Here is a 113,355-nt window from a genome sequence, read left to right as displayed (position 1 = left end):
CAAAAGTTATAAAAAAGTCAAAAAAGTAATAAAAGTAAAAAAGTAATACAAAAATGCAAACAAGTAAAAAAAGTCATAACAAAGACAAAAAAGTAATACAAAAAAGTAAAAAAAGTCATAACAAAGTTTTCAAAAGTACAAAATTAATAAAAAGTAAAAAAGTAATGAAAAAGTACAAAAGTAATACAAAGTATAAAAGTAATTTTAAAAAAAGTACAAAAGTAATAAAAAGTAAAAAATGTCATAACAAAGTTTTCAAAAGTACAAAATTAATAAAAAAGTGAAAAAGTTATCAAAAGTTATAAAAAAAGTTATTAAGTAATACAAAGTGTGTGTGTGTGTACGGGGGGGCGTGAAGAATGTCGGGGCGAAATTCTACCAAGAACTCAAATAAATGCCCCTTCAGATATAAAAACACATTTGGGGGGGAATTGATGACAGAGAGAGTCATTTTTATTCTTAAATACTTATGGATGAAGTTAAAAAAGTGTCTCCAGCAGAAAGGGCACTTTTCTCATTCAGGGCAAAAGGGCTGGTGCTTGAGCACCACTAGGGCTCTATCTGTGCACGTGCCTGAGCAAGAACATAGTTACATGTTGTATTCTGCTCAGGTTATTGTTCTTTGAATCTATGTCCAATCAGTGGTTGGAGAAGTATGCAGACCATTTACTGATAATTGAAGGTAGCAAAACTACAATTGTCATCAATTATTTACTTAGAAATAGAAAAGTGTCACCAGTGTAATGTGCCCAAAGTATTATAGGGCTGTTACATATTATTGGGTTGCTGATACACTAACATGTTAGAACAATGATAATGGTGTAGCTGGTTCAATTAAATTCAGTTTATTTTATATAGCCCAAAATCACATATTCCAAATTTTACTCAGAGGGTTTTACAATCTGGACACATATGACATCCCTGACCTTTGACCTCACATCGGATCAGGAACAACAACCAAGAAACAGAAAAAAAACTTTCAGGGGGAAAAAGGGAAGACACCTTCAGGAGAACAACAGAGGAGGATCCCTCTCCAGGATGGACAGATGCATTAGATGTCATGTGTACAGATGAACAGCGTTACAGAGTTACAACACATTCAATGAATATGACAGAAATGAATGAATAATAGTCGTAGACTTGGGCCATGCACTTTACAGTTTATACTACTGGGTAGTTTAGTTCATAACAATGCACACAGGTGGAATGTAATTACATTTATTCAAGTATACAAATCTGAGTTGGCATTTCACTTGAGTATTTTCTTTTCATGTCACTTTATACTGCTACTTCACTACATTTTATAGGGAATAATAATTACAGTTCATTAAGCCGATGCTTTTATCGAAAGCGACCGACAATCATACACCGTAGACACAGGGGAGCAATTTAGGACAGCTTTAGTTATTAATTACTTCGCAAATTAATATTTTTTCATACAAACACATTTGAGCTTGTAAAATACGAGGTTTTTTTCTAAGACAAAGAGAGTTGAAACGATGATTCAATTCATCAATTCATCGATTGACAGAAAAATGGGTCATGCTTTGCCATTTCATTATTCTACTGATTTCAATGTATTTGTAATCAATTTTAGGTTTGGATTATTGGTTGGACAAAACAAGCATTGAAATGGGCTCTGGGTAATTGGGACAGTATTCATATTTTTTAGAAAATCGATCAATTATTCGAGAAATAATCTGTTGATTAAAGAATGATGAAAAGAATTATAATTAATTGCAGTTCTAAACAAAATAGTTCAAGTTAGCTCCAACGCAATGAACTACAACAGTCAAATCCTTTTAGATTAATGCATGAGTAATAATAGTGAAATTATATGATATTTAATCGTATAATAATGCACAAAGAAGTGTTCTGCTTGAGTCGGCATATTTTTACTCCATATTTACATTTTCCTTATTATATTTAAAAACTTTTGCTGAATAATAATTTTTCATGCAAGATTGTTTTACTTGTAACAGGTAATTTTTACAGTTAAAGCTGTTCACATGTTTTGCATTTAAAACTTTAATACGAATTGTAGTAGCAGTCGTAGACAACAAATGTAATGTACTATTACATTACATATAACAGAAAGTCTCTACATCTTACGCTGGAAACTAAAAACACATCTTTTCCAACTATATCTTGATTAAAAAACAGATTAGCACTTCAGTGGCATTTAAATGGCACTTATTTATGGTACTTTTGTAGTTTGACATACTTGAAAACATTTTACTTTCTGGATTCTTGTTGTTCCGAGTTTGTACTCTTAGTTGAATGCACTTATTGTAAGTCGCTTTAGATAAAAGTGTCAACTAAATGACATGTAATATGATGTAATACCATATTTAAACTAACTAGAAGTGGCTAAAATATGTGCTTCAGCAGAAAGGGCTAAAGTAATGCAGTGCAAGGCCTGAACATATTCTTCTCCACTACAATGAGCTCTCAAAATAGTCTACCGAGCTGAATAAACACACAGCCAGTAGTACCAACACACAAGTGAAATGAAACAGATTTGTTAAGGGTCACAGAGACGTGACCCCTTTCCATGTGTGCGCCACCTTTAGTGCGGGGGAAACTGCGCCCTCTAGTGGCGACCAGCGGCACCGCGCCGCAGGAAAACAATACAGTGTGTCTAATTTCCTCCACTATCACGTCATGCCAGATGAAGAGATTACATTCCCCATAGAACACACCAGGGCATATCACATGGAGCAAGGGCAAACAAAGACAGATGGGAAGCATAACCCGGATTATGCACCCTGTTAATCCGGGTGGGGTTATTTATTTCACCACTTTCCCGTGTCACCATGTTTCCTTCTCTTCCGGAGTGAACGTCGAGTGGCTGCGTAGCCTTCATCGCTCCGCCCTCAATAACTGCAGTTGGCCTGAAACGTCACGGAGGACAGCCACCTCTGCACGGGAGAGTCACAAATAATAAAGTAGCCTTTTTTTTTCATCGCGGACGCCGAGCCCAAAGCTGGATATTTCCGCAGGGTTTATATGCATGCGTTTCCAAATGGATATGGATTCATAATCCGATCCTGACTGCAGTGCGACTCGTTACTCCACAGCTGCTTCCACCCTCACTACGACAATGTATCGGACGTTTTTACTATCACACGCCCGGTGCTGGGATGCCGACAGCAAGAGGTCGTACCAGGATTTGTTTGAGAGGCTTGATACCAACAAAGATGGGAAGTTGGATGTCGCGGAATTGCGCGCGGGCCTCAAGGCAATGGGCATTTTCCGCCAGGGTGCCGCACAGGTAAAACCCATAAGGGCCATCGGGGGAGGGATGGGAGGGGGCCTCTGGAGTTTGGCCTGCTCCTTGAGCAAAGAATGCATTAGTAGTAGTGCATGTGCGTGCGCGTGCGCGTGTGTCTGTGTGCGCGCGTGTCTCAAATGAACCGCTTGTGAATCCTCTCTGCAGAAAATCGTGTCGTCCGGTGACCAAAACAAAGATGGGAGCCTCGACTTCAAAGAGTTCAGCCAATATCTGAAGGAGCACGAGAAGAAGCTGCGGCTGACGTTCAAGAGCCTGGACCGGAACAACGACGGTAGGAGACTTCCAGGAGCGGCCTCGCTGTCACAGTACCTGGCACGGGCAGTTATGGCCCATGCCAGAGGATGTGCACACACGACTGCACGTCCTCTGTTTACATCGCATTCTATCTGAGTCCAGTCTGTGTGTTGTGTCAGGGCGCATTGATGCCTCGGAGATCCAGCAGTCCCTCGCAGAGCTGGGCATGGACGTCAGCAGAGAGAATGCCCTGAAGATATTACAGAGGTTTGACCTGACCTTCTATCCACTGTCACACGTTTCTGTTTCTGAGTGGTCATCTGAAAGCATTTTATGGTCAGTAGTATGCTTATTATAACCGCGGGGCATGGGGTTAACAGGTGTCTCTGTGTTTTCTTAGTATGGACATCGATGGGACCATGATGGTGGACTGGAATGAGTGGAGAGAACACTTCCTGTTCTGCCCCGCTCACAACCTGGAAGAGATCATACGCTACTGGAAACACTCCTCGGTACGGGACACACACACACACACGCACACGCACACACACAGACACATATGGGAAGTGGAATATATCACATGTCCTCTTGTGTGAGATGTTATGGATTTTCACTGCAGTCCACATTTTGCCAGCAGCTTTGAAAGATTAAATCTTAATTAGGTCACCACATCAGACTCTGGCTCACTTCAGCTGGCTCCTCCAGCCCTGGGTGCAAATATAGGCGTCGTTGTCAAGATATTCGCTCCATCATGGGCAGAACAGTGCTCCTCTTTAGTATGTTAATGTTTCTAAATTGCCAGTGCACATTTATTGAGTTTTAAGAGACAAAACAACTCTCATACCATAGATGTGGTGTCAGAGCATCTGCAGGACACATTATCAGCTGCCCCTGTGTTTGCCTGCAGAATTGTATCAAATTGCCACTGCGTCATGTAACAGACACATTGTGCTTTTGAAGAATGTTGGGTATGTTTATCGGAAACGGCTGAAAGTCACGAGACGAAGGGTCAGTCAGCTCAGTGATCATGACCTCATGAAGTCGCTCTAGCTAAAGGATACGGAGGTCAATTCATTGTTTGTTGTGAAAATAGTTTCAGTTCTACAATTTCTTTGCCATTCCCCAACAGTGTGACCTTTTCCATGCACACGTTGTCTGACATATGCAAGAAAAGAAACATATAGCTTGAATGTTTTTACTTCCGGGCTGCAACCTTATGTTCAAGCTGTTGTAATTGATGCTCTCTCCCTCTAGTGCACAACTGGTAATTTGGAAAGATTAAAAAGAAACTGTTGTTGCATCACAGTGAGAAGAGACCTCAAACTGAGATGTTCTTGTCGGCTTGTGACGTTGTTTGTGTCACATTGACAGCCACACAAACGGACTGTGTGACATGTGCGTCGCTGAGAGAGATACCATCTCAAAGGCATAGATAATTCTGCTGTAAGACATCTTATGTATTTATTTATTGTATAGATGTTTATGGCCATTAACGGTCATTCCACTGGGTATATGTGCGTATAGCTCTAGCTGGAGCAGTAATGCTGACAGACGTCTTCAATTGGACCAGCCCATGAATACAAGTGGTTTGATCTCATATATGTGTGTAATCCCCAGGTGCTGGACATAGGGGACAGTCTGGCCATCCCAGATGAATTCACAGCGGAGGAGAAGAGCACGAGTGTCTGGTGGAAGCAGCTTGCTTCAGGTGCAGTGGCGGGGGCCGTCTCTCGCACTGGTACCGCCCCCCTGGACAGAATGAAGGTCTTCATGCAGGTGAAATACATGAAGGAACAAATGGACACGTGTTCTTACCGTGGGATGATACGTTCTGAAACGTACGTGTGCTGTGAATGAAACTGACCTGCGACCCGGATATATGTGGACTGCAGGTTCATTCTTCTCAGACCAACCGGATCAACCTGGTAGGGGGCTTCAAGCAGATGATCCTCGAGGGAGGCCTCGCTTCACTGTGGAGGGGAAATGGGATCAACGTCTTAAAGATTGCACCTGAGACCGCAATCAAATTCATGGCGTATGAACAAGTAAGCTCCAAAGCGACATCTGATGGCGTTCATCACAGTTGTATAACATTACAAACACATGGAATAAGTGCATAATTTATTTTGTATGTGTTCTGTAGTTTAAGAAGTTGTTATCCTCAGAAGGCAAGAAGATCGAGACACACAAGAGGTTCATGGCGGGCTCTCTGGCCGGGGCCACGGCACAGACAGCCATCTACCCAATGGAGGTAAAGGGCAATTGATTCTTGTGTCTTCGGCCCTGACAAAGTGTGTACCGGTGCGCATACCAGTGCGCTTTGACCTTTGACCCTCTTGAATGTGCCGCCTGTCGTTGCGGCTCCGGTCCTTAAAAGTGTTCAGGGTGAGCAAGGCGTGAACCCAAAAGCAGCACAAGGAGTTCTTTCAAAATAAAAAGGTTTCTTTTAATGTAGCACTGAGCAGAACCAAAGTCTGGCAACCGGAGACAAACAAAAACGATCCAACAACATCAAGAGGTGAGACTACAGTTTAAATAGGAAGAGTCCTAATTGATGATCAGTCCCAGCTGCTCCGGCAATCACCGCCCAGGGCAGGGAGGAGACAGCCACACCTTCTTAGTGAACACTCGACAGACAGGAAACAGGAAACGCAGGGAAAACTCTGGATTGTTTTGATGACAACTTGACATAAAGCCGTCGTCTATCGGGGCTCGTTCGGCTCAGGCAACGTGACGTATCTTCCTCCGCGCAGAGGCTTGTGCTTCAGAATAGCTCGAAAAGCTCCCTGTCATGCACGCTGCAAAATATGTGATCGGATGCTGTCTGTCTGGACATTTGCCATGCTGCTTTTGACTCGTATGTACTGGGACATACTAAATATCTCTCTGGTATACCACATCGTATGGTAATATGGGTGTCGGCCCTTTTGGAATGTTTTCCCTAAACGATCTGTTCCTCAGTACTTCTCTGTTTGTACTTTCTCTCTAAGGTATTGAAAACCAGACTGACGCTGGGAAAAACTGGCCAGTATCAAGGAATGTTTCATTGTGCCAAGCAGATCTTGAGGAAGGAGGGGATCAAAGCTTTCTACAAGGGCTACGTTCCAAACCTCATGGGCATCATTCCCTACGCTGGGATAGACCTCGCTGTTTATGAGGTATGCATTCTGCTCCTTTCCTCATATCTCCCAACTGTCCACTTAGTTACATTTACTCATTTGTATGCGCGATGAATCAGTTCAATCAGGACTGGAGTCGACATTATATCAGAGGAATACATGTTTAGTTTTATGCTTGTGTTCAAGAATTTAATGCATCTCTCTCCCGTGTCTCAGACTCTGAAGAACACGTGGTTGTCGCACCACGCCAAAGACTCGGCCAACCCTGGCGTTCTGGTGCTGGTGGCCTGCGGGACCATGTCCAGCACCTGTGGCCAGCTGGCCAGCTATCCTCTCGCGCTGGTGCGCACCCGGATGCAGGCACGAGGTAAACGCAGTCGGACATTTGATAAGAAGGATGACAAAACGTACATGCCGACGCCGTCACACAGAGCATAATAAGCTGCGAGATGTTTACGTATGTGGTGATAAAACTGTAATAGAAGTTAGAACCCAATATTTTCTGTACATTATTTAATACAGTAGGTGGGTTGTAATGAAGAATGTCCTTTGACAGACATGCAACATGCAAGAGTGAAAACCACAGATGTGAAAGCGTCACCTAACTTCCTGTTTCTCTCCAGCGTCTCTGGACGCATCGGACCAGCCCTCCATGAGCAGTCTGATGAAGAAGATTGTAGCCAAAGACGGCTTTTTCGGACTCTACCGGGGCATCCTGCCAAACTTCATGAAGGTCATTCCTGCTGTCAGCATCAGCTATGTGGTTTACGAATACATGAAGACCGGCTTAGGGATTTCCTAATGATGCTGCAAGCAAATGAAAAAGAACAGTTATTTGTGAGACTTGAACATGCTTGAAATACCTCCCAAGAAACGACAGACATCAAACATCCAGAGCATGACTTCCACCAGCTGGCAGAGACGGTCAGTGGATGGGAAGCTGTTTGTTTCGTCTGTCAGTTGCAAACGCATTTACCGTTCCTGCTGAGCATGCTTTCATTTCTATCCTATTGTTCTACGTAACACGCTCCCAAAATATGAAGTGTCCAAAAAAAAGATTTTACATGAAGATAGTATTGTACTAAATACATGCATAAAATACTGCAGACATATTTTGTTTAGTAAAAGCTGGAGCTTATTCAAAGAAGAGTTTATGGTCTTATTTTACGGTAAAACGACACCCCTATTTTAAATGTTGAAGTCAACACCCTTTGGAGGTAGTTTTACTTGTAAACACCTCGAGTGACATCAGCTCCAGTCGGCAGCTGGAAACTAAAAATAACTGGCCTTGCGAAATCAATAACTTGTTAACACTGGAGTTCTGTATGCATGAGGACAGATGTGTCTTGCGCAATGTGAAAATCACACATTCTGTGTTATTTGATAATCAATTAAATGTGCCTTACAGCCGCTTAATGTGAACTGTCTGACATCACAGGTGTGTTTTTTTACTACATATATATATATATACTGCATTTATGTAATGTGTGTATAGATATATTTATATCTATGTTTTCAGTTATTTACTAGTTTTGAAAGTGATGGTTACTACTATGTAACATGGTAACTCTTTAAAACAGTAATAACTCATCATTGGACTTGCAAGGAGCTTGTTTTTGTCTTGTTTTACTTCTCATTTGACCAAAACAAGAGCTTCACAACCAAATACACACTTACACTCTCACAAGAGGATACTGTGTCCTTTAACATTGTTTGATTTTTTTCCCCACAAGCCTATTGTCTTTATTTAATGTTAATTTAAAAGGGGATTTTAAGAAACAAAAACTGGTCTTGATTTGATAATTTTTAGCCTGAACATGTGGAAACTTCTTTTTAAGTTTAAGAAAGTCTTTCCTGGAAGCAAATGGCTGAGTGGTGTAAAGTTCACCTCTTCGTGGTGGGGATCACTGATGTGTGTTTATCAGCTCCACCCAGTGGCTAATAAAATACAAAACACAAAACTGAAGGTTTTGCTCAGTAAAATAATAACAACACAAGTACCAGACTATAATAGTATTTTAGACTTTAGTGTTTTTTCTTTAATCGCCCCAGATCTTTTTTATTTATTATATATATATATACATATATATATATATGTATATATATACTAGCTGGTCTAATGGAAATGAGCCAGACATCATTTAAATGGGCAGAGGTAGAGGTCAGAGGGATTAGTGGAACAAAGCAGAAAAAATACAGGCGAAGTAGAATAACCAGACCAAGAACATTATTTCATCATCTTTATCTGTGATTTGGGCTCTGGCTTTTGTTCAAAACATCTTGTACATCTCAAGTTCGAACAATTGTTTCAATTTGTTTTCATTCATAACACAAAGGGGATCTGGGGAATTATTTAAGATTCAGTAGCTTTCTAAAAATAAATAAATAATTGTTTTATATCTTAATCAAATAAATTAAACTGGTGAAATTATTCTGGTAGTGACTATTTATTGCAGTGTGCATGTTATACTAATATAGGTTTACATTGGATCTCTCCCTTTCGCAAAGGAAGCTACCTGGGCAAACTATTGACCTTTAAATCGTGTAAAATATATTACTTGTGTTATTCATTATTATGTAATGTAGGCAATTAAAACAATAACATGTCAGATTGTAATTATGCAGAGTAAAGTACATAATATGATGTCTGTAATGCATCTGTCAATAATGTCATCGTTCCCTCTCAATCTGGTAATTATGGAAACCTATTTCTGAATAAACGGTCGCATTAAGTTTGACCTCGTCGCTCACGGTAGTTTCGGGCACCACCTGCTCCAGCTGTTGGAAGGAGGTTGGTCCTCCGCTGAAAACAAACTACATTAACTTCAGCTTGTTTCGGTGAGTTCATTTATTTTGTCGTTTATAACGTTGCAATAACCGCCACCGACGTCATAGACAAGAGAAACAGCGCGCGACGCTCGTCGTGAGAAGGTGACAGCTAGCGGCTAGCAGCTAGCCGACCGGAAGTTAAACATATACACACAGTTATGTAGTCTACGCGTGCCAGTTAACAGGGTCGCCTGTTAAACCTTAACACCGGGTAACGGGAACGTCCGTTAACGACCATTAGCTGGCGTTACCGAACGAGCAACACGTTTTAACTCCCCACATTAAATTCAGGAGACACTGATTCCATTAACTGAGAGCATAGGCGACTTTTCACCTATAGCTGTCCTCGTGAATGCCGCTTGGAATGTGATAATGAAATGTCAACCCCTCCCGTATACTTACTAATATATATTATACGAATTAAGCATTGCGGAATTCACGAGGTCAGCTACGTGTTCTCTACCTATTTTTAACAGCTGTCTATAACTACGACAGCGACGGACGCGTCGGTTTAAAGTCACCAGTTAACACGGTCGCTTCATAAACCGTAACACCCCGCCAGTTGGCTCGGGTTCACAGTTAACGTTACTTGGTTGTATCTGGAGCCGCCTGGGCGGTCAGCCTGAGCCTTTCCAGACATGGGATTATGGTGGAACCAGCCTGCCTCCCATGTCTGTCATTCAATGCCTGTCTCAATACGTTTTAAACCAGACACTTATTGTTTGTATTTTGTGCTGTAACAATATTATGCTGCTTGCCCCAGTGTGTGCCTGACATTTTATCTACAATTACATTGTCATAATGTATTAGTAGTATACCCTTTAACCATTTTAACTTGGTAAATCCCATTGAGATTACAAAACAAATCTTTTCTAATGGAGTCCTGTCCAAGATAACAGTGTTTTAAACCACATATCATTTATATGTTCTGTCATATTCATTGAATGTGTTGTAACTCTGTAATGCTGTTCAATCTGGACACATGACATATATTGCTTCTGTCCATCTGGGGAGAGGGATCCTCCGCTGTTGCTCTCTTGAAGGTTTCTTTCCTTTTTCCCCGTGAATGTTTTTTTTATATTTTTTGGGAGTTTTTCCTGATCCGATGTGAGGCCCTGGGACAGGGATGTCGTATATGTACAGATTGGAAATCCCTCTGAGTTAAATTTGTAATTTGTGATATTGGACATAAAAAATAAACTGAATTGAATTGAATATCATTTAAAAGACGCGAAACAAACGTATGTCATTGTGTTTTCTCTCCAGTAGCACCGGAAACAGCCAGGCATCATGGGCAACACGAGTGACCGAGTGTCTGCAGATCGGCATGGAGCCAAGGCCCACCGCTCAGACAGCAGCGGCAGTCACAAAGACCAAGAACCCAGCAGCAAGATGGTTGACAGCACAGACGACCCCAACATCTTCAACACCCATGGGACAGAGGCGAAGGTACTGCTGGAAAATACACAACAGAAATATAGATTATTTTACTGTGTGTGGTTTGTTACGCAAGAAGAATACTTTTCAGATTGATATGCCATTTGTTAGATATGATTACATTTTTTTTTTACATTTTAGTTGAGATATCAATGAATTGCTTTTAGGTGTTAGAGGAGAAAGAATCAGATCTGGGTGACCAGGTGAAAACTGGTCCTCAGGCTCGACCCACAGTCATCCGCTGGGCTGGAGGGGGGAAAGAGGTCTTCATAGCTGGTTCCTTTAATAACTGGAGCACAAAGATACCACTAAATAAGAGGTAATACTCTGCATGCCAGTACATTCTCACTCTTACGGCCTCATAGGCATCCAATGGAACCTTTCTGAGCTTATCCATCGTAGCTCCAAACTTGCGTGCCAGTTGTAGAGTTTTAATTGAGAGTAAACCACCGGTATTGCACTCATACTTTTTCTTTTTTTCTTCTCCAAAGCCATAATGACTTTGTAGCGATCCTGGACCTGCCAGAGGGAGAGCACCAGTACAAGTTTTTTGTAGATGGACAGTGGGTCCATGATTCCTCAGAGGTACATCAGTGTCATTTTTATTTTCATTTTTGTGTTCTTAAAAGTGTTTCCTTAATTCCAAAAAGTTCAGTTCTGGACTCTTTAACGTTTTCGGCACAACGGTTACAAAGACCTCTGACATTACACACATCAAAGGATAGGGACCTCCTACGGGAATTAAGTCATTTTAAAAGACATCGGAAATTCTCAATAAAACCTCGTCCATTATCAACCATAAGGTGCTGATATTGTCAGTTTGGGTGTCATGGTATTGTAGTGGAATTTGGTGAAGAAACCACATAACTATTCATCATTACTGTTGCTGCCATCATCAATAATAAAGCCTTTCAGTGTTATAAATGATATGTATACAAATTTCTTGGAACATTTCTCTTTTGCAGACGGTTGTGACCAGTCAACTCGGCACCATCAACAACGTGATCCAGGTGAAGAAGTCTGACTTTGAGGTGTTTGACGCCTTGCATGTTGACTCTCTGGAGAGCTCAGATACATCAGGTCAGCTCCAGTAAACGCTCATTAAAAATGTAACCGAGGTATTTTGCAATGAAAAGTTTAATCCAGCTTTGAAACCCTGTCAGCAGTGTTTTATTGCTATGGTTACAGATCTGTCTAGCTCCCCTCCGGGTCCATATGGACAGGAGCAGTACAGCTTCAGGGCTGAGGAGCATTTCAAAGCTCCACCTATACTCCCACCTCACCTCCTCCAAGTCATACTCAACAAGGACACCAATATATCTGTGAGTGCCTCCATCATTTTACAATCACGATTTAACACAAACAATTCTTTAGACCTTGATTCGATTTGTCTTTGTTGTTGTTTACCAGTTTCTTTGTGGTTTGTAAGTTTCCCTCTTCCTCTTCCTCGGCAGTGTGACCCTGCCCTGCTGCCCGAACCCAACCATGTCATGCTAAACCACCTGTACGCCCTCTCAATTAAGGTAGGTTCTCTGGAAACATCTGAATTACTCCGCACGCGTTTCCAGATGTTACCGGTACCACATGAAATACATACTTTTTGCCAAACTCCGAAATCTAGATTTTACCGGAAGTTTTACTCTCTCAACATGAAACAATTGTCTCTGAACTCGAGTGTCTCTGAAAGTATTTATAGCAAAATTGTACAACAAACATGAAATGTCAAAGTCTGTTACTGAATCAATCAAAAGGACATAACCCTGCATAACTTATCTTGTTCCTGCGAGGGCTCTCTATGAAGTTCAGAGCATATCGATCTCAACATGGTGACGACGAGCCGGCAGCTCGCAGCTCAGGGTTCTAAAGGTGCAACAGTGCTGACAGTTTGCTCTGTTAATCTGAAGGGCAACTAGAGGGCAGCTAGAGGGCAACTAAAGGGCAACTAAAGAGGAGGTGCTAAGCCGCTGTCGGTGGGCGGTTTTATCAGCTGTGACTGCTGCATGAGCGCAGTGCTGAGCGGCGGCCTGAAGCTAACTAGTGGGGCACGCTCACATGCACTAATGTGCACTAAAAGGCGCCTTATAAATAAAATGTATTATTATTATTAAAAGGCACATGTGGCCGACCCAGCTTTGTCAACAAAGCAAGGAGAAGCTCACATTGCAACACACACACACAGAGGTGGAGCCTCCATTCTCTGTAAAGGTAAAGACATCATCTCACTCTATCTTCACATAAATAGTTGTTTGCTGCTATGTTAAAGCTCTGAAGACCTAGACTAGAGGAACTTTGAAAGCAACCAAATGTGTGTTCAGAATGGTTGTACTACATATGCTTGTCTTGCACCATTTTAGAGCTCAACAAATGAAGGTTTTCGTGATTATTAAAAATCCTATATTTGCATTATTCTCTGTTCTGCTGGTAATTTCCCAAATGCCAGCCTCCTGTTCGTTTGCTCTGGGTTTGGATCTGTCTGTTGTGTCGTGCAGGATGGAGTCATGGTGCTGAGTGCTACTCACCGGTACAAGAAGAAGTACGTCACCTCCCTGCTGTACAAGCCCATCTAAACCACCCGGCAGCTCTACGGTGCTTTGAGAGCAGCATGTTTTTATTTTTCTGGTTTCTTTCTTGTTGTCCTCCTATTTAACCGAATCTTGGACTGAAACCAGTTGACAGGCAAGCCACCAGCCAGTGGCTGTTTGCCTTTGTTTCTGTAAAGGCTGCACCACTGTCTACAAAGGGCTCTGAACAGAAGTAGCAAAGTGTGTGACGAGTGTTGGAGAGAGAGGAACGCCGCCCTGTGGCTTTACCTGTGACGTCGACAGACACACGAGACTGAGTACATCACTGTGTGTGTGACGAGTGTTTCCTGCATGTTGGTGTGTGAAACGAGGACAGCGTTGACCTGTGGAGGATCCGTTTCTCATGGTCATTTTAAGGATGTTCTCCTTCAGGGGTTTTCGGTGTTCTTTGTGTGGATCGACAGTTTGATTTTAAACTGCTGTGTCATCATATTCTCGGTGAACTGATTTGAGTTACGTTTTGAACTAATTGACCTGCCAGTATTTACGGGACGTGCGGGTCGAACAACAGAATGGTCTCGATGCCGGAGGGGGCAGCAGCGAACATCACGTGTGTCGGTGTGTATTGCATTTATTATTTAATAACTCCCAGTTCAGCTGTCATGGAATCTATTCCATGAACTAAACCACCGTTACTGGTCACTGCAGATGGACTTATTGTCTGCTTCAACGAAAAGCCCACTTTCCAGACGGGGGATGGAGGTCAAAGGTCAATGTTTCGTTCTTCTGTTGCCTTTATCTTGACATTTTGCGAGCACTTTACCACCTGAGTGTTGATATAAGCTTTGAACTCCACAGCTCTTGCTGTAGTTCCTCTGGATTGTAGAACCCAACGTGTGCTTCTCCTTCTGTCGTAGGAATGACCAGTGGTTGTGTGTGTGCATCTGTATTATCAAATAGGAATGTACTCTATGTATCTGTGAGGAGAGATAGTTGCCATGAATTTAAAAGTTGTACAATGGTTGCTCACTTTCTTTAAAGTATTGCCATTAAAGATATTCAGTATTTTTGTCAAGTCGTGCTGTTAATAATAATCTGCACCTTCAATCTGCGTCCATGTTGACACAGACTAATAAACGGGGGTTTCATAACTCCTCCTGGTGTTCGACGAGATGCTCTGAAAGTATGTTGTGAGTGCGGAGCAGGGCCACGACGTTCTGTCCAAAGAGTTTTTAAAGATATGTAAAGATATTGAGGACAAGTGCCAAGGCGGCGCGGTGTCTTCAGGCTGAAACCCAAAACGTGAACTTTACAACCGTTTCATGAATGTTTTACAATGCTCTGCAGAACCAGTGTGGGGGTTTTACTTCTTTGCAAATAAAGAGCGGACACGCTGGTCCTAGTTCCTGTCTTTGTCATTTTTTTTGTCTGCATGAAAGTTGTTTGTTCACATTTCAAGTATATGTGTTTTCCTTGTGTATTACATCCATACACTTTGGATATTATAATACGTGTTGGCCTCGGTGCTGCATGTTTAGTCGGACATCTGGCTGTCGTGATGTCATGATGTCATGATGTCATGCACACTTAGGCAGCGATAACCTCACAAGGTCGAGGTGGGCACATTTGCTCTCCAGACTGAAAGACGCAGGGCATGATGGGTAATGCCTGTTTGTGGCCTTATCAAAGAGCTGATTGGCTCTTTGCTTTGACAACAAAAAACATGTTTTGTCGGGAAAAACGATTCTGTGCAATTATTTAGTTATTTGTCTCGTGTTGTGTAATGAAGATTTGATCTGTTAAACATTTGTGGAGTTAATAATTATGGTTTATAGATGCATATATCATTGTAAACCATTTCTAAAAAATCTAAACGGGTCTCATACTTACAGATAAATCTAATAGGATGTAAATATGTCTGACTTCCGGTCTATTCCTATTCTATTCTTTGAAGGCGGCTTGAAACTGTCCGACGAGACGCAGTTCATCTCAAACAAGCATATTTTCTATACTCTGTTCCTGGAGAAACAATATTTAATAGTTTCTTTTACCTATATCGTATAAAAGATGAGCATCTCAACCAAGCCGCAGTGCACTGTGACATCATCACTCTCGGGTTTGGCCAGATGTGAAACCACCTGATGTGAAGACACTTTTGAATGAACAATGGCACACAGTGTTGTCTCCTGGCAACAGAACAGGCTGATCTGATGGGGATCCAAATATAAAACAGACAATAGAATCAAAATTCAACAAAAGTAAAACCACACAAGCTTTTAAAGTGTTTTATTAATTCTTTCTCAGATCGTATTCTGATAAGACGTTTGACCTCACAGCACATTGTTAACTGTCATCAGAGACGGGATCCAGACGAGTCCTGTATCGGCTTTCTCGTTCATTATACACAAACTCAGAAAAAAATGCTTCCCTATCACATAAAAGCTGCACCAATCAAATAGCACTATATATACATACGAAACTCAGGAGCAACACTGCATTGTCTCAAACTGCCGTTTGATTCCCTTCTTCATAACAAATAGCAAAAAGGCTCGTCGACGCTCTAACAAGGTGCTTTGTGGATCCAACGTTTCAGAATCTTTCCAAAACATTAACAGTAGACAATTCTTCAAAACTTTTTCCTTTTAACTTCTTAAATTTCAGAAGGAAATATCAAACTTTTTTTTAATCTCTATTGAAATATTCGCCAACCGTTGTCTTGTGAAGATTTGAGCGCAAACAAAACCTAATCTGGCAGATCTCAGGTAGATGAGCGCTACTTCAAGGCCAACCAATGAGAGCAGGTGGAAGCTCTCAAGCTAATAAATGTAAAGGCAAGCAATGCAACATCAATCAGATCTTTGTTATCGGGGGATGGTATTGGGGTCAGTGACTTAGATATCATGAAGGCATAGTTTGTGATTCCTCATCAGCCTATGTGACTACTTGATTCAAAGTGACATACTCCTCTAACATATAAATCATACATTGCAGGAAGTAAATGCAACAATCATACTCGTATTACGATGATGTTTAACATCAAAATAAAACATCAAAAGCTATTGCACAGCTACCCAGAAAATCAACTTTGCAAAAAGCAAATGTTGGATGTTTTTTCAAACACACACACACACACACAGGCACACACAAACTCAAAAGTTCATCCAGAAAAAGGCGGTTATTTACAGCGTAAAATGGCAAATGTACAGCAAGAACTCATCAAACTAAATGTGAACTGTTAGAAGTGCGTGAATAAAGGAATCGATGATCCCACCAGTAGCCTGCCAAAGTTTGCATCATCTATAAGAACTTGATAACCTATGTTGCCATTGCCATGGGAATGCGAAGACGGACTGAACCAAGAGAACAAACAGAAAGACAATAGCATCTGGCCAAGTGGGAAAAATCCACTCTGTTGAGTTTTGGTCCAAAAAAGGATCTCATGTCGGTCGCACAATTCAAAATATACTGAACCGGCTGTCTACCGGTTACCGTCTCTGGTTCGGCGGGCCCTGGGAATAAAGACCACTCGCTGACCCTCCGGTCTGATCCGACCTGGGTTTGTCATTCGCATGGATAAGGCAAGTCAAAGTGAAGAGTTCAACGTTCAAACTTTGGCAAGTATTGGCAATCCACTGTTCATAGTTTAGATTTTACAATCTGGGTCATGCATCAACAGTCTGGTAAAAGGTACGTAACACTGATCGTGTCCTAACGTTATTATGAGTGTGACTAATAATCCAGTGTCAAGCAAAGAAATAAACCCGGTGCAGCATTATCATTCAAGAAACATCCTTATTGCACATGCTCTTTTGAGAACTCCTACAGAGGAGCTTGAATACGCGTGTTTAGCCTGGTTCCATTTGAGCACTTTAACCTCTTTTTTAGATGTTTTTACATATTCCTGTGTCCATCCTGTGCTGGACCGGTTGGTTTGAGCATTAAATTATAGGTAGGTGCCAAGAAAAGCACCATTAGGACCCTAAAAGAGGAGGCTTGTGACTCAAATGGAACTTTTTCGCTGGCTTTTGTTATGCTTTTAAAAAAATCCCCTGACAAATCATTCATGAGCTTCCTCCACAAATATAGATACAACCAGTACACTCTTACTTAGCAGTGACCGCCTCCGTCCTCTACATTCCTCCACTGTGTGATACATCGTGGGTGTCATTGTTTTTTGCATTGCATTTGCAAAAGAAAAGAGTCCTTGTGGATAGAAGTGCCACAAGAAGTAAACTTGCAATTCTGTGGCAGTCAAATAGAGGGTGACTTGTCTTTGAGTGAGCTGTTTTCGATCACACTGAGTGACCTCTCTTAAACATGCTTGAACATTTCTTCCGTCCGCGAGCTGCCTGGCTCTCAAGAGAGGATGCTCCTAGATACAGATCAGGGGGTGTACTATAGAAACCTTTAGATTTTAACTCGCAAGTTGAATTCTCTTAAGTCTACGGTTCATTAAAAAAAATCTGTAAATCCTCCCTCTTAAAGTGTAATCTCCTTAATCTGATATAATGTTCCTGAAAGTTTCTATAATACAACCCAAAAAAGCCAAAAGGCCTTTAGTGGAACCAGATTGAGAACACACACACACACCTGTTCTGAGATCAGTGTCTGGGAGCATCCTCAACCAGCTCCGTCAGTAGGACGCACTTCACTGAAACCACCGGAGGGCCATTTCAAACACCTTCTTTAGTCACACACGACGAGGCGTACTGCCCACTGTATCACTCAAAGACAATAATACATGTGGTGGGGGGGAGGGGTAGAGGGTGACAGAAAATTGGCGAGCGGATGAAGGGGGTTTGGTCAGGCTCGAGGGGCAGATTATACTGCGCACGTATAGCCTGGAGGAGGGACGAGGGGAAGCACTCTCATGGCTGGACTGAGGCCAGGGTGGTTGGGTGGGACAAGAGTGGTGGGGTGGAAGGAGGGGGGCTGGTTTGGCATCGAGGTTAGAGGTCAGAGGTGGTAACATTGAGGCTGGTTCTTTAAAAGTGTTAAAGCAGGCATTGGCTGCTGCGCTTCCTCGCTGCTGGACGTTGATTGGCTGCAGCTCCGGAAGCACCGCTGGTCTTCAGGAAACTGCGATCAGCAGGCCGCTCTCCGGCAGCCCCTCCTGGGTCCTCAGCTGGGTCGAGGGACAACAGGAGAAAACACTCGTACGTTATTATTCACCAATCCTCATACAGGCGGATACAACTGAACCACCTCTGGCCAGGTGGAATGTTAAAGGAATAGTTCAACATTTAGGCAAATGGGCCTTTTTGCTTTCTTGCAGCGAGTTTAATGAGAAGGTCAAAAGGAGACACACAAAGACACACACACACACACACACACACACACACACAGAAGTCAAACCTTTTATTAGAAGCTGTCACACGTTTTCCTGTGACAGCATGCTCACAGAATAGAAACTACGCAACGTGCAATGTTAGAGGGGAGGAGTCTAAAGCTATGACTCAACTTTAATACAGGGGACATGTAGAAGTAAACAACACTTTAGTGCAGTGGCAGGTTAGTATCTGGGTGTGTGTGTAATTTGGTTTGAGAGTTGTGGATTCAGGAGCAGCTCGTGTCCGTTAACTGTCAAACTGTTATTTACAATAGCTGAGCAGTTGTAGGGTGATCAGGATCACTGTGTCGGGTGAAAACACAGCAAATACAGAGGTGGGTGCTGGTCATGGCTGTGTCCCATGTAGAAAACAAGGTGGCCACACACACACACACACACACACAGCTCCAATGACCAAATGTATTATATCGACTTTACTTAATTTACATTGGAAAAGCCGAGGAGTGGTACAACTACGTGTGTGTGGAGCTGTGTGTGTGACGACCTCTCATGTTGTATTTCTCCCTGATTAACACTCTTATAAAGCAGACATGTCACACAAAGCTAGTTCAACCAGGACGCAGCTGCTGGGATGTAAATGATGTCGGCAAGGTTAGCAAAAGAAAATCCACACGGAGGTAAAAGCTGCCCCAGACCACAGAGTCACCCTTATTTACTTTTACACTTTGACCAGTAGGCCCAAACTACGACCGTTGGGTGACTCAAAAACAGCATCTGGGACAACAAATACCTGTTTTTAAAAACACAAGATGTCAAACAATTACCAGCATAAGGAGAGGAAGAGGAGGAGCTTAGAGAGGAAAGTCTCAGCTCATTCTTCTGGGGGGATCAAATGAGGAGAGGAGAAACAAATGCAGGACGAAGGAACAAATGAAGCAGGGAAGCCAAAAGTGATGAACTTACATCATAAAGACATCACAACGTCCAGTACTTATACACATAATACTGTGACATATGGAGTACGCATGCAGATGACATTTATTAGATATAATGGTGAGATTTGCTCACCTCTAGATTTGTCCTTGCTTTCTTCAGCACATCACGAGTCCTTGACACTGCAAAATAAACAAGGACCATTTTTTTGTATATTGTTACTACAAAACTGTTACCATATCAACACGTAATGTGCTGCATGCTTTAACAAGCACATCACATTAACACATGTCAGTTCAAGTTTTCGAGCATACATTTATTGTTACGATCCAAATCCCCAAACTGGAATTTCTCTAGAAATTCCAAAAAAGTGGCAAACAATGTTGTGCGCTGAGAAACTCTCTCTTTTTCTTCATTCATACCTCATTTGGTTTTATTTTACACTCAGCCTTCCTACATTCTTTCCTTTCACTTTTTGTGGCTGTGCACGAAGCAGCAAGCACAGCACTCTGCCCGTTGGATATGTTCCTGACCTTGTTGCTTTGCGCACGTTTCTCCGATGGTCTCTCTTCTTCAAACACACACATGCACGGAATCACTCACGCTGGTTGACGATGAAGTGCTCCATGTTCTCCTTGGTGCGGCTGGTGCTCCTCAGTCTGTGTACCGTCCCTTTAAGAACCTCATCCTGCTCTGACATACGCAGTTTCAGGGATAAGAGCTCTTCCTGCATACACTGCTCCTACACACACACACACACACACACACACACACACACACACACACACACACACACAAAGGGGCATTTTTAATCAACGCTCGGCTATCTCATAACTCAATTTAATTGTTTGTTAAGAAAACGGTGCTCCCGGTGTTATGTTCCTTCATTAATATTAACTTAATACATTATACTGCTGCACACTAGCACTTTAAATGTGCAGCATAGACTGTTGCCAAAAGGAATACACTATTTACACTTTTTTAGTAATTTTTGAAAGTATATCCACCTGTTTTACACACTTAGAGACCACTACATTGTTGATTTTGGACTTTTCATGGGAATTGTTGACAATAACACATCACTTGTGTATCTCCAGGCTTATACTTTGCAATCATAATGTGTGTCAAACCTTCTTAAGGTTTTGGAAGGAGGGATCAGTGCTGGGCAGAGCTGCTCTCCAGAACATCTTCAGCAGGGACATCGCCTCCTCCAGGATCTGTCTCAGGGTCTTGGTGTTGGACAGCAGACTCTTCACACAGCCATAGTCCAGGACCTGCATTCAGACCTGGGTTAGATATTCACGCTCTATAGTCATGACTCGTTGTCCGTCTTTGGCCTTGTGGCTCTCACCAGCCCGCTGCTCTGCCTCTGGGGGCCCTCCAGCAGCGGTGGGCCGAGGAAGGCCTGCAGGGTCGTCTCCATGCGCTGGACAAGGCCGCCGCCCTCCAGGACTTGCTGCTGCAGAGCGCTGAAGTCGTCCACATGACCGATGGCGTGGCGGCCGTTGCGGTTTGCAAATGATCCGTCAGGGGCCTCCCCCTCCAGCTCGGAGTGAGGTTCAAGAAGGTCCGTTGGGGATTCAAGCGCTGAATGTAATTTGGAATATGACTTTGAATGACGTTATCGTATTTATTTGTTGTATTGCGACTTCAGAAGTGATTAAAACGACACTCGTTCAGGAACATTACAATAAAAAGAGATTATTGTTACAGAGCAACCAGTCGACACATTTAAGACGGATTGAGGAGCAAACATGCAGTGCAGTTAAAATCACACCATTGGTCGTGCTATGGCTGTCGTCCAGGTATGAGTAGGGAGGACCAGGAGATCCACAGTGAAACAGACCAATGTCCCTGACCGGTGGAGACGGAGCTGGGTCTGTGGAGCACACACACCAGGCTTGGGCACAGAGCAAACCCCACCACAGCACACTGAGCCTCACGTCGTGTCGTCTCCAGAAGGCGGCGGCGTCTCACCGTGCAGCAGCTGTCGCCTGTAGAAGTTCTCCCTCTGGGGGCTGGCGGTGAGGGCGGAGAGGGAGGGCGTCCGAGGGGAGCCGACACCCAGCTTCTGCTCAAGCTGCTTGTGGAGCTCCAGTTGTTTGAGGGCGCCGTTCTCCTGGACGCTGTTTTGTAGCTGAGCTCGCAGGCTCCTCACCTCCCCGAGCAGCTCCCCCAGCTCCACCGGGAGACCTGGCAGCTCACACAGGAAGCCTGAACACGACACGCACGATCACCGGAGAGTCGGACTGGACATGCTCCTTCTTCAGCGAGGGTATGTTGAGATACAAAATGGAGTTCATGTTGTAATTACAGCATCTGTTATAATGACATAAGTCAAATTAAACAATGGGAATTGGATAAATGGGAGCATTCTGCTTTTAGCCTATCCATCTCAAAGTCGACCATGACGCCATTCTTAATATTACCACTGGATGGCACCAGCATGTTTTATGTAAGTTATGCAGGGCTCTTAAGTTTTGAAGACAGACAAGAGTGATATATCCATCATCCATCACCCCCCCCCCCCCCGGATATCAGTCGCGCGCAATTCCAGGATGCTTTATTTTCATTGGTTGCTGAATTAAATCTTACCCAGATACAACAAATACGTTTTTTTTCTGATTGGCTATTGTGTAGCCCATTTCTTTTTTTGGATTGACTGATAAGTGGCACCTCACAGCAGAACTCCAGGGGAGCGCTTGATTCCTCCATGGTGAGGGCAGCGCGGCCAGCTCATGTTTGAGCTGCGGCAAATTTAAAACATTAAATAGCCGAGAGTTTTTTTCAGCGTGAGAAATACGATGTGTGGCGGGAGTGCGTGACTTAAGACCGAAATGCGTGACACTTGAGAGCCCTGGTTATGGAGTATATTTAGTGTAGCTAGCGTACAACGGACAGACTTACTTTTGTTGGCCTTCGTGCTGGAGCACACTTGATCGTACACTTGTAGTTCCCCCTGCAGGGAGTGGATGAGCTCTCTGCTCTCACACAGCTGCTGCTGCAGGAGAGACACCTCATGCTGGAGCCTGAGGACACAGTACAGTCCAGTCAGAGATGGACACACAGACGAGCTGCATTTCTATCAAGGAATCAGTCGCCGTTTGATTCAACGCACACGCACACACACACACACACACCTGTTGGTTTTCTCCTGACTGGCCTGCCGTTCCTGCCTCAATATGTGGATCTGCTGTCCTTGCTCCTGCGCGTGAGCCTGAAGTCGTCTCAGCTCCTCTTTCCACTGCTCTGCCTCCAGCTCTGCTTGTTTCAGGCGGGCGCATGCTGTAAACACCGCCTCCCGCAACTGCACCACCTCCTCACATGTGTCTGAGAGAAGCAGGTGAGTTAAAAATGGGAAAACATGCATCTATTCCAGAGGAAAGAACTTCAAATGTTCAGATGAAGCACCTGTGCTGGCCTGCAGGCGGGACTTCAGTCCCAGGTTTTCTTCATTCAGGATTCGGATCTCATTGCACAGCTGAGTGACAGAGTCCAGTCCCTGAATGTAGATGTTTGTTGGTGCCCCTGGACAGAAAATTGGAGTTATTTTTTGTAATTTCTCACATATAGAGAAATCAGTGGCAATGTTGCAGCGAGGGGTTCAATACCTCCACCGCGCCCGGTTGAGGCCAGTCTCTCTTCCAGCTGCAATCGGAGCCGATCATTGGTCCTCATGGACTCCTCTAGGCGCTGACGGAGAATCCTAACCTCCCGCAGGTGCTCCTCTATTAAATGTACCCCTTAAATCAACATAATAGTGTGGTTGTAATCATGTAACTCTTGTGAAGAATGTGTCCATTGATTCCTAACAGGCCCAACAGTAGAGAGTCACACCTGCATGGCTGCTTCCCTGCTGGTGTCCTGACGATCCAGAGTAGCCACCGACTTGCGGCACCATGTTTTCCATGTCCCACAAAGACCGTCCGGTCACGAGACCAGAGTCAGACTTTATCGAGTGGCCTTCGGGAATGCCGCCCAGCTGGTACTGTTGAAAGGCATGATGGGATTGCTGGCTGTAGCCGGAGAGGTTGTGCTGGATGTGGGCCCCCGCTGAGTGACTGAACTGAGCCTTGTCGTGGGGAACTGCAAAGCCTAGAACCACACACACACAGTAAAGAGTGAGGTGTGTGTAAAAAGGACAACAGAGGAATGTGATGAATCTACACGTGAGATGGTTGCCCACAGGCGATAATGTGAGAGTTTAGTCTTTATTTAAAATGTTCACACATCCCCCCCCCACACCCGTCCTCCCCCGCCAAAGCCCTCACCCCTATTCTGCTCATTCATCCGTTTGTACAGCATGTCCAGCTCTGGGCGAACAGCAATCACAGACAGGGCCCTGGGCCGGGGGTCAGAAATGACTTCTCGACCCCAGACGTCAGGGCCAGAGGGGACAGAGTAGGAGATGGACTCTCTGAAAAGGGCTGGAGGAGAATGACACATACACATCATGAAGGAGGAGAAGGAAACAGGAAAGGTGATGTTGGGCTACTTTGCATGTCAAAGCCATCTGTGAGTCCCGTACCTCGAGAGGACTGACTGGTCAAACCCACAGGGGCTGAGCAATGCATGTTGGGACAGCTGCTGGAGGACTTAAGGAAGCCATGAGGAGGAAGGATCGATGGATGGACTAAAGGAGGGGAATGGAAAGTGAGAGGAAGGAAGAGGCACTTTCCGGATATGGAAAGGTGGAACATAGAAATAAACTGTACCTTGTTGTTCTGATCCTTGACCCGGCTGCTGCAGCCCGTGCTCCTCCTGATATTCTCTGGCGTCTAAATCCGAGCACAGCTCCAAGTCTTCGTTGGTTCTGGACTCATCGGACACCAAGGACGTCCTGTCTGAGTGGTCGGTGGTCTCCGAGAGGGCATGGCAGCTGGACGGGGTCTCAGGGCGCTGCTGCAGCTTGGTGTGGAGGGACTCGATGATTTTATCTTTCTGCTGAAGCTCCTTGCTCAGCCTACATGTGCACACAAGACAATCAGCCATTATAGTCGGGAGCAATGTGCTTGACATTGCCTGGCAGTTCTTTCTTTATCCTCAAATGATATGTTTAGATTTGTCAATTACAACCAAATAAACAACGTTACTGCAAGGCACCCTTAAATCTATATCATAATCACTGAAAATGATGCACGGTATGTTCTTATGTCGCTCTACATAATTTGCATATGATTATCTTATCTTTTTCTTATCTTGAGTAAATCAACAACGACTGCAACTATTTAAAAACAATTCTAGCACCAGCTCCATGAATGTGACTGTGAGGCTTTCCTTTGTCTTACTGAATAGTTTTAGATTCTGTCTTTTTTTTAAACCGTTTGTCGGACGAAACAAGACATTTTAAGATGTCACCTCGGTCTATGGGAAACTATAAGGGGATTTTCACTATTTGTTGTATAGATCAAAAAATAATTGAGAAAATAATTACAAGATTAATCGAGAATGAAAATAAAGAAACTAGGTTAGCAAAGGTCAGAGAGGAAAACAAAATACATATATTTTCCATTGTATGCATGTTGCAATGTGTACATCATTAAATATAGTGTAAATAAATCAATCTTTAAGCCTCTCCATGGCTCTTTATGATGAGTTTAAGCCAAACCCTGCTGTGGGTGGACTGATGGTCTTAAAGTAGATTTGACTGTGTGAAGTAACTTCTCTTACTGTTTCAGTTGCTGAAGCATGACCTCCCTGTCTCTCTCCAACAGCCTCCTAAGAAAAGCTGTCTCTCTTGCTTGTCCCCGAGCCGTAGAAAAAGACCACAGCGAGTCCCTGTATATGGAGCTGTTCTTAGAAATCATAGATTTCCACATGGGAGCCATCAGTCCAGTCCAGAAAGACCAAGTCATTGATGTCCTTCAGTCCCTTTGCTGTCTATTCTCGTCACTTTAGGACTTCTTAGACTAACTTCTTAAGAAAAAAGAAAAAATCGCAGTAGCTGTTGCACATGTCAAAATAGCCGAAATCCCCGAATAAGTGACTGAGTATAGATCCAACAGAAACAGTCTTCCATTGAGCACGGAGCGATGGAACGGGGCAACACCAGTAAAGGTCTGTCACACAGTCACACTGAGCTTCTTCAGCCCAGCTGGTGGGAATAGTCTCCCAGTACAGGTAGTATATAGACCATTCACCAAAGGCAACTTAAGGTGAAAGGATTCCAGCTGGGGCCTGTGTGTGGATTAACAGCAACCTTCTGTCTCCCTCTACAAGACGGAGCCGTCTGGTGTGCCGCAGCAGGTCACATGACCAAGTAAACTAATCAGTAGGACAGAAGAGTGAGTGCTCCACTAATAACTTCAAGGCCGGCCCACAGAGCTCAGTGCTGCAGGTGATTCCATCAACCGGCGCTTTGTTGTTGTTGGTTCAAAGAAAGCGACTCACCGAAGGGCGAGCAACTCATGGCCTTTCTTGTCATCATGGCTCTCTGCACGCTCGCCTTTGGAAGTAAAACAAGAAAGACAGCATAGGAGAGAGGAAACTTCCACAAATAACAATCAGAGGACCACGAGCATGTGAAACGAAGATATGGGAAGATGTTCCTTACGTCCGCTGATCTTGGCCAGCACTCGTTGTGCCAGGGCAGAGTTCTGTGACAACTGCTGTCTGAAGCTCTGACCCATGTAGTAATCTATATCGTTGGCCCGCAGCAGCTCCTCGAAGGCCTGCACGTTGGAGAGGATTTGAGTAGGTATGAGAATAACCGGCAAAAGATTTGACGTTACGATTGTTAATATTGTCTCCACACGTTGGTAATATGTAGGAATGTGATCATATTTGGTTCAGTGATGTAGTTCTTTAGTTGCAGTACCTTGGTGGTATCGCCCAGGTGCTGGGTGAGGATATGGCTGACTCCTTGCCCCTCCCTTATCCTCTGCCTGAGGTGGGACAGCTCACGAGCTTGTGCCTGGATCAGAGAGTTGTACTTCCTGTGGGAGTGAGGCGGAAAAGGAACCACAGTGTTAATAGAGGGCTGTTCTAGACACAAGAAAGGTGTATGAGCTATACCTCTATTTTTAACCATGGCGTATCTGTCTTCTCGGTCTCTGTTCACTCACCCAGGCCAGGTGGCACATTTCCCCTCCTCTGCTTGGCTTTTGTCCTCCAGTCTGGAGCTCTTCAGTTGAGCCTCCAGTGACGCAACTCGCGCCATCAGTTCTTGCAGTTCCCTGCTGGGTTTGGGCCCTGAGGGAATGCCTTGGGTGTCAGACATCCAGCCTTCGTCCTCTTCCACCCCGCTGGGTGCCGGCGATGTCTCAAAGGCCCAGTTTACCTAGAAGTTGAGGGTAAAACAGCAAGAAAAAACATGACCAAATGCCTTTTTGTGAATATATAATGAACCCAAAAGTGACGTGGAGTGGCTGGTAAATGTTCCAGTACCTTGCGTGGGGTTCGCTCCAGGCTGGAGGCGTAGTCGCTGGTGGTGGACAGGGAGCGGACACGCAGCTGCAGCCCGCGGATCACCTTGTGGCAGCTGCTCAGCTGCGAGCGCAGATCCTGGACCAGATGCTGCAGAGGCGCCGACTCGTCCTCCATTTCAAAAGCACCCGCGTTACTGCTGCCAGCGAACCAGCTGCCGTCCGCGCCCTCATAGTCCTGTTGATTGGACAGCGACGTGCACATCTCCAGGTCATCAAACTCTAAAGGAGGGAGAGATAAAGCAGCACATTGATTCAGGACTCATGTGGATCAGCGAGTGCATTTTTACAGGAAAGGGGAACTTTTGTGTTTCGGTCTGAGAGGAATTTGTTACCGGGGCTGCTGGCGTCTTCTCTCTCCGCTTCGTTCTCACTGCGACCACAAGTCTCATAACCAAGATCCTGGAGATCCACCTGCACCTGCTTACTGGCCTGCTGCACCGACGTCTCCGCTGCCGAGACATGAGTAAGAAATGACTTGAACCGTGTGCGCGAAGGTCTTGAATGCATTGAGGATCATGTTTCTCAGAACACGTCTGAGGTCCTTCATCGATGTTCCTGAGTGACTCACTGAGCAGAACTCTGTAATCCTTCAGTTGTTCAGCCTGAGCGTGGACCGTGGCTTCGGACACCATCAGCCTCTCCAGCAGCTCTCTGTTCTCCTGCTGGTTCAGGGCCAGATCAGAGGTCAGGCGGGCCGCCTGCTCACGAAGACCCTCGTCTCTGTCCTGCCAGAGCGCGCCCTCCTTGCTGCTGTCACCAGCGGACTCCACCCCCTGCGACAGCAACGTGGTTTATCAGCTCTGACGTGTTATACACAAGAGACGTACACTACCGTTCAAAAGTTTGGGGTCACTTAGAAATGTCTTTATTTTTCAAAGAAAAGCACTGTTTTTTCAATAAAGATAACATTAAATTAATCAAAAATACACACTATACATTGTTAATGTGGTAAATGACTATTCTAGGTGGAAACGTCTGGTTTCTAATGAAATATCTCCATAGGTGTATAGAGGCCCATTTCCATCAACGATCACTCCAGTGTTCTAATGGTACATTGTGTTTGCTAATCGCCTTAGAAGACTAATATCTGATTAGAAAACCCTTGTGCAATTATGTTAGCACAGCTGAAAACAGTTATGCTGGTGATATAAGCGATACAACTGGCCTTCCTTTGAGCTTGAAGTTTGAAGAACAAAATTAATACTTCAAATATTAATCATTATTTCTAACCTTGTCAATGTCTTGACTATATTTTCTATGAAATGTTCAATTCATTTGATAAATAAAAGTGAGTTTTCATGGAAGACACGAAATTGTCTGGGTGACCCCAACTTTTGAACGGTAGTGTATATGTCCTCTTCATCACCTCGGTGTTAGTTGTCGGCCACAATGTTTAAATTGACATGCTTAATATCACATTGATAACATGACGGCAGGCACAGCAGTGACGACTCCATTACCTATATAAACAATCTTGGGACTAAAAGAACAAAACTCCCGTCCATATAAGGGGCCTGGAGACAATGCTGCTCCTAAAGTATTCACTGAAGTCTGCTTTGCAATGTGTTGAAGCAGAAATGAAATAACTTCTGTCTGTTTTTGGCTAAAAACACCTCAAGAGTTTAAATGACTTGAATGTATTTGCAGCAGCTTCATAAAATGTCTAAGACAGACCGTTGCATGCTGCAGCTGTAAGTCACTCAAAGTGTAATTCCTCTAAATGAAGAGTGTGAAGAGTGTGAAGAGTGTGTTACCGTCTCCGGCCGGTGTGTGTGACGAGGGGGCGTCAGAGGGTGTGGACCCTTGCAGTGCCTCTTCCCGCGCTCCTCACTCAGACTAACACGCGGATGACCTCGCTTTCCCACCGGCTTTGGAGATGTTTCCTCCTCTTTATCGGATTCCTGAACATGCTCCTCCTCTTCCTGATTCAAGCTCCTGTGATTCCTCTCTGGGTTTGTCCTCAGGACCACCGCTCCAGCTCGTCCTCTGGTTTCCTTCAAAGTCTGGTTCTCCTGCTGCAGCCTCTGCAGTGCACTCCTAGTCAGACACACACACACACACACACATGAGGAGGCTGTCAGATTTAAACCCCTCTCCTACAGCTTAGACAATAACAACACAATGTTTCCAGAGGATCTCTGAGACGAATGAGCACCTCATCTGAGCCACGGAGGAGTATCCATCCCTCTCCAGCTGTGACCGTATCTCCTCAAGCTGGCCTTCAAGTGTCTTCCTTGCTTCCTCGAGCTGCTTCACGTCAGCTCTCTGGGACACCAGCGGCCCGATCACACCCTCAGCTCCACACGCCTGAACAGAAGACGGCACGTGTTATTGTGCTACCATTTTAGTTATTAAGTGAATGGTTTAAATTAGCAAGAGGTCCATAAATCTATAGTTACAAACCGCTGGAAGGGATTCAACAGTGAAATGTAAATAGAAGTACTTTACCTGAATGGAGGCCAAACTTCTGGCCGTCACTTTGTCATCGTCCTCCTCTATGCTGTCCGTAAAGTCGTCACTGGTGCCATCTTCATCGTCTCCTTCCTCCTCCTCCTCCTCCCCTTCCTCGTCTGTGCTGAGCTCTGGAAACAAAACAACCGAATAAAACATCCACTTGCTTTCTGTTTACTTCTCAAACCTCTATTATTATTCTAGTGCCCTCCCTCTCTGGCCTCCACTCTCTATCCCATTCTTTCCAGAATCACTTTGTCATGGGACCAAAGGGAAATGTTATGTAATACTTTGCCTGCCAGCCAAAAACACACTCAAGGCAGTGCAACCCAGGGCGAGTCAGCATGTGTGTGTTCATGAGAAACTAAGACAAATGTAATAGTTCTTCATTTATTTAAATTATCTTACTTAAAAGGTTTAGTGATGAATTTGTGCCAAAAGTAAATGTGTGTGCAGCTTTACTGTGCTTTATTGAAATATTGTACACACACGCAGGACGCAGAGGCTCAGTGAAAAGAGTCTGGCAGGAATTTCAAAGGAAAATAGTTTTACATAAGTCATAGTTATGACACACAGCAGACACACAGACACACACACACACGTTTCACGTAGTGTGTCGATGTGTTTCATGCGTGGATCTACTGTTGTTCAGTGCATCTTTGGAACATATGAGATTAGTTACTAATTTGGATAAAGTTTAATGTCACTTAATTTGACTCCACCCAAAAAAAGTGTCTCACAATTAAATAATGAAATGTCTTTGTGTTGCTAGTGGGAGAGCAGGAAGTGCATTGAGCAAATGTTGTTATTATATATTGAACAACGTGCTGTGTGAGCTGCACTGACTGAATGTGGGGTTGTTTAACACTTTACTACCACATACTGTCACCACTCTCATACGGGGCCATAGTATAGATGGGGCTCTCCTTAAAACTGTGCATGTTGTTGGGTGTATTTGTCAGTTAAACTAATGTGTATTTCACTTAAAAGGGCTCGCATGAGCTTCCCTCAGTTTGTGAATGTGTCATTTTAGTTGTGAATGTCTAACTGGTTAATACAGCAGAACAGACATGCGAACATGAACACCGTGCCACGATATCATGCATGAGGGAGGACATAAAGACAAAACACTCATTTGGATTGGAAATGTCTGGCAAGACACATTATAGTTATATAAATGAAGATTCTATCAACAGATAGCTGACCATATTTAACTCTGTGACTTTACAACACATCTATAACGTGTGCTCTTGTTTGATAAAGTGCATATCAGGACAGACTAGGAGGCTGAGGAACATGGAATGGTTCAGGTGGATAAACTGCACTGTGGGTTGAGCTCTGGGATACAAGGAAGGTAGATCAAGGACCACGTGGGGGAAGGGGGGGGGGCAGTTTTGGGATGCTAGACAGATTCCCCATTAAACACAACAAACAGAAGTGCTTTTGACAAAAAGCCAGCACATTTTTATTACTTTCATTAAAAATACAAAAAGAAGTGTTGACAAGGATTCCATCTCTGAGGCTAGATGAGAGATCAGCACAAGTCCCAAGAATATGTATTCTACCTCATATAAATATTGAATGGGCAAGTATTATTTCTCATGTTAAATGTAACCATTGCTCGACATTATATTTTTCTGCTGTCTTGATACAAACCTGAACTTAAGTTCAACAAGCAGACTAACTAAAAACAACACATATACTAAACTACCATGATGCTACGTTAAAGTAATCAGCGTGCACCAGCCACCTCATATCCGATGCGGCTGACCTTATGTTTGGTACATATCTGTCAGACTAAAACATACCGAGTGCAGAGCAGGTATAACTGATTTTGATGAAAGCAATCTCAGGTTTAGCTGAACTAAAGGAAACCACTCGGCCATCTTTTGGGATTTGTATCTTGGGGCCTGGTAAGATTTGCACTTCCTGTTCACAAACAGATGATATAAAGACAAATGATGGATGGTTCCACTGTAAGGCATGAGCTTGAGCTTCTCCACGAGACGAAACTTCACTGTGACAGTAAGGCTGGAAGAGGGACACCGGTGAGAGACAGTACACAGAACTGGCAATACAGAACAATCTGCAGAGCGATACGCAGGCCGTGTGCAGAAACAACACAAACAACATCTTCACACCACTCAGAAAACAGATGAATAAATAAGACACTGGGTTGCACGTTGCCACTTCATCGCATTGAGCTTAACTTCAACAGGCTTCTGCTACTGTGAGTAGTGTTTGTGCTATTTCGGATGAAGCTACCTGAAAACTGATGGTCAGATTTTGATGCACACTTAAAAGTCGAACTGTCTCGATCACTTTTGATGTGTTTTCCCGCTCATAAATCTGACTACCAGTGGATACAGACAGCTCCATGTCACATGATGAGTGTCACTCAGCGGTGCTGTGGTCAGACAGAGCAATAGTGACCGTGCGCCCTGCAGCCCCCCGGCAGGCTGCACGCTGCCCATCCCCACCTCCAAAGTCACGCTGCTTTTTAGCTGCCCGCTCCTGCGCCAGGGCCATGTTACGGGTCCTGGCCAGGACCTCCTCCAGCTGTCTGCGGAGCGCCTGAACCGAGTCTAGCTCGGTGTGGAGGGCCTGGATCTTCTCAGAGCTGAGGAGAAGGAACATGTGTTATAGAGCAAAAAACAAACAAAACTGTATTCACGGGAAACCTGTGTGCAGCTTCTCTACCTGTCACACTTGGTCTGAATGTGTGTGAGATTTTGGTATAATCTCTTCTCCACCCTCAGGGCGTCATTCAGCTTGTTGTACTCGGACACAAGCTGCTCCAACACACACTTGAGAAAGACAACATAAATATATGTTATTAAGCAGCACAAATAGCCAAATACTGTCTCGGTGATTGAGAATGAACGCCCTACTTGATGATCAGCGCTGTCCTTGTTGTCCTGCTGGCGAGCCAAGGATGAACGCAGAGCAGAGAGCTCCTTCTACAGGGACAAAGATATGCTGTGTAAGATTTTAAAAAAGCATTGTTCTCATGTTTTTGTCACAGTATCCTCAAAGATACCTGAGCCTCCCTCTCCTTCTTCAGCACTAGCTGCAACTCTTCGTGGAGAGCCGTCATCTCTGCCTCACTCTCTTTGGAGGATGGCTGCATCGCCTCCTCCTGGCTCAGCATCAGCTCCTGCCGTATAAAGAGATCTGTGAAGAGCATGTCTACAGGAGAGGAAGCGAGGGAGGAAGTCATGGAAAACAAATGAAAAAGGTACCTTGATGAAGGCTTCTTTCTCTTTGAGCAGACTCCGCAGGTGCTGCGCCTCTCCTCCCATCTCCCTCTCCTTGTCCCGTTTCATCTCGCACAGCTCTCGGTCTCGAGATGACAGCTGTCTGCGGAGCTCCTGCAGCTGGCCAGTCCGCTCGCCAATCACAAGGGAGAGCCGGTAGGCGTAGTCCTGAGAGAGAGAGAGAGAGAGAGAGAGAGAGAGATATTTTTGTTGTGCACAACTGCATTTCAACGACCATACCAGCAACATGGCTTACCTGCAGGTACTGGTCTTTGGAGCTCAGAGTGTTGAGCATTTCCTGGACCTGTGCTTGGTGCTCATTGGACTGGCGGCTGCGGTCCGAGAGCAGCTCCTGGAAGAGTTTTTCTTTCAGTGCCAGCCGAGCTTTCAAATCCTCGACAACCTCAGTGGGCCCGGCCTGGACTCGGGCCACGAGGGTGGCCGTGAGATCCTGAAAAAAAAAATTACCCACACACAAATGAGCCAATACACAACACGACATTCACCCGGGAAGGCCTGTGTCAACACACCTGTTGAAATAGAATAAAGGCAATACATGACAATGTGTGTGTGTGTGTGTGTGTGTGTGTGAGAGAGGGTTACCTGTGCCTCCAGGCTGTGTGTCTGTAGAGCTGCCTGGAGCTGGCGGATGATGGTGTCCTTCTCCCTCAGAGTGTTTCTCTCCTTCTCCTCGCTCTGCTGCTTCAGCCACTGGAGGTTCCTGTAGGCCTCTGCCGCCTGTTCCAGCTCCAGCTCTTTGCCCCGCACCAGGGCGTCCAGACTCTGGTGGTCACGATCACAGGTGTGGCCACACAAAGAGTAACTTGACACCACATGTACATATCAGAAACAACCTGTTTGATGGGTTAAGCTGTGTCACTGGAACATGCCATTAGTACAAGATGGCGGGTCCGACAGGTCCGGTATGTTGGCCCTGCGTGTGATGAGCGTACCGTGATGGTCTCCTCGTTGTTGGACAGAATGCAGCGGAGTCTCTCCAGGTCCCGCTCCTTCTCCCTGAGGGCGAGCTGAAGCCTCCTCACTTGGCCCTCACGCTCCTCAACACAGCGGAACTTGTCGTCAATGGCGCGCTGCAGATGGCGGAGGGGGAGAAAAACGACACTGCTGCTATTCTGGGCTCCCTCCACGCTGATATTCATCATGTGGTGAGCAGGTGGCCAGTATTCAGAGACCCGGCGCCTTTCAAACGAATTTCATAAATGAGTCACGGTGTGAATTTTTACATTTCCACCAGCATCTGATATTTATGAAACATTCTTTCCCACTGATGTGGGGTTGTAACAGGACTCCACCAGAGAGTGGTGACGTGTTCCCTCCTGCTACCCCTTAATAATTCATTAAACTGTTTTCACAACCGTCTTTCTCCACTGAGCTCTTTTCTCTCCATTTCCAAGACTGTTGCATTAAATCACACCATACATGGCACCCTGCTACACATCGGACAGTAGTTTGGGGGGGTGCTCATGCTATTTCTACCAAGCAGGCATTCATAAATGCCCCTGGTGTGTATATGAATGTGTGTGGCGCCTTTACCTCCAGAGCTCCGTCTCTGTCCTTAATACGCTCTTTAAGTTTCTCCAGCAGGAAATCTCTTGGTTTGGAGCTTCCTGTTGAATCCAACATCTCAGAGTACTCCTACAGGAACAAAGAGTTTTAGCCAGGAAAAAAAAAAAAATGTGTGCATGCAACAACAGACTGTATGAACTGATTGATCACCTGTAGCTGTCGCTCCTTGTCCTGCAGCGAGTGTTTGAGCTGTGCGATGCTCCTGTCTTTCTCCTGCACCACAGTGTGTCTCTCCACCTCGGCGTCCTTCAGAGCCGCTTCTCTAGCCTGCAGCTCAGAGCGGGTTTTCTGGAGGGCAGAGAGCAGGTCCTGCGGCACAGACGGGAGGTCACACATGCTGCACCCTACGGATACCAAGATTTGTTTCACACACATATCTACGAACACGCTAACCTGGTTGTGCTTCTCAGTGACCTCCCTGTACTGCTGCACCTCCTGTAGATCGGAGTCGAGTCTGTCCTTGAACCTCGACAGGTCATCTCCTTGCCTCTGGCTCCGTCTCAGACTCCTCTGGCTGGCCTCCAGCTCCAGACCGAGGCAGAACAAGGAGCTTTGCACCGCCACCAGCTCGGTCTGCAGCTGGGCAAGCATCACATACTCGCTGACCCCCTCTGGCACCTAAAGAATGACCTGATCAAAGTCAGTGTGTCGCGGTTTCTCACTATCCATGAAGAAGGATCCCGCTGCCACTATATGTGCATCAAGTCTCACCTTAACTTGAGCAAGCTGGTTGTGGTGGACCATTTCTCTCAGCTTACACAGAGTGGTGTTCTGCCCTTCCATCAGCTGGTACAGATCCTGGGCCTTAAAGTATCATAGGTTGTGTGTGTATGAGCATCTCTCAAATACAGGTATCATCTCACACAGCTTGACAACAAAGATAAGCACTCACCTCACTGTCTTTGGTGCTGATGGACTCTGTGAGACCCTGAATGGTTCGCTCCTGACTCTGAGCAGCCTGGCGGATCGAACGCAGCTCACACTCCATCTCACTCAGCTTCTCCTGCAGTTTCTAAAGAGGGTACAATGTGACGCTGTGAGGCTGCCATTCAGTATCAGATATGGATTCACCAGAAATACGGAACTTTCCAGAAGAGGCACACCATATTGTTGGCCTCGCTCTCGTGGATCTTGGCCTGCAGGGATTGGACCTGGAGCTGGGCCTTCTGCAGCTCGCTGACACATTGACTGGCTGCACACTCAAACTGGTTCAGTTGAGTCTGCTGCTGCTCAACGAGGCTCTGGAATGAACACAATAAGGTGTCAGTGTTTCAAGTTATAAAAAAAGCCTCACCGTGAAGTGTAACTTGCATAAGACTTTATTGAGCAGCTGAATTATTTGTGAGAAATACATATTGTGTTGGTCTCAAATTCCGGAAAAATACAGAGGCTGTGTAAAAACTCTGTGTACTCTGTAAACAGATACGGTGGTCATGCAGGAGTTGGCACGAGTGAGCAAGTTGTGTAGCACTATTATCTTTACACAACGTATACTTTGATTCACCAAGATACATTTGTAGTTTCATGCGGAGATTAAAGAAAAATTATTAAAATTAAAAATAAATTATTACAATAACCTATCATTTCGATAACGCTATCGTACCAACCAACCAGAGTTGAGATCGGATGGTCTGACATTACGTGGATCACTTTGCCTCAAGGGCTCTTAGTGGAAAACAGGCGAGTGGTGGAGTCACTCCGCCTTAATGTCTCCCCACATCTAACCTACTTCAGCCCGGGCTCAACGATCACACGGAGGCGACCCTCAAGAACCTTTTGTTCATTATTATTGACTGGAATCATTTTTACATTGTCGAGCGCAAAATCCTGTGGAACAACACGCGACTTTGTAACTGGAAATATCTTTCGTTTGTCTAGAGGCTGTGTTCAGTATTTTGCAGCTGTGATGGAAGGAGATGGAGACTATCAAAATGTTAATTCAAAATCATTTAAATATAAAATCAATCACATATTGATTTTTAGACATCAACACTCACAAAATTGTTTTAAATGACTCCACGTTCACTACGTGCTTTCTACCATATTGACATGACGAATGACCTTTTGTGTTCACACACACACACACACAAGGTAATTAGGCCATGTCCAGTGAAACAGCTTACCATCACTGAACTGCTCATGTAATGTATTCCCACACAAACACACACACACTGTAGCTCACATCCTCCTGAGTAAAGGATTGTTGGAGAAGCTTTGAGCAGGATTTTAGTGACTGACAGTGGGATTATGAGGCTAATTGAGTGGTGAGAATCCTCATTTTGTGGGCAGACTGCACTGTTCGTCTGTCACATTAAAGCCGGTTGGGTTGATTCTCTCATTCTGCTGCAGATGGTGCAAATTTACAGAAGTCGGGCAAAATGCACTTCATCACTGTGTGTCGTCATAGTGCAGTAGTACCACCCCTGACCCCTGTATTCATCACCATCCTTGTTGATGTGTTATACCTGGTGAGGACGTGGGGGAGGATACTCTTTGTACAAATCCTCCAACAGATCCTCCATGTAAGCCAGGTTCAGATCATGATCCACCAGCCTGAACACAGGGGTCTCTAACTCAGGTGTTGGCATGTGGTTGTCTCGTTCCCCCTCTGGAGCTCCATAAGACATTCCCAGAAGGGGATCAGGGGACAGCAGCCTTGAGCCTCCATTACTGCAGCTCTGCCGGATCAGCACTGGCAGCTTACTCCCCTTGGAGCTCAGGACTGGCCTGTAGACGGCATAGCTCTGCAGCAAACAGAGGGCCAGAGAGAGGCTGGCTGCAGGTGAGGCTTGGCCATGTGTGGCTCCCAAGTGCTCCTCAGAGAAGGAATCAGAGATCCGGTCATCTATTAGTTCTCTGGGGGATCTCAGCTGCCCCTCTGTTACAGCTCCAGGCTGAATATATTCCTCAGTCGTCTCTAAGGATGCCATCGAGGGGCTGGAGCTGGCTCGGCCAGCCAGGGTGTGATCACTATCCGATGACCTCGAGGGGTCCTGAGAACCAGGGACCAGAGTTAAAGAGGAGGCCGGTTCTTCTGAATCCTCCATATTATTGTCTTTTCCGACTCCTTCTCCACCAGCTCCTCCTCCAGTCGCACACCCTCCAACACCACTGGCTGAATATCTGGATGACGGCCCACAGGAAATACTCCGCGCCAGCTTCCTGGGCACCTTACAAACAGCTTCATAGTCAGAGTCCGCCACCCGCCAGTAGGAACAACCCCGACACTTCCTGGGAGTGCTGGGAACACCATGCTGTGAGCACGCAACCGTAACCTCGGACTCTGGACCAGTAGAACTTTGAGGGTGATGGTGGTGTTGACATTCCAGGCCATCATCGGCCCAGGACTCGTACAAAGAGTAGACCAGATCCTCTTGGAGCAGGGCACAGTACTTTGCATGAGTGAGACCAGAAATGTCAACCATCCCATCTCCTGATCCATCATCATCTCCAGGTAACACCACTGCACCCTCTTCTGAATTGGTTTTCCGGTAGAGCCCACTGATGCACTGCCTCAGCCTGTGTTTCTCCTGCAGGAGACGCTGCAGCTTCTCGATGGACAGGGCCTCCACGCGGGCGATCACCGTGTCGAAGCGGTACATGCGGTCCAGCATGAAGGTGCACTTTGAGCAGGCGAACTCTCCTCTGCCATCCCGGGTCAGCTCTCGCCCAACAGCATGAGACAGCAGCACCTGCAGGTTGAGCTTGGAGGCGGGATGGAAGATCCATCGCCGCTGGTTACCACAGAGCTCCCGTCCGCAGACGCGACACGTTTCCTTCATCTTGAGATCCAGCATGCCACAGGTTTGTAACGATCCTTATTCACTCCAACACGGGGACACCTGAACCCTTATTATGGTGAATTTGATCCCTTGAGAGTCCAACAAAAAACAAACAAAAAAAAGTTCCAAGCTGCATCAGAATAAATCTTTAAAAATATATATAATTCAAAATAGAGTAAAGCTCCTAATGGCATCAGTCCTTTCAATGGCATTAAATTCAAGGCCAGACATTACAATGAGGTGGACAAGGCAATATGCTTGTAGAGAATGATTGCACATGAGGTTCTTGGCAGGACTGAGAAACCATGAGGTAAAAACAGGGAATCAGCGATGGTGACGTTAATAAAAAATATATCCATCAGCCCAGGATCACCGGCAATTTGCTGGAGGTGCAGGTGCATCGGGAACATGGCGCACAGTCAATCCCACGGACGCACAGCGTATATCATCGGTCCCGTGAATCAGATGCAGTATTTATCTGGATATGGTCCTCGCTGTTTAGCATTTCCCAACAGCACCGCGCGCGCCATCAGTCGGCTGTCACGGACACACCAGCCTCCCCGCGCGCCATCAGGTTAGTAATGACCGGTGATCGGTAATAATCCGGACACGGACGCAGAGCAGTAACTGGCGTCCACGGACAGTCATCTGATCTTTCCCCGGTGTCTGGGTCCGTAAACGAGTCTGTATTCATGTCGGAGCCCTCGCCGACATCCAGAGAGGCAAACACGCGCTCGGCGAGCCCGTGTGCTTCGTGAGGTCGGAGATCCTCCGGGCTGATAGCGAACGATGTGTCTGTCTGAATCAGACCTGCAGCGGCGGAGCATACCATGTGTAGCATACAGTGGGGGGACGCACGGTGCAGTGGTACAGAGATGCTCATGGTTTGATATCCATTAAATACATTTTCTGATTTAAAAAACGGCTTTTTAAAACTTTAAAGCAAAAGATAGAATGTAAAGCCATAGGATATTAGCTTTATTTTTAGGTTTATTGTTAAAGAGGCAGAATGATGTTCCCCGAGGAGTCTGTTACTTCCTTCGCCCGGTTTACTAAACTCTGTTCGCCTGACTGAACAGGTGAAATGCTCAGGAGCCGGTACCATTAGTGACGCTCTGTGAAATGAAAGAGTCCAGAAGAGAATAGTGTCAGACTCTATTCTATTCTATTTGTATTAAATTCATTGTTTTTATTGGTATGACCATACGGTTTGCCACAGCATGTTTTACAATGTTTACAATGCAAGTAAAATAAGCATAATTCATATACGATATGATGTATTACAAAATAATAATTCTGCACAAGATGTACACATTATTACTCTAAATACCTACACTGGTCAAAACTATTGGAATATGATACATTATGTTCTATTTTTTCTAATGTCCTATTTGTGTTAAAGAGAATAAAATATTCAGCACAAATACACAGCAGAATGTCAGATGTTCAGTAATAATTATGCTGGAGAGCCATCTCTCTCTCACCCCCCCCCCCACCCTCCCCCCACCACACACACTCAACACACACATACTGCCTAGGGGTTGACTCGAACCAGTTTCCAGTACATTACTTTAAGCTGTGCTGCAACCTTTGTTGTAAAGATGACACTTAGTATAAAACATTGCCTAATTTTGGATTTCTGCAATAATGACCTATCCTTCATAATTATACTGGAGGAATGGCGTCTTGAACAGACCAATGAAATTAATCATTCTGACATTAATGTATTCAACGTCACCATCCTGACCTTTACACATGCATTAGTATTTCATCAGACAAGAGGCTCTTGAGACAAAATCACATTTTCAGTGAGCAATGAAACCAGTTACCATGACAACATATATATGTTCAGCAGTTAAAGATGGTGGCTGTGTGGCGGGATGAATAGTTGCTTGAGGTTACAAGATACCCTTTGATTAGAGTTCAAATCATATACTGTCAGCTTAACAGAGGCAGTGCTTCAAAGATGATTATTTAAATTGTTTATATATGCATATCAGTTTTGATTTTAGCTGCATAACTGCTGTTACAACTGCTGTCTGTCGTCTATTAAGTCATTCCTGTTAGTATAATTAGGCATGTGTAAGACACAACAGTGGATTGTGCTTATTTTGGCACTTGACATTATAAGAATGCGTCACAAAGAAGTAATGCTGAATAAAAAACATCTAAACTGACTTAGTGACTAAACTCTACCTATCATCCAAGACCATCACCTCAGTCACCCATACCACTCTCACCACCTGTCTAACCGAAATAAAATCATGGATGCAACAGAACTTTCTCAAACTCAACTGCAACAAATCTGAAATACTCATAATTGGCCCTAACTCCCTCACCCGCTCCGCCCAGACAATCTCTCTCAATATCGATGGCTACATCGTCACCCCCTCCACCAAGGTCCGCAACCTCGGCATCATCCTTGACCCCACCCTCTCTTTCCTCCCCCATGCCAACCACGTCACCAAAACAGCCTTCTTTCATCTCAGGAATATTGCACGACTCCGGCCCTCCCTGTCCCCTGCCACCATTGAAATCCTCATCCACGCCCTCATAACATCAAGACTTGATGACTGCAACAGCATCCTCTACGGCTCCCCCAACAAAATCATCAATAAACTTCAATGTGTCCAGAACTCTGCCGCCCGTCTGCTCACCTCCACCAGACGCTATGAACACATCACCCCGGTCCTCCACCACCTCCACTGGCTCCCGGTCAAGTACAGGATAGACTTCAAGCTTCTACTGATCACATACAAAGCCCTAAACAACATGGCCCCTTTCAGACCTCCTCCCCCTCCACGCTCCAACCCGTTGCCTCAGGTCCGCCGGCACAAACACTCTGAAGATCATCAGGACCAAGCGCCGGACCTGGGGTGACCGCGCCTTCTCGGCAGCTGCACCCCCCCCTCTGGAACGCTCTCCCCATCCACATCCGTCAGGCTCCCACCCTACCTTTATTTAAGCAAGCCCTCAAAACACACCTCTTCCAAATTGCTTTCACCTGCTAATCCCTGACCCCGATACGACTCATACAGCTTCCCCAGTTTGTTTTCCTTTCTTTATGTTACTGTTCCTGTTTGTTCGTCTTGTCTGCTTTCTTTTTGTTTGTTCTGTCTGTCTCTTGTTCCCTGTAAAGCGTCTTTGGGTATTCAGAAAAGCGCTATAGAAGTCTGAATTATTATTATTATTATTATTAGTTGACTTGCTAAGTAGCGAGCATATCACTGAGCTCACTAAATACTGTGGTAAGAGTATAATCATACTGGTCTGGTGGTGTCCTTGGTCTTTTAATGGATCCCTCATCCAACCAGGGTAACTTATGTCAATACAATGCTATTGCCTCAATATTAGTATTATTTGGACTTTGAAGCATGACTGTGCATCTCAGCAGTGGCCAAAATGTTTGTTTTCCCGAAGGCGCACACACAGAGGGTCATGCTGTTTCTCGTGGATATGCAGTGAGAAATCCCAACGACCTCAAAGCAGTCCTGTGGCTTCAGGTCAGAGTACCGATCATGTGCTCCGTCATTAATATGTGAGTCAGAGTCTTGGGACCTCATATCTGATTCATAATCCTTGATGAATGATTGTTTGAAATGTAACTTTTTTGTAATTTTCTGTTAATCAGATATGTGTTGGAAAACAACATGTCAGAAGAATGCAGCTGAATAACAAATTATATATATTCTTTTTGATCATATCTATGTAATTCAATACAAGAAAATATTTAGGATTTAGTTGTGTAGAGGGTACCAATTACTGCAAATTATTCTTGAACAGGAAACCCAGGAAATAATTGTCTTAAGAGGTTTCAGATGATATTTCTTTCCTGGCTCTTCTTCTCTCGCCAAACAGATTTGATCTAAATGGCTGTGGTGTCTGGGGATCTAAAGAGGAGCTCTTATTGCGAGTGTCCGTAGGAAACTATACAACTTGATATCAGTGATGGAGGCGCTGAGCACTCAAAGGTCAACCTGACCTATCGACAACGCGGCTGAAACCAGACCCGCTAAACTGCTAACCAGTGAGATGCCTGTATGCACACACGCACATACAAAGAAGGCGCCTCATGGGATTGTGTACACACACGCACACACACACATAAACAGGACCCCAGTTACTGATCCTCACACGATCTCTGTGAGTAGATTCACATGCCGCTGTATGAACAGTTTGTCACTCCTGCAAAATGTATATTACTAAGCTACAACATAAAGAACATTTGTTTTGTTTTATCCATATTTTACCAGCAATTGCATTTCCTTAAATTCTTAAAAGGAAAAATATATGTCTAACGGTGAATTGGATTTAATGGATTCATTGTGTTATATTCTACATGCTATCTCATTCGTTTGCACACATACGCACAATGTCCACTGCACTGACCCCAAAACCCACAAAACAACAGTTCAAATTCAGCTCTCAAAAAAACAAACATCCCCTCCAGGTTGTGTTCATATTAATATGTCGTTTTCTTATCTATACAATCACTCAATATGTTGCACATCACATTGTCATTACTAGTCACACGCTCAGACACTACCCCACTGTTCCCTGAGTGACTAAATGTTTTGCACATTGTGTTGTCATCCACTTCTCAACATACGGCCCTGCTCTGTTTAGTGTGTCGTGCACACTAAACTCTTTGTTTTAGAGGAAAGTTCACCATCACATTGAACTCGGCTGCTGCCGGTGATGAAACTGTCAGGGTGAGATTGCACAAAGACGAGTTCCTGCTCACCACAGGATGTTTCACTTGATGTTTATTTACTTCTAGCTATGCCAGCGTATGACATCGAGTAGTTGTATTGATTGTATTAGGTTTATTTCTGCAGGTTGTCATATTTGCCTTTTCTCCAGTGGCAAAATGAGATATTTCAAAATCTTTAACGTACTGGTTGTATTGGCATTCCTCTGATCTCCCTCCAGCTTTAGTCTCTTTTTTTAAAGATTTTTTTTTAAAAATAAGTGTTTATTTTTTTCCTGCAGTTGTCAGCTCCTGTGTGAAGACGCAATGTTTCACTTTGCCATAAGGAGGCAGAGTTCGTCTGACTCGCAGAGAGATCTGTGAGGCTGTTCTGACACTTAGTGGAGAACTCTATAATAACAGAGAAGACTGAAGTACGACGTAAAGATACAGAGCTCCACATACCTGCATCTCCTGTTCGATGCGCAGCCTCTCTCGGCCGAGTTCCTCGTGATAAAACTGTAAGAATGGAGACAGACTATTAACTTACCGAATGGACTAATCTGAGAATTAAAATAATTAACCGTACATTCAATATTAAGATCAAAGAAACATAATGAAACAGAAAAGTGAAACAAATAAACCTCTGACTATGAAGCTGGCACGGAGTATTTACTGTTGGCCGTCATTCAGACATTAAGCCGGTGTTGTTGGAGGGTGACTGACGTCATACTTCATGACAGAATACTTGCACATTAGAATTCTGAATTTGCCCCAGCTGGGGATCAATACAGGTTTATCTTATCTGCCATGTGCCCCTCCAGTGTACGTGTTTGTTTCAGTAGCAGTTTGTGCGTGCACATAGTTATTGTGACCCACATGAATAGCTGTTCAAATAAGGTTCAGGAATGTCACAAATGCTGCTTCAGGAACCTCTTTCTAGAATAGAAGTTTGGCCACATGGTGGTCCAGAGGAATGTAGTAATATTAGACCCCAAACAGGGTTTTAATGATATGCTCTCGGGATGACCAGCGGAGAGAAACACATTTACTGAAGAGCTGCAACACTTGCTTGTTTGGGTATCCCTTTGCTAAGACAGCAAAGAGTGTATTTTAAAGGGGGCGTCAGTAAAACTAGGAATTCAAGGTCTACATACATCCACATCCTTGTCCTTCTGGAGCAGAGATGAAGACAGCTCTTGAACTTGTCCTTCCAGCTCTCCCACCCTGAGTGTGAGTGTTGTTTTCTCTCCGCTCAGCTCGGTGATGAGCGTCTCCTTGGAGCAGAGGTCTTTAGTCAGCTCCTCTATTAACCTGAACACAGACGGAGGAAAGGCCAGTGAGGACAGGGAGGTGGATTTGGTTGGTTGGATTATTCGTGGTGGTTGAGGAGATGTCTTGGTGATTTGCACCTGTCTTTGTTGGTGTTGGATGGGGAGAGGATGCTTCGAGGCCTCTCGTCCTCTGGGGTGTCCTCCATGGGGGTGTCTAGGGAGAACAGGGAGGCATTGGAGTGCGATCCAGCCAGCGGAGCCATCCGCTCAGCCTCGCTGCGTGCTAGCTGGGCCTCCTGAAACACACACACACACACACACACACCTAGCATAAACCTGAGGCCCCTGCATGCCAGTTCAACCAGCTGAGCATGTGAGCAGACGAACCTCCTGCAGGAGCTGAATCTTAGTCTCAAGCACTTGCTCCATGTGGTCGATTTCCTGCTGTCTCTCCCGACACCGTCTCTGCAGCTCTGCCTCATTGTGATTGGTCAAGCTCTCTGCTGTTTTGCTGTTCAACAGGAAAAAATAAAGTCAGAGTTGATCAGAGGTATCACAATGGAGACAGTTCAGCTCACGGTGGTGGAAGCATTAGAACACGATGCAGAGCCAAGACACAGAGATGACATCACTCTCCTGTCTAGTGCGGTGCTCATGGGACCCAACACATTCTCCACATGGTTTATTGTCATGGTTACTGGCATTATGTGTTGGTGAAAGACTTGAGGTAGAAAGGATAAAGCATATGATGCATTTTGAGTCTTTTTGCCTGTTATAAGTAACCTGGACTTAGTGGTGTTTATTTGTTTATTTGTTTATTTATTTATTGGATCCCCATTAGCTGACGCCTTAGCGACCGCTAATCTTCCTGGGGTCCACAGAAAGGACAAAATACAATACATACAAAAACATACAAAACATATCGTGAATCCAACAGTTAAAAATAGTACAACAAAGTAAAAGAAAAAGAAAAAATAGTGCAGTCAGATGCTCAGTACAGTTAAAGGATAAGATATATGTTATGTTGTGCAGATCAACTTAAGTCATACAAAGAATAAGAAAAGGAAAATCAGATGACTAAAAAGCAATAGAATACGTCAAGTGGTGAATGTTCTTAGGTGCGCCTTTAATTGTTTTTTGAATGATAAATTGTTACTCATGTGAGTTAAACGAGGAGGCAGTAGGTTCCAAGCGGTAATTGCACGATAGATCACAGTACGTTTGAGGAGGTTAGTTCTTGGGGTTGGCGGTATCAATTGACCTAAACTAGCATTCCTAGTGTTATGTTTATGTCTGTTAAATGTGTATTGTAACTGATTGAAGAAATATACCGGTGTCTGATTAAATACTACTTTCCTGAAAAACATGAGAAGACAAAAGTGAAGTTGAGTTTCAACTGAGAACCATGACAGGCGAGAGTGCATATATGCAGTATTAGTTCTAATTGAACACTGGAGTGCTAAACTGGCAGCTCTGTTTTGAACCATTTGTAGTTTGTGTATGTCCTTCTTAGCAGCCACTGCCCATATGAATGGACAGTACATCAGATGACAAAAGACCAGTGAGTGTAACACCTGACAAACAACAGGGAGAGTTAAATAAGCAAAACACTTTCTGGTCATAGCTATACCCCTTCCCATCTTAGTGACAATGCCGTTGATGTGCTCAGACCACGACAACTCTTCATCCAACACTACACCCAGTAGTTTGACCTTCTGGACCTGTTCTATCGCTGAGCCAGACATCGACAGGTGAAGCTGTGTGTCACCGTTAAGTGTATTCCTAGAGCCAAACACAATGCATTTAGTTTTAGAAATGTTTAGGGCTAGCTTATTCACTTTCACCCAATCAGACACTCTCTCCAGATCCTGATTCAAAATGGTAGCAAGTTCCAGTTTGTTTGAAGAATTGCTGTACAGTGTTGTGTCATCAGCATACATGACCATGTTGGAATTTTTAATTGACAAAGGGAGGTCATTTGTGAAAATGGAAAAGAGTAAAGGGCCCAAGCAGCTCCCCTGTGGAACCCCACAGCTGACATGTCTACAGTCTGATAAACTGCCATTATAAAAGACTCTTTGAGATCTCTCAGAGAGATAGCTAACCATCCAAGAGAGTGCAGTTCTGCTGAATCCATAACTTTCAAGTTTTGTAATCATAATGTCATGATCAATTACATCAAATGCAGCACTAAAGTCAAGCAAGACTGTGCCGACCATTTTCTTATTGTCCATCTGTATCAGCCAATCATCAGTTAGCTGGGCAAGGGCAGTAGCTGTTGAGTGATTAGGTCTGTATGCATGTTGGGAACTAGTAATGAGGTTATTCCGAATAAAATAATCCTGTATTTGTTTGAAAACAATTTTCTCCAATAATTTACTCAAAATGGGGAGTATACAAATTGGACGGCTATTTACACATGTGAAGGCAGATTTCTTGTCCTTAGGTATAGGAATCACCTTCGCCACCTTCCAGACCTTTGGGCATACACCATACTTTAAGCAGTTGTTGAAGATGTGACATATTGGTATAGATAAGTGAACAGAAGCAAGTTGCAGCAGTGTCACTCAATTGATACAGACTTTGGAAGCTATATATTCATACGTATGACGATGTGACATTCCTCACACACATGCCGTTTCTTTGTATTCACGGTTCATGATGTAAGTGTTCCTCTCGCTCCACCTGTGCTAGCATCTGTCTTTATCACTTAGTCAGTCAACGACGCCATACCAGAATCTCTGCGCCCAGAATGGCAGACGCCACGATGTCGCCATGAGTCCTGCCCTGGACCCTCTCTACGTACGTTTTTAACTCTGTCCACCACATGCAACAGCTCAAATAGCTGAGATATTTTGAACCAGTCTGAGTAATGCAGATCTCTGTCTCGTGGACAAGTGTCCTTCATGTGTATTGGACAAGAGCTTCATGCTAAGCGCCGGCCTCTTCGCGAGATGTCAGTCATCTCGGTCCGTCCACAACACAAACAAACTAAACTCCTGAGAAATGCTGTGAGGCTTCAAGTTCACGGGACTCAAGACATGTCGGATAAGACTCTGCTTACAAATGTGACGCTCAGGCTTGAAGCGTTGGTGAGACCAACAATACGACAGAATGTGAAAAGAGGGAGTGACAACAGCAACACAACTAGAGAACAGTGACACAAACACATTCATCCTTTCCAAGAGCACCAAAAACATATGGCCAGTGATGAACAATACCAATTTAAGGGTCAACTACCACAACCGCAGGCCAACGGCGGCGCAGTGTACGACATACAGAAGGATGGCTGAAAGGACACCATGCTTACAACCCAGAAAGACCGGCACCACCCGTGGCTACAGAGAAATCAACCAAACTCCAGCAGCAGGTTCAAGCGCCGTCCTGGAGCGAGAGACGCCCGGCGATGGGAGTTTTAAGGAATCAACAGCATAAAAAAGGGGACTAACATTTGTCTATAACTGGGATTCCCTGTCTTAAACTACCAAATACGTACAATCAGCGGAGACTCCTCTGGCTAAACGGCCGTCTTCCTCATCCTCGTGTCACATTTAGAGCAACAGCAGTTACAGCCTGTTGGCAATAATCTTTAACATGACTTTCTTTTGTAAGGGAGTTTAAGTTATTGGTCGCAATTTCCTGTCCATTAACATTCTTCTGTGTCCTTAATGTGTGTGTGTGTGTGTTTGTGTTATCTCTTTCAGCTGCTGCATGACATATGAGCTGTTCGAGATTTGAGGTGTTGCAGTTAAGACAGGACCATGGAGCCAACACCCATAGATGGAGGTGCACACACACACACACAGACACACAAACACACAAACACAAACACACACACACACACATACACAGCATTATACATGATTCATCTTTGTCCTCCAAAGCCTAAAAGTAAAACAAGCTTGTAGGCAACTTGTGTTTATTTGCAGAGTATGCACTACGTACCATATTAATCAAAGTACATGTGACCAAAGAAAACATTCAAATGACAATATGACATGAGAAAAGGTTCTCTGAATAAAGCTAGCCTGTACAGAGTTACATTTTTCAAAGATCGTCTTCTTTGGTGCTTTGCATCTTTAGATACATAGTTGTTATGACATTAACATTCCCTCGTACACTCCTTGGGAATCGTAGTTTATTTAAGTTTCAGGTTGCACATTAATACATAATCAAGATCAACAAATTAAAGACTTACAGTGCTTTGTCCAAAAGCTGCTGTTTCTCCTGGAGCTCCTGCTTCAAGCTCTCTACTTCCACCTTCAGCTCGATGTTCTGCAACAGATGAAAGCAGCAGGTCAGTCATTGGTCATACGTTAATTTGTCATCACACATCATTAAATATATCCTCCAACATCAGCATTAAATCATGATGAACAGATAAATGACCATTTGTAATTGTACTGTTGCATCAGTGATAGTGGGTGGTGGAATAGTCCTGTGATCAAGAAAACTTGCACTATTAGCAAAAAAGAAAAAAACTGATACATTTATTCTATAAATTCTGTAATTTCATACAATTACATAAAGAAGACCAAGTTGCAATATATTTTGGAGCTATTTCACACACTTGAGCTCATCACTTTGTGTAACGTGTGTCCGCTCTGTATATCTGAGGTTCAGGTACAGATTACGTACTTTAATATGTTTGACATGCTGTCTTTCATTATTTCTATATTACTGGGTTTGTCTGAATCTAAAGTTTTCTTCCCTCCCCCACATCTTGAGTACCTTTTCCTCTTGTTTCCTACATCTCTTCATCACACGCTAACCTCTCTGCCAGAACACATGAGCGTGCTGTCAAGGCTGGTATATTTAGAGCTGGCGAATTTGTGGCAGCTCAGATATTCGCCGTCGGGGCCAAAGGCTAAACTCCGCAGTTTGTTTACCTGCTGAGGTCCACAGGGGACACTTTAGGGCCGGCTCTGGGGGACAGAGGATTGGTGGAGCTCATTGCGTGACCTTGGAGAGCTGCAAGAGGACAGTGTGTCTCTCTGCTCCTCCGATAGCCGGTCGTACCACCACAGCTTGGCTCATGTTCATCTCAACAGATTGTCCACTGTCTCTTGTCCCTCATCTCTATTCATCTGCGTCTCTGTCCCTGTGTCTGTCTTCGCTCTCCGCCCTTGTTCGTTCTCTCTTTCGGTTTTAGAAATGTTTTAGTTTGTTTTGGAGTCTGTTGACCTTCCCCTGTCCCTGCCAGAGAGCTTTATGTCCATAACACTCACAGAGCTCCATGTGCACTCACAGCCTGGAGGAGCCTGGAGCCTCCCCAGAAACATTTTCCTGAGAGGCCCCACGAGTGATCAACACGCACATATTACAGGTACACACACAATACACATTAACTGGTCATGGCGGATCAGAACGGGACAAATATCCATAGTTTAGATTATTTAAAGTGAGTTTTTCTTTGGCAAGAAAAAATTAATAAAATAAAATGTTTAGTTTCTTAAGATGTTCGTAAATCTATTGAAAATTGTAAACTATACATGCACAAATAATATAAAAAAGACAGCAGAAATTAATGCTAATTCTCTGTTTCTGTGTGCGTGTGTGTGTGTCAACAACTTGACTGACAGTAAGAGAGACATTTTCCCATCTTGAAAACAGTTCTATATATAGACACTCATCACAGTGCACCAGCTGCTGTTGTGGCCCTTCCTGGCCTGCCGGCCCCCAGCAACAGATCCCCTAATAACCAAATTGTGCAAGAGGAGGAGGAAAACACTGACGGGAGTGTCCCTAATTAATCAGACACACCTGCAACGTGACTGATCACCGACTGACAGATATTATATTTTACTCTCAATTCATCCGTTGTTGCTGTTGCTTATTTTGCATATTGCATTCAGAACTATTTATACTCTGGTTGCATCACTTTATTTACATGAATGAAAACTGTGGAATACACTATTTTCAGAACAAGATGATACACATGATTATTTACATGATTTGATCTGCTTATTATTTTCTTTATGAGTTGATTATTAGTTGTCTATTAAATGTTATACTGAAATACTGAAAAATCCAAATTCAAAGGTATTACATTTACAATCCCATGAGATAAATAAAAGAAGCAAATCCTTTCAATGAAGAAGCTGGCAGTAGAAAACATTTGGTATTTTTGTTTAAAAAAGTATTATTTGTTATTAAAATAGCTGATTATTAAATGTTTCTTCATCAATTCATTGACTAATCACATCACCTATATTTAATTACAATTCATTTCAAATACATCTCTACATTTTACAGTGACACAACTGAACTTAAATAAAATGCAACAGTTTAACAAGCCATATGCCGAAGAGAACCACACAAACACACTTGAAGAGGTTATGATGCACAAGTTGTGTTGCATGGACACTCATGGATACGTGTGATAAATAAATTATTGCACGCAAGCCGGCTCTATACATAGAGTCTCTGGAGCGAAGAGAGAGGTCAGTATGTGCCCAGGACCCACACACCTCATCTGTACTGTATTACATTGACGTGCTTTGGAGGATGGGAACACTGGGAACACTGGGAACACTGACATGACACTCAACCAACTGAGCAATGAGCAGCTAAGGTCAGATAACAGCTATGGAACAAAGATTTACTCTCCAATAAACAGTGATTATCCTTTAGCTGCACAGAGTTAAAGATTGTGGAGCACAGGGATTAAAACCCCTTCAGATGACGTGGGATCAGTTTACTCAATCACCGCCGGTATGCAGCAATTGTGGGGGATAAGTAGCAGGACGCTCAGGTCTTGTTTGGCTGGATCAAACAGCCATTTAGTTTTTCTCAAAGAGTTGTCGATGATCAGAGTGGCGGGTTTTAAACGCCAGCTGGCTCGAGTAAACCGATAACAGCTGAACCGGGTCACCTTGTTGTGTACGCACACTTTTTATGGACAGAGTGGCACAGATGGACACACACCTAGAGACCAATATATTGACACATGAATATACAGGACTGTCTCAGAAAATTAGAATATTGTGATGAAGTTCTTTATTTTCTGTAATGCAATTAAAAAAACAAAAATGTCATGCATTCTGGATTCATTACAAATCAACTGAAATATTGCAAGCCTTTTATTCTGATTTATTGCTGATTATGGTTTACAGCTTAAGAAAACTCAAATATCCTATCTCTAAATATTAGAATATCATGAAAAAGTATACTAGTAGGGTATTAAACAAATCACTTGAATTGTCTAATTAACTCGAAACACCTGCAAGGGTTTCCTGAGCCTTGACAAACACTCAGCTGTTATAAATCTTTTTTTTAACTTGGTCTGAGGAAATATTAAAATTTTATGAGATAGGATTTTAGAGTTTTCTTAAGCTGTAAGCCATAATCAGCAATATTAAAAGAATAAAAGGCTTGCAATATTTCAGTTGATTTGTAATGAATCCAGAATGCATGACATTTGTTTTTTTAATTGCATTACAGAAAATAAAGAACTTTATCACAATATTCTAATTTTCTGAGACAGTCCTGTATATGGCACACACAGCAAGATAAATGAAACGTTTCAATAGTTTTGGTACTGTCGTGTATTTTGCATCTTACTCTTAAAGATACAGCTAGTTTATAGATCTGAGAGAAGAAGGCCCCACGAGAATTTGGAGGGAAGAGTTCCTTTGTCTCACGTTGGCGCCACAGTCCACAGCAGGGGACTGCCCTATATATCCATATTTGGTGGCCAACGCGCCAGAGATCATCTTTGGAGGAAGGGGGGTTATAGGGATTCTATAGGGAACCTATAGAATCGAACATAAGACCTCCCCCTTTCTCTTATCTATATAAGCTGTAAACACACATAGCTCCGTTGAATTCCTTATACACGGACCCGGGGATTCCCAGCCGTTCGAACGAAGCGTCTGTTTTTACTTTGTACTCTTAAAGAATAAACTTTGTATTCTTGGAGTGCTGGGTCTCTCGAAACTTCTTTTTCAACAAGTCCTCATTCAAACTGCGCCGGCGGAACCCCAAGAAGAAAGATACAACAGTACAAAAAGAAAAGATAAGCAGAATAGCAGGCCTAAATACCTAAGTTTGACTTGAAATGCTAAAGTTTAAAAGTACCGAAAGATGAGAGCAGCAAACACTTGTATTCTGTGACAGACTAACAATGTATCTGTCTGTTTTTGTGCAGTCTTGTGAAGCATAGATTCAAATTGAAATTAATAAATAAGAAAACATGTGGGTTGATGCATATTATATATTATATTACAGTCACATGATTAAGAGCAGTAGCAAAGTGAACAGATACACACACACCTTCACTGAGTAAACTACGGACACGCGGATGTACCTTATTTTATTTCCACAGATAAATCAGTTTTCAACATGGATAACGAGGTAAGCATTAAAATTCCCAACAGTTTTTTTTGTTTCTTAACCCTTGTGTTGCCTTCGGGTCATTTCGACCCGAATCAATATTACACCCTCCCCCCGCTTTAGGATTAATTTGACCCCATTCAATGTTTAATGTCGGTGTTCTTTCGGTAGTCAACAAACAAACATAAAGTGCCTCACACTTAAACTTGGAAAACAATATTAATTCTAATAATTTTCTGGAGGTTTTAATTGCTGGCGTCAAATTGAACCCAAAGGGTAAAATATGTTAGTAAGTATAAAGGTAACAGGAGGGTGAAACATTGAATCGGGTCAAAATGACCCAAAGGCGGGGGGAGGGTGTAATATTGATTCGGGTCAAAATGACCCTAAGGCAACACAAGGGTTAAAGGAAACATTGTTCTACTGTTTTTTCGGGCTCATAAATAAGTGAGGCAAAGTTAAAATCATCGATCAACTGACTTTTAAATGTTTGTTTTGCTTAACCTTATCTTCTCGTGCATGCAGTTGGAGTTGCTGGCAGTGGGCAACATTGATTGTGACATATGTCATACTGCGGTTGACCTGTGAGGAGAGAGACCGTCTGCATCTTGCTCCCGGATGTTGTGGCACTTCACGTTTATAGACTTACATTAACTGTGTTAACACTTACATCTTCTTCTCAAACATCATTACTCAATGTGATATTTAATCCCCAGAGAACTACAGTGGCCTTCAAGTTACGGCAAAAAGTGAAAAGCAAGTTTTTATTTTGTCCTTTCTGGGCTACTGTAGAAACATGGCGGACTCTGTGGAGAGTACCTGCTCCCTCAGTAGATCTGAAGGGCTCATTCTAACACGACAACTATTAGTTTGAGGATACGTGATGTCACAACGTACTCACACACCCTGGTTTACACTTTTAAATCACTGCTTTAGTCGAGAAATCAAACTACTGGAGGTCAGCAACATCACATTCTCAGGGGGTGTTGCTGTCTAATATTAATTTAGTTTGACTACCATTATTGGGGTAAATATTTAACTTTCACAATCACATAAAAAACAACTGGTAGTAATGAAGCAAAGGATTGTTGAAACTGTTTTATTCTTACTGATTGATTAAAATATCTAAACCGCTATCAGCTTTAGATCAGCCTATGAAACCCACTCTCCTTTTCACAATGTGCATCAGCTGCTACTTTGGACTGTCATAACTAGTCATAACTGGTCTCTACACATCCAGAGTTGTATTGCAGTTTCATATCAAATCCCAATACAATGAATGAAACAATGCACAGGTCCTGCTGGACAGAAGTCAGCTCGGTACACAAGCAAACTGCATCAAATATAGGTTCCTGCGCACAGAGACAGCTAAAGTGGAGTCCCCCACAGGGCAGCCATGTACCAAGCAACAGCTGGGTCAACCGACAGTGAAAGTGTCATGTGCAGCAACTCTTCAGAACAACAGACCTGTCATGATAACAATCCCCTTCGATGACATAAGGCACAAATGAACTCTTTTGATTTCATACACATTGTAAAATCCCTCCACAAAGCAAAATGAATGATTTTTGATCATTTTGGTGACAGTGAAATGACCCATGGCCCCTTTTACAGCATCTCGCCACACCCCTTGTAGTCCCATTCATCATTAGTCGTTTCCTCATGCTCAATGAGAGGGGCTACTCACCGTACGATAGACATCCTCACTGCTCTCCTCGTACTTCTGCTGTATCCTCTCCTCCAGGAAGTAGATGCGGAGCTTGAGGCTGAAGTTCTCCTTCTTCAGGTCATTCAGGTGCTGTGACAAAGTACGGTACCCGTTAGACATGGCCGTCAAAAAGCACCGGCTTGACATGTCCGTTATGGGTCATAAATAAACAGTCGTCCTCGACCTATCCGTATCGTGGAGGAATAGGGAGTCCATTTTAAACTGTTATGGCGTGTCCAGGTCCATGAGTCCGGTAACCGTTCGACATGCTACCTCCTTCTCCAAAAAACATATTGTCAAAATGAACACATTATTTACAAAGTGGTATCCTGGCCTCTAACAGGCCATAGGGATACCATCTACAAACGCACACTAAAACTAACACATTCACACACACACGCACACATTAGAGTCTATAATGTCTGCAGTGCAGAGGCGACTCTGCAGCCCGGCTGCTCAGAGATGCAGCCATGTCAGATCCATGGTGTGTTGTGGTCTGCCAGGGGACGGGACAGGAGCTTATTTTACAGGACGAGACATCCCTGGAATCCCAGACTGCCAGGGGAGATGGGTGGAGGGGGAGGAGGGGGAGGAGGGGGAGGAGGAGGAGGGGAGGTAAAAGGTTCAGGGCTCGCAAGCAGTTGTGATATGAAGAGAAATCTCACTCCTCTGCAAATCAGGAGCGCCAAAATGAACAAACAGGGACACGAAAAGAAGGGATTTAAATCCCTTTTTGGCCTTTTCATTTAATCTGCCTTCTTTCAGATTTGTATTTATAATATATGTTTGAGAGAAAAGCTGAAACTTTGGCCAGAATGTTATATAATCACAAACAGTGACTCACCTTTATTTAGTCCCTACTGAATTAAGGATATGAAAATCTCAATATTTGTTTTATTACTTTAACACACTGAGTGTTTACGATAGAATCACACACCACTTTGACCAAACCACTTTCTCTTTTTTTTTCTTCATAAATGTGGGCATATACCTCCAAAATAATTTGTTTTCTGAATATATATTATTTGATGTAGCTGTGATTAAAATGTTAATTATATAATTTAATTTTTTATACAATATAAAATGATGCATCTTTTCTGAAAAATGTATTGAATGTTTTATATGTAACTTGATCTTAAAAGTCAAATCAATGTAGTACTGTAAAAACTGCAGCCACAACAACAACACATTTTAAATATAATTAATTACTAAAGTAAGGTGAAAGTATCTTCAAATTGTACTTGAGTACAGTACTTAAGCAAATGTAATTTTACTTTAATACTAATTATTTCTTCAGAAAATCTAAATATAGTAGCATGTCTGGCTGAGAGTATTGACGATGCCTCAAAGTGAAGAGGATACAGACCCACAGCACTAGAGTCCTATATTTACATGAATCAATATTTCCTATATAAAGATTAACACTATACAGAATTAACTGAATTGAATTGAACACTGTGTCAAATGACAAAGTCGATGTAAAAGGGTGGTTGATCTTAGTGATGACCCAACTAAGCAGCTCTGCAGAGCTTCTTTCATCTATTCTAGTTGGCGACTTATAGTTAATAGTTTTGGCAGTAAAGTTAGGACATTCACTTTATGGTTCAGTCTCACCAGTCTCAATAAATGCAGTTTATATCTGAAGCAGGCAACCATTTGAGAGAAAGAAATGGACTTGATAAACCCACTAGCTACTGCCCAGCAACAGACAGTTAGCAACTAGCTAAAGCTAGCCAGTGAAGACAGTTTAGATTAGTGAGCTAAATGAAGAGAATCTTTCTCAGACGTTGGATGAGACCAAACGGAGCTAAAGGAACAGTAAATGTCGGCCTTAACGTTACAGTCATTTTGGTAGCAAGAAACATGAGTGAATGCTGATGTTGCTTTGAGTCCGTTGGATGTGAAACTAGAGCTGTTAGCCATAACAACTTCATGAGGTACAGCATCATGTCATGGATGACGTGTTTTGGATGTTTTCATACCCTCGTGAAGCAAACGCAAAAGTCTTTGAGACACACTGGGAGTGTAAATATACTTGACGGGGATGAGTCAGAATCATTTGACCTTTGAGAGAACATGCATCTTCCTATAATTTGACTGATAGTTGAACATGTTACGTTCAAAAACTGCTCTGACAAACTCTTACCAGCATGGGAAGGTAGTGATGGGAGCAGGACTTATTGAAAAGAAGTTAGAGGGAATAGGAGACCTGGTAGCTGTGAGCCACAGTGCTATTAATAGGGAGGTGTCCTGCATCTCACACAGCGGTGGATCCCTGAATGTCCCACAGAGAGTAAACAGAAGTAAAATAAAAGAAAGGAAGACAGTCTCCACGTCTGACCTCATAATAAAAGCTCAACTAAATCAAGTTTAAAGACCAATGTCCAGTGCACGAAGCATCAATAATGAAGTAACTGAGGCATGTTACCAACACATGCAACTACGTCATCTGTAGTTCTTGTGTCATTCATGGGGTGAACCTATTTAAGTGTCATATTGCGTGCTGGTGCTAAATAATTCCAAACAAAGATAGGACAGGCGCCAATCGGAGTCTCCACCCAACGTTAAGGATGACATCATGTGCATAGTGTGTGTTTTTAAACTTCACACATGACACAACACATATACACTCACTTGTCAGCACTCCATCAAAGAACAACGCATAGTGGAATGTGTGTAATATAGTATGTGTGTATTTCGTTGTGAATGTGACACATCCTTAAATTGTCAGCCATCTCCAGCTTTGAGTACTTTTAGAAAGTAACTTCAGCTTTCGTGACTAGTTGGTGACACCTCCTGTTTTAAGGGGGATCAGCAGCACCTCCAAAATAACATTAAAGGACTATCACTGGTGGTTCGTTTAAGAGACAGTTATAGTGCTGCCGTGCGTTTTATTCTGATCTGGTATGCGTCTGGGTTCTATTGAAGTGAAAGTGTATCAATAACACTATCATGTCTGAGCTTTATTTATGAAACTGGATTCTGGACCCGATTAAAAAGTGATCGGAAAAAAATCCAACAACCAAAGTGTTAAAGTAATTATCACGTTGCATGCTGTTGTCTTCATTCGTACACAAACAGAAGTGTAAAAATATGTCTTTGTGTCTCTGTGTTGTGGCCTTACTGTCCCCAGGCTCACTTAGGCTAGCTCTCCTGACTAACTCATACCTGGGCTACAACCACTTTACTAACTTTCAGATTTGAAGCATCTACACTACTTTTTTTAAATTTTACTTTCAAAAAAGATTTTTGGATTTAACTTTGTCTTGAACCCCCTTTTAATAATCTCAAACGCACCAACTGACTAACTATGGAGCAACAACATGTCACATCAGGGAGACCAGATACCTGAGTGTAACCGAGGCTTCATACATCTATCCACACATGGGTTACAACGTTGGTTCAGTCTCATTCAATCATCCGTTTTTATTTATGTTGTTGTATATTTCATGTTTTTCTCATGACGTACTCTCAAAAAGGAAAATAAAATAAATCTTGTGTTTCTTATCAGGAAACAGAAACTTTTTTTTCTGCCGAAGGCGCTGATGTTGAGATGTTTCTTTTTCTGGGCTGTGCATTTTATCTGTGCTGTGATTTGAAACGATATATGTTGTAAAGCCCTGTTCTGTGTCTCCTCTGTTTCTTCTCTGTGTCTTCTCTGTCTCCTTGATTGGTTAATTCCCTTCACCTGCCCTCAGCCACGCTTGTCTCGTTAGTGTCTCATGCCGTACACCTGTTTCCCCCCCTCTATATTGTGCCAGTCTTTCCAGTGTTGCCTGCTGGGTTGTTGTCTGTAGGCCTAGTTCTGTCTTCCTTGTTCTCCTTGTGCCTCGTGTTTTTTGTGCCAAGCTCTCTAGTGTTACTCGTGTGAATTCCTGACCTGCCTGTTCTGACCCCGCCTGCCTGCCCTGACCTCGGATTCTCTGCCTGCCCCTTTTTGGACTTGTTTGCTGATTGGAACCTTTTTCCTCAGTAAAGAGCGTTTATTTTATTCACATTGAGTCCTGTCCTGTTCCTCTGCGCATGAGCTCCTGCCCCTCGCTACCCGTGACATATGTAGATAGTCATGTGATATTCGTTTTCAGATGTTTGTTTGGATGGAAATCATGTCTAAAATGATACAGAAACGTCCATGTGGAGGTTTTTTTGTTTTGAAAACCCTGTTTCAAAACAAACCGATAAGTGTGGCTGTTGCCTTAATGCACTGACAAGAGTGATATCAATCTCCTAATCTGACTCTGCAAGAAAGCATTGGAGCGTGTCTATCAAAATATGCAACTATTCCTTTAAATTATTCTCTGTAGGTGCCTGCAGTTTGTCGGGAGCCTGTGTCTTGCATTTGGGTAAGTACTGCTCTCCATGCCGAGTACAACAGCCTGTTGCCAAACATCAAAACGGATGCTTAATATAGATCAGTATTAATATCATGACTAATTAATTGCCACGCTGTATCCAGAGACAGACTTCCACCACCAGGAGAGTCCAGGTTTTTTTCCATCATTTATCATTGGCTTCTCCTTTTGTGAACAGTAGTTTAATAACATGTTCCAGAGAGTTTGGATATAATCTTGGATTTATAAAACAGTTAACATCTCGTGATCTGATCCCATAGTGAGGGTACCGCATCAAAGCGAAGCAAATTAGCTCATTGCTTCTTATAGGAAGACGAGAAGCCACAAGATGGCCCCGTAGAGCATTATCCCTTTGTTATTACTCACTCGGGTAGGTTCATTGTGCTGAAGGACACTCACTCACATCGAGCTCATTGACAATTCAAAATCAAGACCCTTACCTGTTCAAACTGCTTGAGTGTGTGAAGCTGGAGAGGAGGAGAGTTGTCAACGCTGCAAAAATCTAAGCAGAGGGAGCACGTTCCTTTAAGCGCTGTAGTAATTGTGGAATCGTGGACAAGCCTACTACTTATATTAAAGAGAGCTATGTACCTGTCATGTGACCTGGGATCTTGGATGAAGTCTGCTCTTCCACAGCACTGTCCAGAGAAACAAAACAAAGGTGTGCACACATTAAACACTATGAGAGAGAGGGATAAATAAACCATTAACATTTTTAAACGGTACAACAATATTCACAACAGGTAGAGATGTGTAAACTAGCATACACAATTAGCTTTGTAAAAGGCGAGAGCTCTTCCAGAAATGAAAAAAGGCACTCAAATCATTTCACTGAAAGTGCATTATCTCATTTGCACCTCTTTAGGGAATTGGAGGTCTTCAGGGGAGAGGAGGGATAGGAGGAGCCACTGAGGCTTAAAGTTAACTGAGTCTCTCAGGCTTTCCTTCCGTCTCCCAACCCAAACCTGACAGTTGTTGTAGAATTCTTCTTCCCTCAACCTGGTTATATTTACGATAAACCCCTGTGAGCACTGACCGCAGCAGCCGCGGCTCAAACAGGACTGCATATCCCTTCGTCCTTTACTCCCCCTTCCTGTCTTCATGTGTACATTCCTTCACCAGCTGCTCCATCAGAAAATGTAAAGACAGTTGGTGCATGCTGATAGTTTACAAGTGCACTCTGTGGTTAAATAGTCGACATGCTGCATCATTGGGGTGGGCCAGGTAACAATACTACTACTTTTTCACGATACGACTGCTTGGACTGTGTGAATATATCAGTGGGACGGCCCATTTATAGTAACAGTGAGTCTCCCTGTATGTGGGAGGGATTTGGTGATGCAGTAGCCTACATACAATACCACACAGTCCACAGAGAATTTAAACTGGGGGCACTACAATCACTTAGTCCGAATGAATAGTAAGTGGACTGACTCTTGTACTGTATTTGACGCATAACATTGTGATTATTGAAAGTCATGCATTCGGTCATTGTTCAGCATTAATGTAATCTCTGCAACATTAAGTGTATCCCAGGCCCTATTGCCCCAGATGCACATTTGGGCCCTTTAAATATGTGCTACTGTATTGCAATGTGTGCAAAGTAGGCCACAATTAGCCTCTAGAAACGCGTCATTGTCCATACACTTCACCACAAAATTACATTATGAATGCATTTGGGGGAAATGAGAAACATCCGGTGGAATGTGGCATCCCAGTTTAAATGCAATAGCAATATGCCCCGATCCATACAGCATGCAGACGGCTACACTGTGTGTGACAAAGCCAGGACTGTATTACACCGGAGGATGGACGGATGCTTGATGAAAACAACCCTAAAGAGAAAATGACGGCATTGCAACCGAAGGAGGATTTTAATTCAGATCCGGCTCATGAACCCGGCTCGTGCTTTGTTGAGATACCCGGTGAGCGCCATGGTCTTCCGCTGCGGTGTCACCTCCGCACACAATCGGCTAAAAACGCCGCCTCACCTCTCAGACTCTCCCCAGATCTGCTCTGGCGGCGATGAGCTCCAATCCATAAAGGCAGCTCCTTCAGTCAACGGGCATCCATGCCGCTCAGCCGCTGCCTTCGAATCACTCGTCCATTATTTAATTTGAGAGACAATACAACCACACGGGAGCATATGGTAATGCGCGCGGTCCATGCGCACAGCGCGGAGGGTTGGAGGGGGTGTGTGCGGAGAAACGAAAGCGGGGATGTCACAGAGCCCCCATCCCACCGAGGCTGCTCGACCAGCTCAGAGTGGGAACGCTTTCTCAGGATACATCCTTCAAAGATAATGAACTGAACGTGTCCTGATTCAACTGAAGACAGCTGCATTTTACAAAATAAAAGTAGACCACAGCATATGTTTTAAGAGCAACATTTTGTGTGCACTGACTCGTCACAGTGACCTTTTTTTGTTCAGAGTTCTGATTCAAATGTCCATTTTCTTTAAGATACGGTACATTTAGGGAGTAGAATGCATTATTCAGATAGGAAAAGATGGTAAATAATAATGCACCCTAAACAGTAGTGGAAGAAGTATTAAGATACTTCAGAACAATAGAAACACTATAAGTCATGTGTGTGAAGTCTGACTGAAGTATTAGTATTACCAAAAATATAAACTTCTTCTACTTTTACGAAGAAATAAAGTTACCATCATGCAGCAGAATGGCCACTGACAGACTTATGTATATTAATTGTCTTGTACTATGATGCAGAAGAAGGATTGTAATGTTGTAGCTGAGATGAGCTTTATAGTTCTCTATTGGGCAGTTAAATTAGCAATGTCTTGTATTTTATCAAATTGACATGTTTTGATGTAAAACAAAATCATTAATTCAAGCAGTCAAATATTAACTACTACCATACAGTATTTCCATTTGGGAGTACAAGCAGCAAATGGAAATACTCAAGTAAAATATACATTGTACAAGCTGACTACTCGTCTTAATTGGATAATACACATTTGTTGAAACTGCAAACAGAAAAACGTTGTGAAATACAGTTCTGCGAGACGCCCTCAACTGTTGTGTCAGATTGTGAGGCTGCTGATTGTTTATTCAATATAGATAATGTCATTGACTGAGATGGACTGCTCTGTGGGGATTAGGTGGGACACAGTTAATAAGATGTCATTGTTTGCTTTAGCAGTCAGCTGCAGGAGGATCTGAGATTCAACTTTGGTCATCTGGAGGCAACAGAACCAAGAACATTTTCTCTGAGCTGATAAAGGTAAACAAATATCAAAGCTAAGAAGTTCTGATCCACATCAACTTGCTACTTGAAGCTGTTTTGGTTGTCACCACCCACCACCTCCACATGAACCTGGAGGGGCTTCTTTGACAGTATGAGGTGTGGTGCTGTGTCGTTCATGGGCACATCTTCACCATGGCGCCCCCTCCTGGTGCGGTGGTGGTGCCACACGCACGACCAGAGCGTTGACCTTTCTGAGTGCAGACACTCGCTGTTGTTAAACATGGAGTACACACTGTACAGTGACTTCCTGGTTATATCAGTATTCAGACACGGAATACAGGTTTCAATAATATGTGCATTTAATATACAAAATCAATACAAAAATGAACTGAGGACACTTTCCACCTGTGTTTATTAAAATCAGGCTACTATGCAATATCTAGACTTGATGCACTTCACTCTATATTTACACTTCTCATAGAGGTACTACAGAGGAGTAAAAAAACAACAATCTTGAGCAGAAATAAAAACATATTTAGTTTTCTCTTTTTCTTATGGTTCCTCTGTATTACTGCCAATTGGCTGCAATGCCCTCAATAGACACTGGATGTCGTCATGAGGCCACTGTGCACTCAACCAGAGATACCTCCTCTGTCCAATAAGAACCAATCCTGGCTTCTCTTCACTGGCTTCCTGATTGTTTTACAATTTGGTTTTAGGATTTTACTAATCACTTGTAAAGCATGTATGGGTCTGACCCCAAACTATATAGAGGACATTTTGACCCCCTTATGAGCCAGCTCGCAGCCTTATATCCTCAGGTGGGGTCCTTCTGGCTGATCCAAAGTCGAGGCTGAAAATTAAAGATGACTGTGCTTTTCCCATCAGGGCTTTGGAACGAGCTGCCTGAGGAGATGAGGCTTGTAGGATCAGTAATCTCTTTTAAATCACTTCTTAATCCCCATTTTTACACACTGTCTTTGATGTGATGTCGTCGCTTTACTGCTTTATTGTTGATTTTACAACATTATTTTTCAAATTTATGTTATTTTATTGTTAATTTTAATTAGTTCATTTTATCGTATTGATTGGTTTTATTGTTTCATCTAGAGCTGTTTTATCAAGGTTGTTTTGCTTTTGCTGCTTTGCTAACTCAGTTTTTAAAGGTGCTATATGAATTAGAGTATATCATTATTATCAAAACACCAGCTCCATTAACACAGAGTCTCTAATCTGAAGTCATCTTCTCAAAGACCACACGGGGCCCCGACTTGCTCCCCCGAGGTTCTGCAGAGATGGTCTAGATGGCGGAGGCATTCATGAAGTCCTTGTCAAGCATCTCGTTCTCCTCGGCCTGGGCCATTGCCTCTAGTTCGGGGGAGATTTCTGGACTCCAGTCTGCCATGAACTTATCTTTGGCCTCACAATAGTTCACCACCACTTCCTCGGGCTGCTCCCCAAACACCCAGTCTGGGAAAACAGAAATAGCGGGAAAGGGAAACAGAGTCGATGCGAGAGTAAAGCTGTGAGAGCAGAAACAGACACTTTGAGTATCTTAAAGCAGGGAAGGACCAGGAGGCAGCAACCAACCTGCAACGTCATGAACGAGGTCCATGATGAGGTGACCGATGATGGCATAAAGAACGCCCAGCACAACAAAGAAGGCCATGATCAGGTAGAGGACATAGATAGGCAGGTTGATGGCATCCCGTGAGGGAGGTATGTAGCTCTCAAACAACACCGTCCCATCGTCCTCCATGTAACGGTTGTTAAAGCTTTCCTCCATCACCTCCGTGGCTGTCTGAGAGCCTTCAAAGCTGCTGTCAGCCTGGGAATCCACTTAATATCCCAGTCATCGCTTTATCAAGAGAAGCGGACACAAGGGTCTCATCTTACACATTTTTCCTTACGAAGCGTGAACAAATAATAAGGAAATACCTCATCGCTTCACATAATGTAACATAATGAACTTACATTAGAATTTCAATAACAAGTTTTGCATGAACGTGAATAAAAACGTCTACATTACAGGAAAGAAGGCGGCCAAAATCCTCCAATTCACTGGATGTCTTCACAGTCCTGGCAACACGAATCAAGTCAGACTTGAATTAGAAGATTAGAGGTGCAGCTACATCTCTCACTGTGACAAGCTTTTAGTTTTGTCTCGCCGCACCAATCCGTCGGCTTGTGGATCTACGCCGATGACAACTAGATTAGCTGCAGCAGCTCGGTAGTCAAGGTCAGAGGAATGACGCTGTGATCACAGTTCTCCTACCTGATGCATCTAGAATAGCATGCGCATCTATCTATCGTTCTATCTCTCTCTCTCTCTCTCTCTTCTGCTTACATCCTTATCCAATAATATTTAATACCACTAATGGACGGTAATCCTTGGCATTGACAAATAAGGTCACTGCTCCTCACATAACCAGGTATTAGGGGAAGGTAAGATGGATTAAAGGACGCGGACAAGACATAACAGCACTCTTGTTTTATTCAGTGTCCAACACCACAACAGACCAAACTGACATGTCTCTTCTTCCAGGACACATTACAGCGACATGCGTGACGTAATGGGAAAATAAAGACAGTTGGACTGGGTAGTGAAGAAAGTGCACTGAAATAAATTATGCAATTTTACTAAGCTTTCTTCATATCTTCATAAAAGATATACACAGTCATATAAATACATACATGAATAAACTTGGGATTGTAATGTCAGCTTTGGAAATAAAAGGTTTACATTTGTTTAGCATGAGAAAATAATGTTTCGGCAGAGAACAATTCCAAATTAGTGAAATAATGGACCATGTTTACATACATTTTAAACACAAAATTAAATTAAGCATTTGTTTCTTAGCAACAGTAGAGCAAACTATGACTGTTGAGCAAATCAAAAATGCCTTTGCATTATGCATCCCTACAGCAAAGATACAACACTGATCACTGCACTAAAAGCTGATCTGAATGTGAAAGTGAAAACTCAAAGTGAAGTGGCGTAAGGGGTCACGGGGCAGGCGAAGGTCATACTATGAATCGATGTTCTTTTTTCTCCGGTGTATGACACAGCAACGGAGCTTCTCGGGGGAGGAGGGATGGATGGACGATGGCAGCCTCCGTCTCCCTGGTAGAAACCGGGCAGCAGTCCGTTCTTTTCCTTCTTCATCTGCAGCCCGTCTTCCTCCATCAGTTTTCTGCAAGTGCTCAGTCGGTGCTCTTCTTCTACTTCCGCTCTCCCTTCCTCTGAATCCTCCTCCACTGGTTTGGGGCCAAGAATGCAGTCTGTGAGGAGAAAAACATGTTAGAATGAAATTAAATGATTTTCTGTGACTTCTAAGTGTGTCTCTTTAAGGGGCGCTCTGCCCATTTTACATATGTACTTTGGTTTACTTGTCATGAAGCCTGAAAAAAACATTTCCGGGAAGGAATGATGTCATCAGGGTCATTGCACCTTGGGTTTGGATACTACACTTTTTTCTGACCGAGCCTTCATTTCAAAAAGGGTGTGGAGTTTGAAAAAAGAGATAATTTCCCAGGCAGGGAAGATCAAATGAAAGATATATATTAAAGGACCCATATTATGCCCATTTTCCCACAAGTTGATATGGTTCCTTGGGGTCTTAATGAAATGTTTGTAACATATTTTGGTCAAAATACCACAAGAATCATTTCAAACAGCACCCTTTTTACCCTGTCAAAAACACCTCCCCACAGATTAACCTGTTTTGAGTGTCTGTTCCTTTAAATGCTAATGAGCCAGCTCCCCTCTCCCCCCTCTCCCCTCCTCCACGAGATGCGCTCGCCTAGCTGCTGCCTGCAGATGAAGATAGCGTCGTGCAACCATATCGTTTTTTGGGGGGGGGGGGTAGCCAGACTCCCTACATGGGCGTGCTTCAAAATCTACGTAGACGTTGGTGGTGATCCCTTTGGACGCACTCAAGCATATCGTTTCTGACAGAGGAACCACAACAAGCCGCGTGAGTTTTTTTTTCTCCAGCGTTTTTGTGTTGGGAGACATGCCAGATACCCAAATTAACGTATATAACCACTAAAAAAGTGGAATTTTCATAATATGTCCCCTTTAAGTCCATTATGTGAAATGTAGGATCCAGTGTTTTGGGGACTAAAAGTCAATAGTTTGGCCCCCCAAACTTTGTGGAAGTGCAATCACCCCTTTAAAGTGTTGCTTTGGCAGCACTCACATATGAATCAGTGGTTGGCAATCACCTTGATGGTATAAGAAGGAAACAATTGGGAAGGTTGACCTTTGTACACAAACCTCGGGGTCAATGTGAAGGAGAGTCATCAAACAACATGGTCACCAAAAACGGGGAAAAGGGCAACGACAAAACACGGATGCATCCTTGGCCCAAGAGTTCAAGAAGGAGAAAGGACTCAAAGACATCACGAGGGGAGAGACTGATGGGAAGGAGACACCAGACAGGAGTTACCTGCTAGGTCATGAATGAGATCTTTAATAAGATGTCCCACTATGGCGTAAGTGGCAACTATTACCAAAACCACCCCGACTAGGACATAGGCCACATTGCGCGGCAGAGTTATAGCATCTCTCGCTGGTGTTACGTAGTCCACGAAATAGGCCTCCTCCTCCTCCTCCTTCATCCTGGACAGCTGGAGGAGCTGCCGGGGCTCAAACACCAGCTAAGATAAGATAGATAGATAAGATATATACTTTATTAATCCTCAAGGGGAAATTAGTTCTCTGCATTTAACCCATCCTTAGTTATTAAGGAGCAGTGGGCTGCAGTGATGCGCCCGGGAAGCAACTGGGGGTTCAGTGCCTTGCTCAAGGACACTTCGACTTGCAACTAATGGGGAGAGCCGGGATCGAACCGACAACCTTGGGGTTGCAGGACGGCCCTCTTACCCCACTGAGCTACAGCCGCCCCAAAAGCTGTGTGAGGTTCAAAAGCAGAGCTCCTCCTGAGGCATTCAGGGACACAACTGGGTGTTGGTTCATGGTGAAGTTGCTTTGGTAAAGTGGATACTGTCTTTATGGGATGGTGCGTTCAAGGAACGTGATGAAGTTCTGGGGTGGTTTCTTTGGGTCATTTATTGTCTTCAGATGAAGCTCCTTTGTCACGCTGGGAAAACTTGAAAAACGGATGAAAAAGGTGGACGATAAGATTGTAACACTTTATTATTGATCATAATAATGATAGATGGTTGACAAATGAGAACATCACTGTGCTTCAGAAAATCTACTTCAACAGACAAGAGAAATGTGAAACCAGAAGTGTGCCACCTGTCCTCATCTTTTGTCTATGGACTTAAACCCAGTGGTCGTCCTGCTAGTGTTTTGGAGAGGGGCTCTTGGCCAAACTTCCAGGGGAGTGAGGAATGTGAGGCAGGCCAGAGGTGAATATAGGACGGATAGAGTTAATAGGATTGAGTCTGTCACAGGGCAATATCAGCTTTCCATCTGTAGGGATTAGAGATATGAGCGAGGAGAGGTGGACAGTAATACAGCAAAGAGGCTTACGGTCCTCCATCACTAAGTTGTATATATATATATATATATATATATATATATATATATTAGGGCTGTCAATCGCTTAAAAAAAAGTAACTAATTAATCGCACATTTTGAAATTCATTAATCGCGATTAAGTTTTTTGTTCTTCTAAAGACTAAATCTTCTAAATGAACGAGTAATCCCTTCAGACAGCGTGTATTTTAGACACTTGTTTAATTGTATTCTTTTTTAAAGACAAAACTTCACACAGAGCTGTGTTTTCAAAGAGGCTCCTACCTATAAAGTGCCAGCGAGGTATTTAATATCGTGGATGATAAATTGTTTCTTCAGTGGAACATTCAGATTAGTAAGAAAAAGTGCATTTGAGACCCCATTGGTCCCATCATCTTTAACATTGTACAGCAGCAGAACCAGTGGCCTTGGGAGGCGGACTGCCGCGGCTTGACACTCAGAGGAGTGCAACAACTTCAACGCACACCGGAAGTAAACAAAGTTGCGTTAATTGCGTTAAAATATTTTAGTGCGTTAATCGCGGCCAAATTAATCGCATAGATTAACGCGTTAACGCTGACAGCCCTAATATATATATATATATATAAAAATTGATATGAAACATACATTAGAGTAAACCCGGTTTATCTTGGCTTTAAAGTGGCATCACTTCATGGAATACCCAATGCATTGAACTTATTTTAAGCACAGCAGGTCTACTTTGATTTTCTGTAAATGTCCCGTCACAAAATTCACTGATATTTTCATGGCTCATTTCTTGCTTGATGAGCAGATGCTGATTTTTCAAAGTGCGACCAATAAATATTCCCAAGGGTAAGAAAACGACATCATCAAATGACAAAGAACAAACACATCGACTCCCTTTCTAATACATGATGAGGAAATGTTAGATATTAAAAGGAACTAATGTTGATGAAATAAGGAAGTTTCAGGACATTATGGTGAATAATTAAGACTTCTTACCTCATAATCAAGACGTACAACTTCTCCACAGATCTTTTCTTTGACTTGTAAATGAAAGTCTGTCGTACACAAACGGCTCTGGAAATAACCACAAACACATCCAGAAAGTTAAGGTCATGCAAACAAAGAAGTCCATCAAAGTGGATGCTCGTCGCAGAAAACTCAAGAATCACCATCAGTGATTAAGTTGGCAGGTAAACAGTGATCCAAAAATAAGCTCTGCTCCTCACAGATGTTCTCGGTGGAGCATCAGTGTCGATAGCCCCTCTACTCTCTAACTCTGAAAAAACGAGAAATAAGAAATTGCCATTCTATGATGGCGATGGCAACGTTCGCAAATAAGATGAACCAAGAGACCGGGTGCAGACCATAATAGAAGGTGTGTGACATATTGTGTAGAAGTTGAAAGGTGTGAGAAAGAAAAATAGAAAGACTAAAAAGGATGAGAAACTTGGTTGTAAAACAAGTCTCTGGAAAACAATATGTGAGGTCTCTGAATGCGTCTGTCTGAATGGGACGAGGCTGTCTGCGTCAGCATCAAAGTGTGCTTCAGTAATCCATCAGAGGATTTGCTTGCCACGGTCGTTGTCACCGGCAACACCTTTTAACTGAGTCAGCAAATGACAAAACATCTAACATCACCTGTTGACTCTGAAGTGTGGTGCAGTTCGGAGGCATTACCTGTGAGACGGGCTTTCTCTTTTACTTGCAGGATCCATTCAATTCAGTAAAAATGGTAATTTAGTTTCCAAGTCCTCTCCAGGTGAAGCAGAGAGCACATTAAAATCAGACTCCACGGAAAGCACTAGAAGCTCTTGCTCACTAAGCAAAAATAAAAAGCAGAGGCCTCACTGTGACTCCCTCAGGCCGGCATGACCAGCTTCTTGGGTACGTCTTCCTGCGCCGTCAGCCACCTGGAGTAAGCATCAGTCAGGATGAAGGTCCAAAAGACGACGGTGATGGAGGTGTTTGCGGTCACTATGCCGATGATTAAAGGGTGAATCATGACTGCAGGCTGGTGGACTCTTTTTAAGAATCTGTCGCCTCAAAAAAACGGTGTCTCTTGTGTGTGCTGTCCGTGTGTCTGGTTTAATCCCCTCTCTGTCCGTGTGTCCTGGATACTCTCCACCCCTCTCCACTCTCTCTTTCCTCTCGGAATTAAGTTCCTGTGGCAGCAGCAGTGTAATCCTCTTCAGCCGCTTTGTTGCAGCAGATACGGTTGCATTAGATGTAGGCCTGCTTTACAAATGATCACCCATAAGATGTGATGCATAATGTACACGTCTTTACAATATGAAGGAAAAAAGGCGCCATGAGACAGTATGTTGTGAAGAAACTGCTCAAGAAATGTAACAAATGGGTTAAACGAACCCGGTCACTGAAAAAGAAAAAAACATAATCCTTATTCTGAATTTTATGTTCTGTCTCAGATATAATCCAGAAAATAATCAAGACTGGAGACATCAGACGGAGGAGTTCTTAATCTTACACCAAACAGGACAGATGGCTCCTCAATCGAGCCACAGGGGCCACGGGACACTGCAACAATGTGCAGCATGACTTGTTTTCCTGTGACAGACTCATCTCATCTACATACAATATATAAACAGGATACAGTTAGAAAGCAGAAGCAAAAAAGGTGTAGGAAAAAGCCACCAATGAAAGACTTTTACACGCGATATAAACTCCTCCAACAGGTGGCAGTCGGTACCAGCACACGCTGACACGCGGATTGCTAAATGACAACAGCTGGTGTGATTTCAGCGGTTTCCTCGTGGATCGTACAGCCGAGATGTGGAACTCTAATCAATTGCGACCAGAAACACCAGCGTGCTCGTGTTCTCAAAGACCCATGTTTTCCTCATTAGCACGAAGTCCACTATCTGCACTTTGCATTCCTTTAAAGTCCCTCTCCTCGGCCGTGACTCCTCCCGCCGTGTTGAACTTTGAGACCTGCTCGAAAGCAAACGCCTCGGACCGACGTCGTCGTTCTTAGTGGCGCATTAAAAGGCAGCGGGCTTCTAACATGCCTCGCGTCACACACACGCGCGTTTAGCAGATGCACACTTTTTTTTATTTGTAGGCCTATGTAGACTTTTATTTCTTAAAAGAAGTCAAACAACAACGTGTCAACCATGAGGCCGCCGGTGGAATTCTGCGTGTTGGTGCTTTCTCTCCTGGCTCCTGGAGTTCTGTACGTCATGAACAACATCCCTGCGCTTCAGGAGTAAGTGTGCGTCCCTCTCATCGTGGCCTGCTGTTGAAGGCATTGGGGCCTTAAGCCGCTGATATTAATAGGCTTATAATGCGGCCCTCGGCCTGAGGGAAGAGGAGGGTTAGCGCGGCCGTGTTTGTATCCAACTCGTTTCGTAGTGTTGAGGTTCCTGAAGCCAACACAGGAGACGAGACTCACTGCAGCCTTCAGCCTCACATGTAGGGAATCTAAGCAACATCTAAAGTACTTCTGAAAGTACATGTAGAAAAATGAAATTTGAGTGCACTATAATTGATCAGAATTCTTCATTGGTCCCAAGATTGGTGCAATTGATCCATAGGCATATAGCGCTTCTTTTTATTAAGTAAACAGTATAACAATAGTTGCTTTCCCAGTAGGACCCTTTTGAAAATGAAACTGGAGCAAAAGTGCTATGATGTAATGGATGGTGTTGTCTACAAACCATAATCCGTCACTTCTAACCCATTTTGTTCTGATGAAAGTATTAATGTATAATCAATAATGCAACTACCAGGTTTATTCATTCGTTCATTTCTATGTAATGAAGATAACTTTCTAAAGCACAATTTGTCAACTGATGTATTGTCCCATTATTCCTCAGACCTCTTCCTATCCTTGGAATAGGAATGGTTGTCCTGGGTTTTGTCCTCCTCCTCCTCCTCATTACTGTGCCAACCAAGATGAACGTGGACCCCTTATTCTATGGTACAACCAGACCAATGCAGACTTCAGCATCTATAAGTGAAATAAATGTGTCGTTTCATTGTGCCTCTTTGTGTCCGTTCAGTATTTGCAGTGTTTCCCTTCACCTGCATGGCGGGCCTGACGAATGCTCTCGAGCACGATGGGTTCATCTCCGGCTTCATGGGTTTCTACATAAAGATGGTAAGAGGACCCACATTGAACTAAACATTTCCCCTCTCTGTCTGAGAGGACTTCTTAATAATGGTTTGAATTTCAGACTTTTACATCTCCAAAGGTAACATTAATCATATGATGCCATCTCTTCAGGGTGAGCCTCATCTAAGTACCGCCTACGCTGTGATGATGTCTTACTGGGAAGGCCTCGTTCACTTGGTCCTGTTCCTCACCATCATCCACCGCATGTTCAGAGGGTAAGCTGTGGCATCATCGTCGGTAACCCGGCCGCTGTTGGCTCGGTGAGTCCTCTGATGAGACCTGTGGGTTTTCTGTCCACGAAGGAAGTCCTATCGTAGCCTGGGGCTGCTGTGGGCGGGCTCTTCGATCGCCCATCAAATGGTTCACATCCCAGGAGTGGTCATTGGTGAGAGCTGTCTACGTTTGATTCATCACATCCTCCACTTTGTTTGTATGTGTTTCTATTATTGATCTTCTCATTTGTACAGGTAAATACGGGGCTAACATTCGACCAGCCTTCTGGAGGAACGTCCCCTTCTTTTTGGTGCCTTTCTGGGCGGCCTCTCTGCTCTTCAGCCGCCCTAGAGAGGTTCCGGTCATCCCAGCAGACAAGGTAAAGACATAAGGTGTATCCATAGAGACGTGACGTCCAGCTCTTGTCCTTCTTTATTTATTTTATATTCAATCATTGGTTTAATTGTAGCTCTTATCAGTGGTTTAAAAAGGTAATACTGACATTTCCCCTGTGTTGACTAGATTTCGGCGGAGCAGAAGAAAGGTCTGCTGTCTCGACCTGTTGACCTGCTTCTGTCTGTTCTGTTACTTGGAGCAATGGCCTTCTCCGTTTTCAGAGGCTTTGTGAGTAAAACTACATGGAAGATTTTATATCTGTCCAACATGTCTGCTTCTGAATGAACTCCCTGAGACGTGATGTCCCATGGATGCATGCTGTAACTCACTGCTGCTGCTCTGCTCCAGGTGGTGCTGGACTGCCCTCTAGACACCTGTTTCACCTACGTCTACCAGTACGAGCCCTACCTCAAAGACCCAGTTGGCTTTCCAAGGGTTATGGTCCGTCTGGAGAAAACCACGTCAGATGTGTTCAATACCTGGTTCAAAATAATCAATATTTCCGTGCATCCCTCCTGTAGATGCTGGTGTATTTGTTCTACGCTCTGCCTCTGCTGACTGTCTTCACCTATGGTCTGAAGACACCTGGATGCAGCTGGATGTTGGACTGGACAATCTTCTTTGCTGGGGCCATGGCTCAGGTAACTGTGGTTGTTTTGTGTCTTTGCTGTGATTTATATTCCATAAAAAAGCAAAATGCAGCAGAACAGTTGACTTCCTGCTGCTGTTCTCTCAGGCCCAGTGGTGCCATATCGGAGCGTCTCTGCACTCCCGCACTCCCTTCACATACCGAGTCCCCGCAGACAAAAGGTGGCCTGTTATCACCCTAAATGTGCTGCTGGCTGCCGTGCCGGCTCTGTTGGCCCTGCGCTGCCACACGAACCCCACTTATTTTATGAAAGCTGTTCCCGAGGGGCGGACCAACAATGAGAAGAAGAAGAACTAGACCACACACACACACCAGGAATGACGGGGAATACTTCACGCTGAGACGAGGCTCATGTTTTCTGGAGACTCTTTGGCATACAAACTGAATTAAACACAAGTGTTCAACCCAAAATCCAAAGAAAGTCCCAGAACATTATTGAGTCGACTGTTCACAATGAGTCGCGTCATGCAGCAGTAGCACTCCCTGCATGAACTGTTGGACTCTGATAAGAAGGCTGTTGATGGAGTGGAGGATGTGCTCAGCTTTCAGGTGACTCACGCAGATATCCAGTTGGTATCTTCCCAAACTGAGACTATTAACCTGGATCATGCCGCTGGCCACGCCTCTGGAAGATAGCAGTCGTCCTTCTGCGTCTTTCTATCCACAACACAGCTGGAAGTTTATTTTTACTTGACAGTTTTTATTAAAAACGGAGTATTTTTCATCAGACTAACTGAACGCTGATAAGGGAGATAAAGCCGATGTTAATAAAGTGCAGAACTAGATGAAGGAGAAACTCCACCTGGTGCCTTTTTATATTGTGTAAAATATTTGACGATCCAAAAGCCCAACGTGGCATCTTCAAATTGTTTGGTCGAACCAACAGTTCAAAACGAAACAATATTCTACTTGCAATAATATAAAATTGAGCAAAGCGGCATATCCTTCAACTTAATTGACTATCAAAATCAATTTATAGATTATTCAATTTCAGCTCTATTCGTGAATGCATCTTTTCTTTTTTGTTTCATGTTCTACTGTATTTTGTACAATAAATAAAAACGGAGCACCACTTTCCTTGTGTATTAAAATGGGAAACGGATTACGTGAGCCGGGTAGCGGCATCTGTGAATGTTTTAGCTGAAGTCTGTCTGCGCTTACAGAAGTCAATCATATATCTAATATTACTGCTTGAGCTGTGAGCTGCTCCCCCAGGTAACTTCTGCTTTAGTCAACCTGATAAGAGCTGAACCCTGGGTTAAGGTTAGCCACGTCGCCCAGCTGTCCATGGTGACGATGCTTTTGGTTTATTGGTTCCAAAGTGTCAATTTCCCATTTTAAATTGTTCACATGGTAGATTGACAGTCATTCTTTCTCTCAGGTTGTGGGCTGTAATGTACAGTTTAAAAGTTAATTTAAAGTTTTTTTTTCTAAAACTGTTTTCTCAAATGAATGTAATTTTAGCAAAGGAGAGCAAAAGTGAAAATAAAGCTTTTAGACCATGTAGAAAAACTGGTATATGCAAATAGTTTTAAATTACTAACGATTGACAATAAATAATGAATGAATTTAACACTAATAAAATATCGATTACAAAGTGGCTGTCTGGACATAAAATGGGCGTTATGAAAATCCTGGCTGTGACCCTATAAAAACAAATTAAACAAGTGAATAATCATGGATTGATTTCTGTGGTTTAAATTGAGATTATTTCAGATTAAAAATTGCACTAATTCTTCTTGTATTTATTTACAACATGCAACAGATAATTAAAATTAAGAGTACATTTATTTAGCAGTAAATATAGAAAACTCAAACAAATCCTCGTAAAGCAAGTGCAACCCTTATCTATTTAATTGTGTGGTTTTATGAATCTCCCAGAGAGGGCACTACAAGCCTGCATTAAGGGAACCACAGATTCAGCCAATAGCAATGAAGGCAATATGAGTGTAGAAGAAGAACAGACTGTTGTGTACAACTTAGCTACAACTATTTGACTATTAAGTTGATGTTTAAGTTTTTTAGGACGCGGGAAAAGTGTTTTGTGTGTTGTTCACAGGAGGCCTCGTTGGACCATAAAGATCTACCACACGTTACGCTAAACCATCCAGTAGCGAGATGTTTGAAGATGAAAACCAGCATGTGTTGTTGGTTTGAATAAATACAATAAAAGAAACACCAGAAATGCTGAAGTTCATTTTCTTACTTTATTAAGAATGGAATACAACAGCAGGAACACCGAAAAAGTGGATGACCGATCAAATATCAAAGGGACCAAAGACAAAACAAAATGTGACGTATTACCCTTCAGGTAAATATAGCCGTGCAAAGATCGAGAGAATTTAGCGATTCAGATACAATCAAGTGGTTATCTCAAGATAGTATTGTGTAATCCCATCCTGACTCTCCCATCTATGTCTATGGGACATGCCACTATTGAGAGGGCAGGACAAGGTGAAGTTACTGATCAGGGACAAGCCAAAAACAAACACCACATTATTTACAATACAGAGATTAGACGCAATCAAATGATTAATTACATTTATTGTTGATTGTTTGATTTATATACTGGTATAGAAAAATGATGTTAAATTGGCTCTCTGAATTGAAAGTAAAAAAAGAAAACATTCACTCACAAACAATTCATAATAAATAGTAATGTAACACAAACATAGCAAATATTAGAAAAAGCACGTCAGTAAAACAAACTAACTATTCAGGTGCTCAATTGAAAAAGTAACAGCTACAGTACACATACACACAGCTCAGAGTCACGAGGGACTGAACGCTAACTTGCATCAATTACATCTGTGCTTTGCTAACAGAATACTGGGATGAGAGTCATTCTCCATGTAGAACAAGCAAATCTTTGCAACAACAAAACAGTGACTCGGCACTTTTCTAAGTGTCTCTCTTACATGCACACACTCACACACGCTCACACACAACTGTTAGTCTGACAGACAGAGAGGGTTTAGTTCATGGGCGGGAGGAGGATGTACTGTATCGAGATGTTTGGGAGGGAGGTGTGAATAAGAGTTAGTGTTCAGAGTTAGTGTTCGCATGGACCTCAGTTAAAGGAAGCAGGGGGGGTGGGGGGGCTTCAAAAAACCCAAACTCAGGGATAGACGTTATGGAGATAAACTGTATGTTAGTGTAAGAAAACCTATTCATCATGAGAGATGAAGCCAAGCGGTTAGAAGTAGGAAGATGGATGGCGATGACGTGAACTACTGTCTTTCTCCATGGGCCATGGTCAGCCCCTAGCCATTGAGAGTGATGTGTTATTTGGTTCAGTAGTAGCTGTGTGTGTCCTCTCTGGCCTTGTGTCCCTCTCCTCCGTGTCTCCTGTGGCCATGGCGTTCGTTGTGCTGATTGTGGTGGTGGCGTCGGTACCGGTGGGACCGCCGGGCTAAACCAGGAGGAAAACAAACATGAGTTCTGTTAATTATCCAGGAAAGGGAAACAAATAACAACCATTAACAATGACCACCTTGGGATGGGAGAAGGATAACAATAACCAAATTACATCATTACGAATACTCAAAACTGACATAAGGCACAAAAAGGTTAGCAGATGTTTCAGAAATAGAATATTATTGATTAAAAACTGATACTAATAATCTTTAGCCCCCAACCAGTTGGTGAGAGCCAGGGCTCAATAATCTATATATATATATATATAGATTATTGAGCCCTATATATGTATATATATGTATATATATTAAAAAAGTGTTGCATTAATGATATTTATTTATGTTGCTCAGTCAGAACCAGAACCAGACAGGCTGCGCACCACACATATTTGTTTTAGGGACAATGGAGAAACAAACCAAGTTGACTGACTGTGGGATGAAAAGTTTGACCAACCCGTCAACATTAGAAATGAATCTGCAAATAGATTCAACTGACAAAAAGAGATGAACCTGAACGGAAAAACTAAATGTTATTTGTGGAGTCTTGGTCGGCGAAGTATCCCGACATCTTTTAGCTTTGTGTTGTGATTCAACCCAAACTACATTAAGAAATTATTTTGTTTATTTTTTTCTGACTCATGTCTATTGTTAAACTGACAAATTTACTCCATAGAATCTTGATGACATAAAATATATGATGACTAAAAAGGGAACCATATTTCATGTTTCTGCAACCAGGAGCTGAGCCTGTTTATGTCCTGAGTGACCTCACCACCTCGACTGAACCATCGTAAAGGTTCAACACTCACACTTTGTGCAGATGATCCTGGGTCTCTCCCAGCTCCCATCGGCCCGGCAGCGAGCGGTGGGGATGTGCCGCTGGAAGAAGCCCTCAGAGCACTGGTAGCGTACCACTGCATGGATGTCGTAATGTGACCTTCGCCGACCTATCAAATGGGCGTTCTCCACTGCGGGCGGTGTCCCACACAACACTGCAGGAAACAATACAACCCTCGCAGAGATGAGAGGTATACACAATACATCAATCTCAACAATCCAAACATGTGTATAGACACTACAAATAGTATTGGTTGTCGATACTGCTCGGTATTGACCAAATGACATATTGCAGATGTGCTTTGCCTGTAGATGGCAGCCTTGTTGCTGTATATCTGTGTGATCTGAGGAGAGGCCAGGAGGAGGTAATGGGTCTCTGCAGTAGACGGGGAATACAGCAAATCCACAGAGCCATGAGGCCGCAGCCAGACAAACAATTACTCCATCCTCCTCCATCTTCTCCAACTCCTGACCATCCTCCAGTTCTCTCCGTCTTTAGCTTTCATCCTCCAAGCTCTCGCTGCATTCACACTCAGGTCGGACATGAGTCGGGTCACAGAGGGGAGGGGAGTATTAGGAAGACTTGGCAAACTGGCTTATTTCATTTTTGTGGACTGTGTTGTCCTCAATATTGCCAGTAATTGGCAATAACTGCAACTAACGGTTCTGCTGTCAGGACAAGTGTAAGAGAGTCCAAAGGAGAGTCGGCAATAAACGGAAGATTGAGATTGATATTGCTCTCAAAAATCAATACAGGGTTGAGACGGACTCACAATCTTCACTTCAGTTTGTGTCTGTTGTCAATTTTTCTGGAGCATCTGCTCCCGTAAAGGGTGGGTGGGACCTTTAAGGTGCAAATGACCAACCGCTGAATCTTTTCTACACAAAGAGCGTAAGAACTGTTGACGAGCATGATGAGTCACAGGGGGCCAGCTGGTCAGTGAGAAGACACAAGTACAATGTAAAGAGACAGCGAAAACCACTCCTTGTGAATTGTTTAAGCTTCGATCGATGAAAAAGTCCCACTGGACCTGAATGTGCAAAACAAGCTATTGTTCACTGGCACCTCTCGCATGCTTCGGTTGGCTTGTGCAGCAGTGTCTCAGTACCTGTGCCTTTCTTGCAGATGTAGGGCAGGTTGTAGTTGCAGGGCACGTCGTTCCACTTGCCGTCCTCATGGGCAATGGTCACCACGCAGTCCTCCCCTCCCGCAAAGAAGTTATCTGGCTGGCCCTCCCTCCAGTTCTCATACACCTGCACAGCAACAGAAACAGTTTCATTTGTGTCTGCACCGTCAAACAGTGAGTCTCCAATTGTTTCCCTTGGAGAAGCCGCGAAGAACACTTTCAGATGGATTTCATTTGAGATTTCACAAAGAGGGGCACAGTTAAAATGATAAAACAACAACAACAACAACGACATACAACACTTACAAGTATCTTACGATGAGCAATGGGTCCTGTGTTAACACGAATATTTGGGTTTCCAAATTGCTCTTGTCATTGGTTAGAAATACGACGATTTAGCAACATTTGAATAATAAATCTGATGCCAGTGCTGGGTTGTCTGATATTGTTCTTTCAGATGTAATTTGTCTCATTTAACTCTAAACCTTGTGTACAGAAATTAGAATTAAAATTCTTTATTTTTTTAAATGCAAAAAAAAAAAAAAATATTAAAAAAAAAAAAAAAAATAAAATATTCAGTATTTTTAATGAATTGTAATGAATCCAGACATTTTTGTTTTTTTAATTGCATTACAGAAAATAAAGAACTTTATCACAATATTCTAATTTTCTGAGACAGTCCTGTACATGAGAGACGGCTCATCCAGGCCTCACAAAACGCATATGCATCTCGACCCTGTTCAACCTTTTCTCGGGGGTAGAGCTCCATCCATTCAACTGAATGATGTGGTTGCTCAATAAATACTGAAAGGCATTTAAGAGTTTTCACATCACGTTTATTTCTCACAAGAAAATGAAAAGGGTTGAGTTCCACCACATTTTTTACTTTTAATCACTAATAATATATATTTTTAATACTAACAAAAGATTTGAAGGGGCCCTAAAAATGGATTTGAAGATTCTCTCGTAGCAGCACAATTCAAAAGGGATCACTGACCAGATCGTTGCTGTCGGTCCACTGGAAGTCTTCCTCCACCGTGCGGTCATTCAGACCGATCCAGGCATTGTCATGACCCAGACCTGTAAAAGACATCCGTTCATACACTGATATGTTTTCTTGTCCTTTTTATTTATTCCACCATCTTTGTCGTATATTATTTCAGTACTGGTTCGTTCAAGTTGTGACTTCCTTCCTCGTCTTGCTTTGTCTCTCATGCTCTGCCGGCATCAGACGTCAAAGTAACAAATCAGGAAGACTATAAGTAACATTTACTTTGACTGTTTATCCTGTTTTCTCTTTCATGTGTATGCATAACACTTCTTTGTTATACAAGATGTATGCTAAAAGTTTATTTAATTTCATATTTTTTCTGAACATATAAACATTTTGTATCTCAAGCGTCTCATGTGTATTGTTCGTAGGTTGGGAGAAGCGGCAGAGAGAGCCTCCTGTTGGCTCTGGCATAAGAGAGAGGACACTAGCTGGAAGCCTGGAGGAGGGGGGCAGTGACTTGGCCAATCACTGCTGACCCGCCAACTGGAGAGCGTTGTGGTTAAGGGTTGAAACACTCTAAGAAGGTTGGGGACCACCTGATGACCCCTCCTCCAGGCCAAGGCTTCATCCATTAGAAATGGATTGAATATAGCATATTTGATGTATTACAAAACTGTAGGTTGTTTATGGCATGAATCCACACATACCATTGATAAACTCCTGCTCAGTGGCTGAGACGACGCTACTGAGGTGGGCGCTGTGCTCTCTGCAGTCCTTCTCTGCATCCTCCCAGGTGTGTCTGTGTGTGAAGTACCTGTGTGACAGTCAGAGTGGATATGAAAGTACATATTTCATACATTCTGCAGCCAGACAAGTTGAAATGATACAGAGCGCTGTGGTAAGTATATCACGAGTAATGCAGACAGATGAGGCACCTGTGGTTGCAGTTAAATATATTTATTTTAACCACAGAGACCGTTTCTCATCATTTATACCTGTAGCAGTGGCCGTGGAACTTTCTCCAACCGTGCTCGCACCCTTCTACATCTGAAAAGATGAAGAGCAAATAGAAAACGTATGAGAGGAGCGAAGATCATTTCTCGAAGAGCACGTAAAAGTGTAATAATAGAGCAGGAACACAAAGTGAGATAAAATGGTCTGTATAAGATAAAAGGAGAGAAGAAGCTTTTTTAACAAGCGTTTCATACAAAATAAAGACAAAAATATACGACTCTACAATCTTGAGATGCAATTCACAACTCAAGTTGCCCTCTCATTGCACTATTATCATTCATTAATAACATCAAAGCCAGTGGATTCATTTACAACAGATAAGGTTAGATATTCATTCATCCTCATTACTACTCGTACATGGCACACACACACACACACACACACACACACACACACACACACACACACACACACAACCCCACACGACCACACGAGGAGAGCCAATCTGGAGCTGGAGAGGATGAAATGATGAGCTGATGAAGTGCTTATGAAGTGTGGGCTGTGGCGGGTGAATAAAGTCGCCACACTGACATGTGAGTCTTGCCTCATGCTCATGAAACTACGTTGCATCTTTCTTGCTGCCGGGCGCACCACGTCGGCTGCTGCCAAAGGCCTCTTTGATTTGCGCACATTAATCCTGATTTACCTATTTTCATATCAGATTACCTGCATCAATTTTAGAGCTTAACCTGATTTATATTTAGCAAACAAAGCCACCCGCCTGCTTGTTTCCCTGCCTCTTTTTCTCTGCTTAGCTATGACCTGTATCTACTTAGCGTTTTACTTTAGTTAGCTTTGAACTGCTACGGGGGGAAACAGCCAGCCCTGTCCAAAGGACACCTCCTTAAAGCTCACTGATAAACACCTCATATCTTGGCAACTCATCAAGGCCGCGAATAAGCGTGGTACACAAAATGTCAAACTTTAAATAGCATCCTAAAATCCATTTATTTTCTTTGGCTTTGTCTTGATTTTGCACATTAATATTTCGTGCTCATTTTTTTATATATTTTCTTTTTTGTCTTTTTGTTACCTCCCTTCTTTCCATTTTATTAATTTGACAAAGTACTTGTTATCTTTTGTTTTGTGCTATATCATTAAAGTTGGCTTTGCTTACTTCCATTTGGTCCATTTAAGGGAAGCAAGAAAACTCCACATACAAAAGATTATGCAGGTACAACAATCATCTCCAATCACAAAATAAGTCTTACTATTGCAGTAAAGCCTCAGACATGCTTGGAAAGCAGAGTGTGTTGCACCTGCAGAGTTCCATCAGTATCTGTGGCCCTGCTGGCCTGTGACACACACGTACTGACAGATGCATCTTTGTGACATTGTGTTATGACAAACAGATGTAACAGAGACGCCGCATACTGATCAAGACAATTTTCACCAGCACGGTTTGCAACAAACATTTTACCGGTGACCGGGAATCCTAACAAGTTCACAGCTGCGGCTGCATAACAATGTGCTGAATTTTCTGATGCGGTATTCTCGTTCTCACCTTTCTCGCAGGCGTCTCCTCCGTAGCTGGGCAGGCAAAGGCAGAGGAACGAGTCGATCTTGTCGACGCAAGTGCCTCCATTTTCACACGGCTCGGACTGGCAGTCATCAACATCTGTGAAGAGGAAAAAAAACTATTAGAGTTCAAAATAAAACGATGTATTCTGCTGATCATGTTGTTCATAAAGAGAGAAACACTCTGGCTGTTTGCTTCCATTCACATATAGACACCACATGAGCAGGTCCTTAGTCCTTTGAACAGTGAAATTGTCCATTTTGTTGAGTAAAGTATGTAATTCAAACAGCTTGTGATGAGAATACAGAATCTAATCCCTTTTACAATCCTAATTTGTCCTCATTCACTCACTGGGGAAGACACTCTAAAAGCACTTCAAGTGTTATTACATCCCTTTACAGTAAAGAGTGTAAGGCTGACTTGATGTATGTCTAATCTCTTCTTTTGTCCACTGTCTCCTTCTACAAAACAGCTGCATGATGGATAAATGGTACTGTGCATTGCTTTTCCTTGACAGCAGTAAAACATTCGGTGGACTCGTCTGCAGAGAGGACACACCTGAGGTTTGAGCCCCCATGTTGGCAGCCATCCACAATGCAGGAGAAACAACAATGTATGCCAACTCCAGGGCTGCTGTGCTACAGTGCTGTCAAATCATTTTGGGGGAAAAGCAAGAAAAAGGACCATCTCCTCACATCAATGGAGTATCACTTTATCATTGTAAAGAGGGGGCATGCAATGTTCTTTCACCACTGTTTAAAAAAAAAAAATTACTGTTAACTATATATATATATATATATATATATATATATATATATATATATATATATATATATTAGGGCTGTGAAACGATTAAAAATTGTAATCGGGTTAATCACAGGTTTTTGTGGATTAATCATGGGAAGACCCAGGACACGCTGGAGAGATTATATCTCCCGGCTGGCCTGGGAACGCCTCGGGATCCCCCAGATTGAGCTGGAAAGTGTCGCGGGCGAGAGGGAAGTCTGGGTCAACCTGCTGGGTCTGCTGCCCCCGCGACCCGACCCCGGAATAAGCGGATGAGAATGGATGGATGGATGGATAATCACATATTACCGATATTCTCGGTATATTTTGTGAGAACATAGAGATTTATGACAAAAGACGGATATATACATTTATACATTCTTCTATACAATGGTGCTGCAACTCAGCAGTTATTTAGCAGTTTTCTTCCATATGGAACATTAATACAACTTCATCCTAAACAGAATGTTTAACCCTCCTGTTACCTTTCGGGTCAATTTGACCCCATTCAATGTTTAATGTCGGTGTTCTTTGGGGTCAATTTGACCCCAGGCTGTTTTTCACTGTGTCAAACATAAGAAATATCAACTTTTTTATTTATTTAAAGGGCTATTTAGGTAGTCAACAAACAAACAAAAAGTACCTCACACTTAAACTTGGGAAGCAATATTAATTCTAATAATTTTCTGGAGGTTTTAATTGCTGGGGTCAAATTGACCCCGAGGGTAAAATATGTTAGTAAATGTAAAGATAACAGGAGGGTTAAACAGAACATTTTTCTCTTGTTTGTCAACCATTAACTCCACCATGATACAATCTAAAGGCCTCTAGTCTTCCTCTAGCAGCTGCTGAGGCAAACTGACTGTGTGGGTTTTCTTCATGAACTGGGCCGTGATGAAAGGGACGGCGGGGACACCGCTGCAAAGCTGAAACCTCACCGGCCCGGACACGGACAGGTGGACAGATTGACAAGTGACTTTTTTTTTGCTCGGTCCCGATGCGCGCGCACGGAGCTCTGTGGTGCGCGAGACGGAGATCGATAAGTGTTAACGCAACGCGAAGAGACAGAAATGACATGCTGCTGTGGAGATACGATCAACAACAGACGTTTAGTTTAATAAAAGAACAAAGACGTGCTCTAGAGAACATGTCAGGGGGCGGGCCAATCTCTTTAATGTCATGCGATCTACCAACACTACGCCGCGATCGACTGGCAGGTCGCGATCGACGTGTTGAGACCCTGATCTACAGGAAGTAAAAGTCGTAACAAGGTTTCCGGAGGTGAACCTGCGGAAGGATCATTACCGATGAACAGACCGTCTGCATGAGAGCGGACAGAGTTCAGATTGAAGTGGTGTATTGGAAGCTCATTTTGCAAGTGACTTTTTTTTCGTCCCGACGACCAACAACAGACAGATTGGAAGCTCATTCTGCGCATGCGTTAAATGCGTTAAAAAAAAAAAATAGTTAAACCTGTAATTGAATTAACTGAGTTAACGCGTTATTTTTCACAGCACTAATATATATATATATATATATATATATATATATATATATATATATATATATATATACACTGGGACGGCAGAAATATATTAAAAACAGCATTAGAGCAAAAAGAAAGCTCCTCCCATCTGTGTTATGTAGTCAGTGGCTGTAGAGAGCTACAGTCAGACAGATCGAACTCGAATGACCTTCATGACATGTCTGTTTCAGAGTGTTGTGACGAGACGCGCTGAGGGTCGGTTGCAATAAGGCTGGATTTGTCATTTATTTTCATGTGGTAGCTCAGGCTTTCTTTAGAGCTGAACCCAGAGGTTAATGCACATGTATTTTCTCTCAACAGGCCTGAAGTTGAGCAATTGATCAAACAATGTTGTTTGTCCGTGAGATAAAAGCGATTTAAGAGCATAAGAAGCCACAGAGTGTTCCTCTTTCCTCGCTGAAGAAGTCATCTTCCCTCACTGCTTGGTTCATTGGTTTAAATCACTCTGTGTATAATTTTAAAAGTCCCACTTTTGCCGTCGAGGAATGACACTATGACAATCGCAATTTGGTCTTAAATAAAATATCTATTTACCAAATACAATGAAGCTGTTCCAACTTCATTACAAGATTTGTGGTTTTAAACTTAGATGAACCAACTTAATTTATTAGAGATTAAATAAAACCATGTGGGTAGAACTCAATTCAAATTGTGAATTTAAAACCACAAGAGAAAATTAATCTGAAAATCACACATGTTTGAATATCCTGCCAAGTCATGGAATACATTACATAGAACAGGAAATTGCCTCAGGCTTCAAACTTGTCATAAAACAAATGTTAAATGGTTTGTATATTACCACAACCTAGCATCTCAGTATAAAATTCTTATTATAAATATGAAAAAGCTAATGACGCCCTTGAATGACTTCTCAATGTCTTACTTCATAGCTAAACAAACACCTCCAACTCTCCCCATTAAAATCAGTCCTGCTCTTTGTTAAAATAAAAGTCTGATCCCCTCGTGCCTCTCCTCCATTATGCAGAGCAGAATCTCCTCAGAGACATAATACTGCACATTCTGCAGATCCATAACAAAGCCCTCCAGCATAGCCACACATCAGCTGCTCCATTGTGTGTTCGCCCATCCGTCCATCTTCACGCGACACTGAACAGATACAACTTGGCACTCAGTAAATAAGAAGCTGTTAACAAACACTGTTAAAAGTTAAAGGTAAAAATAAAAAGAATATTTAGACAGGATATAAACATTTAGATTTCTACATATATTCGTTAGCTTAGTTTTGTATTTTGTTATTGTTTGTTTAGAGGAAGTAGAGGAAAGGGTCCGTAAGCTTTTAGCTTCTTGACCTCTCATGTCACATTATTTTTATAATATGGATTCTGCAAAAATGAATATGTTACTGTGTGTTCCACCAAGAGGTCATGCTTTCATCTTTTTTGTTTGTTTTGTTTGCAGGATTATGGGAAGAATATTGGCATGATTTTTTAAAAGACATTTAGAATCGTCCCTGTATGAATACCACGACTAACAATAAACAATTGATTCTCTTAAAAATGCCTTACAAGCACCCTCCTGAGTCTTGTTAGAAGAAATAAGTACATTATCAGATCAGGGGAAATGATTTAAAGAAGAAATAGCGTTATAAATAGGATGACAGTCTGTGTGTGGAGTTGTTTGAGTCTTAGTTTCCCTGCAGTCTCTGTGATTCATTGATGACACTGCGCTGCTTGTGATGTGGTATAACTCAAATTGATTGCAGTAGGTCCACTGTTGGGCAATTTATTGAAAAAAAAATGTAGAAACACCATCTTCTGGTGTTAAAACCGGGACACACATGTTGCTCTCTCTCCTCTCTGGCTCTACATTATTAAAAGGCAAAGCAGTGCAAGAGGCTCATGAGGCAGCAGGTAGTTGAGATGCTGAGTTGAGATGAGACGTGATGTGTTTTCAGACTATACAATATATTTTCCACTCCAGCTATAATAAGCCAACCGTGATATCTGTTTTCTTTAATATGCTGTTGGCACCCATAATATCTTGTTGTTCAGCTTAAAGCCGGCAATTTTAGGCGTCATATGCATCCGTTTGTGGTCAAGTTTGGAGGTGTACCCAATGACCACCGTGTCAGATGGTCATCTGAGAGGGTTTCATTCTCACCTTGAAGTCACATCTCATCCCATCACCCAGAGTGACACCTCTATGCACAAACATAATTCAGACGTGACCATGCTGTGCCGCAACCAAACAGATAGGAAGAACAATGGGGAGTCAGCACACAGACAGACGGAGGGAGGAAATTGCATGTTGATAAAGAATAATTGATCAGGAATAATTTGAATCTAGATTCTGTCAGTCTTTGTCTTGCGGTTCATGGAGGTCACAATTGGTTTTGTGTCAGCTGGCCCCGACGTCCTGTAGTCGAATGTATCTTATCTCTCACCTCCAAAAGGGTGACCACAAACAACAGGGATCAGCGCCTCTCAGTCGTCGGTGTAACTGCACATGTTGTATCTTCTCTGCTGCTAGTTGCTCCTTCTGACAGCAACATATCAAATTCGATGAATGGAAAGTTTGTCCGGGCGAAGAGCTATTTATTTAGTTTGGTAAATATTCTTAACATTTAGTTTTTTTCATGAGGGACAAGAAATAAAATCAGCTAAATAATTCAACTGACTGGCAACAGACACCGTACAACAGGAAGTTAGTTATAAAATAAAAACCTTGGCAGTGAAAACTACCAATACTTTGACCTTGAGGGGCCAATACTATCTCCCTACAGTCAAAGGTCTGTTCTCCCTCGATGAGATGTAAAGCTCGACCTTTGACCTGCCAATAGACTATTGGAGAGCTTTACGTCAACATACTAAGGCAGGGCTGATGTTATCATGGCAATGTGTGGTTACTGGTATGCCTGTATGTGTGCCGGTGTGAGATGTGTGTGAATGTGTGTGTAAGCATCACTCACCAATCTCACAGTTCTCTCCAGTGTATCCTTGTGGGCAGTAGCAGCTGAAGCCCGTTCCCTGCGGAAGGCACTTTCCTCCATGCAGACATGGGTTTGTCACGCAGGGCTCCACCTCGTCTACAAGAGACAGACGGGTGGAGGGGGGGCATTAAAACAAATGAGCTTATTAGTGATGCTGTACAGGAGAATGCTTTTCCTTTGTGGGAATGTAATTTATTTTGGCCGAGGACAAAACATGTAGCTGAGCTCACAAGCTGAATAAAGCTGAAATATCTATTTCCATGGTGATCTTCTAAAGTTGGATCGGCTTTAACACAATTTTCCTTCCCACTTCTAGGATTTTGAATACAAATTAAATAAAAAGCATATGCCAGCCTAAGTTCCACCATTGTAGCTTGGCCCAAACCAGCGGTTATAACACAGGCGTATCCATTTCACACTCTTTGTGTTTTCAAAGGGATCAGAAGCCAGAGAGCCTTAACCTCGCTGTCCCCTCACAGCCACAGTTGTCATGGTTACCATATGGAAAGCGAGGCTTTGCCTCACTCCGCCGAGCGTAGTGGGCAGCGTGAGAACTTCAGACATTAGCCATCCTCAACAGAAACGAGCAGACCTCCCGCTGACCAGTCCTGCTATTCACAAACTAAATGTGTGCATGTGTGGTCTCCTTCCACAATTACACATTTCCATATCAATTGACACACTACCACGTGTTTCTCCCCTGAGCCGCTCATTATAGCAACTTAAGGTCTTTGAAAACCACCACTCGTTCATCCCGGCCGCATAAGCTTGGCTGTGGGAGTCTTTGTTCTGCCAGCTCTCTCTGACACTGAGGACTGCTTAGAAGGGGGCGGAGTGTGAGGTTGACAGTGTGTATGTGAGTAGGTTTGTGTTTACACAGTACGGTGAGCGGAAATCTGGCAGTGATTAGCCTTGAGTCTGATCCTGTCCAATAACTACCCAGAGGCAGAAATCTAAAGCTCCCATGCTCTGAATGACCATGATACCGGTGGCTGTGTTGGGCAGAATGAATATTCAAGGATAACACATTTTAAAAAATCATAAAGATTGAGGGTTTTTTTAATCAAAAGAGCTCGATTTGTCAATAACGTCCATAGATTTATGTTGAGTTTTGCTCGTCAATCCCCTGCTCGGGGTTTGTATTCTGCTGAAGTGAGGTGCTAAAACCAGCCGTGCTTTTCATTTCATGTACATCAGTCCAGACCAAAGTGTAAATGCTCGCTGTGCGTCAGTCAAGGTCATACGCCTTGACACACACCAACTGTTATGAGAAGCAGATTTACGACAGCATGTGTGTGTGTGTGTGTGTGTACCCGTGTTTGTGTGAAAGATAAACTCTGTGCGATTGGCCGTTCATTAAAGCGAGTGGTGCAGAAAAATCAATAGAAGTCGGTAGAAGGAGTTGACGGAGTGGACTGTCCCTCGTTTGCACAGCGGCCGATACCGCGGACAAACAACGACAATAAGCTGGCAACAGCAACATCCAACGAATACGTTTACAGAAATAGCACAGGAGGGGGACAATGCGTGGTAGAGGCCACGTTGGGATACCTCAAAGTAGTAATGCACACCTCACACAAAGCCTTTGCTTCGAGTAATAAAGTGGAAATCTGATTTATATGAGTAAAATAATTTTGGCATTTCTGTGAGTCCAGAGAAGCACAAGAAGGAAGCCAGAAACAAGAAACCATCTGCAATTCAAGTGTAAAAAAAAAGCTAGTGTGATACAAATCTGTTAAAAAAGAATCAGATAAGGTTGGAACGGTGACTGCATCGTGTGCTGAATCCTCGTGTCTGAATGTGATTGTTTGGGTTTTGATCAATTTATTTTGCTACTGAAAGTCCTTGAATCCAGCCGGAGCCGGGGGTGTTCCCTCCTCATTGATTTAACTGACTGATAAAGTGCTCCGTGATCCAGTCAGGAGAGAGAATACGGACCACCACCATGAGATACAACCACAAGGGACTGAACTGGAGATGAATGAATGTGTGTGAGTGTGTGTGTGTGTGTGAGAGAGAGAAGAAGAGAGAGAGAGATAGATGGAAGCCACTATTCTGGTTGGAGCGCCTCATCCCACTTCTTCTGATATCAACGTGTCTTAGTGTGTTTATGGCCTTCTGCCTGCATGACTCCAGGGTCAATCAATCAACCCTCATACTGTACTCCAGCAGCCCAGATGGTTGCCCTCAGCTTCTCGTCGATACAGAATACACCTGTGCTCCACCCTCAGACTCCTCACACGTCTGCCACAGACGTGAGCCGCTTTCAAAGGTAGGAAAATAAATCACCATGAAAAAAATGTATGATCGGATGACGGTCGCCAGGTGATAGGGTGTTCCCTGTGTGAGCGCTCATCATCAAGCAACAAGTCAACCAGATGGCCGGCCAGGAGCTTCACTTAGAAATACAGAGCTGCAGACTTAATCAACAGATTGTGTGGCGGCGGGGATGTGGTCTCTGCCTCTAGTGGGAATAACAGGTGTGTAGCTAAGGGAATAAACATAGTTCTTGGAATATATTTGCCAGTGACAAAGTCAGGGGAGGAAATGAAAAGGATACTTAGATATTTACAATGTTGGTCTTATTTTCATCTGCCTTCATTTCTTATCATCTATGATAACCCTGAATTTATAGAGTAATTCCTGAGACATGTCGGCACATTGACGCACGCAAGTGTGAGCGAGCAAGAAACACAAACAGTCACACAATCAATTCATCTCTACACACGGGGGCTGTGATGAATAAACACGAAAATGCAAAATCCGCGGCTGTGAATATTTTGCATCAAAACTATTCATATTGGCAGCAAAGCAAATTTGAGAAAATAAATGTTTGAATATATTTGCGTAGGCAGGGGACCAACTACCTCCTGCTGACCCGCAGCAGACCGTCTGCCTGAGGTACACTGTAGCCTGAGCTACCGTTAGCTATTGACTAAGTTAAATGTTCTGAATGAACTTGAGTTTCAAATCAAAATAGTATTTTTTGTCGAAAAATATCAATTCATTTCAATGGGTATGCGGATACATGGATGACAAAACATCTACAAACAGGCATTCAATGCTCACCGGCTGGGCTGAGAGTTATGGTGCTGATGTTGACCCCCCCTCTGCTGCTCTCCTCTTCCATGTTGCCAGGTAACAGAGCCCCTGACCCCACAGTGTGAGACCAAGCAGGCTCTTCCACGTCTGGGGGTAATGGAGGATGATCCAGAGAGCTGTTCAGAGCTGCTTTCTCCACTGGGATCCAGTGGGATGATGTCAGGGTCTTAGTGGAGCTCTCCTGGATGTCTGAGTGAGGAGATGGAGACGGGTCTCCTGATCCGGCAGTTTGAAATGGGGAATAGGGAAGGAGGGGGGGTGATGGTGAGGTTGAGAAGGATGTGGTTTGGGAATTAGATGACGGTGAGGAAGTGGATGGAGAGGGGGAAGAGGAAGATGGACTAGACGGGGAAGAGGAAGATGGACTAGACGGGGATGGGGAAGAGGAAGATGGTCTAGATGGGGATGGGGAAGAGGAAGATGGACTAGACGGGGATGGGGAAGAGGAAGATGGACTCGACGGGGATGGGGAAGAGGAAGATGGACTAGATGGGGATGGGGAAGAGGAAGATGGACTAGACGGGGATGGGGAAGAGGAAGATGGACTAGATGGGGATGGGGAAGAGGAAGATGGACTAGACGGGGATGGGGAAGAGGAAGATGGACTAGATGGAGATGGGGAAGAGGAAGATGGACTAGACGGGGATGGGGAAGAGGAAGATGGACTAGATGGGGATGGGGAAGAGGAAGATGGACTAGATGGAGATGGGGAAGAGGAAGATGGACTAGACGGGGATGGGGAAGAGGAAGATGGACTAGATGGAGATGGGGAAGAGGAAGATGGACTAGACGGGGATGGGGAAGAGGAAGATGGACTAGATGGGGTTGGGGAAGAGGAAGATGGACTAGACGGGGATGGGGAAGAGGAAGATGGACTAGACGGGGATGGGGAAGAGGAAGATGGACTAGATGGGGAAGAGGAAGATGGACTAGATGGGGATGGGGAAGAGGAAGATGGACTAGACGGGGATGGGGAAGAGGAAGATGGACTAGACGGGGATGGGGAAGAGGAAGATGGACTAGATGGAGATGGGGAAGAGGAAGATGGACTAGACGGGGATGTGGAAGAGGAAGATGGACTAGACAGGGATGGGGATTCAAACAGGAATTGAGATGGTGGTGGTTGGGAGGAGGTGGGAGATGGTGACGCAGCAACAGAGGACACAGATGATAGAGGTGAGGAGGGCGATGGATCTGGTGAGCTTGATGGGGTTTGGATGTTTGCTGGTGAAGAGGACAGGCACTCAGATGTCGATGAGTCAGCGCTTTCCGACCTAGTTGTGGTCATCTCAGTGAGCTCCAGCGGACTCGCGGTAGTCGTGGTAGACGTGGTCGTCGTGGTCGTGGTGGACTGCCCCTTCCTGTGACCTCTGTCTCTAGATCGTTCTCTGGACCTTTCTCTTGGTTTGCTTGTTCCAACTGGTCTTCGTGCAACTTGTATCTCCCCTTTTGCTTCCGCGCCAGTGATTTCTCCACTCCCCTCTTCTTCTCCTTTCCCTTTATCCTCTCCTCTCCCCTTCTCTTCTCCCCTGCTCCTGTCCTCCCCTCTGTTCTTCTTCCCCCTGCCTCTGCCTCCTCTACCGCTGCCTCTGGTGGTTACCGTCTCCTCCCTCTTGTCACCCGGCTGGGTCGTGGTTGATGATTCAACACGGATCCAGGTTTCCATTTTGGATGAGGTGGTTCCGGGTGCAAAGCTGGAGACGGTGGACATGTGTGTATCTGAAGTCTCCCGGCTCTTGGTGCTCTCAGTAGTCATGGAGCTACTGGAGGCGGCGAAAGTAGATGCCAGACGAGTGGGAGCGTCTTCACTGACTGGTGAGGAGCTTTCCCCTGAGGAGCTGCTGAACCATGAACTTCCCAAAGAAAACAAACCTGCAGAGGGTACACAACCAATAAAAAAAGGAAAGAACGAGTGAAGTCAGGAGTCCAGATATTGCACACACAGAGAGAATATTGCGAAAGGCAAAGCCAAGCGTGACTAACAAAGCACAAATCATCTTGTGGATTCGCTCTGCTTTGCCAAGGGAGACAAAACAAACACTTCTAAGACATCTGAGCTGTCCGTCAGCTGTATTTACCAACACTTCAATATATGATCAGGACCAAGCAAACCTCTGTGGATATTAAAATAAGGGTCTGAATATTTCCCTATATGGTATGCTGACATTATTGTCACAGAGATATTTTTTACCACAGAACACTAGGATGGATAAACAATGACAAACATTTAAATACTCACTGCCTATCAGCAGAAGGTGCTTGTTTAAAACACACAACATTCAGACCAATATAACGGCGTATTCATGGGATTATTGGTGCTGCTACTGCTATGACAAATTTCCCCTTGGAGATTAATGAAGTATATATCTATCTATCTCTATCTATCTATCATATCAAAGTAACCACCGTCCAGTTTCTGTTGTAATTGCAGTATGAGATGCCTCAGTGGTAATAGTGAGCATCCAGCTCAATAGAGACATGATTTATCTGCATGCATAGGACAGTATCCCACTCCTAACTGTATGCCATGGCGCTATCAAAGAAGGACGCTAAAGAGACATCTTATTCAGCTTTTGCCTGTGCTTTGACATTATATTAGAGATCGGCTTGATTGATGAAATCATCATCGCATTTCTTAATCTTTATTTTGTGGTTTTATTCTCAATAAAGTTTTTAGATGACTACAGTATTTGTCTTCCTACCTGTTCATGACAGTTACAGTGAGACGCAATGTTAAAGTGATCACCTTCTACAGATGCCTTGACCGGGAGATGGACAACACTGGTCTTTTTTTTTAACCATAGCACGATACATTTTTGTCCAATTGGCATGCAACTAATGCCAAAATGTTCATAATTCAATGCCCAATCTTGTGATATGCGAAGGTATGCGCTCTACCGAGTGCCCATTCTAGTTTATCAATGTGGTGCCTTGCTCCTGCGGCTTCTGACCCAATCTCAGTGCTCCATCTTGAAGGACGTCACAATTCCTAAAAGGCATCTTGAGGAGTGAGGAGGCCTCTGTCAATGTAACGAGTCCTTTTGTTATCATAAGATGCTGTTGATCAAACCGTCGGCCCTTCACTGTTTGTGTATTGCTTCGTAAGGCGATGTTCTAACGGCATTCATTAATGACATCCAACCTTATTATACCTTATCAGCCTTTATATTACCTGTTTGTATCTTTAATGTAGTAATAAAGTAATACAACTTAAAATGGTTTGCTTTCTCCTTCAAAAGTCTCTTCTTCCTCTTTGTAAATGACTTTCAACTGTCTTCTCCTTTTCAAAGATGCTCTCTTGGGCAGTTGATAGGCAATATATATTCACACATTAGAAACTGTAGAAATCCACTCACGTGGTGTTGCTGCCCTGGATGCATTTGACCCATCTTCTGTCTGTTTCATGGCCACCTCGTCCTCCCCTGCCTGTCTACTTGGTCCTTGGGTTCCTTCCTCCTCTCCAGTCCCAGCCAAGTAGTTCCAGGGCTTCCAAATGGACTTGACAATCTTTGAGATAACCTAAACATTTAAAAAAAAGTGTATGCAAAGGAAGTTAGTTGGCCCAGTGATGCTGCACCTGTTGGTTACATTTCAAATGAAAGCTTGAACCAGGACCAACCTTCTTGTCAGCGGGAGTGGGGGTGACCGGCGGTCGGAGGAACTCCTCAGAGTCGGGGCCCGGCTCCAACGGCTCTCCCCAGTCTAAGAGGTGTCCTGGGATTAGCTGGAGGGTCACAAATGAGCCTGAAGACTCTGAGGACCAGGGGTCTGAGGCTGGGGACACAATCAGTTGGATTATAAACACACATCTACATTATGTTGTGATCAATACAAATAATCAATTCAATATTAGAAATGAGCCTTACATGGATCAATGCTGTGAACGGCCTCCTGTTCTAGGTCAACCAGTCCTGTCCAGTTTGATGGTGAAACATCGGCATCTGTGGACCCTGCAGGATGTGTGAAGCATAGCTCGTGTAAGTACAGTCTTACTGTATCTGTGTTTAATGATTGAATGGTTGATCCTCTGGTTAATCAGCTGGTTCATGCGGCTATAGATCTGCTAATCGTAGACCAATGTCAAACCTCCGGTGGTGGTGGTTTGCTGTGTGGTCACGTCCGGACTGCCCGTCCCTGTGGAGTCAGCATCACTTATGCCCGCGAGGTAGCTCCAGGGCTTCCACAGGGAGGAGTAGATCTGAGAGATGGAGTCTGAATTCTTCACTTTACCTGGGAAACAAGTTGAGGACATTTTCTGTTCACACTATGGCTGAAGGGTCTCATGCAGCTGGTCTCAGAAATTAGCCAATGTCAGTCAACACAGCGAACACAAGATGAACTTAACTTCAACACATCCTGATCTCCTTTTCTCTCTCAATTCAGCAGCTACACAAATACGTGACCATGCGATAGACAATATGGATAAGAAACGATTCAACAGTGCCCATGACATCGTCTTTGTCACAAATAGCACTCAACATCAGCCCCTCTGGTGAGATGGCGGCTATATTATGATGTATGAGGTTGTCAGTATCGATGATAACCACAATATGTAAAACATAGAATATTGATATTATGTTAATAATACACATATTATGATATAATGTCAATATAGTACCTTTCAAGTAATACATATTATACATAGTTATGTCTCTCTTCGGCTCCCTATAGTTTTGAGTGTAATTAATTGGCCAAAATAGATAGAAAATGCAGATTAACCAAAGTTAATGATGAATATGATTTTTTTCCTGATAGAATTGTTTGTTTCTTTTAAATGTTCTATAGGTATAGCAATACTATTGTTTTGGCCATGATAATAGCAAAAACCTGATATAGAGACAGCCATAATACGTTTCCATATTGAAAATGTAATGTTGATATGAAGCATTATGTCATATGATTATAACCATTGAGATGTTTCACTGTATTCATCCATCAACAATGAGTTAACACCTTTTCCATAAATAAAAATAGTGGTCCTTTACGATTGGAGCCAGTGATTTTTAAATATATATTAAAAAGGTACCTCTGTAGCAGTACGTGTCATATAGCGCGCTGGTGTTGTCCGCAGTGGTGTTGGGGGCGACGGTGCGGACTCCGGGCCGGCTCCCTCCGCAGTCCGGGCGAGGCCGGGTCACCGGGTAGCGCACGCTGCCATCGGACAACCAGCCCGGCGCGCAGCTGTCCAGGCCGGCCTTCCAGGCCAGGTGAAGCTGCCCCACGGTGGCCAGCTGCCCCCCGAGGGACACGCAGCGGTCTGAGGCCGACGCCAGAGACAACCTGCCGGCGACCGCGGAGTGGAAGACTTCACCTGGAGGACGGAGACACGAGGCAAGGATTTCTAGCGGGACTCCATGACATCATAATTATAATAATGGTACTAAAGGAGAGGACGGTGAAATCACATGTCTTTGTTATGTTGTTCTCTGTGTGTGGCACTTACTGCTCACTGGTTGCTATAGTAAAGACATAGCCTACTGATCTCAAAACAGAACGAATGTATATGCAAAACAAAGTTGTTTTGTCTTTTAACTTTATTGAAGGTATATTTTAAAAAGAATGAAATATGTTAACCTTTTCCAGAATATGGTGCATGGTGCTATTTTGATCAACATGAATTGTCATAACCTAAAGTCTGTTTTACTGCTACATGCCATAAAGCTGCATGTTCATGACTAAAAACATCAACAATATGTTTAGTGTTCCCAACATTAAACCTACAGTCATGTACAAAACCTTTTGGACTGAATAAGATGTTTGTGATCATATCTGTCAATATGAAACGTCTGCATTTTGAAGTTACAGTTTTATTGAACCGCCAGTATGGTCCTGGTGCGCGTGTGTGTGTGTGTGTGTGTGTGTGTGTACCATCCAGTTCTTTTGCAAAGCAGTACACATCAAACAACTCTTTGGGGTCCCTCTTCCCATAGTTCCTCACTCCAGCTGAGTACTCCTTGTGTCCAAAGCAGCCGAGCTCTGGCAACTGGACCGAATAGCTGTGAAGAAAAGCACGTTGGTGTCACACATGGAAATGAACCTCTAATTTTACTAATCCCAGGAAACAAGTGACAATGTCGTGTGGACATTCTGCTGAAGAAACATGATTTCAGCTCACATACCAAAGTATTTGTTCTCGTGTATAAATGTCAGTGAAGAACACATTCGAATAAGTATAATCTCTTTGAAAGGGCAAGAGATCAAAATAAATTAAAATACAATTAGGAGCAAATAAACAACAGCAATCAAAACAGAAGAACGGAATTTTCATTTGGACAAAAGATGGTTCAAGAATATAAATGGACACAAAATAAAGCAAATATTAGGTTATTTATTAAAATTAGCACTCTTCAAAATATATAAATAGACACATTTTGATTATCGATTAATCACCAAAGTAAGTTTATATATTTTTTTGAATATTAGTTTGACATTTTGATATCTTTGTTAATATTTCCATGAGAATATTGATAGTATTCTACCACCACAACACACTTTCACACCAATGCATCACACAACGCAGCTTGGTCAGTCAGCTTTAAACTATGAAGTCTTTGTTCCACTCTCACGGCAGTTTGACCATCCTCAGTAACGGCAGGATAATACTCGCTCGTACATGCATACCGTCTTATCAAAATAAACTTTTATCTTTCCAGGTATTTAAATTTAAGCAACATAACCACTTATGGGCTTATAAAAACAATGTGGTTGACGTTTACTTGACTCACGTGACAACATATCACAGTTTACATTTATTTTCGCACGGCACACATACAAACAGGCATCCTAAAGTCCTGTGTCTGTTGGACCCATCCACCTCCCCTCAATGGGAAAAGTTGTCAAAGGCCGAGCTGCAGTGACCAAGCTGCGTTATTTGGCTTGTTGGGAGTGAGACGTTGTTAACCACGAGCAGCCATACTTAGCTCAGCATAAAGACTGGAAACAGGGGGACCGCCTGGCTCTGTCTAACGACACACATCTCTTTACCAGACCCTTCAGAGCTTATAGTTTCTCCCGGTTTCCAGTCAATCTTGCTTCGCTAACCAGCTGCTGGTGGTAGCTTTATATGCACAGAGCGGTATCAATCTTCCTATCTAACGCAAGAAAATAAATGTGTTCAACTATTGCTTTAAACACAACTTTTGTTTTAGTTCATGGGTTCCAATATACATCTTAAGTTTTTGGACCGGGCCTGGACTAATCAATGAATTAAACAATTAGTAAGCGACGAGGGAGATGAGACTGAAGGAAGTCATCGAGCGTCTCCTCACCGGACGGTCTGGTCATCCAACCAGCCGGCTGCACAGCTGGCGAAGCCGTCATAGTGCGCTGCCCACAGCTGGGCCGGTGTGGCCATCTCCGCCGAGTTTTCCTGGCAGGCGCGTTGGGCATCAGCGAATGAGAGGGCGTATCTGGTGCTAGGAGCCTGGTAGTGAAAAACCACACCTACACAGGTACACACAGGGGCATGTAATGAGATGGTTGGGGAATATTTTGAGAGATACACCAACTCAGCAGAATTTAAAATCAGATAAATCAGTGTGATGTAATCAGTAAACATGTTATTGTGGCCACAAACAGATCAATCCAACAATGTGCAGGTTTCAGGTGAAACTTCACAGAAGAGCACACAGAAAAGTGATTCAGCCCAAACTCTTTAGTTAAAAGAAATACACAAGTGGAAAACTAGATTTAAAACAACAACACGGGCACAAAGAGCAGGATGCTACATTATTTAAGTCAGTCATGTTGATATTGATATGGTGAACCAATGTTATTAATATTTAATTAAATAGAAAAGCTGAGGTATGTTGTCAGTGCTCCTGTTTTCAAGTTTCCACTATCTATCTGACATGAACACAACAATCAACTAAGTTAGAGAAACGTTGAAGCTTTTTGTGTTGATCCTGTCAGTCCAGCAGCGTTTCAACTGTGTCTTAAATGTGTCCTAAAGGAAGTTGCGGCACTAAACTTTTCTCACAATGATATCTCCCGTCAGCGGCCGCTGCACTTACCGGAGACCATCAGGGGCACAGTGTCTCGCTCATATTCGTTACCCATGACAACCTGACAGTGGTAAGTGCCTGAGTCGTTGGTGCGGAGACTGGAGATCTCCATAGTAGCATTCAGAGGATTGGCAGGGTATCCTGGCAGCATGGCGCGGCCACTGAAAGCCTTATTCACCTTGATTACGTCACCTTTGGCAGAGAAAGAGAGGTTTCTTCATTATAAGTGTCTATTGGCATCCTGCAGATTTGAGAGCTAAAGCATAACTGTAGAAGAGGTCCTAGATACATATTGAGTTAAAGAGAGAAAGATCCTCTCAGTCTGCCTCTGTATTAGTAATTGGGTCCTATGTTAACACACAATTGTCTGCCAAACACATTTTAAGTTATTTCCCACGAACAACTTTTGTACTTTTGTTTTTATCTTTGCTTTTCCCACAGGTTGGAAGAATATGATGTCTCATACGTCTGTGGACCAATCAGGAACACTTGAATGAAACTCTGACAGTTGATTGATTCAGTTTCAGGCCAAAATCAAATGTGATCAAACCACACCCGCACAGTCCTGATGAAGCAGAGTAGCTCATTTTGTTTTGTTTTGAAGCTAAATAAATTAAGTTCAATTAGGTTTACATTTTGGACTTTACCTTAAAGAGTTTCTTTATTTGTTTTCTTTTTTTTACGTTATAGAGGAAAGAATATTAAACGTTTTCAAAGACATTATTAATCTCATTTAGTTTGTGTGGATCCTTTTAAAGAAACTTTTTAGATTATTGTCACTGAAGTTGCCGGTCGTAAAAGCCAAAACAATGAACTGAAAGACATTCACTTTCAAGGGGCCCTGTCTAGATGACGTTCCTCTGGGCCTGTAGCAGTGGCATCTCTCTAATCCTTCCACTCAGGGACGTTTGGAGCATTTACAAGTCGTGGAAGATCTCAACGAAGTTTTATCTCGTATTAATTTCAGGAGCTTCCTGTGTCAGCTCGATCGGTTCTTGGTCAGTGTTTTACTTGTGAGGCCTTCAGATTAATTCATAAATGCATGCTGAGGAGAGCTGCAGAGTCAGGGGACAACTATACAAATACACAGTTATTACCTTCGCATTGAAAATGCGGAAGGTTATGTTTTGATCGCCGTGTATTTATTTATTTATTTATTTATTTGTATGCGTGTTAGTCGCATAACAAAAAAAGTTTAAAACCGAATCGCATGAAATTTGGTGGGATGATTGGTTATTATAAGGGGACCATTTGATTAGATTTTGGGATCGATCGGGTCAAAGGTCAAGGTCAAGGTCATGAAAAGGTCAACATCCTCTTGAATCGCATGCAATTTGGTGGGATGATCTGTTATTATCCGGGGACCATTTGATTAGATTTTGGGATCGATCGGGTCAAAGGTCAATGTAAAGGTCATGAAAAGGTCAACATCTTCTTTTTACCATAGCACGGTCAATTTTTATCCAATTGGCATGCAACTAATGCCAAAATGTTCATAATTCAATGCCCAATCTTGTGATATGCGAAGGTATGCGCTCTACTGAGTGCCCATTCTAGTTTAACTATGTTATGATTAACATGGAAACATCGACTAAAGAGCACCTTTTACTGTCTAAGCAAGGTTATCTGACTGAAAGGAGCAGAGTGAGCCACTCAGTAGTACTCAACAGCTAAACCTCATCTTGGTGTCTCTATACCTTTAACAGAAAGCACAATCTGCTCCAGAGGAGCACCCTCTCCTTCTGCTGGCACCCTGATGCGAGTCCACAGGAGGTGGGGAGGCTGGCTGAAGGAGCTGGTCTGAAGGGTGAAGACACAGGGGAGGACGGCATTGCCTGCCAGAGCTTGCTGTACAGGAGGATGTATGATCCGACGCATGTTCACTACGGAGGAGGCTGCACCTAGAGGACGAACAAGGGAACAGGACACAATTAGATTATGCTATTAAATATGTTGGAGGACATTTTAGCATGCAAGGGAAGAAAACAATGAATAATGTATTGCATATACTTTTTGACAATGAATAAGGCTGGTGTTTGATAAAAGGATACCTTACGCACAGTATTCCATACAAAGAAAGTGTAGGCTGTATTGTCGTTTCTAAGCAAGGTGCCTGCTTCAGGAACAAAACCTCAGGGGTTCATTAGCAAGTTCACACTCATGTTTCCACACGAGAACAAGGAGCTGGTTTTAACATTCAAGTAAAGAAACATAACGCGGCCCCGTTCTAAGGATCCCAGCAACTCAAACACATTACATAGACTTAGACAAGAATAGAAAGACACACACAGGTGACAACAGGGGCTCACAGGCTCTTACTTATCTCTAACCTATGTTTCATCTCTCTTCGTACACATAAATAACTCAAACTTTAATTAATTTAAAGTTATTTCATACAGGAGAAGCATCAATGTAAAGTCAATGTCACAGTGCGCGGCAATTTCTTGGTAACGCAGATTGATATCAGCAACCCGCTCTATCTGGTTGCCATGACATACAGGTTCAATGTAACCATGACAACAGGATCACCTGTATAGAGATTATCTGCAAACCAATTCCTGCCTCTTTGTGGCTTTAACCTCTGTTCACCTGACTGTGACATACCCAGTGAGATTATGGCATATGGTATTGCAGTTTATTAAAGGGTAGACTTTTTTTTTCTGAAACTACATTTTCAATAAGGTAATATGTTCAAAATGTAATTCTAAGGACAACCGAGTTATCACCATGACAACAGTTCATACTCTATCCATTTCCACGAGATGCAGTGGAAACGGCAAGCACAAAGGACCTTGAGTTAAAGTGCATTAAAAAACAAACAAAACAACAACGATCCAAACCAAATCATTTATAGTCATTCATAATTCATAGTGAGTTAGTTCATGCTGTTTATGCTCAGTGTTATAAAAGTGATGCCAAGAGTCCTGACAGGTCAGTATGGGAGGAGAACGTGTTGGTGAGGTGCGACCGCCTCTGGCACATAAGAAGACACAAGGAAAAAAAGACATAATTACATATTTGCTCAAATCTAATAATAAAAAATCACCAAAGAGTAGAAAAGCTAATATGAGCGTAACAAGAGGACCTAGGAAACAACCCCAATTCCCAACCCCCAACCCACTCACACACACACAAACACACACAAACACACACACACACACACACAAGCCTTATTTGGAATATTGCACATGGTGGAATTAAATCCCCTGAAGATCTTTTCCATCTGCATTTAGATTGGACGGCTTTCACAAGCTGAACCCCCTGAGAGCATCTCTCTGTGCCTCCGCTGCCTTCCCCCCAAATCAGATGTAATCACAGAATCACAAATACCTGGGAAAAACAGGAGAGCCCGAACAAGACAGGGAGAAGGAATGAGAGAGGGATAGGGGAAGGGGGTAAATAATAAGAAAAATCAAAGTGGAAGATGGAGGATAAGATGAGTCTGAGAAACTGCATGGAGCAAATTGAGAGACGTTGGATGTACCCTGTAACATGGTGGTGACAGATGGGACAAAAGACGTACAGCCTGAAAGGAGGAAGAGAGATCTGGAAGTGACATGAGAGGGCACTCTCTGTCATTAGCAGATGTCTTCTCTTGTTCCTGTCAGTCCTCTCAGAGTCCAGTGAGCTGTCCAGTGTGCTAAAGTGCAAGGAGGCCTTCACGGCCAGCGGCAGTGTTTAATAAACTGAATTGATTGTGCTGGCTAATTCAATTTGATGATTTTATGCAAATAATATTATAGCTTCCAGATATATAATAAGGACATACTAACACATACTACCGCAGCAGCACGTGTGGTATAGGCCTGTATTTTAAATGATGTGCATTTTTATGAGAAAACAGTTGATGCAAATATTACCTAAAGGTCTTCTAAGTTTCTATTACTGGAGCCTTCAACTGCATCTCACAGAGTTGCTTTGGAAAGTACAGACAAAATAAGTATGTCTTTCTTGTGTGAAGTTATAAATATTGTTCCCCCATGTGTTCAGTTCAAGAGTCTTTGTGCTAAATTAAGCTGACTGGCACGGTAGTTTCATTGTTAGTGTACAGACATTAAGGAGCTATCAATGACCTAATATAACTCTATAGAAAGCACACATATACTTTGTATCCCAAAATATGGACCAACTCCTTTAACCTCCCCTTTAAGAGGCTCCTCCCACTGCAGGAAAAGATGGTGAATGTATTTTGTTGCGTCATTTTGTATCTGACAATCTATGTTGCAACAGTTTATAGATAACTGGAACATTCAAGTGATTCTTATCAGCTCATGAAGTCAGGAGATATTAGGCAACCCTGTATTTACCAGATATTCTCTAGCGATGGGCATCTGCCACAGAGTTGTGATGCCATCAAGAGTTCCCGAGGTCAAAACATGAATGAATCCCAAACAGACAGCTTTTCCACTTGTTCTCGTTGGCAGAATGAACATATTGTGAACTACACGCTACAGAGATGGATATGCAGTATTTAATATTAACCTGGAATATTGCTGCCAGCTGTCCACCACCACAGCTGATACAGTAAACTATATTATCCAGATGTCACACATTGGTATATTGTGGTACTTTGTTGACTGCTTGAGGGAAACTTTGTGATGATGAACTTGGAAATTATTGATTTAAAAGGGAGCTAATAGTATAAATGTTAATATAATAATTTGGTCTAGTTCAGATTCATTGATTTCTTTTCATCATTAGTAGTGAGATTATGTTGTTACTTTTGGATGCTGGATGAAGTAATAACCTTCTGTGGTCAAACCATAATGACCAGTCAGGTATTGTGTTTTTATTTTGGAAATCAGTGATGCCGTTTCTCCAAAAATCCAGACTGACCAGTTATCATGCAAATTGCAGGAAAAGTAATTAAGGAGAATAACTTATCTTTACTACAGGCAGTCAGCAGACTGCAGGTGGGCCTCAAACCTCCGGCTCTGAGATGTTTTGTCTTTTTGTTCCATAATTGGGAATTTTATGCATCGTGGTAATGGAACAGATGGTCGACTACACTTGCAGAAATGGGCTTGGAGGTGTTCCAGCTCGGTCCCACCGAGCTTGTCTGAAAACATCCTCAGCATGTCAGCTCTTACTTACAACACTCAAATTAGTGCAGACCTGTCTTGTGAATTCATGTCTATGGAAAATAAATGAAAGGACTGATGGGTTTTTGCTCCATATTTTGGTCCAGATGCTTCTTCGCTCTTTCTTTTTTACTTGTGCACCAACATTATTCTTCACAACTTTTTAATCTAGATCATAAACTGCTGGTTCTTTGCTGCAGCAATTTAGAAAGGAAAAGGGAGAGAACTTACCGGAGCCTAAAGAGAGCAGCAGCATCAGAGACAAGAGGACCTGCCGCCCCGCTGCACACAGACTGAGCCCCATCCTGGACCTGCAGAGGGAGATACGGGGAGGAACCCGGATCAGGCTGGAGTAGAGGCTGAAATTCAAAGATTTAGGACCTGCAGATATTTGTTTCTCCTTCAGTTCAGCTGCTGCTGTTTGAGCTGTAGGAGTCTCCATCGTCCTTAATGTAAACACATTATCGTCATAAAGCAGTTGTTCACCTATAGCTAACAATAAGATAATTAATCTGCAGATGTATCTTTGCCCAGTGCTCTCGCACCCGGCATCAACATGCTTTGCCCAAATTAAATGTATGTTTGTTTTCAAACGGTAAGAAAGAGTTATGTGAATCTGACTAATAAAAACAACTCAACATAAATTGTCATAACATAAAGTCTGTTTTACTGCTACATGCCATAAAGCTGAATGTTCATGACAAAAAACATCAACAATATTTTATATAATTCCAAACATTAAACCAACAGTCATCTACAAAACCTTTTGGACTGAATTATATTTATGTGGTCATTTCTGTCAATATATAACAGTGTTATTGAAGCCCAAGTATGGCCCTGGTGTGTGTGTGTGTAGGTGTGTGTGTATGTGTGTGTGTGTGTGTTTGTGTGTGTTTGTGAGTGAGAGAGTGTAATTGTAAAGTGCTTTGGATAAAAGTGTGATGTAAAGACTACATTTTTCTGTCAGGTGGAAACAGTTTGGTGATTTTTGTTTTTCAACAGCTGACTGGCAGCTTGGCGGAAAAAAGCTCCCGAGCTGTTTGTTTTACAAAGACCTTTTCACAACTAAGGAGACCAACTCAAAACCAAAGTACTCCCCTCTTCTAACTGTTGGTGATGTTCACACACACACACGCACCAATACATGCCACTCATCTTGAAGAGCTGTCTCTCTGCCACGAAAGCGGCTTTCAAAAGTGTAAAAGCAGAAGCATGAAATCTTACAGACACACAAATGAATGCTGACCTTCAGAATGTCTCTGAATGAGCAGATCATTCATACTTATTTCCCTTTTATCACCTCTGTTGTGAGTCATTGCAGTGTGGCGACACCTATAAAATAAAATAATCCAACATGGCCTTGAACATTGAATCCTTGAAAAGGTGATTTAGCAGCATGCACACAGGGAAATTAAAATTAAAAGAGGCAAACAATACAGCATATTTAAGGGCCCTTAGAGGGCCAGACACAGTTGACTGACTTGTATTCAGTGCTTTCCATTTAGACGCTGCCTTCGTCAACATATTTTGACATTTTTCTCACTCTCTTCCACATGAGTCACGACTGCTTATTTACTACAGCATTGTGCTCCAGGACTGGTTTCATACCATCAGACATTGTTACATCTATTGCAGAATAGTGATTCTTCAGAGAACTGCTCTGGAAGTAAAAATGTGATTAAGTTTCAACACACTGCAGTGAAAACAAGTGATTCTGGTGCTTTCCTACTGCACAGCGTATGCCATCCTGCCACAGGAATAAGCTGTTGACATTGCCAGAGGATTTGGCTTGAGGCCAAAAGCTTCTGAGTTTAATGGAGAGACGCCTGAGATAGAGCCGCATTGCCTCGTACTGATATGAAATGAAGAAGTGAGTTGTTTGTTTGTTGTTTGAAGAAAACAAGCTTTGTTTCATAATGCTAATTAAGAGGAGACAAATCAATAAAAATGATCTATTTACAAAATGCTGGTCCTACACCTTCCTGGCTACAAAGGCAACATCAACAGAGGCTTGCAATGGACCACATGAAGAATTTTAAGTAGTTGGAGCAGAAATTAGTCGAACATGTTTGGAGGGTCTGGATTTCAGTAATAATGTATCCAGGGAAGCAAAAGAGCTCTTTGCATTCACCAAGGAAACAGCAGCTTGTGTCACCAGCATCTCCGATGCTCAGAGAGAAGATTATGCAACACCAGTTCAACCCCTTATAAATTACAGGAATAATGGTCGCTCTCTTCTGTGACCATGAGAAAGCTCAGTCAAAACCTTCAACCGTATTAAACTGGAGGGTGTGAGGCAAAGCAAAAGATTCCTCTCAGATAAGTAGAGCACTATGTGAGGCCTGCCAAACTATACTGCCATTAAACAACAATTTGTTGGGTGATTTTTAATGGTGGGCAATAAAGTTGGTGTCTGGACTCATGGATGCGCGTGGGACCCCACTGTGACACACACTTTGAGGCATCCAATCCCCGATGCTAGGTTAGGACCTTATGATGGGGTTGAGCTGTTGCACTCTCTGCATGTTGAAGGCCTGATTGGTGGAGCAAGCTGGGTGGGTGACAAGAGATTTCTAAAGGCTTGGAGAGGGTCATGACACCGAGGAGTTTGCCCAGTCTTGGAGGAGAGAGCGTTAGAGAGCGTTGTATTGGAGGACCAGGGACTGGCAGGGGCCCAGCAGCCACGATCCACACCAACAGAATACAGAGTTCAGCCGACGGACATCTCTTTGGATGCTATACAACATATACCATTGTGAGCTCTATAGACAGCCGCCTTTCAACGTTTTACCAGAAGGGATTTACAACATACAGTGTGCTCTGGCCATCCAATCACACTGGCCGCATACAAACCAGCACCACCTTTTGTGAAAGAGGAGACATCAGATGTCGCGAACGCCTCCCTCTAAAAAGCCACTCTTCACTTTCACAGGCGCAGCTGTGTCTTTAGGAGTAAAGAGCCAGAAGTCTCTAAAATGCTTCAGTGAACTTCAATGTGGATGTCCATCCGACACATTTTCACGATGTTGTCTGAATAGGACGCATTCTCAGCTCATCGTGAGAGACGGCGAGCGGAGTGACAGAGATCCAAAGAGAGCTCACGGACGAGGCTGGCAGTGCTTCACTACTGCTCAGCGCTAAGCTGTCAGTCTGTTGAAGCAGCAGACCAAGTGGCCTCATGTTCGTCATGACGCAGGCCACACGGGCCCCTCGACCCAAATCTCCTTCAGTTCTGCCGTTGGTGGGAAAAAAGCTTCAAGAAAAAAATGTGAAAAGTGTGGAACGCAAGTGTCAGCTGAGACATGGTGTTTGTGAGAACAGCGTTGTGTTTATAATGCCTCCATCATGCTGCATTGAAGTGTGTGTGTGTGTGTGTCTGTGTGCGTGTGTGTGTGTCTGTGTGATCACACAGGGTGGCTGTGAAGCGTCTAGTGCAGTAGTGCAGAAGTGCTTGTAGTTAGTGCATGCTGCATGTTGCATGCTGCCCTCTGCTTGCAACTCTCTGCTTTCAGCTACACGCTGGCTGGCTCCCCTCATAGGGGGTGAAAAGAGGAGCCGAGAGCGTAAGTCTCCTCTGCCAGTACATAGCCTCTCCACCACCAAGACTCCTGCAGTGCCTCCTCGTGGCCACACATGGTAACTGGGTACCCTGCGGTCCCAGGCTAAACTGCAGGGGATCTCGGAGCAGCAGTGGTGTGCAGGCCCACCACAAGGTGGACACGCCCTGGCACCCATCAACCACTGCCCCAGCTATGGGCAAATAGCCCCACTGCCTTGTGGGTTAGCCTCTTGAGGCAGGAGCAGACCCCGACAGAAAAGCAATGCGCTGCGGTGCGCGCACAGGCGGCCTAAACACAGCCAGGACCTCCTGCAGCCAGGATGGGGAACTGGTCGTCCTGGGCTCACCCATGCCACCAGATTTACCTCACCATGGCGAAGATAGTGCACTGGGGGGAGCGGCGCCCCCAAACACTCTAAATAATCTCTTTGCGCAGGTATCCACCTCTGACCACGGTGAATACTCTGGATCCACATCTGGTTGAAGACTGGCGTTGGGGGCAACTGGCGACGGGAGCAGGTTTGAATAGACTGGGAGCTTTCAGGCCCTGCCCACGCAGCGGCACAGGATATTGGTCGCCATCAGCTGGGACTGAGTGGCAGCTGATCTCGGCAGCACCCTGTGTGACTGAGCAGCCCCTATTTAGGGACCACACTGCTCACCTCAATCCGAGGAGGCCTAAAAAAGGTGGGCTAAAAATGCCCACTCAACTCGCACCTGGACAGGCTACCGCACCTGTCGGGTCATTCCACTTTGCGGTCGAAACAGAAGAAAAAACCCAAAACCTAAAACTGGCAACATGGAGTACGAAGAACCCTCCTGGACTCCTATGGCAGAACCGAAAGACCTCACAGAAGAACAGCACTGATTGGCCGGCGAGAGCTGGCGTTACACACAGATCATCGCCGCTTTGCGAGACCAGGCTCCTTGATGAAGGGTCGCTGATAGAGGAAGGGTCTCTTCTGGAAAGGCTATCCCAGGTGGACAACATCTGCACGGTGTGGGACTGGCCATCAAGAACACACTGCTACCAAGACTCACTGAAACACCTGTGGGCATCAGTGAAAGACTGATGACCCCCTATCCCCCCCCTGAGAAGAACCGCTGCTACACTTCTTAGTGTGTGTCGCCAACACTGCCATCCGACACTGAGGTTAAAGACTCATTCTATCAGTCACTGGATGAGGCTCTCCACGGATCCCCAAGACCGACAAGATCCTCCTCCTTGGGGACTTCAATGCGTGTGGGGCAGAGTGACAGGATATGGAAAGGAGCTTAGCAGGCATGGTATTGGTCAGGCCAACTCAAATGGCATGAGATTACTTACTCTGCTCTGAGCACAACCTGACCATAACCAACACCATCTTCCAGCAAAAGACCAAATATAAAACATCATGGATGCACCCACGCCTAAACATTGGCACCTGATTGACTATGTCATCGTGAGACATCAAAGACGTTCTCATATGCCGGGCCATGAGAGGTGCAGAATGCTGGACAGACCACAGGATGATCGTGCAAAAGTCCACACATGAGCGCCCCCCCCATGAAAAACGTGGGGTCAGTGGAGACGCTAGACTGTGCCCGCCTGAAGGATACCAGCACAAGAAATGAGTTCATGCTCTGGCTGAAAAACTTGAAGAGCTTGAACTCACCTTGAGAGGAGAGAATGACACAGACCTACAGTGGACCGCTATCAGCTCAGCCCTTCATGAGCAGCAGCCCACACAATCGGCTATAAGACCAAAACCACCAGGACTGGTTTGACAATAACTCAGACACCATCCAACTCACTGAACGGCACAAAGCACACCAGGCAACCCTGAAAAACCCCCTCATTGAGCACCGCCAGACAGCAATGGCAGAGGCGGAGTGCAAAAGCAGCAAAAGACCCTACGGACAATGCAAAACAAGTGGTGGACAGAGAAGGCACAGGAAATCCAATCTTCGCTGATAGAAATGATATGCATAACTTTTACAATGCAGTCAAATCTATCTACGGCCCAACAAACCACTGCATCACTCCTGTTAAACCGCACGCAGATGGGCTCAGAGTCCTAAAAGACCAGAGCAGTATACTGGAGAGGTGGGCTGAACATTTTAATACCCTGCTTAAACAGGACTCTAAAGCAGACCGCACCATCCTGGATCAACTGCCTGAACTTCCCCGATTGACAACCTTAAACAAACCCCGACCTTCCTGGAGGTCCTGTCGCCGTCCGCTCTCTGAAGAACAACAAGTCTCCTGGCATGGACAATATCTCATGGAACTGCTTAAACATGGTGGTTACCTCTGTAAAAGGCGCTACATCAACACATCACTAAAGTATGGGCTGATGAAAACATCCCACAGCAATGGAGAGATGCCAAAATTGTCACTATATATAAAAACAAAGGTGACAAGACCATCTGTGGCAACCACAGGGTATAGCACTCCTTGCTGTTGCTGGTAAGAAGGTGCTGCTGCAGAGGCTACTCAACAACATCACAGAGGCATTGCTCCCAGAATCACAGTGTGGCTTTAGAGACACACAGGTACAGTCGACATGGTCTTCACAGCAGCCAGCTTCAGGAAAAAAGTGCAGGCAACATCAAGAGACCTGTTTTTTTTTTGTCGACCCTCCAAAGCCTTCCACTGTGCATGAGAGACCTACTGTGGACATCCTGCCTCCGGTTGATGCCCTAACAAGTTTGTCAACATCCTCCGACAGTTTCATGATGGTATGAATGCTAGGGTGACAATAGGACAAAGAGTCTGCCCTCCTCCTGTGTGTGCACAGCAGGGGTCAGGCAGGGGTGTAGCACAGTGCAGTTAACATCTCTCTCTCTATGCGTCACCCAGCTTCTCATAAGAAATTGAGGACACAACAGCGGTGACAGTAGTCTATAGGCTCGATGGCAACCTCTTTAACATCAGGAGGCTGCAGGCCACCACCAAGCTGCACAGAGTGAGGGTCCTTGAGCTGCAGTATGCAGATGACTGCGCTCTGGTGGCTCACACCACAAGACCTCCAGGCTGTCCTGGATGCAGCTGTGAAGGCTTACAGCAGGATGGGGCTGACCATCAACATCACCAAAACAGAGGTAGTCTGTCAGTGGAGCACCAACATCCCACCCACGCCACCCATCTTCAGCATCAATGATAAGCATCTATCTGTAGTACCATCATTCAAATACTCGGGAGTATCCTCTCTGAGGACAATAACATCGACAATGAGGTCCAGAACAGAATCAAACAAGCATCAGCTGCCTTTGGGAGACTCAGGCCGGTCTTTCAAAACAAGAACTTATACCTCCATACAAAAATCTCTGTGTATCAAGCAGTGTGCATCACCACCCTCCTGTACAGTTGTGAAGCCTGGGTCATGTGAAGTCCCTGGAGCATTTTCACATCCTGTCTCTCGAATGCTGCTAGAAATCACTTGCGACCGAGTGTGACACACCGAGATCCTCAGGAGAGCAGGCTCCACCATCACCCACCACAGCTACGGGCTGGGGGGGCGTTATAGGATGCCCCTCAACCTGCTGCTTGGCTGCTGGTACAGTAACACCTGCCGTCAGACCAAGAACAGGACAGGAGGACTGGAGGAGGAGGACAGGGAGAAGGCAGAAAGAAGGCAAAGAAGAAAACCAAGTTTGGTTGGACGCCACTACTATACCATGTCCCACCTGCGCATAAGACCTGTGGATCCAGGATAACTATACAGCCAAAGAAAACTCGCCTGAAAAAGAAGTGGGTGGTCATCATCGGCTTCGATGGACAACTACAAGCAAGCAAGCATGCGTGTGTCTGTGTGCGTGTGCGTGTGTCTGTGTGCGTGCGTGTGTCTGAGTGTTCACGGTTTGCTAAGGTTTATTTAATCGGGTCAGGTTGAGTCCCATGTTGATTCATCATGCATACACACACACACACACACATACACACACACACACATACACACACACGCTCAAGGCTGTACTTGTGCAGCTCCTGTAAAGCCCCACATCAAACTAAAGCCAACGCACAAGATCGGTCCCTGAAACTCACCTTCTGAGTTTATGTGCACAACGTACGTTCACAAACACGAGCACGCGCTGGCGTTTCTGTTCAGGTCGAGATAACAAATAAACTTAATGTACTACAGTTTGTGAATCAACCCACATAATGCAGTTTGCAAAGATATAAGTGGCAGATTTACAAGTCAGTGGGTAGGCCTACTGGGTTTCAGACGGAATTAGATTGAAGTATTTTTAACAGGCAACCATCAATTTATCTGGAAAACGTTATAGCAAGCTAATCATCACTAAGTCCTTGAGTTCTCCATCTGACTTTTCCAGTTGAAACAAAATAAGAAGATTCCTTTATATTTGATAGCTACAGTAATTACACACTGTGCTACTAAATTGAGTCAGCATGAGAAAGCTACATGCTCTTGGCAGAAAGTCATTAAATGTGATTGATTTTAAAGTGACTCTGTTTCAATGCTTACTGTAGAAAACATACCTGGGCGAGGGTTTTATTGTGTTCCAAACAATATGTTTCACTTAAGTGAAGCGGATTTGAGGATGAACCAAAAAGTTTGAGGAATGTTGCCGAATTTTAAACGTCCATAAACCAAATACAGAAGCAAGACAGAACCTCCAACAGTAGCCTGAACTCTGATGTAGCATTGTGGTTCCACACATCTGTGTCCATCTTGAACAAGGTTTTTTGTCAAATTAACCCCACAACATAATTAAAGTTGCCACAGCTTCAGATGCAGTTAGCCTTGAAAGAGACTCTTCTAACTCAACTATTAAGTAGCCTAAGTAAAACTCTTGAGCTCCTGTTTATATGCTATATTAATTTTTTAAATATGAAATACACCAACAATAATCTGTTTTTTTCTTTCCACCCTGGCTTTTGAAAGAATATTGTTCTCTACCCAACAAGAAAAATAACTCATGCTCATTTTGCACCTTGGGGAAATGAATTTCAGAGATAGGAAAAATCTGTAAGTTTCTTATGTATTTTTAGGTATGATGAGAAGAAGAAGCAGCAGAATTAGTGTCTAAAAATATACCATATGCTCGCTGGAAAGGAGAGGCTGAGGACTAAATGTGCAGACTTCGATATGGAAACATGGTTTACAGTAAGGAGTCGAACTGTCAGTCTTGAATGCACCTCCTGGGACCTGCCAAGAGAAGGTGATTTCATTCCTTCCCTTTTTCTTTAATCATGTCTCACAAAACTATTACCTCCAGAGAGTGGGGAAGTGTACGGCAGAATAACAGCTCTGGGTGAGTGACAGACAAAGTGTTGAGCTGAGGAGGCTGATGAAGGCGGAGGAATGAAAGAGAGGTCATTGTATTACCTTTGTGACAATACGACGCTGACACGATGAAAGCTCTTCAGAGAAGCTGAGTTGGAAGATACATGATTCTTCTAAATTTGCTGTTTGCAAAATTGTTGCATTGTGAAAAGATGTGTGGCCATTAACGGTTGGCGGTCACAGACGCAATTTTGTAAAGACAAAATAAAACACAGTGGTAGTATGGTGCAGTGGGGATTTGTTACCATTAAGAAGTTCAACCAGAGTGTGTGAACATTAATTGCTGAAGAAAATAAAAAGAGAAAAAGGAACTCTATCAGAGACGAGTATTCACTTCCTGCTCCCTCCACACATAATGCACACTCTCTTTCAGACACCCATTGTGTTGGGTGTGCCTCTGTGGTGACTAATCACATTCAAAGACACTAATGACTCATGCAGCTCTGGCCCTGGTTTCAGTTGGAGAGAGGGCTCTGGAAAGCTGGTCCCTCCGATTCAAGATTACACACTCCTTCCTCTCACACTGACGCCATTGATCTCACTGGGCATGGGGACAGAGGTTATTTAAACCAGCTTGCTCAGGACGTGCCAGATATATTTTTTTACGTGTGCAGTAAAGCGCAGAGAGGAAGAAATTTGGATCGCTCTGAATGATCCTCAGCGGGCAAGTCGCGTGAAAAAGAGACTTGTTGTAACAAGGTAGTTACAACGTTTCTGTTCTTTTCATTAATTATTCAGCGTCGAACAGCAAAGCAAGAGTAAATATATTGATGTGATGATTAATGCATGTATCAAAAAAAGTGTGCATTCATGTGAGAGATTGACAGCTCTTATAACATCCATCCGTTACCTAGATTCCTGTAGAGCTGCTAAGATGCTGTGGAGCGACACTCGACAGACCGGCAGCAGAGGAGCTCAGAAATGCTCTTTTCTTCTCGCCGCCTTTTCATTCTTCGTCTCTTTCTGGCACCGTAATGTGAGTGTTTGTGTTGTGTGTGTAAAGGTATGTGTGTCAAACAGTAAAATCAATTACATTGAATTTGATTAAAATATGAGGGAACAACACTATTCATAAGTGTGCCCATAAATATTTGAGAAGCATTATAAGAGCTTTTAGAGGAAATAGAAACCAGGGAGCCCTGGAAAGCGACTTTGCTCAAATCAATCATCGCTGTTTCCCGTAGTGCATCAAAAAGGATCAAATCCCACCGAGATCAATGGTTTAGTTAGCGGTGAACATTTTACAAAAATAACCATATTTAACTGAGATAAAGACTCAAAAAGAAAAGACAAACTGATTGTTTGGGGGATTTTATTAAGAGGACTCTACGGTGGGCCAGTCCTGCCAGGAAAACTGATGGGAAGTGAACATTGATATAAGAAAGCCACATAATACATGTGTTACACATTTTGAAAAACTACAATAGTTATATACTTACCACACTGTCATGATTGTTACTTAAAACTATAATTGTGACTCATTAGTTGATTACTATTTCTCACAATCAATGTATTTTCTTTCTTTATTTGGGGGGG

The 113,355-nt window shown here is 43.4% G+C and overlaps 6 protein-coding genes and 1 long non-coding RNA gene across 26 annotated transcripts; 4 read left to right on the top strand and 3 right to left on the bottom strand.

Annotated features, from left to right (window-relative positions):
• The first annotated feature begins 2,882 nt into the window (after nt 1-2,882).
• Nucleotides 2,883-8,253, top strand: LOC130197905 (mitochondrial adenyl nucleotide antiporter SLC25A24-like). The gene is made up of 10 exons (XM_056420879.1): nt 2,883-3,274; nt 3,440-3,566; nt 3,709-3,796; nt 3,930-4,041; nt 5,147-5,305; nt 5,422-5,574; nt 5,673-5,780; nt 6,520-6,687; nt 6,865-7,015; nt 7,272-8,253. Exons 1-10 carry the CDS (start codon nt 3,104-3,106, stop codon nt 7,448-7,450), a joined length of 1,416 nt encoding a protein of 471 aa, XP_056276854.1. The 5' UTR covers nt 2,883-3,103; the 3' UTR covers nt 7,451-8,253.
• Nucleotides 8,254-9,381: 1,128 nt separating this feature from the next.
• On the top strand, nt 9,382-14,839 carry prkab2 (protein kinase, AMP-activated, beta 2 non-catalytic subunit). Of its 4 annotated transcripts, none has more exons than XM_056420881.1 (8): nt 9,382-9,486; nt 10,747-10,926; nt 11,082-11,233; nt 11,406-11,499; nt 11,880-11,994; nt 12,103-12,236; nt 12,369-12,437; nt 13,404-14,839. In XM_056420881.1, the coding sequence occupies exons 2-8, from the start codon at nt 10,768-10,770 to the stop codon at nt 13,479-13,481; spliced, it is 801 nt and encodes a 266-aa protein (XP_056276856.1). In that variant the 5' UTR covers nt 9,382-9,486; nt 10,747-10,767; the 3' UTR covers nt 13,482-14,839. The 4 variants fall into 4 exon arrangements, with proteins under 4 accessions (XP_056276856.1, XP_056276857.1, XP_056276855.1 ...); XM_056420882.1 differs by having other exon boundaries at nt 9,385-9,486; nt 10,744-10,926; nt 11,136-11,233; XM_056420880.1 differs by having other exon boundaries at nt 9,386-9,486; nt 10,744-10,926.
• Nucleotides 14,840-15,707: 868 nt separating this feature from the next.
• On the bottom strand, nt 15,708-61,650 carry LOC130198410 (myomegalin-like). 10 transcript variants are annotated; one of them, XM_056421567.1, is made up of 49 exons: nt 60,513-61,649; nt 59,113-59,159; nt 58,962-59,023; nt 54,149-54,259; nt 48,326-48,402; nt 44,515-44,638; nt 44,266-44,423; nt 44,011-44,167; nt 43,319-43,372; nt 35,485-35,622; nt 35,274-35,393; nt 35,093-35,185; nt 34,775-34,999; nt 34,532-34,690; nt 34,349-34,450; nt 33,748-33,885; nt 33,398-33,577; nt 33,051-33,245; nt 32,780-32,962; nt 32,578-32,694; nt 32,429-32,497; nt 32,238-32,344; nt 32,018-32,157; nt 29,535-29,668; nt 29,242-29,393; nt 28,841-29,123; nt 27,655-27,859; nt 27,419-27,535; nt 27,046-27,305; nt 26,724-26,938; nt 26,477-26,594; nt 26,213-26,330; nt 26,050-26,104; nt 24,375-24,622; nt 24,188-24,292; nt 23,931-24,086; nt 23,497-23,754; nt 23,271-23,402; nt 23,071-23,187; nt 22,800-22,989; nt 22,567-22,688; nt 21,637-21,873; nt 21,437-21,538; nt 21,011-21,246; nt 20,790-20,933; nt 20,263-20,401; nt 19,795-19,841; nt 19,551-19,605; nt 15,708-18,561 (listed from the first exon to the last, which is right to left on the bottom strand). In XM_056421567.1, the coding sequence occupies exons 1-49, from the start codon at nt 60,560-60,562 to the stop codon at nt 18,431-18,433; spliced, it is 6,882 nt and encodes a 2,293-aa protein (XP_056277542.1). In that variant the 5' UTR covers nt 60,563-61,649; the 3' UTR covers nt 15,708-18,430. The 10 variants fall into 10 exon arrangements, with proteins under 10 accessions (XP_056277542.1, XP_056277541.1, XP_056277543.1 ...); XM_056421566.1 differs by having other exon boundaries at nt 58,962-61,650; XM_056421568.1 differs by lacking the exons at nt 59,113-59,159; nt 60,513-61,649 and having other exon boundaries at nt 54,149-54,724.
• On the top strand, nt 38,100-50,304 carry LOC130198414 (uncharacterized). 4 transcript variants are annotated; one of them, XR_008832625.1, is made up of 5 exons: nt 38,100-38,185; nt 41,584-41,701; nt 47,832-47,913; nt 48,343-48,424; nt 49,378-50,304. It is a non-coding gene; the product is annotated as an uncharacterized LOC130198414 (long non-coding RNA). The 4 variants fall into 4 exon arrangements; XR_008832626.1 differs by having other exon boundaries at nt 48,343-49,453; nt 49,710-50,304; XR_008832623.1 differs by having other exon boundaries at nt 48,343-50,304.
• Nucleotides 61,651-62,069: 419 nt separating the features above from the next.
• LOC130198413 (uncharacterized) lies at nt 62,070-69,273 on the bottom strand. Of its 5 annotated transcripts, none has more exons than XR_008832622.1 (5): nt 68,882-69,273; nt 68,201-68,278; nt 63,758-65,010; nt 63,319-63,586; nt 62,070-63,198 (listed from the first exon to the last, which is right to left on the bottom strand). XR_008832622.1 is itself a non-coding variant. In XM_056421574.1 (5 exons), the coding sequence occupies exons 4-5, from the start codon at nt 63,512-63,514 to the stop codon at nt 63,029-63,031; spliced, it is 366 nt and encodes a 121-aa protein (XP_056277549.1). In that variant the 5' UTR covers nt 63,515-63,586; nt 63,703-65,010; nt 68,201-68,278; nt 68,882-68,974; the 3' UTR covers nt 62,070-63,028. The 5 variants fall into 5 exon arrangements, 4 of the variants coding, with proteins under 4 accessions (XP_056277549.1, XP_056277551.1, XP_056277548.1 ...); XM_056421574.1 differs by having other exon boundaries at nt 63,703-65,010; nt 68,882-68,974; XM_056421576.1 differs by lacking the exon at nt 68,882-69,273 and adding exons at nt 68,374-68,480; nt 68,569-68,720 and having other exon boundaries at nt 63,319-65,010.
• A 111-nt stretch (nt 69,274-69,384) lies between these two features.
• On the top strand, nt 69,385-73,697 carry tm6sf2a (transmembrane 6 superfamily member 2a). Its single transcript, XM_056421572.1, has 10 exons — nt 69,385-70,427; nt 71,038-71,141; nt 71,224-71,321; nt 71,448-71,551; nt 71,639-71,721; nt 71,804-71,928; nt 72,072-72,173; nt 72,294-72,386; nt 72,467-72,586; nt 72,682-73,697. The coding sequence occupies exons 1-10, from the start codon at nt 70,336-70,338 to the stop codon at nt 72,889-72,891; spliced, it is 1,131 nt and encodes a 376-aa protein (XP_056277547.1). The 5' UTR covers nt 69,385-70,335; the 3' UTR covers nt 72,892-73,697.
• Nucleotides 73,698-74,796: 1,099 nt separating this feature from the next.
• Nucleotides 74,797-103,273, bottom strand: LOC130198079 (neurocan core protein-like). Its single transcript, XM_056421144.1, has 20 exons — nt 103,201-103,273; nt 99,586-99,789; nt 97,898-98,080; nt 97,154-97,328; nt 95,754-95,881; nt 94,912-95,196; nt 93,972-94,115; nt 93,752-93,835; nt 93,505-93,659; nt 93,242-93,404; nt 90,972-91,757; nt 89,853-90,245; nt 86,763-86,879; nt 81,487-81,600; nt 79,964-80,015; nt 79,676-79,782; nt 78,972-79,054; nt 77,957-78,101; nt 76,820-77,002; nt 74,797-76,006 (listed from the first exon to the last, which is right to left on the bottom strand). The coding sequence occupies exons 1-20, from the start codon at nt 103,271-103,273 to the stop codon at nt 75,888-75,890; spliced, it is 3,693 nt and encodes a 1,230-aa protein (XP_056277119.1). The 3' UTR covers nt 74,797-75,887.
• Nucleotides 103,274-113,355: the final 10,082 nt, after the last annotated feature.

Source organism: Pseudoliparis swirei, chromosome 8 (assembly GCF_029220125.1).
Source record: "Pseudoliparis swirei isolate HS2019 ecotype Mariana Trench chromosome 8, NWPU_hadal_v1, whole genome shotgun sequence".
NCBI classification, from domain to species: domain Eukaryota; kingdom Metazoa; phylum Chordata; class Actinopteri; order Perciformes; family Liparidae; genus Pseudoliparis; species Pseudoliparis swirei.
The sequence above is the reverse complement of the archived record's forward strand: the minus strand, read 5'-3'. Positions and strand labels throughout refer to the sequence as shown.

What these genes read in the sequence shown, in the direction of transcription:
- LOC130197905 (XM_056420879.1), top strand. Translation starts at nt 3,104, where the DNA reads ATGTATCGGACGTTTTTACTATCACACGCCCGGTGCTGGGATGCCGAC. An exon ending in GCTACTGGAAACACTCCTCG is followed by an intron (nt 4,042 to 5,146) that starts GTACGGGACACA and finishes TGTAATCCCCAG; the next exon opens with GTGCTGGACATAGGGGACAG. An exon ending in TAGACCTCGCTGTTTATGAG is followed by an intron (nt 6,688 to 6,864) that starts GTATGCATTCTG and finishes CCCGTGTCTCAG; the next exon opens with ACTCTGAAGAACACGTGGTT.
- prkab2 (XM_056420881.1), top strand. Translation starts at nt 10,768, where the DNA reads ATGGGCAACACGAGTGACCGAGTGTCTGCAGATCGGCATGGAGCCAAG. An exon ending in GGGTCCATGATTCCTCAGAG is followed by an intron (nt 11,500 to 11,879) that starts GTACATCAGTGT and finishes TCTCTTTTGCAG; the next exon opens with ACGGTTGTGACCAGTCAACT. An exon ending in TGTACGCCCTCTCAATTAAG is followed by an intron (nt 12,438 to 13,403) that starts GTAGGTTCTCTG and finishes TGTGTCGTGCAG; the next exon opens with GATGGAGTCATGGTGCTGAG.
- LOC130198410 (XM_056421561.1), bottom strand. Translation starts at nt 38,178, where the DNA reads ATGCTGGATCTCAAGATGAAGGAAACGTGTCGCGTCTGCGGACGGGAG. An exon ending in ACAGAGACGGAGCTCTGGAG is followed by an intron (nt 33,886 to 34,348) that starts GTAAAGGCGCCA and finishes CGCCATCTGCAG; the next exon opens with CGCGCCATTGACGACAAGTT. An exon ending in AAGCAAGGACAAATCTAGAG is followed by an intron (nt 19,606 to 19,794) that starts GTGAGCAAATCT and finishes TGATCCCCCCAG; the next exon opens with AAGAATGAGCTGAGACTTTC.
- LOC130198413 (XM_056421573.1), bottom strand. Translation starts at nt 63,514, where the DNA reads ATGGAGGAAAGCTTTAACAACCGTTACATGGAGGACGATGGGACGGTG. An exon ending in CCTCGTTCATGACGTTGCAG is followed by an intron (nt 63,199 to 63,318) that starts GTTGGTTGCTGC and finishes CTGTTTTCCCAG; the next exon opens with ACTGGGTGTTTGGGGAGCAG.
- tm6sf2a (XM_056421572.1), top strand. Translation starts at nt 70,336, where the DNA reads ATGAGGCCGCCGGTGGAATTCTGCGTGTTGGTGCTTTCTCTCCTGGCT. An exon ending in ATCCACCGCATGTTCAGAGG is followed by an intron (nt 71,552 to 71,638) that starts GTAAGCTGTGGC and finishes CTGTCCACGAAG; the next exon opens with GAAGTCCTATCGTAGCCTGG. An exon ending in TTGCTGGGGCCATGGCTCAG is followed by an intron (nt 72,587 to 72,681) that starts GTAACTGTGGTT and finishes CTGTTCTCTCAG; the next exon opens with GCCCAGTGGTGCCATATCGG.
- LOC130198079 (XM_056421144.1), bottom strand. Translation starts at nt 103,273, where the DNA reads ATGGGGCTCAGTCTGTGTGCAGCGGGGCGGCAGGTCCTCTTGTCTCTG. An exon ending in TGACACGTACTGCTACAGAG is followed by an intron (nt 94,116 to 94,911) that starts GTACCTTTTTAA and finishes CTTGTTTCCCAG; the next exon opens with GTAAAGTGAAGAATTCAGAC. An exon ending in CATAACTCTCAGCCCAGCCG is followed by an intron (nt 86,880 to 89,852) that starts GTGAGCATTGAA and finishes TGTCTCTTGTAG; the next exon opens with ACGAGGTGGAGCCCTGCGTG.